The sequence below is a fragment of the Coccinella septempunctata genome, chromosome 5, assembly GCF_907165205.1.
Source record: "Coccinella septempunctata chromosome 5, icCocSept1.1, whole genome shotgun sequence".
In the NCBI taxonomy this organism is placed as follows: Eukaryota; Metazoa; Arthropoda; class Insecta; order Coleoptera; family Coccinellidae; genus Coccinella; species Coccinella septempunctata.
This window is the reverse complement of record NC_058193.1, coordinates 20,748,961-20,893,139: the sequence shown is the minus strand read 5'-3', so window position 1 is coordinate 20,893,139 and position 144,179 is coordinate 20,748,961. Positions and strand designations below refer to the sequence as shown.

At 35.3% G+C, this 144,179-nt stretch overlaps 6 protein-coding genes across 6 annotated transcripts; 4 read left to right on the top strand and 2 right to left on the bottom strand.

Annotated features, from left to right (window-relative positions):
• Positions 1 to 7,175: 7,175 nt before the first annotated feature.
• On the top strand, positions 7,176 to 20,296 carry LOC123314087. Its single transcript, XM_044899201.1, has 3 exons — positions 7,176 to 7,545; positions 7,609 to 7,955; positions 20,264 to 20,296. The coding sequence occupies exons 1-3, from the start codon at positions 7,176 to 7,178 to the stop codon at positions 20,294 to 20,296; spliced, it is 750 nt and encodes a 249-aa protein (XP_044755136.1).
• Positions 19,943 to 26,711, bottom strand: LOC123313654 (ADP-ribosylation factor-binding protein GGA3). The gene is made up of 8 exons (XM_044898621.1): positions 26,573 to 26,711; positions 26,363 to 26,510; positions 25,740 to 26,305; positions 25,275 to 25,494; positions 24,932 to 25,219; positions 24,760 to 24,874; positions 22,483 to 23,014; positions 19,943 to 20,676 (listed from the first exon to the last, which is right to left on the bottom strand). Exons 2-8 carry the CDS (start codon positions 26,400 to 26,402, stop codon positions 20,473 to 20,475), a joined length of 1,965 nt encoding a protein of 654 aa, XP_044754556.1. The 5' UTR covers positions 26,403 to 26,510; positions 26,573 to 26,711; the 3' UTR covers positions 19,943 to 20,472.
• A 1,503-nt stretch (positions 26,712 to 28,214) lies between these two features.
• On the bottom strand, positions 28,215 to 29,097 carry LOC123313668. The gene is made up of 2 exons (XM_044898636.1): positions 28,960 to 29,097; positions 28,215 to 28,906 (listed from the first exon to the last, which is right to left on the bottom strand). Exons 1-2 carry the CDS (start codon positions 28,989 to 28,991, stop codon positions 28,255 to 28,257), a joined length of 684 nt encoding a protein of 227 aa, XP_044754571.1. The 5' UTR covers positions 28,992 to 29,097; the 3' UTR covers positions 28,215 to 28,254.
• A 21,414-nt stretch (positions 29,098 to 50,511) lies between these two features.
• Positions 50,512 to 55,410, top strand: LOC123313612. Its single transcript, XM_044898564.1, has 3 exons — positions 50,512 to 50,676; positions 51,022 to 51,172; positions 55,050 to 55,410. The coding sequence occupies exons 2-3, from the start codon at positions 51,029 to 51,031 to the stop codon at positions 55,191 to 55,193; spliced, it is 288 nt and encodes a 95-aa protein (XP_044754499.1). The 5' UTR covers positions 50,512 to 50,676; positions 51,022 to 51,028; the 3' UTR covers positions 55,194 to 55,410.
• Positions 55,411 to 72,738: 17,328 nt separating this feature from the next.
• Positions 72,739 to 113,886, top strand: LOC123314330. Its single transcript, XM_044899526.1, has 10 exons — positions 72,739 to 72,841; positions 108,556 to 108,750; positions 108,808 to 108,897; positions 108,952 to 109,197; positions 111,031 to 111,222; positions 111,282 to 112,278; positions 112,337 to 112,464; positions 112,519 to 112,617; positions 112,688 to 112,873; positions 112,985 to 113,886. Exons 1-10 carry the CDS (start codon positions 72,748 to 72,750, stop codon positions 113,512 to 113,514), a joined length of 2,757 nt encoding a protein of 918 aa, XP_044755461.1. The 5' UTR covers positions 72,739 to 72,747; the 3' UTR covers positions 113,515 to 113,886.
• An 8,887-nt stretch (positions 113,887 to 122,773) lies between these two features.
• On the top strand, positions 122,774 to 141,854 carry LOC123313814 (27 kDa glycoprotein-like). The gene is made up of 5 exons (XM_044898844.1): positions 122,774 to 122,967; positions 136,188 to 136,375; positions 138,042 to 138,318; positions 141,023 to 141,170; positions 141,259 to 141,854. The coding sequence occupies exons 1-5, from the start codon at positions 122,925 to 122,927 to the stop codon at positions 141,479 to 141,481; spliced, it is 879 nt and encodes a 292-aa protein (XP_044754779.1). The 5' UTR covers positions 122,774 to 122,924; the 3' UTR covers positions 141,482 to 141,854.
• The last annotated feature ends 2,325 nt before the right edge of the window (positions 141,855 to 144,179 follow it).

The window sequence follows — 144,179 nt, the reverse complement described above, 5'->3', positions numbered from 1 at the left end:
AAGCTTTACGTTTCAATACATCTTTAGAAACCTTTTTTCATGCTTACTAATTTTTTCAACATCTCAGGGGAAAAATGGACCTGTTCATTATATTTTCATGTCTATATTATGTTTGTTTTTACACCCACCTTGCTCCTTTTAATCCTTTCTTAGATAAAAAAACAATGTGAAAAACGGTCCAAATATACAGTTCATATTTATAAATTAAAAGATTTTTGGCAAATTACCACTAATGACTATTCTTCAAAAATGTGAAAAAACACAATTTTAGCTATCTACAGAATATTTCAAATGAGATCAAGATGAATTTTTGTCATAACGAAACACCTCAGAACGACTCAAACAGCACGTGGCAATCACAGAATCACGCAAACTGTCACAAATGTAAACATTGTCCGCCATTAACGGTCGAAAACATTCCAACCAATATAAACGCGGACGCCTATTAATTGTCGCCACTGTGGTATATAAAGCCACTGTAGACGGCTCTACCATAAATGTCCATCTATAAGACACTTATAAGGGTAATTGGCACATGGTGTTTTGTTTTAGGGATCAAAAATCATTATCTTCTTCTTTCCCTTTGTAATTTTTTAATTCATTTTAGTAGAAGGAAATGGTTAATGATGAAAAACGCTAGAATAGCAAGTAGTGCTGCAATATAAGTATCCAGGGTTGGGCAGTATTTGAATCACTTGTAACTGAAATATTATACAAATGATTATTTCGGGAGGTGTACTTTGATTAGGTACTATCCACTTACTGCAATTTGTAATTAGTATCTTGAATACTTGAACTGCCGATGTAGTATAAATGAAAATTCATGAAAAATCCCAAACAATTGCTCGAAACTCGATAATAAACTCTGGCAATATGGCGATGCGCCCCTTAAAGATAATGAACGAGATAAATACTGAAATATAACAAGAAAAAAGGAAAGCTCAGTAGGCAAATTCCACAAAACCTGTACTCATTTGTCATCCACGATTCTACCTGGGGCGCAATACGCTAGTAGATTAATCCTCGAACTCCTTAAACATGCAAAACGGGCAGCAAACTCGAAAAATGATTCATGTATGAACAACCAATAACAAATGTTTACGTTTGCAATTTCGCCCGACCGCATAATTTAAAATTTCAGAGAGCAAAAATGAGGTTCATATGGGAGAATAAAAGAAAACCCGTCTGTGTGTGCCGAGAATGTATCTAATTCTCTGCCCGGGCCGGTTCTTTGCAATTCCCGATAAAAATACTCCGTTATTTTTGCAGGCTGCACTAGTCGGATTTTGCTTTTTTATTTGCGTTTCCCGTCCCCTTTCGGTTACTGACCTGAGTCAACGTCTAGTCACAGAGGGCGCTGATGTTATTCTTCATTTCATGTGGCCGGCCCGGACGATGGCAGCGGAGATGTCCTTATACGTGATGGATATTTCCTTTTGACGAAGAACGAATGAAGGTCGTTCTGAAATTCGGTTCTGATGGGGAGTTGAAATAATTCAGTAATTCTAAAAATCATGCATGATATTTTTGTTCGTATTTCGATATATCTTTATTATCGTTCATACTCTATTTAATTATGGAGTGGTAAAGAAGTTTCCAAAAAAAATTTTTGAACATGTCAACATACAGTCCCTGGCCATATTATTAGACGCATTGATTCCATGCAAAATCTCAATTAAACACGCTTTGAAATTTGTAATTAGGTTATTGGATTTTGAATATTGAATTATTAAATTGAATGTATATGTTATATATTCTTCATCTGTAAATGGTTTTCACATATAATATATCATACTCAATAAAAAATATTGATTTATTGATGATTAAACATGAAATTCTAATATTTTGATGAGCCACCCTGTGTAGCTAAGAGAGCTTCATACTATCCATGCAGAATTGTTCGGTTTGCTGCATTCGAGGATGATGATTTCATTCATAATACTTCAACATCAAAAATAAATGCCACATAGAACAATTTAATGAGAGTCGTAGATAAAACTGACATTCTGTGGAAATGAAATTCAAATATTCTGCTTTTTCCTCGGGCAATACCAGTAAATATAAAAAAAATCCTCAGTGCGTCTGATAAACTGGCCAGGGACTGTATTCTATTACTCAACATATTCTCCTCTTAGTTGGATACATTTATTACAGCGAACCTGTAACGTCTCTAGACCTTTAAAAAAAAATGTTTCTCCTTGCTCTGCAAATCAGACCTCCACAGCTCTTATTACCTCCTCCTAAATTTACGACTTAAAAGCTCACTTCCTCTTAACATCATGTAAGTGTAAAACTGCTTTAGCCAATCATCATTTTCTGCAGCAGCATCAGTTTGATTTCGACAGTTTCAATATTTTGGATTTTGAGGACAACTGGTTTAAGCGCAATATTAGCGAAATTTATAAGGCTGAACGAGACAGTTAATAATAGAGTGGACACTCAGAATTTGAGTTCCATATATGAGAACGTTTTGGAAGTTTTCAAAACCAGAGAACGATAAGGGGTTCGGTCTGTTATCTGACATATGTGGGTGGCACTATGAATGTTCATTTGAATTCTGTCTCTTTCATTTGACAAATTTCATTCGACTGTTGAAGTGATGTCGAACGCGCTACAAGACAATAAATTTTTCAATGTATCACTGTTTGCTGTCTCTTCTTGCACATCTATTTTTTGAAAGCATAATTTGCCTTTGGTAAGTGTGTCTCAGTGCGGATCGTGACTCTGCAATTGTCTATTTTATTATATTCATGTTGATTTGTGTTCTTCTGTGTGTGTTATCGTTTTTAGTTTTTATTCACGATATTCTGTATTTTTTTTTAGCCCTGAAGAAGCGACAATATATGTTGCGAAACGTTGGCATTAGCTAAGATTTTTTCACCTTCCTAATTCCCATTAACGTACACTTACAAAATTTAAGACCTTTCAAACTTTCATTCAGTTGAGAAAAGAATAAGTGGGGTTTTTTGGTAATTCAAACTCTAAATCACGAATATTTTGCATGGCAATCTGAGATTTGTGTACAGAGGCGTTGTCCTGCAAAAACAAAACACCTTTGGATAGCTTTCCGCGTCTTTTCTCTTCAATTTTTTCCCGTAGAGTGATCAGTAATGTCGAAAAGTAATCTCCGGTTATTGTTCTACCCTTATCCAAAAAATCAATCATGATTACTCCATGGCAATCCCAAAAAACTGAAGCAAGAACTTTTCCAGCAGATTTTTGGACACGAAACTTCTTAGGTCTTGGAGAACCAGAGTGTCGCCATTCTATCGATTGTTGCTTTGTTTCTGGATCGTAGAAATGTACCCAAGTCTCATCCATGGTAACAATTCGGTTCAAGAAATCTACATCGTTTTCAAATCGAGAACGCGATGCTTGCAGGTTTTTGGTCAACATTCAAACATTTGGGCATCCATTTTACAGCAATTTTTCTCATGTTCAAATTGACGTGAACTATATAAGAAACGTGTTCGTATGAAATATTCAGTGCTTCAGATATCCGTTTTAGCCCAATTCGATGGTATGATGAAAGCATGTCATGAACTGCATCGATATTTTCGGGGACTGGCGCAGAAACTGGCCTTCTCGTTCGGTCATCATCTTCAATGGAAAATTTACCTATTTTGAAGCTTGCAGTCCAATTTTTCACGGTCCCATACGAAGAACATTTATCACCAAGTGACCAAGGGTATTAAGCATATCTTCGTAAATCTGCGGTGGACATCTTCTTTCTTTCAATTTATTGCGTAACTCTGGATTACTTTTTTACCTCAAACTTCCCGCTGACACTTATAATTAGTTATTGTTCGTTGCCGAAAATATTGCGTTACCATAGTAACGCAATATTTTTTTTGTGCATGGAACTGGTCTAGGCTAAGTAGATATCAATACATCCTCGTATAGGAGAAAATATGAGGAATACTTTTAATTCACAAAACGTTCAAATATTCATTATATAGCGTCCAACTAAGTTTCAAGAGTATGAATTTTTGATATGTTCATGATACGTAATGGTCAATGGTCATAATGAGAAAACTCGAAGACGTGGGTGATATATTGTGCTCGAAAAAGATCCAGTTTCCTCATTATGACTATTACGTACCATAAAAATAAAAAAATTCAAAGAACCCAACTTTAGAAACTAAGTTGGACTTTATCTAAAGAATATATTCAAGTATTTTGTAAAATACAAGTATTCTTCATATTTTCTCGTATAATGCGCAGTTTTCGAGTAATTTGATGTCCAAAAATTAAAAGTAGATACCTATATGGAAATTTGAAAAATTGGTAATTTTGTTTTTCCATGGGTGGGACAGGTAATGAGCTTTATTATAATGATGAAAACTTAAAATGGCTATATCGTTTTATGGGGGGCCGAAACGGAAAATTTATAGTATAAGTGTTCCCTTTGACCTCGAAAATCTACTGTTTATTTATTTATTTATTTAAAACATAGGAATACAAACAGGTATCTCAACCCAACACAGTACTCACATATTAATATTGAGAGTATCATACAACCATACAAACTAACAATAATTTAAGCGAACTAAAAACAAATGACAATAAACTGGAACTTCTGCAAGACGAGAATATAAAAAAAACTATTTAGGACTCAAATGAGGAATCTCAGCCTTAAATACCCTTTGAATTGATCAAGAGACATAGTGAACGGATCAGCATCAAAAAAGACACATGTTGTGTATAGAAGGGGGCGAAAGGATGTTATTTAAAATTTTGTTGAAATATTCGTACGGCTCAAAGACTCGCCCTTTATAATTTTCTGCAAGCAGACGCCTCTATAAGACATCCTTCAAAGCAATTAGTGAATTTAGTTTAATTATCCTAGAACGAATTTCTAATATCTTCAAAACCTTTTGATGCCGAGTTTCATAACTGCTCTCAATTTTTGAATATATTATGATTACAATTATAGGTATTTATAATCGTTATCCTTATGTACTTCATATTATAAATATGAAAGTCTCTGTGTTTGTTTGTATGTTTGTTTTTCCATAACTCCGGAACCAGATTTCCGATTTTGATGGAAATTTTAGGAAACCGTAGATAATTAATTTCAGTAGGTTTTCCTGTGAAATTCATTCCAATATAATGAAAAAATTATGGAAAATTTAGATTTTTGTCATATTGTCATAAACAAGTTCTGAATGAAGACATTGATTTCAGGCTTTTATGGATGACACTGAGTGCCTGGATAAGTTATAAGAGATAGAGAAAAATGATCAAGTACAATTTTGTAGAGCTCAAAATTTGGAAAGTCTGCGATGGTATAGATATATCTAACTTTCGAGGATAACCAATCCAAAGTGCAATTCAATCCAAAATGTTTTGAACATTTGAAGAGAGTTTTTGACTGGCATGTAATGAATTGATATGAAAATAAATGTAACCCTTATCTGCGGCATTTTCTTGCGATGAAAAATGCTCCTTACAGCATAGCTGTCTAAGGGATATTTCAGGAAATATGACAGGTACATAGGTGAAATACGAATTTAGGCAATACATGAAATTACATGACCTTTACTTCTAGGCGAATTTATAGAAGTATCACGATCATTTCAATTTGGACTAGTATCGACAGTATCGTAATGAATGATAACATAGTAGGTCGTAAAGAATTTGCGAGTTTTTTTTTTCAGACAAGTTCCCGAATCTTTCCGTAACTGGAGTTTGTTTTTAGTTTTCTTCGTCAGGAGGGTTTACATTACATGGTTATTAATTCTTCAATATTAATTATTGTTGTTGATTATTAGTTAATATTTGTTTTAGGTTTCATGTTTCGTAGTGAGGTTTGTTGATTTTCTGCTCATTATCTTTTTTGAATTATTCTAATTACATCCTGACTAAAGTTTCACTCTGCAATATTGCACGAGCGAAGCCGCGGGTTTAAACTGGTAGGAAATAATTGAAGAAGTAATTCTATCTTATACATATCGTTGACAATATGGAAGGAAAGAAGAAACTGAGATGCAAATCATTCCATAGGTAATAGTAATATATGTGATGCATATTCAATAATTTCGAACATAAACATCAAGCTCTTTGAAAATTATGGATAATTCGATAAATCTGGCAACGAATTGCCAAATAAAGCAGGAACGGCACACATAATATGTTCTACCACGTGAATTTATGTTTGTATATTATTGCGATAATTTTATTGCAATCACTGCTTTGAAGTTATAGCCAATGAATGGATAATTTTACGTTTGTTTATAATGCACTAATTTTTACGCCTTCATGCTTATAACAATAACTCTTAATTGGCAGCGAATTAAATAACTGTTTTTTGTTCTTGCCAAACCATGAAGTATTAGATAAAGTAGGCAATTTTGAATCCGGATAATGCGAAATTGGTTGCTATTCCATGGCATGTTGCGCCATTTCACATTCTGATTATTTCGCTGAGTGGCAAAAGAGCTGGTTATGATTTCGTTTTGAAGATCACGCAACAGGTGGTTCATATGAAATGGGCTATTTGGCTGCATCGTTTCGATGAATCGAGTTTACATTCATTCAATAGGCGTCATGCTCAAATAATTTCGCAGTAATTATCTAATGAAAAGAGTCAAGAGAATGAATGTCATTTATTTATCATTTCCAATGGTAAACTTTCGGAACCGTGAAAAAATAGGTATTACACCCTTCAGGCACCTCACAGTTTATGTGTTCTGTTGAAGATGCTGCTTTGTCAAAAAGAAGTCCGTTGTTACATAAACAAAATATGTATATGTAACATCAATCTAAGGATATAATTGTATCGTAGACGACTTTGAAAAAATACACAAACGGCATCACTTAATCCAACCATCAAAACATTTTTAACAAGCTTTAAAGGAATCGCGAATCGAATTATACAAAGACGTAGAAGAGCCCAGCTATGCAGCAAATGAAATGGGAAACCTAAAAATTGACTGAGTTTGACTAGTTATAACTTGGACATTACTTTGATGATGTTGGATTCACAGGAGATATAAAGCCTTATCCTTTGCCTAAATGCCACTGCCACAAGGTAATGTGGTTTTTAATCTCTTCGTGTTGTACAGGGTGTGCATGTAAGGCAGCTAACGGAGCTAGGCTTCGAATGTGTAGGCTATGCTGATGACAAAGTCCTGATAATTAGAGGAAAATTTGAAGGCATTCTCTGCGACCTAATGCAGAAGGGCCTTAGAATTATTGAGCAGTGGTGCTTGTCTGTGGGGCTGAACGTTAACCCAACCAAGACCACAGTAGTTCCGTTCACGCGGAAGAGGAACCTTCCAGCCATGAAGACGTTAACATTAAACGGTAATATCTTGGAGTGGGGGTCTGAAGTCAAATACCTAGGAATAACCCTGGACAGCAAACTTCTGTGGAATAAGCATGTTGATAATGCTACTGGCAAAGCTACAAGGGCTCTGATGGCGTGCAGACGTCTATGCGGCAGGAATTGGGGTTGTAACCCAAAAATACTGCGATGGATGTACGTCATGATTGTAAGACCTATAATCACATATGGGGCAGTAGCCTGGTTTGCTAAGGCAGGTTAGGTAAGTACGAGGAGAATGCTCGACAGAGTACAAAGGCTTGCCTGTGTGTGCATCACAGGAGCCATGAGGACGCTTGAGATCATCACAGACCTCACACCTCTACATCTAGTGATTGATAGGGTAGCTCATGAGGCCATCCTCAGATTATCTAAGGAAGGAACAGGTAACGAGAGAATCAAGAGTCAGAGAGTTTGGTCCTCCCTGAACGACTACATCTCATCTGCAAACCTTCCTAGTGACTTAATGATCAAGAAAGTAAGCATTGAGAAAAATTTCAGTACAATGCTAAGTAAAAGAAGAGATTGGGAACGGGAGTACACCGCCTACAATCTTAAAGAAAATACATTAAAATGGTATACAGATGGTTCTAAAACCGCTACAGGAGCTGGCGCTGGGATTTATGGGGCAAGTACCAAGTGTGCACTATCGTTAGGCTCCTGTACAAGCGTCCTTCAAACGGAAATACTGGCAATCGAAAGATGCCAAGATGTAAATCTAGAAAGAAACTATCAGAAGTGTGATATAGCTATTCATACAGATAGTCAAGCTGCCGTAAAGGCACTGAGCTCCTATGTCATCGATTCAAAGCTGATTTGGGAGTGCCGGAATAAACTCAATGATGTAGGCAAGAAGAATAAGGTCTCTTTAATCTGGGTTCCCGGTCACTCGGGAATCGTAGGAAACGAGAAGGCCAATAAACTTGCCAGAGAGAGCGCACAAACGCCACTCACTGGCCCAGAACCCTTCTGTGGTATAGGAAAATGCACCTACAAGAAGGAGTTCATGGAGAATGAGAAAGCCGAAAGGGAAAAACTCTGGCGGAATCTCCCAGGAATGGATCACTCCAAAAAGTTCCTTCGGAACTTTGAAACTGCTAGATCCAAGAAATATCTGGATCTCAGTAAGAACCAACTACACCTACTCACTGGCTTTCTCACAGGACATTGTCGCCTAAAGAAGCATCTGTTGAGAATGGGTTTGTCGGACACTGACGAGTGTAGATTCTGTGGGGAGGAGGAGGAAACTCCTATTCACCTGGTTACGGAATGCTTTGCCATTGCAAGCCAAAGGAAAGAGTGCTTTGGACGAGAAACTTGTAGGAGTGGGGAATTATCCTCGTTGAAGCCGTCCCAGATATTGGATTTCATCAGATCTCTGGATCTGGAAGGCGAGCTGTAAAGGGCGCGATGAAAACAGCTCTGTTAGGGGGCACAATAGACCTTAAGGTCGCAGTGAACTGTAACCCCTTCTCACTATACTATACTATACTATAAGGCAGCTAAAAATTTTCATTTGTTGGCGAATTATTTGGCAATAGTAGAGAGTTTAACAGAGTTTTTTTTTTCATGCTGGGTGGATTGTTAGGTCGCCACTTTTCGAATAGAGTGCGATGCTAGGCTATAACTCCTACATTTCTTCGCCGATGTTGGATTTTTCGCCAGTGATGTGAAGCACCATCCTTAATCTTCAACTGGTGCAGGTTATTTTTTTAGCTCTCCATATTTTACATGAAGAAGCAAAAATTTGCAGTCCTTTGGCTTCAACCCTTCGATAAGTTTGGAGTTTTTCCTGAAGAAACGTCTGCCAGAAACTCATAGATGAAATCTTATAGAAATGAAGAGAGAATGCTTTTTTCACTGAATTTAAATGCCCATGAATGAAACCCATTTCATTTGTAGCTTCTTTCAAAGTGTAACGCCCAACAAGACGATAAAAATTTTCAAATAAAATACTTTTTGTCGATATTTTTTTATCACATACTTAGCTCTTATGCAGCTTTTGATTTCATTTTCATTCAGTTCTCCTTGAGGCAGTTTACACTCAATCCCTGCTATTGTTTTCCAAAACAAGACGAATTTCCCGAGAAAAACGAAATTTCATAAATTAGTATAATTGTCACAGCAACGAAATGCATCGAGAAAGTGACGAAAACATCCCGAAGTTATGACCTAACAATCAACCCAACAGAAAAAAAAACTTTGTAAGACCCTCACTGTTTTTGAATTCTCAACCAAAACATGTGAATCAAAGATTATAGACTTATATAGATTATATACTCTATAATCTTTGATGTGAATATTCCGCTTCTTTATACCCTGGGCCAGTTGCGCATAGACTCAGAATTGTGCTTTCCATCACTGGCGAAAAATCCACCATCGGCGAAGAAAGCTATAGCTAGAATTTCAGGAAAAAGGGGTGCTTGCATAAAATAGCGATATTTCCATAGCAACGTATGCTATCCGAAAAGTGGCAAAGATGTCCCGAGGAGTTGACCGAACAGTCCACCCAACATCAAAAAAACTTTGTAAAGACCTCTAAAATATTCCCAAATTCTTCGTCAAAAAGCGCAAAACTTGTCTGAAAGACATAAAGTTATCAAACGAAGTGCAAAAAAATATTCGGATATAAATGACAATTTGTGGGTCAAGCAGCAAGCAGCGGCAACTTTTGTTTATAAAATTTGTGAACTTCCTCAACTTTTGTGAAGCAGTTTATTCGTTATTGTCAATAAAGTATCAGAACTATTCAGTTTTTCAATTTTTCTATAATTTTCTAATGAATTAACACTAGTATATCCATCATATCATAATTATCACAAAGTCTCGAATAGGTTTGATGAAAGCTGTATTATTAACTCATACCAATGGTACATTTTCTCCATTCCATAATATCAGCTGAATGAATGATTCCGGTGGGCATTTACCATTGAAAATGAGCATGTAGGAATATCTGAATTTACTACTCATAGATACTATACATAAGTTCATGAAGAACTCTGATACAGACACCGAAAGGTCAAATTCATTTACTTTACATTCATTTACGTTATTTAAATATTATTTGTCAGACAACATTGTTTCAAGAAATAAGTGCTTTGACAGAAGCATTTTTTAACAATCTTAGCGTTTTTCGGAAAACTCATTCCGAAATATTAGACTGGACGGACTTTTTTTAGGCACGAAAACACTTGTGAGGATAATCTATTCAGAATTATGAATCTATAGAGGCTAGAGAAAATCAATTAATACGATTTGTAAATTGAACACAACGTTAAAAATAATAGCTTAACAGATTATGCGTCTTTCAAAAAATAATGATTGACGGAATGAAATGAAAATAACAATTATATTTTAAATACAAGTGAAAAATTACGTGGAGATTCGAGACTGTCGTAATATAATTGTAAATGCTCGAAATAATGGTAGGACAGTGTAATAACCTGTGAACGAATAACTCTGTGTTAGTTTCTGGATTCAGAATAATAAAAAATACAAAGAATTCGTAAGCATCCGGCCTAGGAGGCCCTGGACAGGCTTTACGCAGGAAATCTTAAACTATTAAGATCACCCAAGCATGAAACATTATTTCTGTTTTGATATTACGTGAACAGTTCATAGAAAGAATTCAAATCTCCATTTCCTCGACTTGAGTGAGCTTCGACATACCTATATTTCTAAATCTCGCATTTCTTGGGAATATTATCTAAATACCGATTGTTTTGATTGATTATTTTCAATAAGATGCCTTCGTTTGAATGGAAAGAATTATTATACATTAGGAATATAGGAATTGGGATTAGTTTTTTACAGATTGTCCACTGAAGATGCGACAAAAATGCAATGATTTCTTATCCAAAACCAACATTAATATTTCATGCGGAAACTAAAGTCAAATACATAGTACATTTTAATATATGGGGTGCCGAAAAGGAGAACTATTCTCATGTTTTCATTGATGTAATTGAAAGGGCCAGAGCTATTTCGTTGAAATTTTCCATATTTTAATATTTCTTCATAGTCTGAATTGATTTGGCTGATATTTGATGAAAATCCATAATTGAACTAAAAACAGAATTATATGGTTTTCATTCACATGAAACTTCAACTAATGGAAGCCTATTGACAGAAATTGAATTTTTAATTTTTTCATTCATTGTCACCATTGTTACCAGAAATCCTGTTTTTTGCAAATTGTCCCAATTTAGTGTTTTTGTATACCAATTATACAAAAAATTTACTGGCTCGAAATGAAACAACAAAGAGCATTAAATACACAAAAATTGTTTTGAAAAATCTCTTGTTCTTCATTAGTTTCATTTTATCTAATAAGTTATAGGAACCCTCAGTATTATTTGTTAGGATTTGCATAGTTTTTATATACATTCTCGTACATATTTATGTTTCCCATGAAGTAGTTGATTAATTCCAGGTTTCATGAAGCTTGATCGGGGAATCAACTCTTGATTGAAGAATAAACCTCAATTTGTTTCCAATCGTCGATAATTTAGTCATGTTCCTTCGGAATATCATTCTCGCATCAAATTATGATCTATGTAGGTCCACTGAATGATTTTCAATTGTTATTTTTTCAATATAATCATAAATTAACAGGTGATTTTTTTTGGGAATCGAGTTACTGCCAAATCGTGGATGGTACGGTACAATCAAAGTTTTGTGAAACCCGGAGTAAATGTTTGATGGATTGACTCGCTCTGAATGTGCAATCAGGAGCAGGTTGAGGAATGCTCGTCTGATATTATTCAATTATTTTTCAATTGTGACTCAGAATGGTGGAAGTTATGAAATATCTGGTCGATTTTTGAAATAAAAGGATGATTCTAATTTCGTTTGTGTATTGTGCATTCAAAAAACTCTGAGGGATTTACTGATGGACAATGTTTTCAAAACACACGAAATTAATAAGGATTGAAATGAAAAGTTTCATTTCTATGAACTGGCCGAAGAAAATTATGGACCAACTAAACAAGCTATTTCCAGTTCATCTACAAGATGTAAAATAAGGCCCGTAATGAATAATGGAGAGGTTGAAACGCGTGTTTTGAGATAATTATTTTGATCTTTACGTTCCCGTGCAGGTCAGGTATTGAAAAGATGAAATTTTCATTACCCGAAGGTTGCTGAGGGTGAACAGAAGTTCGTATTTATGGAACTATTGATTTTTTGGGTGGACTCTCTTCACTATGAAAAAAAAACTGGGCGTTGGTTGGTCTTAGGAGCGTCGTGTGGATGCAGTTCGGCGGACTGGCGTCGCAGGCGTCTAGTGCCGTCTCCATGGCTACCCTTGATTGATAGGACAGTTCTTTCTCACGAACAAACACTTGTCAAATTTACACATTCGGTCACGTGATCGGCAGGCTAGGGGGAAAATGTAGGTTTGCGGACGTCCCGCAGTGGCGTCTAAGGATATAAATCTCGTTCTTTGAGCCTGAGGAATTATTCTAATTCAAAAATAGTAGTATTTATTAGTTTTTTTCACGGGTTTTTGTTACAGTGATGCATACATAAGAGACAAATTTCATATGATGAATGAAAGAATTCATATCACAAATTACAAATACATATTCCCTATAATCTCTGTGAATTTTGATTTAGCATTTGGATTCAACTTTTCGGATATCTTTTCAATCAGTAATTAAAACCCAGTTTGATCTCCAAATTTGAAAAAATCAGAACGATCACCTAATGAGATTATAATTGGGCGGAACTAATAATTGATGCAGAAGACATGGTCAGTAGAAAATTAAAGCAAATTTTTTTTTTGGAAACCAAACAATTTCGATTCATTTTTTCGAAAAAATAATCTTTCATAAAAAAGAGAGCTAGAGGAGAATTCAATCCTCAAGCCTTCATTAAATTTTTATTGTTTATGTTTAGGGGGTGTATTTTTTTCGTAGAATCGAATTGACCACACCCTGTCAGATGTTGAATTCTCAGACAAATTGTAATGGAAAATGCTTGCAAGGCTCTGATGTGTTCCCAGTGAAGAACCATCTTCAATTCTTCAAAAAGAGCATTCACTGGGTATATAACCTTTTTTCTGAACACCAATTACGTAACTGACTTCCACCTAATTCTTTGAAATGAATTTTAAACTGAATTTCCTGAGAATCTGCCTCCAGCTGGCATTATTTCCTTTAGCTAGAACTAGCACAAGCCTGATATTCTCCTCTGATGTTCTAACGAATTCTCGCTATCAATCAGTCACACTTCTCTCTTTCGGATAAAATCCAAGAGCTCCACTGAACTGCCCTAAATCCTGAAAGTAAAAATATCCCTAAGGAGTACAACTAAAATTCAAAAGATGGTTGTACTCTGTTCCTACCCTGGGTGCTCTACCTTGACGCTAATGCGGAACTACTTTAACAGGAGTTCAGACAACATACTCAAAGATCGCTTTCTAGTTTCTACTTACACCATAGACTTAGAGACATAGACTGAGCAATGCCAGCATGAAATCGTCGGGCCATTACCTGTCTCTTTTGTGTTCACATAAGAGTGAGTACGGTCAGTACGGACCAATCAAAATTCTAGGAAAAGACAACTGCAAGCCCGATGTTCAGTTTCTCTCTGTCACTTCGTTTGACCATATTTCATGCATAGATAAAAGGGGAAGGCACAGTCCATGTCTCTATGTCTATGACTTAAAGCGGCCTACAGACGAGCAACCTAGTTGACAACTTTGTGCCTAGCGCCAACATTGAGTGGCGACATATAGTCCAGTACGTGGAGGTTTTTTGAATGCAAAAGGTGGGGTAGTAGCGGTTTTTTTGTATGTTGTTGAGCTCATGGTCTTGATGAAAAATCCAAAATTTCGACTTCGAGGCGCATGCGCTCGAGCCGCCATTTTCAGTTTCAGGTATAAAAATTTGGTTTTTTGATAATAACTTGAAAACGATGGCTTTCACGACAAAACTTAATCTATACAAAGTTGAAGAGAACAAAATTCCCTACATTTTTTCTAGAGAAATTTCTTTTGTAGCACACATATGTTAGAAGTTACAGCTCCGTGAAGTAGCACTATTTGAAAAAAAAAGCGGAAACGTCATTTCGGTTGAGTTTCATTTTCTCATTCTTATTATATGTATATCATTATATTTTCACATTATTATAAAAAAAATAGAAGGCACTTGAATATTTTCATTTGATTTCTACTACTTTTTAGTACGATGGTCCTGGTTGGTTATTGTCGGTGTCCTGGTCGTAGTTTTGGTCCGTAGCCTAAAATATATCGTCATCCTCGTCCTCGCTTTCAATGCGGATTTCCGGCATATTTCTGCAAGATTCATCGTTGCAGAATCCACATACAACCCAATATTTAAGTCCAGCCTTTTTACAGCTGCATGCCCCACCACTGCCCTTTTCGCAGCTACAAGATACCAATTTTAATGAAAAATCGGGAGCTAGTTTTTCCGCCATTGTTATGGGAGTGAGCCCCTAAGTGCTTTGCTTCCAACCCCAGTCTTCAGGGTTTTTCTCGATACCACTACATCTATGTACTTGGTGGTACGTCCTAAAGGCGCGGAATTGCGCGGCGTATTTTGTAGGTAGCAAAGACGCAAGATTGAATTTATTTTTCACCGTAGATTTGACGAAGCGTTGAAAACGAATCTCTCCGAAACTCTCTTTATCCATGTTTCCACCATATAAAGCTACAAGAAAGCGTACTCCAGCTTCGGCTGGATGAACATTTTTATTATCAGAGCGTACAAAATTTAGTTTTTCTCTGATTGAATAGGGATGACGTAGTGTCACAACCACTGAAGACACGCAAGAAGAGAATGTGCTTGGATGGTCATTTCAAAGAGTTACCTAACTCTATGATCTTTGGGTCATCTATGACCCTTCTCTCAAAACATACTAGACAGCAGCTGTGCTCTCGCTACCGACCTATCCTATCCGTTAAGGTTTAGGGCAACCTATTAATATAAAATCACAGTGTTTTTCGAAATGATTTCAATATAATTAGCATCTTTACAATTCACGGAGCTCTAACTCCTTACATACCTATGTGTGCTACAAAACAAAATTTTGTACAAAAAATGTCAAAAATTTTGTCCTCTTTAACTATGTATAGACTATGTTTTGTCTTGAAAGCCACCGTTTTTGAGTTATTTTCCAAAAACCAAATTTTCAAAAAAAACCCAAGATGGCGGCTCGAGCTCATACGCCTCGAGATCGAAAATTTTTCATTAGGGTCCCAAGCCTAACAATATACCAATAAATCGCTATTACCCCACCTTTTGCATTCAAACACTTCTTTTTGATCTCCACGTAGTGGACTAATATAGTAAAGTCGATAAGTTTCAGGTTTCTGAGTTCTTTACAATCAAAGTAGTTGCTATGGAAATGTAATTTCCACAAACACATCTTCTTTTAACATCTCTTCTAAAACGTTATTCAAAAAGAACAGCCTGCTATATTGACAGTTGACATATCCAGAAATATGACCTCATCAGAAAAAAACTTATTCAAGTTATCAATTAATTATTTGAGAAACCACTGACAGAAGGCATCTCAAAAGGGCAATCTACATCTTAAGTCTTCTTATACCACGTCAATCTATGTGGAAACAAATTTATTTCCAAATCGTATGGCATGTGGTAGCGGGGACTAAAATCTGTTGAGATAAAACCCGAACAAAGGTTCGGGGAGCTTCTATGATCACATTGAGGTTTTCTTCTTTAGTCGACCACTTCCTTTTTCTCTTTCAACCCTATTCCACGGAAAACGCTTACACATCGCCTAACAGTGCTTTGGGAAGATTGGTACACTCTACATAGCAATATTGGGATACTCGATGACGAAGGCTCTAAAATATTCATCAACAAAATATTTCCATTTGCCTACTATTTTCTCCTCAATTCTGAAATAGGTAAAAGCCATCTATGTAATTTATCCTTATAATTTTAAAACGACAATATAGAATGCTGACAGTTTACCTCAATTACGGTATGGCAGAAGCTAAGTTCAGAAACAGAATATTGTCCCTCAAAATTCTATATTGAAGATTCTACTTGAACACGAATTTTTTTGAAAGCGCCTCATTCATGAAATGTATCAATGACTAAAAGCATGCCTCGATAAGTTTTCAAAATGCGTTCATCTTGAAAGATTTGACCCTCTCCTTGTTCATTGTGTTCAGTTCACCAAAGTAAATTTTCATCGCTCAGGAATAATTAATTTTTGAATGTTATCGGAGCCCACATTACGCAGAGCCTTAGGTACTGCATTTTGCTAATACATAAAAATGTATGTCAGAGTGGGATTTCGGTGCTCCTTCTCTGGCTTATTATATTTGGTCACTGAGACCAATATTTAATTATTAGAATAAACTAGTAAGCCCATGGATTCGCCTTTTCGGGCTGATTCGCCTTTTAGGAGAAATACGAATTGGCCGTAGCTCGGGCCTGCGGCCCTCGTAGTTCACTTCGAACGTGGCTCGGGACTGCGGCCCTCGCTAATGCGAAATGGTTTCCATAAATAATTTTAAATTCGATTTTGGAGTTTTAGGAAACTTGCCAATTCTTTCATAGCCATTTTATGAGTTTTTCCCTCTCTTTTCTGGGCCAATCTATTTTTTCGGCTTCTTGACACAGCATTCCTATAGTTTTGATTACGGTCCTAGCAGAAGCTTTTTCAATACGTACGTGTGATAGGTCCACTGGTGAAAATCATCTCTTTAAAATTTCGCATCATGAACTGAGTGTTTTTTTGGGTTATGTGTACGTAGTTCGAGTCGCAAACGCTATAGTACAGAACACGGAACCATTGTATAATGAAGGTTTTTCTTGTACAATATGACAGAGCCTAACAATTCCATATCTTACAAGTAGACTACGGTCCTAACAACTATTTTTCTCTGTAATCTAAGCATATAAATTTTCTCTATATTTATCATGATGAACTAAGAGCCCTCTATAATCTTCGATGGAATTGTGTCCCATCTTATGCAGGACTCCCTGTATAATGAAAATTTTTAAAATTTTAAATAACAACCGTACGTGACATCTTCGTTTCATTTTATGATCTCAACCATTTTGAAACCATCAGATGTATATCCTGACCCAATTTTCGTTTGAATTCCATTTAAATCGAATTCAAACGAAAATCGGGTCATGATAGAAAGAAAACGTCTCAGTACTCTCAGTTGCGGGACAGAACACATCGCTAAAGCCTCGTCACAACCTCATGAACTCCAAGATGAAGATGAACCAACAATCAACCAATAAAACCGGTCTCCTGGGTGAGCATTTGTCATTTTTGTATCGCATAAATATTACTTCTTAAAATCGGCTCTAGTCCACATATGCTTCATAACAGTACATTGTGGGACATCTATGGTAAGAGTGAAGAACTGATCTTGCTGTTCTAAAAGCTTGGTAGAGAATTCTTCCACATTGAGGGATCGTGAATATTCTGATTCTACAGTTACCTATACAGGGTGAGTCTTACCCTTGTTTATATAACCCCCTATATTGTCTATAAACAAGGGTCTTACTCATACAAATATTTTAACAGTAGATTCTTGAGGTAAAAACACTTTTTCCTTCACTATTTTATCGGAATCGACTCTCTGTTTAATAGATACAGGCTGATGTGCTGAAGAAAAACCATAAAAATAGTTATTTTCCTATCAAGTGCGGGCAAGACACTTTCCGCAAGGAACAATATTTTTTTACAAGCGCTTAAAATATATAAATGTATCCATTTCACGGAACAGATCATATCTCATTTGATTAATTCATATACAGGGTGTCCCAAAACTAGTGAATCAAACGTCACACCACGATAGAGTAGACCAAATACTATTGAATGACCCCAATATTAGTTTAGCGAAAATGTACCGTTTCCAAAATAATCAGAATTTTATGAAAAAACCTAAAGTTGCCGATTTTCGAACTATTTTTTTCAATCACAGGGCCAGTTAGTGATAAAGGATAGCGATTTTAAATCATATTAATCCTAGATTATTGTTTCATCACACCTAATTAAAATTATTCCAAGTAGTTAATCCGAAACCCAAGTAAATGTAAATTGAAACGATTGTTTCTTCTACATTATTTTTATTACTCAGAATAAACCCCCTCTATAGGGGTGAAATATAGGTGAAAAACGCTGTCCTTAATCACAATAAATTGGCCCTGTGATTAGAAAAATAGACCGAAAATCGCCAATTTCAGGTTAGGTTTTTTGGAAACGGTACATTTTCGCTCAACTAATGTTAGTGTCATTCGATAGTATTTGATCTACTCTACCGTTGTGTGACGTTTGATTTGCTAGTTTTGGGACACTCTGTATAATGACAGACGTAATTCTGCATGTCGTTACTATGGGTTTCTCATCGTTGACGTTCTGTGCATATGTGCAACATGATAGAATTTAATTTACTCTATAATATTTGCGTGCAGGAAAAACCCCTGCTAATCCATTTGCATGCGGGAAAGAAATAGCAAGCGTTTTTCCTGCACCTTTTGGGAAAGTGACCCTTTGCAACTTGGAATGCGTGCGGGAAAAAGGTTGAACGAGCACGCTTGCAGAAAAAAATATTTTTAGTTCTATCTCACAAACGGTTTTATCGAATGAAATGAATTTCATTTTTCGAACTCAAGAAATCACCCACGTCTTCCACTTTTTTCATTATGACCATCACGTACCAAAAAAATATCGAACCCAACTCTAGAGAATAAATTTGGAAGGTATCTAATGAACGATTTGTAAAATAAAAGTATTCTTCATATGTTCTCGTATGAATACGCCGTTTTCTAGTAATTTGATGTTCAAAAATTAAAAAGTACCTGTGAAATTTGAAAAACTACTTTGGCTGAATACAAATCTGCTTAAAAGATTCACAAATGTGTGTAGTGTCACAGATTTAGCTAGTTATTCTGAAAGTAATTACCTTCCAGGGGTGGGACAGCTCATTATGAAAACTTATAATGGCTATATCTTTTTATTAGGGTCGAATTGGAAAAAAAAATTCTAGATTTTGAGTTAAAAACAAAAATTTTAATTTTGACGATATCAAATTTTTGTCTTTGAAGTCGCAGATCTGAAACTTGAACCTTCTTGGGCACTTTTATACGTGGAATCTTCTGACAGATTTTATTCCAATTCAAATATTAAAAATTCAATAAAAGTTTGCATTTAAAACAACGAAAGTTCGCTTAATGAATCGAAATGACAAAATATTTTTTGAGCTTGTTAGTGTATTCTACGTAAAAAAGTGTCTTTACAGGGTTGAAGTTTCAGATCTGTTACTTCGAGGACACAAAAGTAATGAAAACTTTTCGAAATCGTCAAAATCTCATTTTTTGCTGATAACTCAAAAACGAAGAAACTTAGGAGGCTACGGTTTTTATCATTCTTTGTTTCTCTGAAAAAGAGCTAGAAAATGTGACATCCATTTTTTTCCAGCTGCTACAGTTCTCGAGATCCCCCCAGTAGACAACGAATTTTGCCCAACCTGTAATAACTTTTTTTCGTTGTGTCCTTACGGAATAGCAAAAACTATTTTTATGTTTTTCGACTGGCTAGAAACCGGTATAAGGACAATTAGGGCATGATTTATTGTTCAGAATAGAAACATCTTAATGTACTTTTATAAATATAATTAAAATTTTATAATTGCAATCAAATATAATATATGTGTAATGTAAAAATAAGGAAATGCAATCAAAGATATAAGCTCAAGGACTAGACTCAGTTCAAAAATATACCATACCTTACAAATTTCACTAACTCAATATTCAGTTTTATTTTCCCTACATTTCGATATTAAGTATCACATTTCAATTGAAAGTTTCTAGCATTGGCAACAAACCAAATGATAAATCAGTGCTTTAAATATAATTCAATTTCATTTGGATACTTGACTAGTAAAAACGAAAAAACAAGTGATAAGTTTATTTTCAGATCAAAGATAAGGATGGTAGTAAAAACCTCTAACAAAACAATAAATCATAACAATAATAAATATAAAAACAAAAACTCATAAATGACAGATCAAATTATTATGGAAAAATCTGCATCACAATATTCATAAGTGGAATTTCAAAGCTCTTTTTCATTTGAACTTAAAATTAAATAAACTTTAACATTCAAAATTCGAATTTTCCATTTCATTAATCAACCCATAAGTTTGTGATTTCCCCCATTTCAGTTATAGTTTCATCATCCATTGAGTAACTCAATACAAATTTAACATTTAATTCCTTGCCCTCAGGATTGGCAATCAGCATTATTTGTGTGATAGCTGAAGGAGGTAAAAAAGGATTCAAAGATGGAAGATCAGTCCCTGAAGGAGTTTGTAATTTCAATTTACAGTTCTGGAAAGTAAGGACATAGATTATTTTCATTATTCACCAGGAATATCATCGCGCGCAGTAAAAATGCGAACTGGAAATTTTTTTTTTCAAATATGTAATTTTATTTAGCAAATAACAGAATAGTAAGTGCTCTCATTTTATTTTACGCTTCTGAATCTTATGAAATATTTTTATATCCAGTCAACAAAAAAATTTTTTTCACACTCAGAAGGTATATTTTAAAATTTTCTCAATTTCTGGGAATAGTAACCAGAAGCTTTAATTATTTTGAGACAAATTCCCTATTAGCTTGATAGCTAAGCGCCACCAGTAGTCATAGGAAGGATTCCAGTTAAACTACTCAATATACCTATTCACATAAGCTAGTTGCTCTGAAAACATGCCCAAGGGCTTCCAGTCATCAGTTCGGGTGACCCAGGAAAGCACTACCCTCAATGGGGATTTCTCCTCAATTTGGGTTATCACAGCATGTGCAAGTGTAAACTGAATAATTATGAGTTTCATTCAGAGTTTTTCAAATACACCGCGGAAACTATTCAAAATCATTCTTCAAATATGAGGTTTTAAGATTTGAATCGCTTCGTTTCTAGTTAACGATTTGGCAACAGCGCCTACTAGATATTAAAAAGAACAATGGCTTGTTTAAAAAAAGCCAGCTGTTTATTTACAGCCATCATAAGGCGCGTACTCACTGGCGAGCCTCAACAGCAACAGGCCATAAAAATCCCATAAAATTTTACGAACTTCCTAGTTTGTCGCAGATTTCATGGACAGCCATCTTTGTCTATCTCATCAAGATAGTGTATTTGTTGTCCTTTATTATCAAGGCATATTTCAGTCGATGTTGCCAACTTGTGCAATAGAAACGAAACGCTTTAAATTTGAAATACCCATTTTTATTTTTCATTTTTAAGTACTTAAAATTATTTTTTTTGGGAAACGGTTGAAATGGTTATTTCAAAATGTGACGTTTCAAAGATATTTCATAAAAAATACATCATTTTCGTCAGAAGGAGTATCCCTATTTCAAGCAAAGATTAGATAAATCTTTGATTGCGAGCATCCAGCGTCATTGTTTCCTTCCCCACCCGAATTTCTGAGCCTTCACGCACTAACAGGGGCTCGAGTTTCAAATCTGAAGTAATTGGATCCCATAGGAAGATAAGAACATGACCCACTGGTAAATAGCATTGGAAGCAGTTCTTTTGAAATGTAAAGGAATATGTTCCCATTCTACAGGTCGAATATACAGCATCTGAAATTTCCATAGGAAGTGTCACTTTTTTTCCCATGAGATGGCATTCCTACACATTCGGGAATCGGGCGCCAACTGTGAAATCCCAAACTTTACATATTTGCTGACTTACTTACTGCCATTACTGAGTTCAATGCTTACTGATGTTAAAGTTAGGTTATGTGAAGATTCAGTGCGCTAAACCCCGGATTATCGGGAACTGACTGGAAAGCAGCTAATATGTTATTGATGGAAATCTGTGTGCCAGCTTGAAAATAGTTTATCATATATCTATTATATAATATAATAGATATATGTAGTTTATACGTTATACCTATAATTTTTTGTCAACTGCCGACTTAAGACATGTGATAATTTTCTCTTGGTCTAAACTTCAGCATAAGAATTAATTGACATAATGGAATGATTTCTTTTCCTATTGAAAGTTCATTGATTCTTTCAATTGAACTACTTTACAATGAAATTACATGATCTGAACCATCTCTTTTATAAGTGAGTTCGTACTATACAATAATTATAAAGAGCAGATATTATATTGAATAAAATCTTACCTTGGGAACAACAGCTTGTAGCAGATAATTACTGAGTGGCTGGTCGTTTTTATTAACCGTGGTCACAACAAAGACTTTCACATCATCTTTTGGCCGATCCTTAGCATGATGTAAAGTTACAAGTACTTGATTCTTCTCCAGAACAATTACTGGAGCAACAGAACTCGGCTTTATATCTTTCAATTCAATATGAATATCTTTAAGCTTAATATCTATTTTCAGTTTATCCAGATTGTTGCTAATCATCCCAGTGCTCTTTTCCAAATTGGTGTCTTCCAGCGAGGCTGGCTCCTTAATTTGTAACTTCTGATCAACAGCTACATCCACAAGACATCTTTCAGAATTATTAGCAGGTGGTAACTTTTCTTTTGCTTCTTCTGGTGCTTTATTTTTATGCATACTCTGAGGATTCATGAGGAGACTTAGATCAAAATTAAGGGAACATGTTTCTTTCACTGGTAAATCTGGAGAATGATGCTTGGAATCCTTCTTTTTCAGGAGAAGATTCATAGGTGTTTTATCCTGAGATTTACTGTAAGAAAAAATCTATCCAATGATAGAACTCACAGAAATTGAGGCTATTGCCTGTTTCTGCAAAAGCATAAAAACATCGAGAAAGTAGGAGTAATTTCATCATTTTCGGGAAAATACAAGATCAGCGTCGAAAAATGTTTCTCATTGATGCTTGGACACAAAGGTATGTTAATTGTAGAGCTGGGAAATCGACAAGGAAGACATTGCTGAAGGCTCTTCACTGAAAATCTCTCAGCCAGATTATCAGCTTCAGATTCAGAATAGTCATTGCAGATTCAGAATAGTCAGCACACCAAATGAATCTTTTACAAGAACAGAGACTTTGCCATCACAGGATACAGCGCTGGCATAAGGACTAATATTAGGAAGCAAGTTTATTATCCCTCAGATAGACGCAGACACTTCCAAGACCTGTAAATAGTTCTGACGCTGTCTCGGCGGGATGTAGTATAACTTGGCATGTGACAAGCTCCATTGGAAACAGAAGTATGAGCAAAGTTTCGGTTACGAAAATAATGGTTGTTGCATATGGACGATAGTGAGTAGTTCTTGGAATTTGGAGAGTAAAGACTCGTCTAGCTGAGCATGTTTCAAATACTTATCACTCTCTCGATTTAACATACAGTCAATAAAAATATTAGAATATCAGAAAAATTTTGAGGAAACGCTAGCTGCATGAAATGATTTCTAGAAAACAAGATCAAAAATCATTTAATAAAAAGGACATATATCGACAACCTAATATTATCCAATCAAAATATCAACGATGAAGCTTAATAAATGAAATTCCCCTCCTCTCTCATCTGTAAGATGCATCTGTTTATATATTTTTAATATATGACTCAGACCATTTCAAAACTTCAATGAACTCTGCAAATTTGTTCTTTGTCTCTGTTTGAATATGATTGATAGAATCTTTTATCAACAAAAAAGGAATTTTTCACCATTTACTTCATTTTGAATATCTAATAATCAAGACTGACATCTTCACCATTTACAACTCCTATTTTATTTATTATTATTATTAACGATTATTTTTACACGGCTCAATAATATGCTTTATCTATTTGTTTGTGATATATTGTGAAATATTGTATTTTTCTATGTGGAGCCCTGAAGATGATTGTAGAATAAAATCGAAACTAGACGGCCTTGTTTTAAGAAGTGATTATGTTCTATAAAGCTGACCTTTTCCTCAAGCAACTGAAGTATAATGAAGAGTCAAAGTGTTGATACAAGCTCACTCCATAAATTTAGTACATACTAATGAACCATCTCCAGACCAAATCTTTTTCACCCAACAGTAAAAGTTTACTTAAGCGCCCACCTCTGTCGCAAATTTTTTTTTCAGATGAAATGTTGAATGGAAAATCGATTGGGACATATCTCAACTTTGGGAGACTTTTAGTTTAGGAAATATGATATTTAGAATTTCTTATAAAAATAAGGAATATTCTGCAATATTATGGTTGATTCTATACAGGCTGTTCCTAAATAGGAGATAAAAATGAAAGGAGGAGATTTCTCGAGTAATTTTAAGAAAAAAAGTCTCATAGATATGGGATCGCAAAAGATTGGTTCAGGCTAAAACCAATCTCTAGAGATACAGAGTGTTGAAGTCAGGATTTCTCCAATTTTTTCTCTTATAGTATCTACACTTCGCAATATATTCAACTGAACTCTTTTAGAGTTCAATGTATAAAGAAAAGAAGAGCAGCACAGGATTTGTATTTCTAGGCCTACCTGTTATTCAGACTATCCCAACTTTCAGATGATAAATTTTCTTTTCTCAAATGCTCTTTCAAAATGTCCAAGTCATCTAGAGCTTTATATTTATTCTCACTAACTCCTTTTCTTTCTAGAACATAGGTGGGTATATGAATTTGATATGAATGTTATTGTGTAAGTAGCTTACCTGTTGTAAGTTGTATAGGTTTAAGTACATTTGCATCCGGAATGTTGGGAGTATCAAATAAGTCAGATAAAACATCTATGTTAGATTTGGCTGTCTCTATAGAATTAGTTGTGCAAGTTTCAGTAGAACAATTTTTTTCATTGGAGATTAAATCAAAGTTCAATAAGGACAAATCATTATCCGCAGTTTTCTCAGATGAAACATTACCTAAAGACTTTCCCCCAATTATTATTAATTTATACTTAGAAAATACCTGGGTTAATTCATCATTCACTTGTAAGATATCACCTGAGAAAAAATATGAATAACTTTCAAATAATAATTGGGCCTATTTTTATAATACCTAGAATATCATCGTTTTGAGAAGTTTCAGTTGCTAACTTTGCGAGATTGGGTTGCAACCTTTCACAACTCTGATAAAGTTCTTTGATGAGATCCATCTCATCTTCGGAAGTTGTCTCAGCTATATAGGAATCAAGCATTTCATTTAAGAGTCTGATATTATTTTGTGCAGCTTCTAACTCCACTGCCCTACGACTTTTTAGCTCTACTCTCTTTTCATCCTGGAAAAACGAATTCGTATCCTTATAATGATTATTATATTAATTTTTTTATACCAGGTGTCTCAGAACAATCAAACTATTTCGAGAGTCCAAGTAAGTCACAGAGAAGGAGATAGGAAGGAATAGCGCTAGCAGGATCTGTTCTTATGGTTTCAGTTCCCCCATGCCTGTTTGAAATAGTTGGTTCTTTCTGAGACACCCAGTATCAAACATTATTGAAATAGACTAATATATATTTCATTTACCTCTTTCACCATACTTTTTATGAGCCAATTAGCAGCTTGTATATCCTCGGGGTCTTTACTCTGTAGAAGCTTTTGCAACAACTTTGATTTTTCTGAATCATTGAAAATAGAATTAACTCTTTTCTTAGGTATGTTTTCAGCTCCCATAGCTATGTTCGGATTAGGAATTTCCTTAATAACACCCTGCTTCCTCAACATATCATAGGCTTCCTTAATTTTTGTTTCTTTAGGGAAGTCAATTGTCCATACATAAAGTAACTGCAATACTTTTTGTTTCACAACAATTGGAGTTTGACAACCAAGGTATTTTGGTGAAACTAATTTTATCATTTCATTCAGGAATCTAAATTTTCCTATTTCTGACTGAAAATGAGTGCCACATCTACTCATGCAGTTGTCAAGAACATTTAGAGTCTGCATTACTTCCTTTTCTACACCACAGTGCAATCTATTAGCTATAACTATGGAACCAATGTAAGCTCCATCTCTTTCCTTGTTGATTAGGGTGCAAAAAGCTTCTACTGCAGCTGTATCTATATTTTGATTTGAAGAACTGGTAGCCTTCACTGAAAACCGAGTATTAACCGAAGTATTGTATTAACTATATAAATGCAATTGCTTACAAAGAAGAGCTTCAAGACTTGTTCTTGTTACAAGATCCATATTATCTATAGTCTGAATGTTTCAAACCAATGTCTATCTACTCATTTTCATATAACTTATTTACAATTTACTCCGGTATATTCCCATTCCCATTCTGTCTAAATTATTCTATTATTCTGAAATTTGACACTGACAAATCGCTGGATAATCAGAATGAGGAAAATTCGTACTCATGACTGGTAGGCGATGAATATAAACAAATTGCTCAGAATGTAATTCGGCTTAACTTTCATGTAAATTATTTTTCTTTCCCATTTCCTCCGTAATCTGCTATCCCTATTAAATTAATTATCGACGTTTTATTTTTTTGTGACAATAGCAAAGAGTATCAACAAGAGGATTCACTCTATCATTTTGGCCGGTTGCGTTTCAATGCCCTTGAATGTTCCTTGGTTTAGTGGAGGGACGAAAACGAAAGCAGATGTTCGTTCTGTTCGCAGGTCCCAATCTGATTGGTCGCCCAGATTCTCGTTTGACTATAGTGAATCTGAGCGCAGTATTGCTGGCGCGTAGCGTCTCCCCACTTCAAGGTTGAAATTCCATGTATTCGATCTTCCCTTGTAAATCGGCGAAGTGAAACCTCTTGTTGTTACTCTTTGACAATAGTGACAGAACATCAAACGAGCTCGCCCTTTAAATGTAGTTTTGAACTACCAATGGGTATCTACTTGGAACTACTCAGCAAGAGCACTATTTGATTCCACCCAAAGATAGAGTCTCTTTGGATTCCACCATAGCCTACTAGAATTAGAACTTCTAACGGTTCCTCTTTGCTATGATCTTTCTTATGATCTTTGCTATGATTCCACCAAAGAGAGCTGTGATCAGTGTGATCAGAGTTCAGTAAAATCTTAGCTTTGATTTCCAGCAAGCAGTAGTAGAATGTAACTGATACAGGGTGTCCCAGTGAGAAAGAGCTACATTGATGTTCGTAGGGGGACATATTTTACGGTACTTAGAATTATTAAAAAGTAACCCCCTATAAATATACGAAAGATTACCTACAACATTTCCAAAACTTCGTATAGGGAACAGAGATCGAATGACTTCTCAATTCAAAGCACCTCATTTCAAAGTTCTCTGAATTGTCTTTCCAGAAATGTTGTTTCTAAATTCAGTGTTTTTGTAAGAAAATAGATTGTCTAAATTTATTATGTTTGAAAATACTAGGGAATTGAATTATTCGAAAGAAGTGTACGAATTGAACCTCATTCGCTTCCATTTTTGCATACAATTATACAAAAGATAAAGATGACTCGAATAATTTTATTGGAATTTAGCTTGAGCTTGATAGCTTCAAAATTGCGACTTGAAGCGCGTGTCTCCATCAAAGCGTTAAACACACACAGATTGAAATTTTTTTATGGATTCCGAATCTACGTCCTACGAAACAGATTTCGTTATAATTTTTTTCGAAAAAATTTGTTTTTGAAGTTAGAGGGCCTGCCAATAAGATTCCAGCAAAAACACCGCCTGAGTACGAAGGCGACTGATTACATAAATTGCTGTTTAAAATATTATGTGGACCTTGTATGCTTCCATATAGTAGGTATATATGAGAAATCGAATTTGAATTTTTTTTCCTCCCACTGAAAATGCCCATGTAGAATAGAATACAAATGGAATATGTATATGGAAAGTCCACTCGTTGATCGTTGAATGAATGTTCGGCTACGGAAAAAAAGCTAATCAACTTTTTTTTTTGAGTGATATGTTTGATTGTCCAAAGATGCAGTGTCCAGCTTCAGATATACGTGACAGATTTTTATGAATAACTTCAAAGGATAATCCGTATAAATGATGAATCCAATGTAATCGAAAAAAATATTTTATTGCATTCTGTTTTTGCAAATCATATTACACACTCATCCTGCAAACCATTTCTTCTGGCACAACCACAAGAGACCATTTTTCCTCCAATTAGGACGAAGGATCTCTTTGGTTTACATTCAACAACTTTATCAATAGGTTTTTGAGTTACGATGTTCTGATGGACCTTAGGTTGCATTTCAGCATGATTCTTATGCATGTTACAGGGGCAGTTCGAGCAATTCGGACAATGTGTTCTCATGTTGTTAGTTATGGTTGTTGCGTTAGGATTTATAAGAACACTAGACTGCACCCTTGTACAACACGGGCAAAAACAACAGTTCTTTTGATTCATCATTCGCTGATCATTCCCAGAATGTTGCTGATAAACGTTATTCTCATATTTCGGTACTTCGCTCCTATGAATCATGATTCCTCCAGTACACCAAGGGCATCGATAGTATTCTGTTGGGAAAAAATACTTGTTTTCACTAGCCACTTGTGTTCTACAACACAAGCAATTTCCTGAGTCCACTACAGGTTCAGAAACGGAAGATTTGAGGCAGCAGTTACAATAAGGGTTTTCGCACTGTTTGGTCGTATTCGCTGGTGCAATAGGTGGATTTAAGCAGAGTGTACCACAAAAGGGACAAGGTGTCAGGTCAGATCCAGTACATCTGCTCCATTTCGGTGTGCTGTTTGAATCAGAAAGAAGGGTATTCGGACCAGGACATCCTAGGAACCTTACCATTTATAAAACGATGACGAGACAGTTTTCATTGTGGAATTGCTGCAACACTTGAAATTTTGAAATTTTCTTTCAGACCAGATTATTCAAAATGTACCGTTTTTGAACTAGAATTTTGGTGAGTGACAAAATACGAAAGTGTCATTGATTTCGATATTTCATAGAAATTGGATTGAGGAAAATTCTTATTTTTCAGTCATGGGTAGTTGTTATATGTCAATCTTTAGAGACGCGAAAAGTTATGGAGAGTAGGAAGGAAGGGGAACGCTGGCTAAAGGGCTAAACTTGGATAAACTGCCTCAGAAATTATATAGTCCACTAGATAATTCATGCTTTGGCCACAAAAGCGGTGCTGCGTAATATGTTCTTCATTTTTTGAAAAACTAGTGTTACTCAAATCCACGTTCGTCACAATACCTAAAAGTGCTGTGAAGACTACAGACTTATAAGTTTGATGAGTTACGCACTTAAAGCATTTCTACGTATAGTTAATTCTAGAATATACAAAAATTGTGAAGAGATGAGCGGAGAAACGCAGTCATAAAGGGGCTGGGTACTAAAGGAGGCCCTTGGACAATGAAAAACATGACCTTAAACAGCAGACTTCATGAAAGAGGAATTGATGATAAATATGTAAGAATAATAAAACAACTCTATTGGAGACAGTCTGCTAAAATTCGAATCGGAAAAGATCTACTGACACAGGAATTTAACATCGCTAAGGGGGCCGACAAGGGTGCGTTCTGTCTGATGATTGTTAGCAGAAAGGAATTTGGTAATATCAACCTTACAATCAATGGCGAAGCATTTGAAAAAGTATCCAAGTTCAAGTACCTGGGAATGACTCTCAACGAGAAATGGGATTGTGATGAGGAAGTTAAATCACGTATGGGAATTGCAAAAGCCACGTATTCAAGGATACTTCTCCAGAGAATCCTACTGATTGATCTTCGCTTGCGAGTAATCAAGTGTTATGTTATGTGTGGCCCATCTTCTTGTACGGTGTAGAAACTTATGGTCGCTTAAGGTCAGAACACTGAACCGAATAGAATCTTTTGAAATGTGGGCATTACGAAGAATGCTTCGAATTTCCTGGACCGAGCATATATAGAGTCATTCGGGGCAACTGTGCGCACTTTTGCCTTTCAAGCCATACCCTGTTTCAATTGTTGAAGCTAGGAAAATTAAAACATATTCATAAGATAGAGAATTTTCTAATCTATCAGAAAACATCAAAAAGCAAACAAACAAAAACGTTTTCTTTCCGCAAGAAAGATTTTAATAGAGAAAGTCGGAGTGCGTTCACATGCCCCGTATTGCGGGTAAGTGGGCGCACCCTCACGGGGTAAGTGAACGCAGTGCTTAGTGAACCACACAATCAAAACAAATTACAAAATAATGTCATCAAAATGTTACAATATCAGAGAAATGCTGTTCATTGTCAATACAGATTACAGAAGCGCCTTTTTACAAGCAGTGCATTATTTTTCGTGCCACAATTCTTGGTGAACACAACACTTGATACATTCCCCTGTTGGTGGCTCTTCATATTTTCCTGAACAAATAGGACAATATTGATCGAGTCTTAACCAAGAAAATCAACAATGTCATAATTTATTCCTCACTGAACTATTGCCCATATAATGAATCTATGCGCACAATTACCCGCGCACACTTTCCCCAGTAAGCCAAAATTTGAAATGACGCTCTTATAGAGTTGAGCAGCTAAGTGAACCTAATTTTTTTTATTATATATTTAGATTAATATGCCCATGATCGAATAAAATATTGTTTAACACTGAGGGACTCGGAACTTTTGGACCTGGCAGAATGTGCAGAGATGCTAAAAATTAACAAGAAAACTAGTGAATTTGATTGATTGCAAATAAAAAGTTAAAGAAACGTGGCACGGCGCACTCCTATGAAAAACTAATATGGCGATTCTGCGCCCTTGCTTCACCCAAATGAACCCCTCTTTCATACATTGCATAGTCGAGATATACGCACTGCGCACACTTACCCACTGCGCTCAGTTACCCCGAATGACTCTATATCAGACAACGATGTTTTGCTGAGAGCTGGAGAGCTTGTTTCATGACATTTCTATTATCCCAATATCCCACGTATCCAGAAAAAAAATTACACATGCACAAAGTGAAACACATGTACAGGACACTAGAAAGTATAAGGGCCATAACAAAACGCGCTTTTACTCTCCTGAATTCGTTAATTTTTCCTGTCAATTCAAAGGCTCTGGTCACGTCAAACTCAACAGGAATTCATTGTTAAACTAACCGAAAAGACGATACACAATCTTATAAGATTGTCCCTTCACTCATAAATGGTAAGAAACAAAGAAATCTACAAGAGGTGTAATTGTCCCAAGTTACAGGACTGTCCCAAGTCAATTGAGAAAAGAATTTTCATTATATACCAACTTTCTAGAATACCTTTTCGAGACAAGAATTGAATTAAATTAAGGAATTGGCAGTTGCCCCAAGCCAAATCTGCACAACTCAAAACTCAAAACAATTTTTTCAACAGTGAATATCAATCTGGATCAATTATCAGAAAGCAGTCCTCTTCACATTAATCCTATATGTTTGTATTCTATTTCTCTTGATTTTATTAGTTTCATTTCTCTTTTTCTTTACTGACACAGTATTTTCTCATATTGTCAATATACGATTTAGATCTAGATTATAAACTAAACGGAAATCTTTGTAACAATAAAACAGTGCTTCATGTCTAGATTGAATCTGTTCTACAAATTGTACGCTATAAATAAAGGGGGAAATAATAGAGCCAGAGATGAGCTGAGGCGAAGATATTTCATGAACTAGGAAAGGAGAATCAGAGTGAGATTGAATGTTTTGAGAGTCTATTCAATGAATAAGCACTGTTTCAGACGACTATATTTAAATTAGTAGCACGTAGCACATGTCACAATATTTCAACAGAGCATGAGCACAGTAGAGCTAAGCTTATAAGTACATCTGATAACCCATGGCTTTAAACGTGAGGTGCTTGCCTCCCGAAAATTGACTTGTTCTGCAGCATGCCCAAGGTCTTGATCTACACCAAGGACTGCCTCTGCACTCGCTTCGTCTGCAGTTATCTTGCAATCCGTTGTGCTTCAAGCAATCGCATCCCCTGAGAAATTCACCTCCGATTATTTCCACAGATTTGCAAGGGTAACATCGAACGTTTGGATTGAAACAGCATGGAGCAGATGAGAAGGGAGGTATTGCGCGAGGACTGCGTAGACCTTTGCAGCAACCTGATACCATACGACCACAACAAGCCATTTAACAATTTTCTTCGTGGAACACGATACAGAAAAATACTGAGAATTTTGAAGTTAGGGCGAAAAAATCTTCTTGGTAAGTTTCACTAGAATTTTGAAATGACACTTTTGAGAATATTTTGATTAATGAAACGTTAAAATCAGCCTTCTTGTCATATCATTATTTCACTACATAATTTTTTATTAGGCACCTTTTTCACAGATTTTCGGTAATTTGGCTGAAACTTTATCCCAAGTGTTTCTTCAAGATATATTCATTAGGGGGAGTCCGGGAGACTTGCTCAGGTAGGAGACTTGAACCACCTCAAATATTCCAATTCAGATTTCGCGCTACCGGTATCGTAAATAGCTTGCGACATACTCGTAACAAGGAACAACTAGTGGCAGCTCCATTTTGGCCGCCATCAGAACAGTTCGGGAGTGAGAGGGTTGAACGTGATTTTGTTGTAAGGAAGTAAGAAATTGAATAATTTTTGCACTGCCTGAAAAGTTTAATAGGTGCGTAATAAAACTAAATAACGCCACGCGTGGTGTTATTTAACATTAACATTAACATTGGTTAATATTGTTTTACAAACGATGATCCTTTTTACTAATAGTTGTAAAAGTTCCAAGAAAACATCTGTTGAATAGACAAAAAGGGAGTGAGAGAGACTAGACCCATGCTATATGGTCGAGAGACATAATCAGTGGTCCAAGTTTTCAGCAATGAGCTTAGATAATAGTTTGCTTCAAAAATATGAAACTGACTAATAGAAAAAAATATATAGGTACAAAGGTTCAAAAAAGTAGAAAACACCTCGGAAATAAGGGAGATGAGTGACTCCGAAATAGGAAATATGTAGGTATTTCATAGGCTGATACATCTGATGATGAAAACCTTGACATAGACAATCGTTGGTCATTGGAAATTGTTTTCTTTAAATTTTTTTTTTCTTGATAAAAAAACTTATGGTCAAGTCTCTTTCGCCCCCGTTCAACTGTCCCATGGGTTAGGGAAACATGAGCCAATTTTCAGTTCCTAAAAAAAGAATTACACTGTGCTCAAAAGGTTCACAACTCACCATCACTCTACTATTATCTATCGTTACCTGTTTGGGCATGATATCTTCACACCATTGCTACCATTTACAGATACAACTCAAGTGGCTTCAGAGTGAAAAGGGGTTCAACTCTTCCGGACTCTCCCTACTGAGCAGGAAACAACATGGCTGATAGACTGAGTTATTCAAGTTAAATATCTCAATGAACTCGAGCACCAAAAGCATCTTCTGAAGTATCTAATAATAATAAAAATGACAATAATATCCTCAGGTTCCTTATGTCCACAGAACATAAACATCAATCATGCTTCATGCTTATGTCGATCGGATCCTGTTTTTTACTCCTCTCCATGATGCCGGTTGGATTCCTGATCTCTCCGCACTCCTCGTCGAAGTGGATGGTACTGTTTCCATGTTCTTCTGCATTTTCCATGAACTTGAGTGTACCTACACCTACCGTTCTCCAATTGAATATTCTGCAAATTTTCTGGTAGGTAGTTTCTCAGAAATCAAGCTCGTTTGTGATTTGAAGCTTTTGCTCCTTTCGCATCAGGATCTCACCTCCTCAGGTATGACATGCTGTCATACCCAGGACCAGCTCCAGACAAGTCCTGACAATCCGACTTCTTTCTGAGGCTTCTCTTACTCGACATTTTCATGGGTGTGAGCTCCTCTTTCTCGGTATAGGTTAGAAGAAGAGAAATGAGAGCAGAAGGGCACCCCTACATATGGGGCGTGTGAGAGAAAAAAGAGAAGAACAGGACTACTGACAGCGCACGTGGCTGGCTTCACCGTCCATGGCTACGTGATAGGCCATCCACTAGATATCCGCCAGGCAGGCCAGGCATTATTGATATTGACAATATCAATAATAATAATTATTATTCTTCACTTTTCTTTTATATCGAAAATTTGGTTAGGGAAATTCCGAATTTTCAACTTCATCAGTAATTTTTGTATTTATCTCTCAAAACTTTTATTATTTGGTCATGATCCTTGGTAATATAGATAGAATATAACAAAATGATGGGCTTGTAAATACTACAAAAATATCACTGATTTAAAATCATTCCAGAATGAAACAATTAATAATAACAACGTATTTAATGTAGGTTCAAACTCAAAAACATTCCACTATATATTCACAACATTTGGACGCTAATCAAATTCGATACTATCAACATTCTCTTTCCTTCATCTTGCTTGCCAAGTGTTTACCACCTGTGAACTTGCTAGGCCTACAACAAGCCCACTGTCTAGCTCTGCAAAGTGCTGATCCCCGGCATTCAGTTCTTCTGCAGCTATCTTGTAACCCGTTGTGCCTTCCACAATCACATCCATTTATAAAGGTACTTCCGATGAACTCGTAAGATTTACACGGTTTTAGTTTTATTTCACTTGTGCATTTCGGAGGGCAACAACCTGATGGTGGATGACAGGAAGAGAAACAGACAGTTCTCGAAGGACATGGATTGAGTCGTGGCGGAGGACATGAAGGCGAAGGACAAACTTGGTAGGCAACGAAGGATATTGCAGGTTTTGGTGGAGGCGGACAACATTTTGGACAAGATGGGCATGCCTTCGGAGGACAGGCTGGAGCCGGATCGCACGATGGTGGACAGCTTGGTTTTGGACAGGGGGATGGTGGGCAAAGTGACGGGCAGGATGGAAAACAGGGAGGAGGACAAGATGGCGCGCAAGGTGATGGGCATTGCGGTGCAGGATTAGCAGGAACACACTGAAGTTCACAGGTTGATGGACAGGGTATATAACAACAAGAAGGTGATCCGTATGGGCATATGAAGCATGGGCTGCACATCTTCGGTTTTCTGAGCGGATTATTTATCACTAGAATTTTGAAAATACTCAGAAATTTCGTATGTGTTTTGCCGAATTACGTTTAATCGAAATTAGAGAAATGACATTTTTGTCAATGTGAAAAGTTGACTTGCCAAGTCATTATTGAGAGAGCCTCGCCTCAACAAACAACTTTGAAATAGTCCCATCCGTTGGAATTTTACGAAACGATATCTGGTGAAGCAAAGAATCATAATGTTTGTATTCAACATTTTTTGACCACACGAATTGAAAAACTCCGCTAGCAGCCGAAGCTGAATGGATTGAGTAGTCCAGTGGAAGCTTCTGCCAGTTCCAAGCCTGGATGAAGGAGGGTCCAGTTGTGAAGTTATCATACTGCCATGGTGAAAAAACGAAAGTCCAAAGAAGCCTCGGAATACAGACGGATTGCAAAGGTTGACAAGAAGGCGGAAACGCAAAAACCCAGTACACGAATACCAATGCGATGAAAAAAGCTGGAACAGTTGACAAATGGATAACGGACAGAAGGCAGAAAGGGGTAGAAGAAGAGGAACGAATCAAAAAACAGCCCATCCTAACTGACCATGCGTTTTCTCTGGAAATACTTGAATGAACAAGATAACCTATAGGTGGAATATGAAAGCTATATATCTGATAATTATTCCGACATGGCAGCAATACAAGGGTATATCTCTGCATACACATTCCTGTTATTTCCAACATCCAGTATTTAAAGTACAATGGACATCTATAAAACGTCCATTTTTGAAAGTACAGTTAATGTCCAGAAATGTACATCCTACGAATGTTGTGAAATGAATAATTATAGATACTAGAAAATGATAAATTCAGTTGTTGTACAGAAAAGTACAATTTCTGGCAGTGCATATTTTTATATCCAGATCCGAACATCAAAAGATGTACATTCATGGATAATTCACGTTGATCCAAAATTGTATGTTGAATGGACGTACACTAACGTACCAATTTCTGATAGTACAATTAAGATCCAGATTTGTATATCCAGGGATGTCCAATAAGGGACGTATATGGATGTATGTCCAACATCCCTTATTTAAAGTACAATGGACATCCATAAAACGTCCATTTTTGAACGTACAGTTAATGTCCAGAAATGTACATCCTACGAATGTTGTGAAATAAATAATTATAGATACTAGAAAATGATACATCCAGTTGTTGTACAGAAAAGTACAATTTCTGGAAGTACATATTTCTATATCCAGATCCGAACATCCAAAAGATGTACATTCATGGATAATTCACGTTGATCCAAAATTGTACGTTGAATGGACGTACAATTTCTGATAGTACAATCAAGATCCAGATTTGTATATCCAGAGGATGTCCAATAAGGTACGTATATGGATGTTTGTCCAACATCCCATATTTAAAGTACGATGGACATCCATAAAACGTCCATTTTTGAACGTACAGTAAATGTCCAGAAATGTACATCCATTGGACTTCCATATAAGGTCCGTGGACGTTTGTACCTGCAAGGTCACGAAAACAACCTCATTGATCAACTAACTGAGAATCCATTCAACATAAGAAGATTGAAGAGAACTGGCCAGTTGACTTGAATTGAAAATATAGTAAAGAAGAATATTAATAGGTTAATATCTTCAACATGTCTGTACATTCATCACGTTTGCTCAATACTTTATAGAAGTAGATTGTAAACCTCAATAAAGAGCTATAACAAAAAAAAAATTTGGATTTAAAATGGACGTCCATTGGACGTCATGTGCTGTATGGGTATCTGATAATTATTCCTCCACCTTTTGTTTCTGAGTAAATCTGATGCTTTTAAACTGTTCAAAGTATTAATGTGGGCCCTAAAAATAAATTGTTTTATTGCTTAAGATTTTCCCAAATTTAATTCAGCAATGAATTAGTACTAATTTTTATTGTGGTAGGCATTTTCCTTCCAATATTTAAACAGAGTGAGTTTTGAGAATGGAACGCCTCAATTTTCTGAGAAAAGTATGGCACGATTTTAATGAATTTTGGTTTGCAAGCATTTGGCTATAAATATGGAGGTATTTCTTCGAGTGTTTTGATGGTACTTGTTTTCGTACAATGTGTTTGTTGTTATATAAAATGATTTGTATGAAATTCATCAGAAGCTTTTTAGTTTTTTGTGATATTTTTCCGAGAGACGAGAATGGTTGAATCTTGATGTCTAGACTCTAGTGAATTGGGGTTATAGAATAGACGACATTTAGTTGAAATGAATTTTCACAGTTTGTTTGTTTTTTTTTGTGTATTCATTCTGAATTTGAATAATTGAGAGAAAATAAATATGTTTATGCTTGGGGTTCCTGAATGTTGTGGTTCAATTTCATATGAAGCCTTTTTTTGATTTAATCCGAGTGAATACCTAATCTATAATATGTGGAAATCACTTCAAATCTCAAGATTATGAAGTGAATATTTCTGAGAATACGGTAATATAAAAAAGACTGGCTGTTCCAAATGAGTTTCATTTTCCTGCTCATCTGAAGAAAAAACCCAAAAAACCAAGGATTTTATAAAGATTATTTGAAAAATCAACACCAGAAGGAGAAGAAATTTTTTTCAAATATCCCAAAAATATTGTCACTCAATTTATGATTACCCACCCTTTTCATTTTTTAAAACACAGTGATTTTGAAAATTTCAATTGATAATTTAGGTGATTTTGTTATACGCAGATCAAACATTCCTGCAAAACGCATTGTCAACCTGGTGCACCAGTCTACATATGAAAGTAGCTTATGGCCGCATCACAAATAGATCCAATAACACGAATTCAAGTAAAAAAATTTCACTTTTGTTTTTTGTAGTTCTCAATCGAAATTCATTGGTAATCTCTTTTGCTTTTATATTTTATGTTATGTTGAATTTGTAAAATTTCATGGTGATGGCTACCACAGTAAACAACCGCAGTCTACATAGGCATAGCCTTCTTCTTTATTCTAATAAAACTTTTTATAGACAGGTAGCATATACCTAAATCAAATTTTCCAAAAAAAAGGGTTCAATTCTTCAGATTGCTGCAATAATTATCGATTTAATATTAATAGCTTCTTTTGTCCTATGATTCGTATATCTGTCAGCAGCTCAATTACTCACTTTATTCTGATGAAGGACAGTTTTTGGTAGGATACTTCTATTTTCGAGCCCCTTTCATTTGGATGTCTTGATTATGTGAAATATCATCTGCCGAAATAGGAAACTTTAACTTCTATGACTTTTGACGTTCAGCTTTCATTTCAAATATAAATTTCGGCAACCACATGAATTGAAATTTTCAGTTACAGAAAATACCTAAAGTATAAATATTTCTATCCGCCATGCCTTGTTTTGGTGCTAGATTCGGAACATCATTTGATCCAGCAGGTCCACATGTGCTGGAAGATTTCGACTGGATGCTAGAATTATCCTGTTATCCAAATCCAGGACCTGGCAAATTCTTAGTACCTCCTCAACAATCTGTAAATGATAGTGACTATAGATGTCCACGAGCTTATCCTGCAAATATGTTTACGTCTCCTACCATTTATTTTTGAGGTACATTCGTTAATATTTGTTTTTGAATTATGGAATATGTATAATATGAAAATTGAAGAGTCGAGGTAGTTTTATTGAAATGATCACAATGCTCTCTAGAAATATCATGAAAAGTTCTCTATTTATAGTTACTGTTATGGTCTGAATCTTACGCAGGTGTGTTAATTTTAATTTTTTACCTGTGTTTTGTTTAGTGATACCCACAAAAGTTTCGTCTTGTTTTCGAGATGATAGATATTCGATATTTCCTTGACTCATATGAGAGTCCCGCAGCAGTCTAGTGAATATTAGGTACGGCGATCGTTCTCCTTCTCTTTACTCTCCAACTCTCCATAGATAAGTCAAAAATAATTTTTTTTAATGGATTGTCAACTGCCTGTATGTTTTGAACCGAGCCGAATTGGCAAAAATGGAGTTTTTTTGACCTCAATCTGTATAGCGGAAACTTTAACGCGTATGCAGTTTCCAGCTATTTTTTTCCTCACTGGGGAAATACTGACCCTGTTTGTCAAATTTCAATTGTTTTTATTTCTGGGTAATGTACCAATTACAGTTTATCCAGGGAAGTCATAATAACACCGCCAAAATTCATAACAAATTAGTTTTTTCTAATTGATGTTTGTGAAAACACACGATGTCGAAATCAGGCAATTGTTGTCGAAAATTTTGTTGTAGTCGAAATGGTTAACGCCATCAAGAGTAAGGCAGGTCAGTAATAATAATATACGAAATTAATGCAGATGCATAGCATCCCCTGATGGCACTGATAATTAAATCATTTAATGTTACAACCATAACTCAGAGTATTAACAGAAATATCATTTCGTCGAGAAAGAGTAGATCCTGACCATGGTTTTGGTCTCGTTTCAGCTCATACTTCAACAAAAATGATGTGAATTGCCAGACTCTTTTTCGATGTCAGTGGAATGATGTATAAATATACCCAATAACTCGATTCAATTTCCTAACTCTCATATTGAAGATAGCAGTATGTATCCATTGTATCCATGAGACCGAAACCATGGTCAGCACACACTCTTTCTCGATTCATACTTCTTTGGGAAGACTTGGAGGAGTGTAGGTAATTTATATCGAGCGGAAATGAGATTATAATTTCACTGGAATCGAAACGATTATGGATCAATTATTTTCAACTCCCCAATGAATTTCGAAACTCCCATACTGAAATCTGAAGATAGCCTTCCATTAAATCTGATGAGGTTATGAAAATTTCATGAGGTACCATAGAATTCGATTTCGTTATTGAACAGCGACTGCGATAATGCCAACAATTTGGCGAACAGGCGAACATTTAGTATTCAGCTATGTGAGGCTGGCATCCCCAAATGCGAATTTTGAAACAAATTTCAGGGTAGTTTGTCCATCATAGATCCATGTTTGTCCAACCTTTTTTTCATTTGTCCAGGTACCGTTCTAAAGATATAGGAAAAGAACTTTTTTCCACCTTAGTCAACCAAATTTTTCATTTGTCCACAGAAACATAGAAATTAATCTTTGAAAATTTTGTAAAGTGTGAAGTTGGCACCCCCAAATGAAAATTTTCGAAACAAAGTTTCACGATAGTTTGTCCATCGTAGGTCTATGTTTCTCCACCTTTTATTTTCTTTTGTCCAGGCACCGTTATAGAGATATCGAAAAAGAACTTATTTCGGTTCATATTCTGCGCAGCACCCCCAAATCGCAATAACTTATTTTGGATGGTACAGATCGTTTGTCCAACGTAGGTAAGTCCACTTTTGTCCACCAAATTTTTTCATTTGTCCACCCACAGAACCATAGAAATTAATCTTTGAAAATTTTTTAAAGTGTGAAGTTGGCACCCCCAAATGAGAATTTTTGAACCAAAATTTCAGGATCGTTTGTCCATCGTAGGTCCATGTTTGTCCACCTTTTATTTTAATTTGTCCGGGCACCGTTTGAGAGGTATGGAAAAAGAAGTTGTTTCGGTGCATTTTATGGAGCAGCACCCCCAAAATGCAGAAACGTATTTTTAATGGTATGGATCGTTTGTCCACCCAATTTTTTCATTTGTCCATCCACAGATCCATAGAAATCCATCTATGCAAATTTTGTAAAATGTGAAGTAGGCACCCCCAAATGAAAATAAACCAAAATTTCAGGGTCGTTTGTCCATCGTAGGTATGGACCTACGATGTCCACCTATTTTTTTCATTTGTCCAGGCATCGTTTGAGAGATATGGAAAAATAAGTTTCTGAGCCTAAATTGAGAAAACGATAGTAAATATCGTTTGTCCAACGTTAGTCCACTTTTGTCCATCCAATTACTTCATTTGTCCACCCACAGAACCATGCAACTCTTCTTGTAATAAATCTGAGAATTTCATCCATCTAGGTGCAACCGTTCGGTCTTGACGAATTTTTAACTGAACCCAGCTTTTTCAGAATTTTTCCAGATGGATGAGATTCTCAGATTTATTACTAGAAGAGTTTCTCTTTCAGAATATGTATCTCACTGTCATCTCCGGTTATTTTTCCATACCTCTCAAACGGTGCCTGGACAAATGAAAAAAATAGGTGGACATCGTAGGTCCATACCTACGATGGACAAACGACCATGAATTTTGGTTTATTTTAATTTGGGGGTTTTCCGATATCTCTGAAACGGTGCCTGGACCAAAAATGAAAAATGAAAAAAAAAGGTGGAAAACATGGACCAACGATGGACAAACGACCCTGAAATTTTTGTTTCAAAATTCGGGTGCCAGCTTCACATAGCTTTAGTATTCTCGTAAGGTTTTCACCAGTGATGATCTGATGATGTGTATAGGTATGTATTGAAATAGAAAGTCTTCAAATATTGTTATTAGATAGTACAAAAACCCAATATTTCCCATTCTCTGGATAGGTCAGGATATGAATGCAAATAATTTCAAACGTTGAACAATAAAACTGCACAAACAGTATAACAATATCCTTCATATTGTCTTACTTATGTAATTCCTACGCCTCAAGGAAAAATGCGCAATTGAAGTAGGTAACTAATTGGTGTGTTAAATACTAGTCTGACTTCTTGTTATTCATCGTTGCTATTATTGCAGGAAGTGGGTTGATGTTCAAATTTAAAATGAAAGGATGTACGCTTTTCATCGATGAATTGGCTCTGCTTTGATATCCTGGTACGGTTGACCAGATATAATCACATAACTGGAAAATTTCTGCTCTATTCTTACTTTTTCGAAAATCAAAGTGTGGGTTTCTTGTTTGTTGAATATTTCTGGCGGAAGAATGGGAATGTGTTGATCTGAATCCAATTATTGAGATCAACGTATGAGTTTGAAACTTTTGAGCGTATGTTCTCTTCAAACAATCCTTTGAAGTAACGTAACTCTTCAACGAAGCATTTTCGGACATAACTATTATACATGAAAACCTGTATTTTTATTTATATTTTGAGGTGCTGAACCAGATTTATTCTCATTAATCCCGGGACAGCCCTGTATATCTCTCTCGCTCTCGAGCTCTCGAGCTCATACTCAAGGGAAATTTTTGTGTGTGTCTAGCAGTATGTTTATCCCGTAAGATTTGTCTAACAGATAACATTTATTTATATAAAAACCATGCGTCAGAAAATAATTAAAGTTCGATTATTTTTTGACAGTTTTGAAATAGCTGGCAGATGAACTGGCCTCCGTCGAACAATGGCAGTGTTGAATGTCATTTTGTAATTATCTTGTTTACTACATATATGAAAATCAGTCATTGTCAGAATTTAAGTGAAGTTAGTCCTATTATCTCACTTTTTGACAAAATGTGGGGTTATGACGCTTGTCAAAACAATTTTGAGTTTTAAATCAACGCTTTGTTGCCCGTTCTACGTGAAAGTTTCTGTTATTACGCATTTAATCACAATATCGAATATCGAACATAAGTTTATACAAACTGATTGAAGGCATACCAAATCCAGTTATTTGCATGTAAAATACAAGAGTATAACTATAATATCATAATATGCACTAGCTTGAGGAGAGTTAATGTTCGTTATCCTCCATGGCTAAAGTTTGAATACGTTACATCAGTTGTAGATTTCAAAAATATTAACCCGAAAAAAAAAATGAATATGATGCAGTGGTTGGGAATGGGTATCTCCCGAAGGAATTAACAGATAATTACAAGAATGTTAAATCCTGCAACAAAAATCATCTCGCATCAATATAAGTAAAATGAATTAAAGGAAGTTTCAAGTCAAGATATTTGTGGCTGTTCATCTTAACACATTGATATAATAATAATAATTAGGTATTTATTGGTACCTTAAGATATTTACAATGTATAGGACAAGTCAAATGAAAAATAGAAAAATCAACTTATTCTACGATGACATTAATCGAAAATCCTGTAGTAAACTTTTCACATTAATTCACTCAAACATTAAATTCTCGAAAGCCTCTTTTTTGGGTCTCCCAATTGAAGGAAATTCTTTGTCATCCTCTTCATTCACAATCTTTCTGATTGTGGAAATATTCAGCTGAAATATAAGTCGTTTAGATTCAGATGAAACATTATATAAATTCTCTTACATTGAATATGTTCGCTACCGTCAGACGTATGGATTTTAGAATATCAGGGTATATCTATTTGAATGAGCGGACCTGAATTCTAGATAGCACTTCCTGAAACCCTGTCTTCTCTCTTTTTCAATCAATTTCGGCATTTTCGTAATAAAAAATGATATTAGTTGTGGCGACGGCGTTATGACATTAACGACATTTCATGAGTGCCAACCTTATCTGTTCTAGTTACAAAAACTTGAGAAAATTATTCCATGGCCAACCGACTGCTAAAATAAATGTGAATGGAGTATAGGTCAGCAGATAGGCATAAAAGTGAAATAATAGGACTAACTTTCCTTAAATTCTGATAATGACTGATTTTTATATATGTTGTGATTTGTGTTGTGTTTTGATCGCATGCGATCAAAGAACACACTAGCCCGTAGCCCTACATTATTACTAATTTTTAGTCTTCGAGAAAATACTGGGTGCTTCGGGATCTTGATTAACTATATTTATTTGAGAAAACACCCAAATTCGATAGAAAACAGTGAGAATATGTTTTTTTTAGGAAATGAGCAGCGTGCGCAGAGATCAGTACCTGGATGGATGGGTCAGGTTTATAATTCGAACAAACACCCATAAGATCCTGGCTTCACCTCAGTGCTTCACTCATTTTTTTTTTATTCCCAATTTTATAATCATCTCATCATAATATATAAGGTAAAGGTTAATGATGAATGACCAATTATTATTCTCTTTTTTTTTACAAGTATTGTCGAAAATTAAATTTTGTTTCGGTTTCAGTAAACGTTAAAAAGTGAAATAACTTTTCATGACTATGACTAACCTACCTCAGTTGCTCGGTTGCTCCTACAGAAACCTCAATCTCAACAAAAAAATTTATTCGACGATCATGATGGAAGAATATCATACGCTGTGTCATGTACGATTCGTTAAATATTCACTCCCACAATGTAATCCCACTTTCATGAACGTTTTCTGGAATTAATTTGATCAAATTAAATCTCAATGAAAGGAATAACGAACCTGCCAACTGATTTGTTTAGGAATATCATTGTATCATCAAGTTTTTCTTTCCATAAACTGTGGCTGTTGTTTTTTAATTCACTTAGGGTGGGTTTAGGCAGAGTTCTTAAGAGCTAAGGTCTGAAACAGAAACAATCTCATGGGCAGATGGCGTGTGCCGAAAGGATTGGTTCTTTTCCTTTCTTAGTTCTTAGAAACTCTTCATGAACCCTCCATGAAACACGTTTCTTCTTGCAGTGGTTGGTTCAGAAAGAACATCTATCTATCTATCTTCTCTGAACTACTGAGCATCGATAGCCTACCACCTGCAATCAGCAAAGTGCTGGAGAATTAAATCAATTCCAAAATGTTGAAATATCTACAACCTCTACTGCTCTTTTACCTTCAAGATAACTTCACATTCGAATGAGCATGCCTTAAAGTAGCATAACCTTTGTATGTGTGCGCTCGACATTAAGCATGTGTAGAACATGCGCTTAACGCTTCTCCTCTTACCCGCAACTCAGGTTGTATGCGACAAAATCAGATGACGGTCGATTTTGTCGCATATGAGTAAATCGCATGCTCTTTAAGTAGCAAACCATCGATACACATGCTACTAGGTGGCAAGTGCTCAAAAATCGTATGCTTTCGTGCGACGTCTAATGGCCGTATGCACCGTTTGATTAAATATAGTTTAAGCTCTAAAACGACGTTTAAGCATAAAATCTCTATGGTAAAAAATGAGTTTAAGGAATTAATCTCGTGTAATGAAATGGTGCATATGGCCATAAGCATGTGTAACAATACCTTTATACATTTATTTATTTATTCATTAATTTTACTAAGGAATAACATCAGATGATTTTCACGCCCCAAAAAAAATAGATATTCAAAAATAGAATTAAAAAAATCAGGAAGCAAAATACAGTGGATTTGGAGAAAAATAAACAATTGAGATTTATTGTATTAATAGGCATTAGGCAATATGAACTTCGCTCCCAACGATCTACCTCAAATCTATTGTTATTTTTGTTTCGAGGGGGACAACTTTTGAGGTCAAATTCACAACTATATCGCTTCAACCCTTAGTGTTAGAACAACAACCCCTAAATTTTGAATAGGAAAGATAGGTTAAGTGATACCTCACTTGAAAGGCCTTTTTATCCTGAATTCAGCGTATTGATTTTTTTTCTCATTCATTGCATTCGTTTTCGAGATATTTAATTTAGAATTTCGTACAGTTCCAGTCATTCCGTTAACCATGCGGTATGTGAAATCATCAATTATTTGACTAATTCATTCTGTGGTTACGATGGTAACCGTTAATTGTCAACATTAGACAACGAAATTATTATTATTGGTAATTCTTCTTCTTCTACGTGCGGTGCCCCACCGGGCTGAACTGAGGCCTCGTGACCCATTGTTCGTCCGCTTGTAGTTGGAGAGACTTACACTCTGTGACATGCTGACAAAAATGCCACAAGTCGACAGAGAGGTGTCCCTCTCACCATAGGAGCTGTGGGTGTTCTGTTTCCTAGATGTGTCATCCTTAAGTCCTCAAGGTTGATACAGAAGAACAAAATGTGTTCAACTGTTTCCTCCGTGCTCCTGCACCAGCGGCACAGGGAACGGCTAGTCAGTCCCATTCTATTTAAGTGTTTGTTAAACAAATGGCCAGTCATTGCTCCAGTCACTAGACTCAGTTGTTTCCTCTCAAGAGCTAAGAGTTTTTTGCCCCAGGCACAGAGGATGGTCTTTCAATGAGAAGCCTCGACTGTCTGAGACCACCTCTTATGCTCCATCCAGAGAAAAATTTCCTGTCCAGCCAACTATTAAAGAAGTTCTTGACAGATGTACGACAGATAGGCAGCGCCGGTCCCGGACCTACAAAAGCTGAGCGGGCTCCCTGCTTTGCAAGTTTGTCTGCCTTCTCGTTCCCCGGAAGTCCTGCGTGAGCCGGGCACCAGATAACTTTCACAATGTTATCAGAACCTAGCCCCCGCAGAGCCTCTCTGCATTCCTTTACTAGGTGTGAGTTAACCCTTTCCTCAGAAAGGGATTTCAGGGTTCCCTGACTGTCACAACAAATATAGATGTGTTTTCCGGAGTACCCTCTGCGGATATTCTCCAGTGTGCAGGCTAGAACAGCATACAGTTCCGCTTGCACTATGGAACAGCACTTTCCTAGGGGGATGGATATATTGAAACGAGGTCCCACAATTCCCACTCCAGTCCATTGGTAATTACTTTCTTCAACAATTAAGGTGGTTGTCTCGTCTGTTTCGTTTTAAAAAGCCCAGCCTGTAATTATTAACCTAACTCTATTTATATTGATATATAATATGTCGCACATATTTGGAGTAGCGCAGTACATTATTCTTTATATCGTTTTCTATTGGTAAAACTAGTGCAGTGCGAGTGAATATAATTTCAAAACATATGAAGCTAGTTCTAGTTCTATCAATGAAATTCGCTGTAACAGAAAATTTCATTAGTAAAACTGGCGCGCCTTGAGTGCATAGTATGAAAACAGAGTATCTAATAATTTCAAGATCAATATTTGATGTTTTGTGGTCCAGTGCAGCACTAGTTTCACCAATAGAAAACGCTATTAGTTGCACTAAATATCGCTGAGTCTTAAGATCAGGTGTGAGTGTTTCCCTCCTGAAGAAAAGTTATGGTTGTTGACGATACTGACGATAGACACTATTCAGTTAATCGAAAAGGCGGTTTGGCTCTTCATCTAATAAAGTTCACACAAATAGGCTGCCAATAATAATGACTAAGCAGACACTGAAGCATAAGGATTCCTTACGACTTGTTGAAAAGGATGTTTTCTGTGTCGCTGGTGCAGGAGCAATGATGAAACGGTAAAACATATTCTGTTCATCTGCAGCAACTTCGAAGAGTTAAGGATGACACACATAGGAAACAACACCCACGATTCATATGGTGAGAGGGACCCCTCTCTATGGACTTGTGGCATTTTTGCCAGCGTGTATCAGATTGAGTCTCTCTGTAACTACAAGCGGATGAACAATGGGTCACTAGGCCTCAGTTCAGCCCAGTGGGGCACAGCACGTAGAAGAAGAAGATAAACCTGTCCACAGCTGTGACTTACTATTTATTTCAAATTTAATGTACCTATATACATATATTCCTTAACCTGTGAAAACGATTATTTTCGAACTAACCAATAAAGTATCTATCTACCTATCTATCTATCTGTATCTTCAGATCGATTAGAGATGGTATGCGTTACCGAAGTTACAGAATAAGGCCGAATATCTAGTATAGGCGTTCTAAAATATTTTTTTATTAATTTTTGAAAATTATGATTGGCAAGGAATGTATATAAATTATGAATTTTGGTGTTCAGCTGTATGAAGAGGCTAAGCCACCCTTGCTTTCTCTGACGAGCCACCGTTGGAAGAATTCGATTATGCTTTTCACTCTTGGTTACTTGTTGTAATAATATTTCACATAAATGAAATATTATTACATATGCAAAAAATTTGAATATCTTCGAAATAACGTATTCTTTGCTTCGGAATCGTAAAGGAATTGCTCACAGCAAGGCATGCCATTATATTCATAAATTTATAAACGAATCATATTCCCATATCTACGCCAGCCTGTATACATTTTTCAACACTGCAAATCGTGTGTTGAATGAAAATTTAATAGGCAAATGAGTTTTCGGGCAGTTTGAAATCGTCCGGATGTCTAGACCACTTTCGCTATCACCAATTAAATGGAATATATTCTGTTCCTCAATCCTCGATCCACATTTGTTTTTATATCGATTCCGTATCAATATATATAGCCGTGAGAATATGAATTATCGTTTTTTATCGGGCAAGCTGAAGTCTTCATCAGTGAGAAAATTGCCTAGGTTTCTGAGGGCATCCCCAGGTAAATTATTTTATACAACAGGTGGACTCAGGAAAAACGTGAAGATCCCTAATTTCGCTTCATATTGTTGCAAAAGGGGGGAAAGTTTCGACTGAAGGAACCATAACTCTCTCGACTTTCTTGCAGTTGCTTTCTCATCGTGACACAATCCCGATAGCATCGCAATTTATAAACGATCTTTAACTGGCTTGAAAAGTAATTATTTCGACCACGCATTGATTTCATTGGAAGTAATCTTCAATCGATATTCATGAAAGAATTCGTGTCCCTTTTTCTTCAAAATATCGAAAATTCATTTCATATTTTGGGAAGCTGAAATTCTGAGAGTAGGTCACTGAAATCCTGAGGATGAGTATCGTGTAGAAAAACCTAACTCGATACAGAAACGGCAAAAAGTTGGTTTTTTCAAATTGAACACCCTTCTTTATATCTGATATTTTCAGAGATAATCAATATACGCATCTAATGATGTATCACGTTCCCAAATGAAAATCTCATGGTTTCCGAAATAAAATCAAATTCCTATTAATGTGAGAGTTTACAGCGTACGACTTCTGTTGCTACTGTGATTTCTACAACGTTCATTTTGTTAGATTCTAAAATCATGTCTCGAATGAATGTGTAATCTCATTCATACAAGAAATATTGTTTGTTAGTTAAAATTAGCAAGGCATTCTGAAAACCCTCACGTTCATAGAAATTTGACTTCATTTGGCAGTTTTTGAGTCAGGAGTAGTTATATAGCGAAGAACTAGACAAAAATACTTACTCAACTGGGGATAGAGAAGCGAAAAAAGTTATAATAAATAATTACTGGTCACCTGGGTCATTTTCAATTAGGACTATTATTCATTTTGTGAAAAGTAATACCATTATTCACTTGGTAGTCCTGCTTATCTCATGGTTCAAAAATTAAGAAGTAACTAATAATGCCTTTTGCGGCAATCTAGAACAAAACCGTTGGGTAGGTTATGTCCCAAACTATTTAACTCCATTTTCATGTAGTTCTTTTTTTAGTGAATTAGTGTGGACGTATGGATAGGTAGAATCTTATTAGAACCAACCATGAGTACATTAGAAGAAAACGTTTCGTTAATTAAGGTACCTACGTCTTTGCCATAAAATTGTTGAAAAGTAGTCAAAAACATTAATACCATTGAAGGATATTTTGGAAAGAGTCTACATTTTTTTATAAAATTTTTGATGGGTTTTCTACCACAGCAGCTGAAATGAGGAATTAAAATAAAACATTTTTAGTAAAACTTCCTTCTGCTTGGAAATATACACAATGTTCGTCACAATCAGTTTTTTGGAACAATGTCGAAAAAACATGAAGGATTGATTCATTCAATGTAAGGTTTTGTTACCGATATCAAACTCTTTCTTCAGACAATGAATTGCAGCAAATATTCCACGAATCGTTTTCGAGATACAGGGTATTAAAGTAATAATTTTTTTCAAGTTTTTCTCTTATTATATCTACACTTCACAAGATATTCAACCCCTCCATGTGACATGCCAATTCAGATAGCAAATCTACAGGGTGATATTTTTTTTGAAACAGCGTCCCTGTTTTCAACCAAATTTTTTTTTGGTGAGCCACTGTTGAGTTGAAAAAACTTAAAAGGAAGCTTTGTTGTTGTACTAAGCTTTATGACAAAAAATTTTGAACGATTCTCTCGAAATCCTCAGAAAAATCCAAATTGTCAGAAAAGTTCAGTTAGTACGCTGTGGTGAATAAATTCGTTTAAATTAAACTCCCAATCCAAAAGTTCAAACTTTAAAACCCTGCGTCACGAAAACGAAACGTTTGCAATTTCCATGTTTATGGGATTTTTTTTCTTTAAAATTACTTATGGAATTTCCCTCTTCGTTTCCGATCTAGTAACACCCTCAATGGAGTATTGTGACTTCGTTTTTTCTTATAGAATGCTCAATTTGGATACGTAAAGATCAGGATGCTGCCTGAAACATTCCAGGAATAAATAATTGCGAAAAAATAATGCACTTACAATCGTGAAATCACAGAATACGCAACCATATTTAAGTGAATTGTTAATGAAAATGAGTTGTCAACTACGCTTAACAAACTATCTTTGAAAATCAACGAATAGATAGATGGTGCAATTCGGCTGCAGACAATTTTCAGCAATATTGGCACCTTGTTAGTCCATGAACTTTTCGTCATACAGCCAACGAAACAAGTGACATCATTTCAATTTTTCTCTAACACCTCTAATGCATAAGGTACATAATTGTTGTTCGAAATATCATATTTGATATTAAATATTGCACAAACGTATGGCCGGAGAAGCATCATTACCACAAAGGTATTTCAAGCTGAATACTTTCATCTAGGTCAGAATGGCTTGGTAGGGTGAGCATGGAGATGGTCAGCTTTATATAAGGATCACTTAGGGTACGGAGAGAGAATACACCTGTCTTTAACCGATTAACGTTTACTGCTTTGTCGGAGTGCGTCTTAACTAAGGTAAGCCAGTGAAAGTGTTTTCGGTGATTCAGTGAAAATAACGAATACATTATGTAAACTGTGAACGAATTAAAGTTATTATTAAATCCTTCTTTCACAGGAAATCTTGTGGAAAACACCTATAATTGTCAAAATTTTTATTTAGAATTGGTTGGATTTCAAATACTTAATTAACTCATTGGAGTAATCGATTTGTTGAAATTTGTCTCCCCGGGAGTATTTTGAATCGAAGCTGCATATTATCTAATTCAATAGAGATTATGAAAAATTGTCTGCATGTTTTAATTAAATGGGGTAGGAATTGTTTGTCATTTTCAAACTTTTAATGAGGCATATATTTTGTAGTGAAAAAATGAAGGCTGCACTGTGTTTACTCTTGGGAATTGTAGCTGTAGCTCTAGCTTTTCCTCAAAAAGAAGGTGGAGCGTATACAAATGAAGCTATAAGGCAGGCTCAAAACACGCAACTCATCCCAAAGGATGCACAAATTCAGAAGGTGAGATAGTTGAACTCATACATTAGTTTTCACAAATGTATTTGCACGTCTTGCTATAGATTCATTCAAATAAGTAATAGAACCTACTTAGTCCATTGTCACTCATCACTATGGAGTTTTCGTAGCGAGCAACGTGATTGATTGCATGGAAGCAACTAAATTCTTGAACAATATTATACTTCTTCAAAATACCACTTCCTTCAAATCTTTGTTCGAACTAAATTACAAAAATCTTGATATATTTTATTCGGAGAATAATTCGAGAATGTATTATCTATTATCTTCAGTTTTTATATATATCCAGCTAGTTTTTATGTCCTAAATCGATATCCAGGATTTCATCGCATAGGACCTCAATTTTCCATATAGTGGAATTATGAAAATGCTGGTTCAGTGAAAAAAAGTAACGGTTTACTTTTTATGTATGTTTTTATTTATATATCTCATTAACCGAACTAAAAGGTCACAAACTATGATAATGGGGAGAAAAGTTATCGACCCATCACAAAATGCTATTGTAATAACGAAAAACATTTTGTAGTTTACTAATCCCTATTGAGTGAGAATCATCACAATAATTCAGATTGTAGAAGCTCCATTGAATCAAAAAGTAACAGTGAGGTAATGACGATTGAATATCCTAGAAATGTACTATTCAGCATTAAACATATTTTCTAAACGGATAAATGCAAAAATAATACTTACATAACTTTCAGATGGATTGAAAGAATGCTTGATCTTGGTTTAAGATATTCTATAAGTTTTCCCCCTTGCAGTTAAAAAATAAATAATACGGATGGCGATTACCTATTTTGCCTGATTTTAGAGTTGAAAACTAAATGATGCATTTCCAGTCGAATGTAGCTGTATCTATTCTTGATCGATATGAATTATCAGTCCAACAACGACAAATTTTTGGGGATATTGGACACTGTTTAATTTCTATTATTTATTTTTTCTTCTTTCATCTAACAACAATGGACGATAATCGAGTTATTATTTCAATTGTATATTTTGTCGAGCCCATTTTCATGCTTCATGTATCTACAAAATATCCCCAGATCTTCAATAGATAATAATCATAGGTTATGGATAAACTATCAATCTAATCAATTCGGTCATTCCAATTTAGTCTAGGAATGCAACTTTACAGCTCAATATTATTTTTCATTACATTACAACCATCTGATGTTGGTATCATAATAACACTGCTTATTCGAAAGAAGATTCAAGTTCAAGTCCCGACCTTGATTTTGATCACTCTGAATAGGTTAATCTCATAAGTAGGTAATCATAATTACACGTTATGCGAGATGATACCTGAATTTTAATCGTCTTCAACTCATTATACATATTATTTAATAATAGCGTAGAATGTTTTTTTTTTGTAGAGTGAAAGTTACTCAGACCAAAAGCATCTTTTCGATATCAAGGAGAGTTTTTAAGTGGCAGGTTGTGCTAGCTTGAAATTAGAATATATCATGTGTATAAATTTACTTCTTTGGATTGACATTCATAAAATTATGAATGAAAATCATTATTATCAAGAATAATGAACAAGATAAGTATCGGCAAATTGATATTCAAAAAATCATGAAAAACTGTTGTGTTTACAACAAATCGATTAAATACCTCATAGTTGAAAGAAGCCTTCAAACTTGACATTTTGAAACGAACGACTTTCATCCCTTTATTCATAACTTATCGGTTGGCAATTCCAGCCCTAAAATTTTATATGAAATATACCAAATGTCTCATTTAAAAAATCTTTTATTCGGGAATGGGAATTATATTTAACGTTCAACAAAAACTAATCTACTGGTTTCGCATATACATACAGGGTTAGGAAACATTACCCGAACGGCCAATTATTTCAAAATGCACGAGGGTTATCGAAAAATATGTCATAAAAAAGTTGTAGCGCTGCTAAAAATCTATGTATCTGTGGTTATTTGAAATACACAGGGTCACTCATAAAGTTGTGGAAAATTATATTCTTCAAAACACCCTACATATTATTGCTTTCAGATATCGATTGAAATTTATTTTGGGAGGTTTTTGCATCTCTTCATAAACTTTTTATAAGCTTTATAAACCCTAAAAAGTTTATGAAGAGATATTATTGCTTATTCTGCCGAGTAAATTTGAAACATTTCAAATACCCAAGGACATTAGGTAGTTTCGTTTGCATAAAAAGTGTAGCACTTTTCTACACTCGATTTGATTTACACCAGTGTAGAGGAATTGTAGTTTATCTACACATAGTCAAAAGGAGATGTAGATAAACTACACCTCCTCTACACTGGTGTAAATTCAATCAGCAAACGAATTCTGAAATCGAGTGTAGAAAAGTGCTACACTTTTTATGCAAACGAAAAGACCTATTTTTATGATAATTTGTAACATTGTCAGTTTGTAAATGGTGGCCATTTTTGACACCTATTGAAAAATATAGCCATTTTGCCATGGTTTTGTCTGAAGTTGACTTATTGAATTATTTCTTGAAATTTTTTGTGATAATGTGTTTTTTAAGTGATCAAAATGTCATGATATCTAGGAAACTAATGAATATTGGTATATGGTTATCTAACAGCCGTGTGCACTGACTTATTTAAGACAGGATTAATGTTAATTCGGTTATTGCTATGGTAAATGCTATAGAAATCAGAGAAATAATCAAGTATTAACGTTAATCTCGTCTTAAATGAGTCGATGCACACGGCTGTAATAGAAATGTTTCAAATTGGGGGACAATCAAAAATAATATATCTACAGGGTGTTCTATTTAAAGAATATAACATGATTCTTTTCAACTTTGTGGACGTCCCTCTTCATTTCAGTTAATCACAAATATGTAGATCTTTAACAGCCCTACAACTTTTATATGAGACATTTTTTTGATAACACCATCATATTTTGAAATTATCTTCAAGTTATTTTCCCTGAACCTGTATAGTAGAAGTTGAAAAATGTCGAACAGACAATAAGGTTATATCTGCAGTACCCTAACGTGAAACATTAAAAAATATTACAAAGAATGAATGAAGTATTGCAATACCAGTGGGTTTGGCTTTTTGAAGTTTCGACTGATTATTTTTACGGTACTTAAGGATGTAGCTCAAATCTTTGAAAAGTACCTACATGATCTTATATTTTTTCATAGACTACTTGAAATGTTTTGGGGAACGCTCTACGGATATTTTCATGGTATATCATGTAACTTTGACTTCACCTAATGGTCTGTTCAAGAGAGGAGAGCCACAAGTAAATTTAATTTTTTATGTTTTTGTATTCAATTTCTATCGAAAGGTTTTTTTGAAGCAGAATGCAAGCTTAAGCAGACTTCAATATAGGAATAGAATCCCATACAAACTATACAAAAAGGGTTGAATCATGTCTTCGAACGAAGAGAGCGTTAAAATAAAGTGAGATGAAATATTATATACATATTATATACCGATTGTATTATTGAACAATTATGAAATATCGAAAAAATATTTGTGAAACTTTTCACATCTTCTAAATCCGTTCTTGGAAAACCAATTCGTTTCGGTTTGAATGACAATTTCCCGAAACATTGATGATACTTTTGAAAAAAATAATGTTCAGAAGAAGTTTCAGACTAAAGAAAATTCTTAAAATATCAGAAGTCTGGGGCCTGAATATAATGCTCTTGAAGCGTTAAAAGTACAAAAAAATCCATAAAATTTAAGAAAAAACTGGGAGAAAATGAATATAAATTATATCAGCAATACCCAGAGCTATTTTACTGAAAAATTTTGTAATTATTATTTTTCCGTGATCATTATGGTATAAATTCATAAAAATATGTAGGTACTGAAATAACCGAATTTAAAGTGTATGATTCTTGTTTCAGGTTGAAGAGGGCATTGAAATTGGCGCCTATGAAGGAATTCCTGGAAGCCAAAGAGTAAATCTTTTCGAAATCTTAGGAGATCAATTTCCCTCAGAAGTTGTGAACAATCTCCAACAACAGATCGATCAAGTTGGCAAAAACTAGATATTTATTTTTGTATGCATACTTCGTGATATTGTTTTTTATTTTCCTTTGATTCTACCTTTCTTTTAATGTATAGCTATTTCTTGTCTTTGAAGTTGTAGCAATTTTCTGTACCCTTTCCCTGCAATTCTTCCTTTTCGAAGTGCCAAGTTCATTTCACTCTTTTGTACATAGGAATTTCGAATGAATGTGATTTTTTAATAAAATTTTATGTATATTTTATTCTTTTATTTAAAATTATATTATAGTTCCATTCCAAAGACCTGAAATTTTAAACTAACAGTCCCGATTTTAAGTTGGCGAGGGATTATTAGCTTAAAAAATCCACCCAAATTGGGGATGTTACTATTTGCAAGTTTTCGGTAACATATGGATGTTTCTGAATTCAAAGATTTTTGGTGAGAATATCTGAACCTCTGGAATACATTTTCGATTGTAATTGAAATGGCTTTGGAGCGAGAGTTCCTGGATTTTAATATAAATTTCAGGTGAAATGGTTTTCGAGCTGCAGCTTGTGGATTTGTGTATATTATACTCAAATCAAGTGAATAAATTTCTTCAGTATATTTCGACAGAAGGAAATTGGATCCATATTTTTCCAAATGCCATGCTCTGAGATTAAATGTGAAAGAGTGTCTTCCTTACATAATATAATCATTGCTCTATAAACGATAATACCTATATTTCATATGTGGTTACCTATGAAGATTGCTGATGCAATGCAATTATCAATTTTTAGAACTGGATTGGTTAATACCAAAGGTGAAAGTTGAATGAAACCCATCTCGATTTTACTTTCACCTATTCAATAAGTCTCCAAATGGTAGTCGGCAGTGAATCTGTTGAACTGTTAACTTTCGTTCATGATCGACACGTACCTTGAATTGAATTTTGTATGATTGAATTGATAGAAATGAAGCGTATTGAAATGACACATGCTCGATTAGACGGAATTGCATATGATAGGAATTGGGGAATTGCGGACGTGCCATGTAAGTTTAACCTCAACAAACAGGTGTACTGTAAATGATATCTGTTTGTCTTGTTCTATTCTATTCTACTGAGGCCCGGTACTTTCACCTTCAAATAAATTTTATTCGCTGTCAATAAGTATCCGTCAAATAATTTCCTATCTGAAGGATACCTTATATCGGTGCTTTCAGATGAAATTATTTGACGAATAATAATTCTATGAAAACACTGTATACTACTTTTCACTGATTAATGTAAAATAAAACACCGCATTGTAGAAATTGTTATAATTCCAACTAGAAAGCGAATATTAAGTGAAAATCTAAAAAATTCAACCAATAATGACAATCCGATATTCGATCTATGACAGATTTATTCGATGAATAACACTATGTGAAACTGAAAAGACAGCATTTTTACTTATTCTATGAATAAGACTTATCTATCGAATACATTTATTTATTCTCACGTGAAAGTACCGGGCCTTACAGAAAGAAATTGTTTTAATTGATCGATATTTAAAACGATGGGAAGAAACTTTTATCTTAAAGCTTTTCGACATTGATTTGTTCGCCCGAATAGGTCGTTTTTAGGTCTGAAAATGTGAAGGACTGATGGATTCCTCAATGGTAATAAATAAGGGTTTTACGGTTTTATAATTTTTTCACGGGTTTTGAAAAAGTTGAATAAAAATGTGGAAAAAAGCAAAGCTGCCACGAGAATTCAAGAAGTGCTTAGAGAACTAAGCACAGAATTTACACAAAGTTAAAAATCAGGCTTTTCATCCAACAATGTGAGATAAAATTGTATTCAATTGAATTGAGATATTGATGACTAAGGATTGTTCATATCAGAAGGATTGTTGGATTGAAGCACCTTCTACTTCGTTTCTGTATTCAATTAGATGAACAAAGTTTGTACACATAGAGGGTGTATTTAAAAGTGACTTTTCTTAACGAAAGATAGAACTGGTCCAAATAAAAGTAAAAGCTTTTCACGAAAAATCACCTATATACAAAACTTTAAAAATGGCAAATTAAAAAAAAAATTGAAAATGATTAGGTACTGAAATAAGTCCTAACATGAACTAAGATCATTTGTTTCAATAATTCCTCGTAATCGTCGTAAAAACGGGATAAAACAAGGTATTACTAATAGCACTTTGTCAACATAAGCACTCTAAATGAACTGTCTCAATATTCTTCAGTTTTTCCACCCTAAATCGCACGATACAACAATTTTTTCAAGTGACCTGATACAACTAATCAGACAGACTGAACCATTCATTGACAGCCGTATGTTAATGTTTTGTTTCGTTTTTCCGATGCCGAAGTCACTTTCCACAGTGCTGTAATTGATATTTAATGAAATTTTGTCGAATTTCTAGGGGTTGTAGCTTAGCCATCTTGAATATATTATAAAGACAATTTTTGGTGAAATGACTTATTTAAATGACTCCTACCTTCTGCCAAAAAAGTCTCACCTTTGAAACTAAAATTTATATTTAAGAAGACTCATTATCGATAGATAATGTATAGCAAAAAACTGTATAAAATGAAAATATATATTCGGTAATATCTTCGGAACGATAAGTTCTCCGTCCTACTTTTACAGATTGCATATGAAAAGGAAGAAACATAAAGATTTTATGAGGTCCATAGAAATGTCAATATTTTTCTGCATGTTTTTGATCATTTTACCCAATAGAAGTCGAAAATATATTTTAATGCGGCAATCCTATTTTCAATCTGAAGAGATGACAAAAATTATTTTCTTGAGAATTTAGGAGAACTGGTAATTTTCTTAACAAGTGCGGAAAAATCAACTTTTCCGGGAGAATTGAAAACTTTTATTTTATTTCATTCCAAATACGGCTGCGAAGATGGCTGTTGGAGAGGTAGAAGTTGTGGAGGTAGAAGACAATCTATAAATCGATCCTGCAAGTTTATCTTCTCAATATCATTTTCACCAGACCTATCCGTTCCATTCCGTACTAATGTCATAATCTGAGTCGTGAATGTAGAATTCTTCGTTACTCTTTCCACCTGACTCGAGATGTCTCTAGGCGAAGGATTTCAAATAGTGACTGCAGTGTATCATGATTGTATAACGACAACTTAAAAAATAATCGAAAACATTTGAGGGAATTGTTAGTCATTATTCTTTGGCAACTATGTCATTTAGAAAACTAGCACACACATAAGAGATTGTAACCATAAGACTTAAAATATGTATTTGTTTGTAGCGTTCGAGATACTTTAGGATTGAAGACTTCGTTGAATGCAGATAGAAGGACCAAAGGGGAACTCTTTGGGAGGACAATAGGAAGGTAGTATCTCTGAGTCTTCATTTGGTATGTTGTATAAGGGTTAAAATAGTTATAATAGAATGGGAGCTCAAGGGCACGTATTCCGTCGAGTTCAGAAGCCTCATTGGCATTGTGTGGCTGGAGGATCATCAGCACCCTTCTTAAATTGATATCGCCCAGTTTAGTTTATACTCTAGTATGTGAGTCCACTAGTATCGTTGATAACAACATGTTAGTTGACCGGAAAGTGTAGAGTAGATTTGACGGCACACGTCTTGACAAATAGCGCTGTCTTTGGAGAGGGTAAGTATGAAGTCATCATCAGCTGTAATTGGAGAAAACGAGCTTGATGTTTATGCGATATTTACGTATTAAGCTAGTGTCTAGAAGGAGTGAGATTAATTTAAATATAAATTATTATAATAGGTAATACTCCTTCTGACGAAAATGTATTTTTTATGGAATATCTTTGAAACATCACTTTTTGAAATAACCATTTCAACCGTTTCCTAAAAAAAATTAAAATTATTTTAAGCAGTTAAAAATGAAGAATAAAAATGGGTATTTAAAATTTAAAGCGTTTTGTGAGAATTTTACAAGCTGGCAACATCGACTGAAATATGTCTTGATAATAAAGGACAACAAATGATGAGATAGACAAAAATGGCTGTCTATGAAGTCTGCGACGAACGAGGAAGGTCGTAAAATTGTATGGGATTTTTATGGCCGGTTGCAGTTGAAGCTCGCCAGTAAGTACTCGCCTATAGATCAACAGCTGTTATTTTATAAACAAGCTGATCGGACATTGTTCTTTTCATTGTCTTGTATGCGCTGTTGCCAAATCTTAAACTCCGCACAAAGTGATTTAAATTTTGAATAGTTTCCGCGGTGAATTTAAAAAAATCATGAATTAAACTCATACTTATTCAGTTTAAACTTGCATACGCAGTGATAACCCAAATTGAGGAGAATTCCCCATTGGATTCCTCATACTATCCTTGAACTTCTCTTTGGATTCGCCAACGGTCCTCTTGAATAGCTGTTTCAGGCATTAATATCAGTATCGTTGTTCTGAGATGTAGGTTTGTGAAGAAATTTTTTTGAAGGTTTTGATTTTTTCTGCCTTCACGTTCTCTGGTAAAACATGGATTTTGATTAGGTCACGATACTCTGGTGGTGTCAAGGATATAAGATCCCACTGAACATTCAATCCCCTCGGAAATACTTTCGCTGGCAGCATAAGCGTTCTTATCGAAAGAGCATGTTCCGGTACATGATAGGACACTTATTTACCAATGCTTCCCAGTCTGTCGATTCCGAGAAAAGTATTTTGTATTAATTTCAAATACCATAGTTATAGTTGGAGAGCCGACGATGCTAAATAGGGATTTACTCGAGCGTCGTGGAGACCTAGTGGATTTTGAAGATTAGATGGTAGGAAGAAAAAAGGTTCTATATCATGCCCTATGTGTCTCTGATAAGAAATTCATGTTAATCTGACAGTTTGCGTGGTGGAGCTGGACGTAAGGAAGAGTTGAAAATTGTAATTGGACCCAAAGGAGGCTACTTTTCAAGAGACTGACAATTGGGACGTGACATAAGGTCACAGTGTTCCTTTGAAAATGCAAAAAAAAATCGTTACTTGTACATACTCGAGCGTGTCAGATCTTCATACAAATGGTTAATCTCGGAGTTTTAGACGTGTTGACCCATTAATCATTAATCTGACTCAAATCATGGGGGTTTTCTCAACCGGACAGTTTTAAGATTATAACAAGGATTTTTTTTAATATCTCCCTTCCTGTACCTGTACTCATTATGGAAGTTGTAGAGAATAAAATTGTGTACAACTTTTGTCTGAAGCAATTTTACATACTCTTAACCGCTTTTGAGTTAGAGGGTGATAAGGGCGAGGAGCTTAGCCTCACATGCGGAAGACCAAGGTCATTGTAGAAACGTAGTCTAGTTGTATATTCATCAAAAACGTTTAATCTCAAAAAAAATTGCTTCGGACAAAATTTGTAGAAACTGTTATGCTCTACAACTTCTATAATAAATTGCGAAAACAATTTGAAATCCAGGAGAGGAGATAATTAAAAAAAAAAATTTTTGTGACCTTTATGGCCAATTTTTACTGTTTAGGCATGCTGAACCAGTCAGATTATATTTTTTCCGTTATTCTTGAATCATTAGCTCAAATTGTCAAATTGAGAGAATACATATATACTTTTCAACATGTAATTAACCACATATATCTTAATCTGACACGCTAGAGTAGGTATATACAATGATCTTTTTTTTTTACTATTCTGACAGGCTGTCCTAGACAATTCCTCCTATATAGATCTAATTTTTAGTAGACGTACTCTACAGGGTTCAAGGTTTCTCCCTTAATATTAATCTGACACGCTCGAGTAAATCCCGAATTTGCCTCTTGGGCTCCCCAACTATTAGTTTTTCCCTAACTGCATCAGATGGTTTTCTTCATGTATTGTTCGTAATGTAAAATAAGTATGGTACCTATAGTCTGAGTGAACATTGACCGAACATGAGAGGTATAACTCTGTTTCCCACAATTACGTAGCCTAAACATTGGCTTGAGCAGGAAATGGCTCTCGGCGTTGCTCAAGTTACGTCTCAGACCTTGTCGTCTCAGGATACCTGTGCCACAAGATAATCTAGTCGTAGCCGCAACCAAAGTTGCACTGACAGCGGTACCAGTGCAGCTTTTGAACACCTTCTAACGCAGCTCCTACAAAAAGATGGATCAGTCAAACAGGACAAAATTCGTATCCGGAGGTAAAATACCCTCCCATTCGGATCTCCGGGGGAGGGTGCCTGAGCGAGTGAATCATCGAACAAACACCAATGAAAAGCACATAGCTTTTGCAGCATGGAACGTCAGAACCTTGCTAGACAACCCCAAGGCCGACCGACCAGAGAGGCGTACTGCCCTAATCGATAAGGAACTGCAACGAACATCCATTGCAATAGTTGCTTTAAGCGAAACACGCTTTTCGGACGAAGGTAGCTTGGTAGAACAAGCGTATACTTTTTTCTGGAAAGGCTTGCCGGAAGGCGAAATCAGACAACATGGCGTAGGCTTTGCCATTAGAAACGACCTGGCCGCCAAACTTACCGAAAATCCAGTTGGTATCTCAGAACGTTTAATGACCCTACGCTTTGCTGCAGCAAATAACACGTTTGTGAACATCATTGCAGTATACGCACACACTTTGAACTCCTCTGACAACTCAAAGGACACATTCTACGAAACACTCGCTGCTGTAAAATCCCAAAACGGGAACGAATTATCCGCCTTGGAGACTTCAACGCTAGAGTGGGCAGAGGTCAAGACTCAGAACTATGGCCGGGAATAATAGGGAAACACGGCACAGACAGCATCAATTCGAATGGAGAACGTCTGCTGGCTCTTTGTGCAGAACACAATCTGTGTATAACGAACACCTATTTTATTACGAGACCCAATTCAAGGGGGACCTGGCGCCACCCGCGTTCAGGGCATTGGCATACCCTCGACTATGTGATCGTGAGAAGGAAAGATCTGAAAGAGGTGTTGGTCACTAATCCCAGAGCAGATCTGGAGTGCTGGACTGATCATAGGCTGGTAATCTCGAGAATGAAAATCTCAATGCGCCCAAAATACCAACGCAAGCCGAAGTATCTAAGAGAGCGCCTTCAAATATCCAAACTACAAAACCCTTCTACAAAGGACAGATTCACAGCTGCCGTCAAAGATAGCCTAACACCACCGGATTATAACGACGACATTGAGACTCATTGGCTCCGTTTCAAGTCATCTCTTACAAATACAGCGAAAGAAATAATGGGCACAGAACGCTCCCGAAAATCCCCAGACTGGTTTGCCGACAGCGAAACTCATATCGCACCCCTTTTGGACGCAAAACACAAAGCGATGAAAACCGCAATTAACAAGCCTGGCGATGTTGCAGCCCAAATAGGTTTCATAAACATAAAACGCGAGGTCCGTCAAGAAATAAGAAAAATCAAGGACAGCTGGTGGAAAGAAAAAGCTAGGGAAATACAAGCTTACGCCGATAACCATGACTACAGGCGTTTTTTCGAAAACTGTTTACGGTCCAAGCAGAAAAGCTAGCTTTCCTATAAGAGATGCTCATGGAGCTATTTTAACTGATGATAGAAAAATTCTCGAAAGATGGAAGGAGCATTACTCACAGGTCTTGAATCAAAATAACGACTCGGATTTATTCATTTTAGACCTGCTCCCCGCGTATAGTCCGATGACATCGCTTGATGACGAAATCTCAATGTCGGAAATCATAAGCGCGATTAAAAATATGAAAAATGATAAGTCACCTGGTCTAGACGGCATTCCGGCGGAGATATTCAAAGCCTTGGATGAGGACATTGTCAATAGTCTCCTAATACTATTCCGCAAGATCTGGGAACAGGGAGATGTGCCACAAGACTTCAGAGACGCTTTAGTTATCAACCTCTATAAGAACAAAGGCGATACGTCGAATTGCAACAATTACAGGGGCATATCGTTGCTTAATGTGGCCGGTAAAATTCTCTCGAAGATTATGGCTAATCGTCTGGTTCCACTCTTAGAGAAGCTTTTACCTGAATCCCAGTGCGGCTTTCGACCAAATCGAGGTACGGTGGACCTAATTTTTACACTGCGACAGCTACAAGAAAAGGCCCGTGAACAACAATCAAGGATTTATACAGCCTTCATCGATTTAAGCAAGGCATTCGACTCGGTGAATCGGAGAGCGCTATGGAAAATCATGGCACGTCTAGGAGTACCCGAAAAATTCCTAGCAGTGTGTAAAAGCCTTCATACCAACAACACCGCTAGAATACAGTATAATGGCTCTACAACCGACCATTTCCCAACCAACTCTGGAATAAAACAAGGCTGCATATTAGCGCCTTTACTGTTCAATATTTTCGCCATAGCTGTATCGATAATTGCTGACATGAGCATGCCCGTAAGAGGTGTTGGGATAAGATTCAGATTTGATGGAGGCCTGTTTAACCTGAAGCGCCTCAGAGCAAAAACCCGTACCAAGTTTATCACGGAACTTCAATATGCAGACGACTGTTCACTCATCGCTAGCAGCTCAGAGGATCTACAGATAATGATGGACACCTATAATCATATATACGAAGCTTTAGGCCTCAGACTCAATATTGACAAGACCAAAATCCTGGTAAGTCCGCCAGAAAGCCTTCAAACAGATATCAGCCTGGACAATGAAACTCTAGAACAGGTCGAGCAGTTCAAATACTTGGGAAGCTTCATAAATACTAGGGCTAACCTTGACACGGAAATACACAACCGGATCAATTCGGCATCACGGGCATTCTGGAAGCTGAAGGACAGAGTGTTCCAAAATCACGACCTCAATCTGAAGACCAAGACAGCTGTTTACAGAGCAGTGGTCCTCCCAACGCTTCTTTACGGAAGCGAAAGCTGGACTCCCTACAGGCGACATATTAAACAGCTTGAACAGACGCAGCAACGTCATCTAAAACAGATAATGCACATCAGATGGTTCCACAAAGTTTCGAATGCAGAAGTCTTGCAGCGCGCGAGTTGTACAACAATTGAGACTCAAGTAACGAGGGCCCGACTCAGATGGAGCGGCCACATTATGAGGATGCAAGACACAAGACTCCCCAAAATAGCTCTATACGGCGAACTCACTGAGGGAGCCCGGAAACCAGGAGGCCAGTATAAGCGGTTTAAGGATACACTACATCAATCCCTAAAATCAGTTAATGCTAATCATAACTGGGAACAACTAGCGTTAGACAGGTCACAGTGGAGGTCTTCGGTCCACAGTTATAATGGAGAATCGAGAAGGATACAGCGGCGGCCAGATCTGGTTGGAGACTATCCATGCCCTGAGTGTGGAAGGATCTGCAGGTCACGGTTGGGTCTCTTTAGTCACAGGAGGGCACACAGTCGCAACTAGCACTAAGAAGTTACAAGTCTGTTCGAATTTTTTTTTTTTTTTCCTTCTTCTTTTTGTAGATTTATTCCCGGTGACGGGATACAGCAATGAGTGAACATTGCAAGTCAAAACGTACTTACTTCTGAGTGGTTATACCTGGTTTATACAATGAAGCCTTCTAAGGTGAAAACGTGTTATTTGGAGGAGATATTACAAAAATATTCACTGCCAACTGCACACTTCATCACACCCACAATACGTAATCAGAAGAAGCGAATTTCGATTATACCTAATTGTCATGACGAACGCCTGATAAACTGCTGATTGATTACAGAAATTTTTATTTTTGATTGCTTTACAATTCAAATAACATAGTAAAGGCGGAAACACATTATTAAAACGCGACGCGACCCGATGAAACGTGATGCGTGTTGAGTCGAATCATATGTATTGTTTTCCATAGACCAGAATCATACTATGAGCACCCGACGCGACGCCACGCGTTCCAGACGCGTCAGCTCGCGTTGCGTTTTAATAATGTGTTTCCGCCTTTACGCTTGTATGGCCCGGAAGGAGTGAATAACATTTTCTAGCCAATCTAGCGGAGACATGATTTTTTTTCTCATTTTGAGAAAACTGTGGCGTTTTTCAGAATCACCCTAATTATTTTTTTTAGTTAAGTCTATTTATATATATTCTGATATTCCATGGATAACTTCTTGCCTGTTAACTCATATGAAATTGGAAAATTATTAAATACATGTACAGGGTTGGCAAATTTCGATGTTTTAGCACTACAGTTTTTAAACCAGAGGAGATACACAAAATCTGATACCCCATTCTCGTTCTCTTTTTCTGAGAAACTAACAATAGTAGTAGTCATTTTTGGCCACTTTCTTTTGTTTTAGAGTTATAAGCAAAAATTGGAAAAATGGCGATGTAGAAATAAATTTATATCTCCGCTAATACTGACGATAGAGCTCTGAAATTGAAACATTATACAGGCACTTTTTTACGTAGAATCTAGTGGCGTGCTCGCCTTTTCAGCAGGATTTTTAATTACGAAGCTATGACCCAAAGTTATGTTTTTTCAAATGGGAACACTAGTTTTCTGTGCAACTTTTTGAAAGCTTAAATTTCACTGATTTCAAAAATATATAACATCATATGGTTTGTATCAATATAAAAAATGGTCAAAAACCTTTTTTCTCAATATTTCTATGGTTTCAACTTTTGATGAGCATAGAAAAATATAGCATCGTATGATTACCAGTGTCTGCTTCTATAAGTTCTTTCATTATTATGAAAATTTATGAAATATATCTTGATTCGAATTTTGTGAAAATTGGTAAAAAGCATAGCATTTCTGTGCTCGTCAAAAGTTGAAACCATAGAAATATTGGGAAAAAGTGTTTTTGACCATTTTCTAATATTTATATTGTTACAAACTGTATGATATTTTTGAAATCAGTAAAAATTAAGCTTTCAAAAAATTGCACAGAAATCTAATGTTCCCATTTAAAAAAACATAACTTTGGGTCATAGCTTTCGTAATTAAAAATCCTGCTAAAAAGGCGAGCACGCCACTGGATTCTACGTAAAAAAGTGCCTGTAGAATGTTTCAATTTCAGAGCTCTATCATGAGTATTAGCGGAGATATAAATTTATTTCGATATCGCCATTTTTTCAATTTTTGCTTATAACTCGAAAACAAAAAAAAGTGGCCAAAAATCACTACTACTATTGTAAGTTTCTCAGAAAAAGAGAACGAGAATGGGGTATCAGATTTTGTCTATCTCCTCTGGTTTAAAAGCTATAGTGCTAAAACATCGAAATTTGCCCACCCTGTATATAATTTTGTAGGAACTTTTGGTACAGAAAAAGAGTAGGTAAGTTATTATAATTAACTGGAAACAATAAGAAACAACACAGGAGAGGAGGGATATTTTATATATCACTTAAATTACAGGAATTTCTTTTTTATAAAAGAAGAATTCTTTATATTAACAGTATTCAAATACTATGATCGCGTATAAAAAAATAATCGATAGATGCCATATTGAATGCAGTGCAGATACGTAACAATTATCCCTAATCACCTCGTTAGAATGGCGTGAAATGAGAAATACCTCAGTGATGTCTTCTTCCTCAGAAAACAATCAAGCCTCACGTTGTGCAGATGATGGAGAACAAGAAAATAATAGCATTAGCATTAGGGAAAGAGACAACAATCCTGCGTCAATTAAAGTCTCCATTTTCATTACAATGGCATATCAGTCATTTTTCATCCATTAGCCCTGAAGATTACAATGTACTTTCATGTGAAGTAAATAAAAAAGTGCAGATGTAAGATTTAACCGAATCCATCAAAACTGAACGTGAGAATTTCTCATGGAGCGCGAATATGCTCGAAGATTCTGTACAGATAAGAAATAAGAGCCAACATACGCAATATTATGTATAAAATATGACAAATATACCAACTCTTACTGTCGATTAGAAGAATTCAAGATCTATATGACACAGCGAGAGTGAGATATGCTAGTAACTTTAGAGGATATTTTAGATCAAGATCAGCTTAAATCACCAAGAAATAAAACATCCCTATTATAAGTACGAGAGCACCATTTATAAGACTAGAATAAATGTTGCTTTTTCGATCGCCACAAAAATGATAAATACATATACTGAGCGTTAGTTACATATAGGAATAAGTTCTGCTCCGATATGCTTCTTCTCTATGAAGAATTTCAAGAAATCAGACAGCCCCAAATATTCTTCAAAACTATCTTCATTTCCGACAATTGAAATATTATTTGTAATTTCACACGTAAGAATCAACTTTGTACCCCCTGTACATCTTAGTCTGAATCCAAGTAGCCTGCAGCTCTAATATCACCTCTACCTTCGAATATTCAACTTAATACTCAAGGGGGTTAATACTCAAGGACTCTTCTGAATTCGAGTGTAAAATGGTGCCAATTATATTTCAATATGGATATTTGTGGAAAGGACCCTAACATTCATATACAGACTTTTATGCATTGAATGTGAGCTTCTGAAGGTATAAAGAGTTTAATTAACCCATTAACTATATCATGAACCGCCAGCCCATCCTTGTATTCTATATTGAAACACCGTTATTATCTATTGTGTGCTGATTCTGTATTTTTAATACATTTTTCGTTTATGATGATTATCGGTACGGTTCTTTTCATGACAATGGAATCTAATGGGAATATCATTCCAAGTCAAACATTGTTAATTGCATCAAATTCGGAATTTATATATGAATAAAGAATAGCAATAACAGGAACTATGTTATAATTCTCGGCTAGATTTAAAGGAAAACTCTATATGCTTGTGAGTTCTCATCGAAATATTTTGATTCGTTCTTGCAATTTCTCAATTTGTTGGTGCCATATACAGGGTGGGCCATCCATAACTTTCCACCCCGAATTTTGAGCTTTGGGATGGAATAACGAAAAAACGCTCAGACAGGTCAAATTTTGTTGAAAGGGGGACAAATAAGGCAGTTCAAATAAGTTTGATATCACTACCCCTTCTAGCCGCAACCCCTAACAGCTCTCATTTTTGAATAGGGAAAAGGGGTCGAGCAGCAACTTGTTGGAAAGGCAATTAAATTTCCTGCATGAGTGTATTTTTTTTTCATCGTTTTATTATTGTACAGAGTGACTCAGTATTCCATCAATAACTTTCGCACGCCAAATTTGGATCTTTGAGATGGAAAAAAACGCTCGGACGGGTCAACAAATGAATTCGATATCACTACCCCTCTAGCCGCTATCACTTAGAGCAATTATTTTTGAATAGAGATAATAGGTCGTAAATCATGCGCTTTCGTTCAAATTGAAATAATTGCTGTTAGGGTAGCGGCTAGAGGGGTAGTGATATCGAATTCATCTTTTGAACCGTCCGAGCGTTTTTTCTATCTCAAAGATCCAAATTCGGCGTGTGGAAGTTATTGATGGAATACTGAGTCACTCTGTATAATAATAAAGCGATGAAAAAAAAATACTCATGCAGGAAATTGAATTGCCTTTCCAACAAAGTGCTGCTCGACCCCTTTTCCCTATTCAAAAATGAGAGCTGTTAGGGGTTGCGGCTAGAGGGGTAGTGATATCAAACTCATTTGAAAACCCTTATTTGAGTGGCTCAGAGGAAAAGTGATCTAACTACAATTAAGTGAAATGTTGGAAATGAAGGTTTTACGTTTCAATTGATTGAAAAACCGCATTGATAGGTATGGAAAATTTGGTTGAGAGGAAAAACATTATTCATTCATTCATTCATTGCTGTATCCCGTTACCGGGAATAAATCTACAAAAGAAGAAGAAAAAAAATTCGAACAGACTTGTAACTTCTTAGTGCTAGTTGCGTATAACTCGGTCAAAACGACGATTTGACTCATACCACTCATAAGAAGAATAATATTCAATCTTTGGTACCAAAATATCGGTAGATATAACTCAAAAATCGGAATTTATGACTTATACCACTTTCATTTGTCCCCCTTTCAACAAAATTTGATCTGTCTGAGCGTTTTTTCGTGGTAGAAAGTTATGGATGGTATGTATGGTATTTCTTCAATTCTTCAGCAACCTGACAAAAATTTGTATCCATCGGTAAGGAAAAAGTTCAAACCATATTGATTATAATACAATTTGATGAATTGAATTCCTTAGAATGTCGAGAATAAAGAGTCATAACCACCCACTTCATAATGAATTAATCGATATCTACCATCAGTAATTCCCCAGATACACTCATCATTAGTTTCGGTTATGAATGAAGATGACAAGAGAGGAGAAAGAGAAGGAATTATAACTCGACCAGAGGTATAAACAATTCTTCCGCAATACCACTGACGGCAGGTAGGCGTAGATATTGTGTTGAGCAAGCAAACTATACGCAAAGCGGTTTAACCTGGCCCATGTGTGACTGATAACAGGCAGAACCCGCGGTGCCTAGTCCTTGTGGTTCCTCGTGAGTACCATATAAGAGTCTGAATTCAGTGTGAAGTACGGAAGGTACTAGAAAAATGGTTGGGAATAGATGATTCTGTTCGCAGTAGAAGATATTCACTTCGAACATCGAAGGTCCAGAATATTTAAAAGGAATATGACTGCTTGGATGGTTTTTGATCAGGGTTTAGATCAGTGAATTTCCTCGTTTACTCATTTTTTTGTTTACTGGGAACATAGGGATAGAAATATCCATTACAGTATCCAAAAAAAAAACACTAATGAATAATCCATTCGATCAAATCTTGGATCAACATTTTGAGGAAAACTCTCAGATCGATGACGACTTTGATAAAATATTTTCACGGTCCAAGCTTCATGATCTATCAGAATTTTTCTCTAACCGTGCTCAGCAACTATGATAGGTTTCGATGGAACAAGAACGAAACCTCCGAGTAAATTTATTTTTTCTTGATAAGCTTATGTATGTTGTGGATTTTTCCCCTTTTACGCATAACTGGACCAATAAAAATATTATTATCATTGTCAAAAATGGTTAGCCACTACTCCTCTTCGATGAACTGCTCCTTCCGTTGGTACCCCGAATGCTGTGTGGTGTGGATTTTTCGATTCAGAGCATAACATTTGTTGCTGCCCATCTGAATCAATTTTCATTATCGGGAATGTTCTTTTCTTTTCATTCAACTAATATTATGAAATTTGAACCCGCTTATAATGAAGTACAATCTGTTGTACGGAATGCTCGTTCAGCTAGCCTTGCTTGGTTCCAAAAATCTGTTTGTTTTTAGTGTTTTTGAAACTCCATTCGTCAAAGATGTCAAAAAAATAAACAAAAGTATTGATAGAATTATAGATAATGTAGCTTATGCTTTCACGTTCTGAATATTGCAATGACAATAATTATTTCCATTCAGTTGATTAATTCCTGGATATTTGAAATATATTTCTTGCATCAAATTATGATCGATAGTACTAATCGATATACTTCCATCTTAGTATTCAATTGCTGATTTACTATAGATTAGTTAATGAAGATGTTTCAGTGATTTCATGTTGCAAATCGAAAGTCTGTTAAAAAGATGATCAACGTTTGTGAAGGCCTTTTACTCCGCTATTTACTTCGGCTTCCTGGAAAATGCAATGAACCCTAATAGGAACCTTCCTTTTTTCCTTCACTGATTCTTTTCGAGAATATAAGAAATTCAATGCTCAATTATTCAATCAAGCTAGGAAAATCAAAAGTAAAAATAACAATCAATTTAGACGCACCTATCAACAAAAGTTACGATCTGAATTGAACTAATCACACACTACCATTCAGGGTATCAATGGAAAGACTAGAAAAAGAGTTATTTCAGAATTTGGAGCCCAAAAATTACCTCAAACGATTCGATTTGGACTAACTAATGAAGTTTTCAAAAGCAAACTCGTTTCTGACCGTCAGGCCGTGACCAGTTTCCAAAGAAAGAGAGCTAGGGGCTTGAAGTTTTCAGGATAGATGCATGCGAAAAAGTCTTTGAATTCATGTCAGAGTTCTTCTCATTTTAACTTATTTCCAAATAAAAATTCCAATTACCTACATCATAGAACAAAACCAGGCAATCCATTTGCCGGATTCATTTCGAAAGCATGCTATTTTCAAACAGTGAAGAGTATGAGTATACTGATCAGTTATTGTTTTACTTTCTTACAATCATTCATTCTACAATAATGCCTACACGTAAACTTAATCAGAAAGATAATGTGAATTTCTTTCAAGGTCGATATCTATATCGGGGAACTGGAAACGTGACCGAAAAATTGAGATGTGGACGCCCAAGATCTACCCCTCCTGCACAAGATCGGTTTCTGACTGTGTTTACCCGAAGAGAGACTTTGAGTACTTGTGTCTGTATTGTTCACAGATGAGTCGAGATATGGATGGTTCTCGGATAGTCGGCGTGTTCATCTGTTTGGCGCAATATATGTAGTTACCAAATTGAATTAACGTGGCCGATAATTGCTGAAAATCCATAATTGAACTGAAAACAGATTACATGATTTACACAAAAATATGTGTTAACGCCATGATAGGTGTTTCGCCATAACAATAACATCTTCAGGTGGGTGAAGGTTAAAACTTTTTTTTGGTTCGACATAGTTACTGTTTGGGGAGGCATTTGTTTCAATGAACGTATATAATTGTTGGTGCTTGACGCTACCATGAATGCATCCATTCATACAGAAGCAAGTTATTGAGAATATTGTTTATTTTTCATGCTGCTATTGGGTCAAATTTTTTTTTTGGGCAGCATTTTTTTGGACGTATTGTACATATCTGTTGGTGCTTGATGCTACCATGAATGCATCGATTCTTATGGAAGCAAGTTATTGAGGATATTATTCATTTGTTTCATGCTGCTGTGGGGCCGAATTTCTTTTTTTTGACAATAATATGGTGCTTAGAGTTGTCGATAAATCTCTGGAAATTCATGGTATTCCTCATTTGGCGCTACACCATCTGTCGCCAGACCTCAATCCAATTGAACACGCTTGAGGTCAGCTTAAAAGAGCTTTGGATTTTCATCAACTACCTCCACAAACACTTCAAGAACTTAGATGGCTTTTACTGCAACTCTGGAGAAAAACTGATCAAGGCTACTTCCGACAATCAGATCAAGGTGTTGTCAGGTTGTGGTTGATGTTCGAAGAGGCCATACTCTTTACTTTACTTTTTTTTTCAATTTCTTGAGTGAACTGATTGTGTACCTAGTACAAATAGTAAAAATTAATTTTCATAAAGTTTGAAATGGTGATCCAAAAAATAAATTTTCACCTGAAACTGTGAAACTTGAAACTTATAGAGAAATGGGCAAAAGAATGAGTTTGATAATAGGGCAAATATTTAAGCTGCCCTTATGATGGTTTTATGACCAACATCGATCTTCTATTGATCACAAAATATTGAAGAAATAGTGTATTTTCTATCATGTTTCCTCCTTCAAATAAAGAGTTAACTAGGAATTTGCGAATTGGTGCCCAAAACGGGAAGAACTTCCGTGAAAGAAATCACGAATTAAACGACATCAGAGGTATACATTTCATAAAAGAGCAGGAATCTTAATCGGAAAGGATAATAACCTATCGTGGTACAGTTTCTGTCTACATCCAATTAAATATTCGTCGCCGAATAGCGGTCGAAAATCTGATTCACCGGGTCTTACCCGTACGTAGCTTCTTCAGCGCGTGTCACCTGGTCTGCTGGTGGACCTCCAGCACGATTGTTCTTCAGATCGACAGTCCTCCGTCGGAACTCCGCCAATATGGCTCGTCATGTACGGTGGTGCTCTCCTCTAGTGACAATGTGCCTAATTTTTGGCATTTCCAGCATGATCTGGATCCGAACGACAAAAGCAGGTACATTTTTGGGAAGTTTTAACTTGGGTTTCTGTCATAATTTTTCGAATTTTCGCCAATGAAGGAACTTTCAGGATATTTCTTTCAAGTAAACACTATTTTACATGAAACTTCACTCCACCAACTCCATAATCTTCTTCAAAACTTGAGGAAAATTCTGAACGTTTTATTTTGAATTCGTTTTAGGTAAAGTCAAATTCAAGGAAATTTGGACTCAAGACTCAATAAAGACATTTCTTTTTATATATTTCGACTTATGTTCCTAGAATTACACTGTAATACTTTTAAATTCAAGAAATAATACAAGGTATCGATAAGGCTCCAATGAATCAATTTTCATCAATAAATGATCAAAGTGAATAATGCGGGAAGCTCAGTTCAGGTCACAGGTAGTTCTTCAATGTAGCGGTTTCCTCATTTTTCTGTTGTTCCCCTAAGGATTGCTAATTTTATTGCCTATTCCTAGTTCGGGTGATTATTTGTTGAAACAAATTACTTCATATCAAATTGCATACTTCTTGATATATTTCAACCCCGCACACTTATTACACTAATGATTTCCTTGCAAGCACAATTATTACCTATTTGTAATATTTTTCACAATTCAGAAGCATACTGATGAAGTCGTCGAAAAAAAACGCATTTAAGATAAATTCGATTTTTAATACCGGAAAAAATTCCAGAATGTATCATGAAAATGTGATAATTGATTAAACGGTAACAATTTTTGGTTCATTAATTTTATATTCAAGTACAAGTACTATAATTTCTTCGTTTTTTTATGAATAAAATACAATGTTTATATCTTTTTGATTTAAATCTACGAATAAATTGATGAGAATATAAAAATTGTCTGACTCTAAAAGCTATGGCATGAAGTCATATCCAGAAATAACATGGTGAAAAAACTATAAGTATGTATATGCATTCATTTTATAAATAAGCTCTTTGTAGGTATATCTCACTTATGGCTTATGCACTTTCAAGGAGATGTATAGGAGAAAAACATCTAATTTCCCCCAGTCCTTTTTCCGCGAAGACGCAGTTCTAAAAACTGCGTCTAATTCATATCCTCGTTCATATCAGTCATTGGTAGAGTTGAGAATTTTTACAATTTACCTGGACTAAACAGAAAATCGTCTTCGTACAAATCGAAAAAGAATTGTTATTGTTGATGTCGCTTAATTGGTTTTGATGTTCACACCGGTGCATTTTGGATGATAAATTTTTGTAGAGAACTGAACGGAATGCCTTAAAACAAATTTTAAATTTAGAAATCACGGAGAGTTCTCACATGAAGTCATCAGCTTTTGCCTGCAGAAATATTTTCATTTATGTACCTAATATTACGAAAGTACAAATCCGATTGCCGAATGGTTTCCGAGGTACATACTATTTTGAGCTGTAAATTATACTCATTTTTCAAAATAAGTAATTTTAGTTTGAGCAATAATTAAACAAAACTACATACAATGATTTTTTCATGAAAGATCTTCGAGTTATGAAGGAAATTTAATTTTTGCCCAACCTTACCCAAAATTGTGCTAGAACTTAAAAGGAAATTTTCTGATTGGATATCAAGCCGACGACTTTGTCACAACATGATAATATACCCATTCTTCTGAATGTCAGTAGTTCAGTTTTAGGTTTCAAACAACATAGCAGGTGTATGAATTTCAGCAAAGGTTTATAACCCAGTCGCCTAGTAGGTACATTTCATCATGCATGGTTTGGGAAGTGGGTTTCTTTTTTTATATTGTTTGGAATTGTACCTAACTCCAATTTTTTTACCTCGACGGCCTTCTGTATCACAGCCATATAACGTTCAAACGGCAAGAAAATTAGCGCTTTTTTCAAATTTCGCCATAGACAGATACAGCTTCTAAAATTTGATTAAAAATCTTGAAAACCGCTAAAAATTTGCACTTTTTTTGAGATATTGCCATTTTTCACCATAAAGGTGTACTTCTGCAACAAAGTCACTCCTAATCAATTCTTAAGTGCATAAAATATTCTGAATATTGGGCTGAATAAACCATAGGGCTAATAGTTTCACGAAATACAGCTTTTCAAAGTTAATTACAAAAGATAGTCATTCAATGAGAAACAAAGACAAACATAATGGTCACAAGAAAAAGTGAAGAAAGTAGATTTTATCACAAATAAAATACACTTCAGTTTTGTACCTCTTAGTAGGCCTAGATTCATGATACTTTTCCTGGTCCAATTCTTGCACTTGAGGGCTCTGAGGATATAGGAACCTTTCATTCCACAAATCGTCATCTAGTGAGTCGGGATCAGAATTTCAGTACTGAAATTAATAATAGTCAAAATCTTGGTTTTGACCAGGTAAGGCCGGTATGAAGTAGGTCCAAAACTTCTGATCCAGCGATGAAGATTTGCATTGTAACTGGGCTTGCATCGCTTTGTAAACCATTGGTCCGCAATTGATCTTGTAGACTTGAAGCGGTCTCGTAGAGCCAAAATACTAAAACGGCGATCTTGATGTGGGGTCCGGTCGTTCTTCTGACACGGCCAGACGGCCTGTACCTCTAACTTTTCGTGTACGACTTTCTTAATTCCATAAGCGACAACAATCCACTGCTGCATTCACACCTCTGTGCATCCTTGGAACTATTTCTATAAAGGTCATACCATAAGCCTCGCGCGAGAGAAACGGTAACACAAAAAGCACTCTGAAAAAGTGTTTGAAAAACTGATCGTTTCGTATGTCGACTTCAACAAATAAGCAGCAAATGAAGTGAGACAGTGGAAAAATTGCCACTTTATTTTGGTGATCTTCAATTTTTAGCCCGAGATGCGAAGCATAATCATTCGCTCGTATGCCACAGGCACAGAGTTTTTTCAATATCTTCCAGCTGTACAGGGTGTGAATGTAGGCCAACCAAAAACCCGCTTTTGGCGGTAAATGTAAAGGGCCTTACTTATTTTTCTTGTGTCTGGGTGCATTGTTACCCCAACAGCTCGGGACATATCTGCCACTTTTCGCATAAAATGCGTTGATAAGAAAATATTGCCATTTTAAAAAATCACAACTTTCTCTTGAAATTCTAGCTATAACTTCCATATTTGATAGCTGATGTTAGATTTTTCGACAGTTTTATGAAAACTCCATCCTTAGCATTTAATGAACGTTTTTTTGGAGCTCTCTTTAGTCCTTGCAAAGTGATGTTAAAGTTACAGCTAGTCAAACTCCAGAAATTTTTGAGTTATCCCATTTCATTTGCTGCCTAGATTATGTATATTCCTTGAAATAGTTCTTGAATAAATTCATTCATACTGGGTGTTCTGTTTTCTACGTACCTAGTGTATTTAGGTGAGCAGTTTATTCACAGATAACATCTGATATGGGATCGATATCAATAATACAGTGAGTCTTTGAGTCGTACAAATATTTTAACAATAGATTCTTGAGGTCAAGAGAAACACTTTTCTCCTTTATCATACTTTCAGAATCGGCTCGGTTTGAAAGATACAGGCTGTTGAAAAACCATAAAAAAATGTTAAATCAAACGGTTCTGTCGAATGAAATGAATTTTCATTTTTTTGATGAATCTTTTTCGAACACAAGATATTACCCACGTCTTCCAGTTTTCTCATTATGACTATAACGTACCATAAAAATAAAAAAAAATAAAATACCAAAAATTCACAGAACCTAACTCTTGAAACTAAGTTGGACGCTTTGATGAATATTCGAACGTTTTGTAAAATAAAAGTATCCTTCATATTTTCTCTTATAACGTTTTCGAGTAATTCGATATTCAAAAATTAAAAAGTATCTGTGAAATTTGGAAAATTGGGTACTTTGGCTGAATAGAACTCTGTTTAAAAGATCCACAGATGTGTAGTGATTTAGCTAGTTATTCTGAAGGGAATTCTGTTTAGCAGGGCCGAATCGGAAAAAATGGTATAGTAAAAATGTGTTTCATTTGACCTCAAGAATCTACTGTTAAAACATTTGTACGAGTCAAAGACTGACCCTGTATAAATAATTAAATCATCCCAATATGCCAATTGCTTGAAAAGAACATAATAATATTGATAATATAAAATCCATTTCCTCACAACTCAATTATATTACGAACCCAATTACACGGTCCATTCAACTACATTCAATTATAATAATTATAATTTTCTGATAACCACTTAATCAAATCGAGCACTTGGCAGTTCTTATCGATCAATAATTGAAGATAACAGATGGAAACAGTACATAGGTATTCCGCTTCGTAATATTGTTCGCCACACTCCAATGACTGCATGATCGGGTTCAGATAAATAAATGATTGAGTTGTGCGATTCTTTCTGTGAATGAATTTGGAGGGAAGAATGCCGCGGCTTGCTTTTGAGGTTTGCACACAATGCATTCCGAGTTTGTCTCTCTCTTCTTCGATCTTCGATCCTAGTTTGTATTGAATCGAAAATATGTTCTGTATGGTCCTCCGCATACACAGGTCATTCCTTACTTTACGGTACACCTTAATTAGGGTTATAAATGTGGAGTTCATTCTGATTATCCTTGATCATGACCAAAACGGACAACAGATATAGGTCAAATTTTGCAGTATGGAAAAAGTAGAATTTCAACCACAAATAACAAGATGGCAAGCTGGGGTAGATGACTATTCCGAAAATGGAAGTTAAACTTCAGATGAATTCCCCAAGGTTTCCAGTAGTTAATACTTTTAACAACCACCATCTTATTTGAATAGAGCATCAATGTGAAAACAATGAAAAATGCTTCAAATTTTTGCTTCCAAAAGTGTCGTTAAAGAAAATTTTAGTAGAACCTGTCAGCTAACTCTCAATTAGGTACCAAAATTGAGCAAGAAGTGAGAAAACTGTGATCTGGATCAATACAGCAAAATGTCGTATGAAATATCACCAATTTCAAGAATCTGGCATTAATTTTAATGCTTTTGTTTTTACTGCGAAATTTTTATCAACGTGACTTGTTACCGTTTGAACTGAATCTTTGAATGTATGATAGATTGTCTGAGGAGGCTGGACTGCTCTTGGCTGACCTGCTGTCAAGGATGTTCACACGTTTTTACCCTTAACGTATCTTATCTTGATTTGCTCTGATGAAGGAAAAGTCATTTTGCTTGGCTTAACATCAGTAAAGAGAAAACCTACTTGATACTAAAATACCCGACAATTTGTTCATTCCATTTATATTAAGTTAGTCGATATTTACTGCGTTAGTTGAGTATTTAGTTTGGAGGGTGGATGGTATTTATCCAGTAAGAGGCTACGATCAATTTACGTTGTTGAAGAGGTTTGGAGTCAATCACTCGAAACTAGCAGAAAAGTACTATTCCTCAAATTTCTCTATAACCTTTCGCATGGTTATATTGATTGTTCAGATCTTATCGTTTCTATTAATTTTCTGGTGTCAAGATTGCACTCTAGATCTAGCAAAGAGTTCTACTTGTGTATTCCAACGAATTTCCTCATTGAGTCGCCTATAAGGAATATGTGTCAGTTCTTTCTTCTCTCTTCTATATTCTCTATAATCTTCAATATAGCCCTCATGTTTTCCTTTAATTTTTCATGTATTATTAATATTTTCTGTAACTGGATATTATTATTATTATTATTTATTCACAATTAAAATAATTGAATCGACATTTGTCTTCTATACGTGGGTACAAACATTACCTGATAAAAATGTAGTACACTCAGTGGAATGAAATTCATCAGCTATATAATTGTAAATTTCAACTCGAACAAATCTGAATGGTATCCAACCAAATGACAAAATGTAAGTTCCTGAAAGAAGACCGAATTTTTCACACAATGTACCAGGAGATCAACAACCTTAAAAAAAATCAAAATTCGTTCAATCATTCGAAAACATGGCCACGCATTTTTTAGTTTCATTAAATTCCTTCATTGTGAAAATATTCATATTCATAAACCATTGACATACCTTCACCTCCCCATTTTTGCGTGTTTCTGATTATTCCTATTATCATCAGTATCTATGAACTATTTGGTACTATGTAATACTCTGTTAACTTCTACTTTCGTTCACAGGTGAGGGAGTTATTTTTTTCATACGTAGAAAAAAGTCCTATATTATTCATAAATTTTCCTTATTAGGTCTATTCATGTCCACAAGCCATGGCATGATTATTTACAAAAAAAAATATTTCGTTCCATTTGAAAAAAGTCGACTATCGCTATACTGACAGATATTTATTAGCTCAAGTTCAAGTTTGATAGCAGCATTTAATGCAGTTCGACATGCGATTTACGGTAATATATGCAGGGTGGGCAAAATTCGTTGTCTATTGAGGGGATCTCTAGAGCTATAAGAACTAGAAGAAAACGGATGACTCATTTCCGAGCTCTCTTTCAGAGAAACAAAGGATGGTGAAAACCTTAGCCTCCTACTATTCTTCGTTTTGGAGTTATTAGCAAAAAATTAAATTTTGACGATTTCGAAAAGTTCTCATAACTTGTTTGTCTTTGAAGTTACAGATCTTAAACTTTTTTACGTTGAATTCACTGACGAGATTCTACGAATAAAAGTTCAAGGTTCAAGTTTCAGATCTGTATCTTCAAAGACAAAAAAATTATGAGAACTTTTCGAATTCGTCAAAATCTCATTTTTTTCTGATAAGTCAAAACCGAAGAATCGTAAGAGGTTACGGTTTTCATCATTCTTTGTTTCTATGAAAAAGATCTAGTAAATATATCATCCGTTTTCTTCTAGCTCTTATACTTAGTTCTTGAGATCTCTCCTCAGTAGACAACGAATTTTACCCATTCTGTACTTTGTGAGGCATATTATCATTGAGTTTTAAACCCTTCAATGATATAACCATACTATGAGAGCACAGTATTCTTTTCAATATGAGTAAAAAATGTTTGGATATTGAACAATATACCATGTGTGTGGAATAATAAAGTTCATGAAGATTTTAGGTTATAGGTTAGCGTCATCCGGTACCATACAATACGAATGCCTAGGAAAATGTGCTCATCGAAAAACCTTTGAGTAGTCTTATAATCATGAATTCTTTCGAAGAATGAGCATTTTGTTGTAGTTTGTCATCAATATAAAATGTGTTTCTCCCTTTTTTTAACTATTCTAAGGTATATCTGAAACAAAAAGGGAGAAAAAAAATGTATATTTTTGTATTATGTGAATAATAATGTTTCTATCAAATTATGTAATATGAAAATTTCAAGATTACTTGAGAAGAAATAGATAATCAATTAGTACCTAAGAAACTTTACGAAAAAAAATTCTTTCAGCAATTTTCTTTCGTCCAGTTCCATACTGAGAAACAATATCTTGCGTCCTAATGTTCTATGTTCTCCTATTTTCGGTGCCTAATCACTTCTGTTATTGGAATATTACGAGCTTAACTACCAGTTGGGAGTGTCATTCGACTTTAAGATGATGAAGGAACGCTAATACAGGAGGATTAAGTCACATTATAAAATGATCTTTTGTTGGCGAGGTTTATAACGAAAAACTCACAAAACTACTGATTTAAACAGAATTACGTCTGAATTTTCATGGCATGGATTAAAAAGTACCAAAGGACGAATGGGAATACCGATACCTAAATTTACTGCATTAATAACAATCAATAGGGTTTGTAAATTCTATAATTTTTTAACTTTAGATTTTACGAAAATATCATCACTCAAGTATTTTCCGGATAGATTTTCATAAGCTTTCGATATTTTCAAGAACTTGTTCTTACATCTAGTGTAGTACGTATGAAAAAAAAAATCATTATAAGTAGGTACCCATAATTATCGTTTCATTAATATCATGACGAATATCGAGTCGCGGTTTATCTATATTGTATACAATATTGTCATATATATGATTCCACTTATTCATAAAATACGTCGATGGAAAACTTTTTCAATTCGGATAAACGGGCACCCACATCTATAAAAACGAAAGCAGCTCCAAATTAATAATGTCGTGCATTAGAGCAGTGTCAACTGAAAGTTTCTATTGCATAATTATCAGGAAATGGATTATAAGTTGTTCAACTTCCAACTTGACTGAAAATCCTATTATTGCGAAACGATGAATTAAGGACACCCTTTCCAGAATATTGAATGGCACTGCATGCAGAATGTTCGAAGGACATAATTTTTACGTTTTTGAAAGGCCACTCTAAATGAACAGAATCGTAGACACGTATTTCATGGCGTAGTAAAAAGCACAATTCACAAAATAATATGGAATGCTCCCAGGAAGCAGAGAAGAGCAAATTGAAAATATACAGAAGACTTCAGGAAACGAAACAGAAATATCTGTACGAATACGTTTGAATTTTTCTACTTTCATACTTTGTATGAATCGAGGGATGAATATTCATAATTCATTTGAACAAATTGAAAACAAAATTCTATCAATTTTGAACTCAGATCAATATGCTCTGAGTTTGAATATTTCTTCTGTTAAAATGCTTTTCTAGGTTATATTTATTCATTCCAGTTCTGTAATTAAAATTATTGAAGCTCATTATTTATGACCAGATATACGAAGATATGCTTGATACCCTTGGTGATCAATGTCCTTCGTGTGAAACCGTGAAAAATTCGACTGAAGTTTCGAAAGAGGTAAATTTTCCATTGAAGATGATGACCGATGACCCATCGGGAAGGCCAGAAAATATCGATGCAGTTCATGACATGATTTTATCAGACCGTCGAATTAGGCGAAAACGAATATCTGAAACACTAAATATTTCATTGGAACGCGTTCATCATATAATTCACGTCAATTTGGACATGAGAAAAATTGCTGCAAAATGGATCCCCAAATGTTTGACTGTTGATCAAAAGCGTGCAAGGGTAGAAGCATCGCGTTCGATCTGTGCTCGATTTGAAAACGATGTAGACGATGTAGACTTCTTAAACCGAATTGTTACTATGGATGAGACGCACATTTCTACGATCCAGAAACAAAACAACAATCGATGGAATGGCGACACTCTGGTTCTCCAAGACCTAAGAAGTTTCGTGTCCAAAAATCTGCTGAAAAAGTTCTTGCTCCAATTTTTTGGGATATCCATGGAATAATCATGATTGATTTTTTGGATAAGGGTAGAACAATAACCAGAGATTACTATTCCACATAACTGACCACTCTACGGGAAAAAATGAATGAGAAAAGACGCGTAAAGCTATCCAAAGGTGTTTTGTTTTTTCAGGATAACGCCCGTACACACAAATCTCATGTTGCCATGCAACAAATTCGTGATTCAGGGTTTGAATTACTAGAACACCAGATTTGGCTCTATCCGACTATCATCTCTTTCCTCAACTGAAAAAAAGTTTAAAAGGTTGTAAATTTTCTTCCAACGAGGAGGTAATAAAAGCTGTGGAGGTCTGGTTTGCAGAGCAAGAAGAAACGTTTTTGTTGAAAACTCTAGAGACATTACAGGTTCGCTGTAATGAATGTATCAAATTAAGAGGAGAATATATTGAGTAATAAAATATTTTGACATTGAAATTTTGTTTGGTTCTATAGTAATATATCGTCGTATGTATTATATATCTCTTGATTATTTTTTCAATCAGTGAAAATTTGCACGTTCTAGCAACATAAACTAGTTGCATTATTTTATTTATTTTCCGTCCCTATATGCGTAAAGGCAATCGAAAAAAGAAGTGAGTGCCCTACAAATGCATCTGAAAACTCACGTGGTATAATTCTCCCTTAAGATTAACGGCAGTCATCGTGTGCGTGAAATAATAACTTTTTACACTTGTTATGAAATAACTATTTCTTATACATCCAGGATCCAATTTGAGTAGATTATATGTCGAAAACGCGCTTAATCCGAAAAATTTCAAGGGCCTCATGTGTCGACTATACGTCTACAAGACGAGAAATACTTAGGGTACTTCCGTAGATATGAGCCATCCCAAATCCACTCATGCATAGATAAGTATACCCATTCTGGTGTTATTCTGAGGTGATCTTTTTTCCTACAAACTAGATGCACGTTCGGCCACTAATACTAATAAAACAGAACGGTATACGTCGTTGTAGTGAGTAGGCATCCACTATTATATATTAGGAAGTGCCGATGGTACCAACGTTATTATAATATGAGGAAATTACACGGAGCTATGATTAAGTGGAAAATTACAGGTCATAAGGATAAATAGCCATTTTGGCTGATTAAAACTATCGAAATGGGTCCATAACGTTGCACAGGTTAGATATCGGTATTGCTATATGCTATCTGATTCGTATTCGTGCATTCTCAACAGCCGATATGGGAAATGTTGCACTAGCTATTATGTTGAGTAAGTTGGTCAATAGCTTGAAAAAACATAAGTACTGCATCCCGTACAGTCGATTACGAATTTGAAAGTATATCTACTAGGTATAATTCTTCGATGGATATCAAGATCTTTCTTATACAGGGTGTCCCGAGGTTAATGGGAGTCCCAAGGTCAATGGAAATAAACTTGAATGTAGGTTGAGAAACTGAGACGAAAAGTTTCCATGGAAGTAAAGTAGGTATGTCTCGTTGAAGAATTAAATTGCTTCAAAGATGAGGGCTTGGTAATGGATTTTTTTCAAATGAAATTACCCAGAGATATTTTTCGAAAAGAGATGCATCTGAAACTAATTTTCTCACTCGACCACCATAGCTAGAGAGGGGTGAAATCGACAACTCTTCTTTGATTTTCTACCATAACTTGTCACAGGCTTCGAATATCATCATTAAAAATTATGCGTTGAAATAGTTATTTAATCAACTAGGTTAGGTTGAAAGCGCTTCGCTCGCACGTTAATGATCGAGATCATTAATCGCTCAATTAATAACCGAGTTGATTACAAGATTTTTCCGTCGACCACATTTTGAATTGAATGTGAATTTTTGATTGCAAAAACTTTCTATCGATACCTAGTCAAATTTGACACCTTATAAATTTTCTATGTTCATATCGGAATGTTGATATTTTTTATGCGGCCGATCGAACAATTCGAGAGGTTCATAGAGGGCATATTCGAATAGTGACATTTTGAGTAAATCACATTGATATCGTTCCCTATAATATCCGTTAAAGAATGTGTGGAGCTGGTGGAAGCTGGAGTTGTAGTACGTACATATATTGATTACTGTCTAACCATCATAATTTTTCTGCAACCTCCATAATTCATCTCTTCTCAATTCACCCGCTAGGTACTGCGAAAATCAATGCGACATACAAATAAAATAATTATTTGGGAAGCTGCTGAATACTTCTATGTTCGATTACCCATGACAATAATACATTAGGTAATAGGAAATTAACCAATAAAAGGATTCATTAACAGCTAATTTCGTGTTCGTTAAACAGTGCTATTGTTAATAGGTCGGCGGAAAGACAATTTCATTCCAAAACTTTATTGTTTCCTGAGTTTTTAACGTAAAAACGATAGTCCCTTAAAAAACAAAAGGTGATCATGGTTTTGTTTTTGAACAACCAATAAAAAGTCGCCATGATCTTCTCTCGTTGCTTAGGTTCAACGTTTTGTAATTTCGATTGTCAATTTGACTAGACTAATTCATCTATTGTAGTACAAAAATTTCAATTGCAGCACGGAGAGCTTATTGACGTAATGTACTTTCTAGCGCCTAGATAACGTGCGTTCAAAAAAATTCGTCGTCAAGTAGGCTATGGAATTTTGAACGTCGATATTTCGTGTCTAAACGTAATTCATAGCTTGTGCTGCATTATTTTACAGGTTACTGTCAAGTTGAGCGTTTTGGATTGTTGTTAAATTAGAATTATCAGCAAATAATGAAGATGGTTTTTACCGACGTACAAAAATCATTCATTATTGAATACTACTTCAGAAATGGGGAGAAAATAGAAGGCGAGTAGAATTATTCTGTTGAGAAATGTTTCAGCGACTTCAGAATGGAATATCCCAAAAGGTTGCTGTAGATTACCTACCAATCTTTTCGAAGAACTGTTTCGCGATGTTACTTTTTTACAGTACAAAAACCATAATAAGCACACCTCTATTCGTTGAAGAGTCAAGACTCATGTCTGTGACTCATGAAAATTTTTCCAATCGCCTCAGATTGTTTTGATTCTTGTAATCTAATTCGATGAAAAAAATGCTTTTCGCAGGTTGGAAGAAATCATTATTGGATGTGCAAGTAACTTTTTCTGAGAAATTTCCTTTTCAAACAAAATTACGATATATAGGTTAATGTCATCACTGATGTTTACATTTGGCAGTGGAGTGATAAGGAATGAATTACGTTCATCAACCTAGAAAATTCCATAGCCCACTTGACGACGAATTTTTTTGAACGCACGTTATAATATTGTGTAAATTTTATACTTCGTGAATATTAAACTCCTGGGTAACATTCTATACTTGATACCGCCGTGTGCTTAGAAAGAAATGTACCGACAGAAATGCAGTGAAAATTCGAATTCATTGAGTTGAAAATTTTATATCCATAATAAAAAAGGGTTGGTAAAAAAATCACATCAATGACAACCAAATCTTCCTCAGATTAATGACGTTGAGGTTGCCATTTTAAAGAACGCAACACCCCTCGTCCGGGGTGCATGGCAAACTCTTTGATTATATATGAAATGTTGGGTAATCTATAGTAGGAATAATTGATTTTTTTGAAACTTTTGTGTCATTTGTACAGGATATCCCAAATTGCTTGATTTTGGCTGTTTCTGGTACTTCTGGGGTAGATAGGTAAAAACTTCGAAAGGAGTCCTGGGCTCGATATTCGTGAAAAGTCCATAACTGAAAACCGTTTCACGATATCTCCATTTGTCTTGAAGATATGACCAAATCTTTATATTTTGTCGATTTCGAAAATGTGCCGTAACTTCTTTATTTTCAAAAATATCTGAAATTGGTGAAAACTTTTTATTGGAAATACGATACCATATTTAACTTTTTTTTATCTCTTGTACTAAGGGTGGAAAAGAAACAACTTTTCGGTATTTTAAATATGAATGCATTCTTTTTTTGGTCTCATATCATCCAAAAAAAATTAGCTTTTCAAAAATATTTATATATGTCGATATATTACTTTCTTACTCGAGGCAATATCACCATTTCAGTAAAATTTGCATTTTTGATAGAATTCTATAAAACTGGATAGATGACATGAGGATCAATAGTGATAGACATAATGAACACTATTGGTCAAACCCAAATGAAAATATTTGTAGACAAATAAACAGGCAAGGACGGTTTGGATTCAATGTATTGCTTGCAATTGTGGACTGGGACCTAAAATATATGAAAAAAAATTTGGATACGCTGGCTTATTTTAATATTTCAGATAATTTTGTTGAGGAGTATATTGATAATATAATATTAATCTCAGTGAATCGAGGTTGCATTCTTATAAACAGGAGGGCGCACCTGCCCATAATTCGCAACGATCTAAAATCAAATTGAATAGTTTATTCGAGAATCAGTGGATGGGAACGCATGGTCCTATTGCCTGGCCAGCAAGATCACCAGACCTCAATCTTATAGATTTCTTCGTGTGGGGATATGTTAAAAATGAAATTTTCAAGAATCCAGTTATAATTAGGGCTGATTTAGAGTAGAGAGGCAGGAATGCTATCAGAGACATTTCCCCAGTTATGCTGTTGAATTCAGTGAATTCTATTAGACAAAGAAGTAGAATTTATTTACAGAATAATGAAACTCAATTTGAGAACTTCTTATAAGTTATAGGTATTGAAATTTATCATAGAAATCATGTTCGAAATTCATTCCAATTGAGTGTAACATGAATTACATGATTCTATTGAAGTTGTAAGTGTTTCAGCTTTCAGCTAACAAATGAAATTACATAAATGAAAAGTTTCAATTCGTATCATAGAGATGGAGATTTATAGGGAGTGGACATTTTTGAAGTCAATAGTTTCATAGAATTCTATCAAATATAAAAATTTCACTAAAATGGTGATTTTCCCTAGAGTAAGAATGTAATATATATCGACATATATGTATATATTTTTGAAAAGCTATTTTTTTTTTGGATGACATGAGGCCAAAAAAAGTATGCATTCGTATTTAAAAAAAAAATTTTTTCCACCCTTAGTACAGGAAATAAAAAAACTTGAATATGGTATCGTATTTCCAATGTTAAAGTGCCTGTAGAAAGTTTTTACCGCTTTCAGATATTTTCGAAAATGAAGAAGTTACGGCACGTTTTCGAAATCGACAAAATATCAAAATTTGGTCATATCTTCAAGACAAATGAAGATATCGTGAAACGGTATTCAGTTATGGACTTTTCACGAAAATCGAGCCCAGGAGTTTAACGTTGTTACCCATCTAGTGTAGAAGTACTAGAAACAGCCAAAATCAAGCAATTTGGGATACCCTGTACACGTTATCTACTCTTTTTGAAATTTTATCTGTCTGTCTGTGTTGAATGAAGAAAAGTTTTCAACAGCTAGTTAAAAGTTAAAATGAGTTGAGATGTTCAAGCATTTTTTATGAAATAGTGAATCGCTACCGAAGATCTGAATTTTCTGGATTACTTTGCACTCGCTCTGTATATCAGTATGCTGGATACATCATTTGGTTAAATTCAAGAAGTAAATTATCGAGCTATTATCTCAGTGTCTTATAATGTAACCGTCTCAGTATCGAAATAGAAATAATTTTGCTAGCCCTTCCTGACAGGGATTAGGCAATAAGTGTAGAAATTGTAGGTAGGCAATCACGTGAAAAGTAGGGTATCGTGACATATTGAGGGATTTTGTTTTTGTTGAGAAAGTCATAGAGATTTCAACGATCGGTTAAAAAAGAGACCTAATTTTTTTTGCTCAACAAATCGAATACCTTCGTGAAATTGTAGCATTCTCCTTTGTGCCCATATATTCATATTCATTCTCGGAAAAAAAAAATCAAGAACCATGTTTCCAACACCAACTGACTTGTTAGGATAATTGGAGCATCAACACAATCTGGTATTTTCATGCGGTAGTTGCTTACGTCTATTCGAAGTACTTCATTTCGAATGCAGCTTGTTATCCGGTGTCCTTTAGTTCACGATGCGTTTCGTGTATTCAATTTTTTCCATTGCCGCAGAGCATTATTGAGAAGTAGGTGGTTTATAAAACCGGCGTAGCCAATGGGATTCATTTTTAACGAGCAACCCGTCTACATAAGCTTTTATCTGCACTTCTTCGTTTTGCAGTTTGAATGTTGATGCTATATAGTAACGAGGGGTTGTTTCAGTTAGCCATAGATATCCATTCAAAGAAATCGTATTCCCACGTTTTCAGTAAGCTTTCGATGATCTTCGTCATGGCAAAAACCAAGACCATTTCACTGATATACAGTTTGCATTCAGATGCATTCAATGAGTCGGTATTATTTCAAAATAACGAGTACAATCTCGTATTAAACTGATAGGACCAGTGGCGTAGTGAGGGGGGGCAAGAGGGGCCATCATGCCCCGGGCGCTACTCACAAAGGGGCGCCAAATGGTTCGCAAAACAAAAAAATTGCTGGATAATTTTAAAATTGAATTTTGGAAAATATATTTCAAATCAGTGTTATGAAATAGGTGTTAATTCGTAAATAATGAAGAAAACAGGAACAATGATTGTCTTGATCAAACTATAATAAATATATTCACAATAAAAACTGGCAGGGCTAACTCGACCTGTATCTGTCAGCACTCTTATGGCAACTAATCTTTGAGGTTACATAAATTGTCTCCTTTCTTGATTCGTTTGATATAGTTGAGGAACCCAAGAGGGAAATTCGGGATTTATTCGAGCGTGTCAGATCAATGTAAGGGAATATACGTTGGACCCTCGAGAGTACCTCTACCAAAAAGTAGACCTGAATATAGGGGAAATTGTCTAGGACAGCCTGTCAGAATAGTAATATAAAAACGATAATTGTACAGGGTGGGCAAAATTCGTTGTCTACTGAAGAGATCTCGAGAACAATAGCAGCTAGAAGAAAACGGACGACTCATTCTCGAGCTCTTTTTTCTTGACTAATCCAAAACTGAAAACAGATCCAGCCTAACGTTCATAGATTTTGAGTTATGAACGAAAATTGATAAATTGTCATTTTCAATGAAGCTGAATAAATCGTTTATTTGAACTCGTATTCGAAATCCGTTGTTACATTCTACAGGCACTTTTTTATGAGGAATTCGAATATGATATTGTCAAATTTTTTGATCCAGTCATTTTCGAGATACGACAGGGATTTCTGAATTTTCAAATGTGAACTATAGTTGAAAGTTCTTTCATTCTGCTGCAATTTTTTTGCTGATTTCAAAAAGGTATCATATGTTGCTATTCACATTGATATAACAGACTTTTTCCTGCTTTTCGATTCACTGTTGAATTTTTAGTAGGCTGGCGTAACCATAGCAACCGTTAAATATGCATTATATTTTGTGAACCTGAGCCTCTATGATTGAAATCACGGATTGCTGAATAAATATTTCGATGATCAATTTGCCATCGTTTGTTCTCGCGATGTTTGGCATGCTTATCTTACGATGGTTCTCAATTCGAATACTACCGTGGACAGACGTACCTATTTTTCATCATCTTACTTTTGTAAAAATCATAATTATAGATAGCTTTCGTATTTTATTTATATTACTGACTCTTTAAGTTTCTTTCATGAATTGGAAAACGATAATTGAATAAATTTTCTTCTTTAATAATCAGATGAATGTCTTTTACTCTCTTTAAAAGGATACCGATCTCGATATCGATATGTAAAAGAAATAATTATTCGACAGTCTGTGATTCCTATCACACAAGGTTGAGTTCACATAGGATTATGTGGAGTTCACAAACCATAATGCATTTTCAACGGTCGCTATGGTTACGCCAGCCTACTAAAAATTCAACAGTGAATCGAAAAGCAGGAAAAAGTATTGAATTTTTTTTCTTATGTTATATTCATGTGAATAGAAACATATGATACATTTTTGTAATCAGCAAAAAATTGCAGCAGAATGAAAGGACTTTCAACTATAGTTTACATTTGAAAATTCAGAAATCCCTGTCGTATCTCGAAAATGACTGGATCAAAAAATTTGACAATATCATATTTGAATTCCTCATAAAAAAGTGCCTGTAGAATGTAACAACGGATTTCGAATACGAGTTCAAATAAAAGAGTTATTCAGCTTCATTGAAAATGACAATTTATCAATTTTCGTTCATAACTCAAAATCTATGAACGTTAGGCTGGATTTGTTTTCAGTTTTGGATTAGTCAAGAAAAAAGAGCTCGAGAATGTGTCGTCCGTTTTCTTCTAGCTGCTATAGTTCTCGAGATCCCTTCAGTAGACAACGAATTTTGCCCACCCTGTACATACTTGAGCGTGTCAGATTAATGTAAGTGTGGTTAAATAATTGTATATATTCTATTAATCTGACAATTCAAAAAAATAACAAATTTTTTAAAAAAGTCACAAAAACAAACAAAGTTCAACAATAACGGAAAAATATCATCTGACAGTTTCAGCATGCCGAAGCAATAAAAATTGGCCGTAAAGATCACAGAAATCAGTTTTTTTGAATTATTTCCTCTCCGAATGTTTTCGCATTCATTATAAAAAATTTGGCGCATAACATTTTCTAAAAATTTTGTCTGAAGCAATTTTTTCTACATCTGAACATTTTTGAGATATATGGCGATAAATGTACATTAGACTGGGTTTCTAAAATGACTCAGGCCTTTCTTATGTGTGGCTAAGCTCCTCGCCCTTATCGCCCTCTAACTCGAAAACAGTTAAGTTAAAATTGATTCAGAAAAAAGTTGCATAGCATTTTATTATCTACAACTTTCATAATGAATACAGAAACGACCAGAGATACAGGAAGGGAGATATTCGAAAAAATGCCTTGTTATCATCTTCAAACTGTCAGATTAAGAAAACCCCCCTTGAATTAATTTTTCATTTACAAAAATTAACACCAGGGCGCGCGTATGGCTTGTCTGGAATTCCCAATTATTATCAGATTAATGGATCAACATGTCTGCAACACCGAGATTAATCATCTGTATGAAAATCTGGCACGCTCGAGTACGTATATACAAGTTACAATTTTTTTTGCATTTTCAAAGGACCACTGTGACCTTTGAAATTGTCAGCCTCTTAAAAAGTAGCTTGCTTTGGGTCTAATAAACATATTTCCCAAAAATTTGACACGCTCAAAATTTTGTTTTTTTTTACCATTTTCAATTCTTCCGTACGGCTAGCCCCACCACGAAAACTGTCAAATTAACATTAATTTATTATCAGAGATACGCCCGATTATACGTACACCTGACAATTTTCTTTTACATATTTGAAAACCTGCAGACGCTTTTCCCACCGCTAAAAGTGCATGCCTCATAGAACCTTTTTTCTTTCTACCATCAATTCTTCAAAATCCACTATGTCTTCACGACGCTCGAGTAAATCCCGACTTAGCATCGTCGGCTTCCCAACTAATAAGATAATAATCAATATTAGAATATAAGAATCATTACTGAATCGGACGAAAGGCGAATCAGCCTGTAAAGGTGAATCTACCTTCAAGGTAGTTCTATGGCCTTACTACTATGTAATAATTGATATGATAAATATTTGTAGTGTACAAATATTTCTTTTTTCAGAACAGTATTTTTACATATTTCTATTATTTCATTGACGCTACGTAGCTCAAGCTTGTTATTTTAAAACGATAATATTTAGAACGATAATAATAATAACACTCTGATATGCTTATATGTACAGTCAAAAAAATTCCGGAAAATTGAAACTAAGGAATCGTCTATTTTTCTATACAGATACTTCTCAAACACCAACAAATACAATGTTAAGTCGTTTTCTAGAAAGTATCTGTACAATATTCATATTGAAATTAAATTTGTTTCTCCATGAAAATAATGAATATTAACTTTTTCATTGTTTCAAAAATGCGTTTCTTTTAATGATTTTCTATAAATATATAAATTGAATAATTAAAAAGGTTTTGTGCCCCGGGCGCGAGTCAAGCTCCCTACGCCACTGGATGGGACCGATACTTGATGAATAATTAAATAATTAAACTAAAAATTGAATTACATGACTTATTTTACCACGACCATTAGTTACAACTGAAATTAAATCAAAGAAGCTCTAAATTGTATGGAAATCATTTGACAATGAAAGAAGATTTGAACGATTGAGAATATCAAATATTTCGTATTATAAGTATGTGGAACAAAAAAGAAAATGAGAAATTGCCACACGTCAAGAGACATCATATCTTCCGCGAATATTTCGTGTTATCTTGAATTTTTCATGCTGAATGGTTACTATTGAGGGCTAAAAATATTTGTGAAGACACCACGGATGAACAAGAGAATATAGCCAATATAACGTTTTTATAGGATGAGCGGAGTTATGCAAAGTTTCTCTGAAAACTTCTCCCGTAATAATCATATTGAAGTGAAAGTGTCAACAGCCAACGCTTGAATCAATTCCCATGGTCTACGAGTACATTCACAGAGTTTACAAATTCCAGATTAAATACTTTATTGCCTTTGCCAGGTGTAACACGTTTCTTCGGAAAATAACACATGAATTCATTTGCACATTGTTGAGTGGCAAAAGCATCTCATTCAGATAGATACAAAGTAAGCTCGGATTGAAGATTCCACATTTGCATAACATGTAACCTGATCCAAGTTAATTCATCAGAGATGATAATGTGCTTTTGCGTATACTCTCACAGCTTGATTCCTTTCTTGAGTCACTATGTGATTATAACATTATAAAAACTATTTATACTGAAAATAATTTTTCGGACACGATATTTGTATATGCAAATTTTAAATCTTTTGCGAATTTCACATATTTGCGGAGAACCATATTTATTAGAATTCCTCACTTTGGATCTAGGTGAATTTTTTCTCCATTTGAACATGTGATTTCTCCATGAGCATTTTAACGAATAACTCTTTTCTTGTGTGAAAAAGCAGTTCTTCTCCAAGTTTACTCTGTTTCTGTTTGTTATGGAATGATATAAGTTATAAGTTCTTGTCAGGAGCAGTTTTTTTTTAATAATGTTGTCTAACAAGAATCATTGAAATAACATGAATGAAAATAATGCGTTAGGGGCTATATCAGACTCTTTTATCAACATTCATTGAGCTATAATCTGCAGAATCCATCAATACATATTTCATGGAACTAATTGAAAATGCTGTGTTATCTTATGAGAGTTGTTATTGTTGTAAATTCCTAGGATTGCTTTTTTTCATCAAATTCTCCTCTTGGAGAATACAGAAAGTGTGTTCAGATTTATTTCGTTTTCACCCCAAAAATTCACAGTATATGATAAAGAACTTAGAACGTGTACTTCCCATTAAGCCGTATGATAGCTATTATCAAAACAAAAACCTCTTTCTTAGTGCAAAATGAATTTTGTTTAAGGATTATGTTAACAAAAGCAGTATTATACAAGGTGTTTCCTAATTGAATGTCAATACTTATGGGGATGATTTTTGGGCCCATTTTAGGAAAAAAACTTTATATGAACATATGTCCTAAACGTCTTACCTTTTGAGATACAGGGTAGTAAAGTTTTCAAAAATAAATAATTTATCATCAATATCTACAATATCACTTCAAATATTTAACCCTCTAATACCCAAGTCCGCCTTGAGACTGGTTGCATATAAGTGGATAAAAAATTATTCTGCCATATCCGCCTTCAGTATAGGTTTATTTTGTGAGTATACAGGTGCTTATGTAAATCAGTTAACTATTTGCGAAAAAAAGATGTAGATTACATAAGCTAATTTGAAACTAGACGGAAATTATTTCAAAAAAGGAAAAAAAACTTGGGCATTAGAGCGTTAAATGATATTTGTCATACATGTATACTATGAATCAAGAGGCATTTTTTAATGTATCACTTTTTTCTTGATTTCCACCAGTGGCGTTCGTACGTAATTTGACCTACCTATTTTGGCAGACATTGTTGTATGCCACAGATTTCTCCTGAAATAAAAATTATTTTTGAAATTCCCAATCATTTCTTACCAGTCAGTGGCGTGCCACTGACTGTCTAAATAATACCAGCCTGTATCTCAAAAGGTTAGACGTTTAGGATATATGTTCATATGTCATAAGTTTCTTCCTTAAACTGGGCCCAAAAATCACCCCCATAAATATTGACATTCAATTAGGAAACACCCTGCAGAATGAATACTGAAAAATTACATATTCGATTAGTTTTATTTCATTTTGAAGTGGGTTCTACCGAAATCATCAATAATAACGAGAAGAATGGATCAAGATCTTCTTAACCATGACGTGAAAAGCCATACCCATATAGCACAATAGTCACAACAGATGTTAAATACGAAACTTGTCTTGTTGCCCAAAAGAAATTCCAAAACAGCTTTAATGAAATTATATAAGAGGAATCATTTTTTTATTCATCGTGTGTTATTTCAAGATTAATGTAAAAAAAATATCTCAGAATCGAATCATTTTTTTGATATTTTTTATGAATCCCTACACTCATCAAATATGCATTACAGACATTTCACTTAAATAGAACACTTCAAGTGAAAAGTGAGTGTGTAGTTTCTGAGATGAATGTGAGATTTTATTATTTTCTAGTGATGCTATCCCCACGAAATTTTGCGCAAAACTTGTATTTCGTAGTTACAACTGGTCTCTGAATACAACTCAATTGAATTAGTTATTTTTGTATCTAGTGCGCGAAATGCTACTCGGCTGCGCCTCGTTAAAAAAAAATCAGTTCTCGATCATCAAAGTATTTCGCGCATGAGATGCAAACAAAATTTTTTCTACAAACGTCAAAAATATTCTAAAATAAGTAACATGCTTAGCTTAATATGAAAAAGAGTATTGAAATTTCAGGATCAAGTGCTGTCACCTCTACGGCAGTTGCTTGCAAATCAAAAATGGATAGTCTTATCCAACTCCTAAATCTACGATATCACGAGCTGAATCTGAGTTATCTGGTTTAGGAATACCTAATTATTGGTTCGTGCACTGGCTGCACCATTAATGTTAACATTGTGAATAATAAATAAAATTAGGTAGTGTTAAATTTTCTCACAATTTGAAAGCCTTAATTATTGTTATTCATTAATAAATGAATGATTTCTTGGATATTTGCTTGATTGAGGAATATACAGGTTAAGATATAAAAATCCCATATAGTTTACATGCAGTGTGCGAAGTAAGTATTTCGCACACTACTTCGCGCACGGTGTCATGGTAACGAAGGAAAATGAAAAAAAAGGTCACTTCGCTTATTGTTGTCAATGCGCGAACCTTGTCATTTTTTGACGTTTGTAGAAAAACGTATGTGATCATCGATGTTTGTTAACCAAGATAGTGGTGTCAAAATCCTGTGACATGTGCTAACGGAGACTCCAGCCACCTGAGATAAAACTCTACAAATAACTTTGGAGTTGCTTTCTTCGGTAGACCATGAATGACTTGCTTTTTTCCTTTGAACACTATATGTTCCACACAAAACCCTAACACATCACGAAATATTAGTTAGAAAAGATTGATAATTCACAGAGTCTATGAACTAGATAATTCATCCAGCAGTTTTCGAAAGACTAACAAAAATCCACACATCCAAACAAACTCTCGCGTTTATAACATCTATATTAGATATAATTTCTGTTTATGGCAGTAAAGAGTTTGAAAGCAATAATAATTATAATAGATAGGCACATTGACAAGATTTCGAAATACAGTGATCAAGAGGAACAAACCAGCTGCCGGTATCAAAGTCAAATCAAAGAAATAGTTATTTTACCCATTCTGCGAATTTTACTCGTACCGATGCATAGATATTACACTAGGATAGAACAGGGTCTTTATAAATGATTATAGCATCGCAGTCGGCCTTGAATTACTCTGTGCTGCTTTTTACAAAAGAATTTTGAAGTAGTTATCAGAGAGTTTCGAAATTGACACCGACTGCATGTTACAAACATTCATAAAGACCCTGTAGAGTGTAGATTGAAGATGCACGATGTGCATATCATTGTCATTGACAACATGACTCTGGATTCAGATTCATTGTGGGATATAAGCAGCTCATAAATAAGGGACTTATTGGACTTCAATACGGATGTCTAAAGTCCATATATAATGATATAAAAATTCACTTTCTCCGGGTTACCCAATAATCTTTCAATTTATAGACTTATAGAAATATGTTTTCGGGCCTGTTCTTCTAGAATGATCGGTAGGGTGAATGAAATTATACCGTTGTCTTGGATGAAGTCTCACACGTTTATTCTTTTGTGGGATTGTTATGATTGTATAAGGTGTAATTCACGATCGTCTTGCATGAAAACGCAAGACTTAAAGACCGTGACGTTAGAAACAATACAGTTTGTTGTTTCCTTATGCATTTGATGTTCAACGGTTCTTCCAAACAAAGGGGCATGAACTTGAATCTAATTGATGATATGAAAAAGTATCATCCATTTCATTTAATTTTTAACTTTTCACAAAATCTGCTCATAGATGAAGTTTCAAAACAAATTAACATTTGAACCGAAATTTAACTTTTTTTGAAGTTAGAATTTGTTCCATATTATTTTTAAATACTCATATGATAACTTTTCTATTGGCTTTGAGTATTCAATTGATACTCAATGCTTTTTGAGAAGCAATTCCGCAAAAACGTTGAAAAATATGAATATTTTAATTAAAGTTTATTCAGGAACGTTTCATTACTGTTCAACTTTATACTTCATAATTTTGAGTTTGACAACTATGTATTGTCGAAATGAATTGTCAATCGTCTTGCACTTTGTATTATGGATGTTTTTTTATGACTCATAATACCATATAATTATACCTCCTTACCGTATGGAATATATAAATTGAACGAGAAATCTATATTGTACTTGTTACTTCAGAAAACCATCTATCTCATTTTTTAGTCTATATCTATAACTAGGATAGGGAGAATAGAAAGTAACGTGCAAAACTCGTTATTTACTATTTTGTAGAAGAATGCTAGGACAGGTCAATTGTCAATTTTTTATGTATTTTTAATGAAGTTGTCATGTACCAACAATTATTCGTTAATTGATAGGTTATTTCATGAACCTTTTTTGTATAGAGATGAGAAATTATTGAATAGATTTTTTTACTCTTATTATGTACCCTGAGGTCGATGAAACTTAGGAGTGATTACTGATTAGTGTCTCTAATTTTGTGCAGAATATCAATCACTTTTGAAGTATATGTCAAATATACAGTGTGTATATGAATAATAGTAAAAAGTTTTGGATTTTATCACTAAAGTTCACGGTTTTCGCCATTACAGGACAACGATTCCATCTTTGTGTCGGACATCAGACGGAATTTCAATGAAATCGCATAAAAATGTCACCCACATAATACGCCGGTTGAAAACAGATTTATTTCGCTTTCTCTAATTTTGAAAATGGCGAATAAGGGTCATCTAGGCCTTTCAGAAAAGTTGCCATCAGATTCGGAGATACAGGGTGATTTACGGATTCAGGCTTAAATGTTCGATATCCATAACTTGAAAACAAGTATATATTGCGATTTTTATGAAAATTTGTGAGCTCGTTTACTTCCGATACCCCTTCGAGGTGGCACTGGCAGATAATCAGGAGAGAAATCAAAATATTGAGATTTATTTCTGCAATATATTAAAGAATTTTTTTTTTTAAATCATTTAGTTATAATTTTCAAAGCCACCTGCCGAGAGTTTGAATAATAAAAGCCCTCTTTTCAATTTTATTTATAATAATAATAATATTTATTCGGTAGTATACCTACTCACAATTATTAAATTTGTCATTCTTAATAATCAACACATACTTTAATCTTTTTAGGGTTTTCACTCCCAATCTCTGAAACAAAATTAATTAAAAAATGAAATAAACGATTGTTGCCTGACAATGAAGTGAAAATAAAAAACTGAAATTATAATTTTATATTGTAACGTTTCGGAGTCTATATCAGACTCCTTCATCAGACCAAAATCAATTTTCGAAAATCTTCTGAATTGTATCTTTTGTTCGACATTATATGTCAATATTTTTCACTCCCAATCTCTGAAGCAAAATCAATTAAAAAATGAAATAAACGATTTGCACCTGCGTAAATTCTTTCACTAATTAATCAATCTAAAAAGATTAAGGAAATGCAGAATCCTCCCAGAATAGATTTCAATCAATATCAACACATACCACAAGTATTCAGGTACGCTGACTAAAAGTTTTGAATTTGAAAAATGTATTATTCAACTATGAATTCTTTCAAAATGATCAAATAGTAAGCAGAATCACGGGTGATATCTCTCTTCGAAATCAATTCACATAAAGAATATTTGATGTACAAAAATTCATATTTTCTGAGCAATACGAACTAGATCGTACCTACTTACCCGTCATTCTATCTAATTATTTGATAATTCCGAAAGAATTCATAGTCGAACAATTCATTTTTCATATATATTTTTAAGGCAACATGCCCAAACAAAAAATTGAAGGAAAAGCTTTCGCTATCCAAAATATAGGCAGGTGGCAATGGAAATTATGACCAAGTTATTGAAAACAGCACGGTATTCTCAAAAATGAACATGCAATAGGATTTCGTTCGTTCATTTCTCTTTTGTAACAACTATGAAATGCGAAGTGAAAATTGAATTTGATTGACCAAAAAGCACTTTTTTCAATTCTGAAAACAAAAGTTATTCAACTGATCCAGAAAATATAGATTTTTATATTTGAAAGAAAAATCTTAAAATTCTGAGGACTGTCCTGATTATCTCGAATTTGCATCTACCATCTTGAAGGGTTATTTGAAGTCATCGAGCCCACAAAATTTCATTCTCATTCTTACGTTATGGATATCGAAAATTAAGGCCAAAAACCATAAATCACCGAAACTAATGGCTTAAAGTACAAACCCGAAAAGCCTAGATGAGCTGCATTCCCACTAGTCTATGGCCAACCACTCGTAAAACACCCTGTATATGAAACTCAAATTTTGAGTGTCAACTCCGATATCAACAGTATCACGTATCTAATAATATTGCGCTTCAACCAATTACCTCAAAAATTAAGTTTCACATTACCAAAGTTAATCTGATGATTACTCTTGGAAATGATGACAATTCAAAGCTGTTTTTGCTTGTGAAGCTCATCGCAATACTATCTATATTTGCATGATGTTGAGAGGAAGTGACTCTTTGAGTTTCTTATACTTACTTCAAGTTTGTGAAGTTATCTTTTACTCATGGTGCGAAATAGCGAAGCTAAAGAATGGGAACATTGTTAAACGGAAACGACCTTCAATAAAATGTGAAGTTTATCTTCTTCCTTATTTCCGATGCACATAACTAAGAGTTTGGTTTCATTTTCAATATAGAGTTCATTTACTGGGAGGAGGGTGTTTCTGCTATCTCGAGATCTTAATGTGCATCATGGACAAATCGAAGAACTAAAGAAAGAATTATGTGATTTCCACTACCATGACTTGTTTAACCACGACAAGTATTTTGCTTTCACAATAGCATCTTTAAGTGGATGGCGGTTAACTGACCAAGAGCTAAGTTAATAAACTATCCAAAGAATTATCTGTATTAAGTATAAGTATTCTGATCCAACAGAGTTGCAGTTTCTTTTACTTGTGAAAGTGAAAAAATGTTGTCCTAGTATGCTCACCATCAAAATGTTTCCTTTACTAGACAGCCTGTTCACCAGAAATATTTAACGTCCTATCCCGTGAATCAGCCTGTATATGTACTAATCGAAGTCTTTCGCTTTATAAAGCGAACATTTGTGACCTCCGTAGAAACTCCTCCAACAATAAGAGAAGCTAATGAATGGAACAACCAAGAATGAATTCTCACACGCGAAGGATCCTTACATTGTATCAATGACATTGCGCAGCATTCAAATGAACGTATGTATAACCTGTTGTATAATGTTATGGCACACCACGGTGTAGCTCCGGTGACATTCCCATAAAACAATTTGAATGAACGACCCTCGGTCTGCTAAGAGGTACTGGTCATAGGAAATGCGTTAAAGTATCATTCAGTACCTCACCCGCCAGATAAGCTGGTCTAGCATCATGCAATAAATTGCTCTGTATCGTAGCAGCATCTCCGCAGGCAATACCTGTCGCAGGGTATCGTCCAGGTGTGTTGGTAGAAATGGATAGCTTCGAAGATGATATCTGCTGGCGTGAACACTTAACTCGACTAGTGATGAGAAGAATTGGAGGATATTCTGAAAAAAATATTGAATAATTTGAATTTATCAGTGTAGATTTCTGATTGAAAAATAATTGATAGAAAGCTTGTAGTGAAATGATGAAAACATTTCAAATTATTGTTTACTATGGACTCCTTGATTACAAAAAGCTTCAGGTACTTACCTGATTCAATTTTCACATCTTTTTGTATAAGATTATGAGCATTATACCTATCTTAGTTGTTCTGACTGGTTTCTGGAATTCAGAGTCTTCACCTTCAAATCAGTTTGGCAAAAGTGTAGAATTTTCGCCAACTCCTTGTCTAGTACGGCAACCTAACCTAACAATACGAAACGTGATTCCATCTCACCTCTGGAAAGGAAGTTTTTTGAGTTGATTTCCAGGCACTTTTTTATTGTTTCAATCGCAGCGAAATTTTATGTGCTTCATTTCAACATTCGTATATGCGAATTCAATTCAATAAGTATAATGGTATGGCTCTCATACCCACAAAACCCAGTAGGCAGAATCAGCAATTTTAGTTTGGAGTAATCAAGAGTTGATAAAATTGTGAACATGTGTGAACAGTAGATAAAATTGAAACATTCATGTTTCTGGCCTTATTAATCATGATAGAAAAGCTTGAATGGAACCCTTTTATTATTATTTTTTTTATTTAAAAAATTCGCTTAAACCACAAGGGTTATGGCGATGGAGTAGTACAATACATGTTGGATATAAACATTTCTAATTATTATATTTTGCGTCAGTTGAACACTGTCGAGAGAGTTCATGATGTTTTTAACGTCACACTTTTCCACCAAAATGTCTTTCAGCGTCCCTCTTATAAGATTTCTTCTTCTTTCCTTCGGGTATGTTGGACATTCGCACAAGACATGTTCAACGGTTTGCTTAACTTTACACATGTTATTTCCTTTAAATTTTAAAGTTACAATTCTTTATTTACATCAGACTGAAACAGAATATATCGAACATAATATATCAAACCTTTTCTAATTACTATCTTCAAGTACAGTAGTAAATGTTATTGTTTCTTTTGAAATCATCATTCCATAAAAAATTCCACACATGGTTTTCCATCTTTCTCTAGAAGTAGGTATATCCGAATAGGAATTACAAGTTTTATGCCTAATTTTCATGAAGAATTCTTACTTATACACCAACTCTAAAATAAGTCGACATGATTGAATTAGAAGTTATGGTCAACTCACTTTCTGAGAGAGGGAAACATTAAAGAAGCATGGCGAAATCGTTAACGAAACAATTCCGACATACAAATTGAAGATTGTGGAATGTTTTAATCTCATTCATTGGACATGGGCACAATATAGATATTACGTATGAGATTAACCAGATAAAATCTAATGGCTTCTGTTGTTTTTGCAAATTGTCATTCATTGCATTGTATGCAATAAATGGACATGATTTCTTCAGATCTTTTCTGAAGGAACTGCGACTAAAGAGGTAAATTTTGGTGTAATACGGAGCGAGTTGAAAGTAAGGGTATTTATTATTTTCTACTGAAATTTCTCTTCGTTCCTAGCTGGAATGTTTTCGGTTTTTTCTTTCTGCATTTGTTGGTGCTAAATATCATGTTTGTCTTCTCTACATCCAGCATTGGTTCGTTTTTATTAATCCATTCTTGTGTTCTATCCAAAAGTTCCGTTCCTCCCTGGATCAGGTCGTGTGGTGTCATCCACATCTTATAAATTATATAAGATGTTCCTCTTCTTCTTCTATAATTTCTTTGAGGTCATTGAGAAATATGAATAATAGTGGTTTCAATGTATCTACTTCCCTGGCTTATTCATCTTCTTGTTGTTGAAGCTTTTGACAAACCATCTAGTCCTTCTTTTGTTAGAAAGTCCGGTGTTTTCGATACCTTCGGTAGCAGTTTTATCAGGTTATTGTTGAATTTTTCCTCTGATACTTGTTGAGGTTCTCCATCTATTCCACATTCTTCTTCATTATTGTGTTTCCTTTATTTTCGCCACATAGTTTTTTTTGTCTTGTTGTCTAAATTTTTTATCCGTTATTAGACTTTGGCTTTGTTTGTCCTGAGAAGTTGGTCACATTTGGCTTTTCTTTTGTTGGATGTATGTCGATTACTGTCCAAAAATTTCTGATATTTCTTCGTTAGGTGGAAGTGGTTTCTGTTTCTTTTGAATATGTTTTCTCATTGGAAAGCATTCTTCGAATCATATTTCGAAGGTGTTAATGAATTCTTGCCATTTATTATTGAGGTCATGATTTCCTTTTCCCTAGAATCACTGAAAACCAATGACCAGTCTTGTTGTGCAGGATGTTCTTCGAATATTTGTTTTGCCCCTTAGGTATAAGAACGGCTTTACTTTATCTTTGGCGTTCTTATCGTGCTTTTCTTTTTATACTCACCTTCAATATAAATTTGAGATATAATCATATAGGGGTTTGTTTTTTTAAGGGAAATTAGACTGACAATAACGAAAGACTGTTAAAAACAACTCAGATTAACATATAATCATATATCTAACAAGTTCGTTAAAGAAATTGGAATACATGGTACATAGTATATCGTTTTGGAATTGATCGGCTATAGAAAAAAAGCATTTCTTTATTCATGATTGCTACTCTTCCCCGAAAAATTTACAGCTTCATACTTCATTCAGAATTTTGGTAGACATGTTTCGACAACCGACTCAAATGAATATTATGTATGCAGGTACTTAAACAAAATTAAAAATATAGTGAATTTCTCAGGAATCAGGTCAAGTGCATGGGAAATCTGTGAATAATTCATGTAAAATTGTTTGTAGTTCATTTTCAATACAATATTTGATATTAATCTTGATCTCTTCCCACAGTACATTACTATGTAATATTAATGTCAGATTCATAATAAACCAACGAGATAAAATTCCTCGTGGGAGATAATGAATTTATTATATCTCAATTATCATTAACGTATTTACGTCAAACCTTCATTTGAAATGGTAATTAGACCTAAATATGTTGTTTTATTTAAAACTCGGATTTTTTAATTATTAGATCAGAACCAGAACGTGAACGTGTTTCATCGTTGTATGATCTTTTTGGATATATTACAAGTTAACATATACGAGCTTGTCGAGCTTGCGACCGCTGGAGAAAAGAAGCGGGAACAAGCTAGCGGAGCTCAGCCTCCTTTGGCCTTCCGAAAACTCGGGATATTCCCGGTCTTACTATGCTAGCAAAGATTATAGAGTGAGAACTCTATAATCTTTGCTTGCTAGTTTATAAGAATTGTGAACGTACATTAAAAGTTTTAATGTCCGTTGTCCGTGAGTGCATGCGTGGTCAAAATTTGCTTAACGGGTCACCTCTCGCTTTGAAAGAAGTATTCATTTCCGAATTAGAGTTCTAGTGGTCTTATGGATTGGTAAGTGAGTGAGTTTCAATTCTTTTATGACAGGACTAGCTTACAAGCTATAGTAGTACAAGTCAACTTGAACTATACCTACATACTAGGATGTATTAATATCTAGTTAGCCTAGACCAGTTCCTGCATAAAAAATATTACATTACCATAGAAACGAGCAATAACTCATTAGAAGTGTCAGTATGAAGTTTGAGGTCAAAAAAGTAAACCAGAGTTACACAATAAATTGAAATTGTGAAATTGTGAAAATCGAAAAATGGGAGTATCGAGCCATCATCAAGTACCTGTATTTAAAAGAGTTAAGAGGTAAGCAGATTTACGAAGATATGCTTAATACCCTTGGTGATCAATGTCCTTCGTATGCGACCGTGAAAAATTGGACTGCAAGCTTCAAAAGAGGAAAATTTTCCATTGAAGATGATGACCGATCGGGAAGGCCAGTTTCTGTGTCAGTCCCCGAAAATATCGATGCACTTCATGACATGATTTTATCAGACCTTCGAATTGGGCAGAAACGGATATCTGAAGTACTGAATGTTTCATACGAAAGCGTTCATCATATAGTTTATGCAATTTGGACATAAAAAAAATTGCTGCAAAATGGATCTCCAAATGTTTGAATGTTGACCAAAAGCGTGCAAGGGTAGAAGCATCGCGTTCGATCTGTGCTCGATTTGAAAACAATGTAGACATCTTAAACCGAATTGTTACTATGGATGAGACTTGGGTACATTTCTACGATCCAGAAACGAAGCAACAATCGATGGAATGACGACCCTCTGGTTCTCCAAGAACTAAGACGTTTCGTCTCCAGAAATCTGCTGGAAAAGTTCTTGCTTTAGTTTTTTGGATTGCCATGGAGTCATCATGATTTATTTTTTGAATAAGGGTAGAACAATAACTGGAAATTACTATTCGACATTACTAACCACTCTACGGGAAAAAATGAAAGAGAAAAGACGCGGAAAGCTATCCAAAGGTGTTTTGTTTTTGCAGGACGACGCCCCTGCACACAAATCTCATGTTGCCATGCAAAAAAATTCGTGATTTAAGGTTTGAATTACTAGAACACCCCCCTTATTCACCAGATTTGGCTCCATCCGACTATCATCTCTTTCCTCAACTGAAAAAAGTTTAAAAGGTCGTAAATGTTCTTCTGTCTTTCTTCTCCTCTTAACGAGGAGGTAAAAAAAGCTGTGGAGGTCTGGCTTGCAGAGCAAGAAGAAACATTTTTTTTAAAGGTCTAGAGACGTGCAAGTTCGCTGTAATAAATATATCCAATTGAGAAATATGTTGAGAAATAAAATATTTTGACATTGAAATTTTGTTTGGTTCTATAGTAGCCTAAGAATTTTTCAATATATCCTCGTATAGTATGAATAGATATGAGAATAGATAAATGGATTTTTCAGATATTTATTTATTATTAAAGGTACGTAGGATTATTCCTTGGTTTTCTCTTGTCAAGATTTCAATTTCAAACTACATATTAGGTGAATTGTTCAATATAATTGAACTCCTTGTTTTACTTCGATCGTGAAGTTTTCAGATGGACCTTGTACTTTTATTGGCGAATCGTCTCGACTGTTATGTAATTTATGTTTATTATTTTGAAGGCATGAAATAGCTATTGATCAAAGAAAGAGAGAGATAGACTGTAAGAAGGTGAATGCTAACGGTATTGGTGTCTTTATGGTTTGCCTCTAAGACATAATTAATTTCCATCGTCACTTACTACTCTTGGCGTATTTTGATTCCCAGGCATCTAGTCATAAATTGTGATCATCTTTTTCCAAACTCTGAATTGTCTGAGTAAATCATTTAGATGTCTCATGGTATTAGAATGATGATTTATTTATAAGTCTCAGTTGATAATTCATCCGCCAAAGAAATGCATATGGTTTGAATGTAAATTTGATAGATAGCAGTTCCCCTGAACATTATCGATTCCATCCACTCAACTTCATTCATGAAGCAAAATCTTATTCTAAAAGCTTTAAATTAACGAAAGTTGGAAGGAACTGGAATAACGCCATGAAAACAATAAAATAATTTTTTAGGAAGAAAAGGGTGGTCAGAAACTTCCATGAAATTAATAATTTCCAGTTAAGTATTGGTTGTTATGCTTAAAATTATGTACCTTTTTCACCTTATCGAAGGTTTGTCGTTTTCATATTTTTGTATGGTTTTCAATTTTGTTCAGAGGCATATCTTGCGGAAACATTTTGTCATTCATTGTTCAGGTCGGCCAAACACTAAAAACGATTCTGTTCGATTCGTTCTGAAGAATTTCCAAAGCAATATGAGGTTTAAAGAACTATAATGTGTATACTTCCATTCATTCACAGCAAATAAAGTTTTATTTTATATAGGCGATAGGGAGAGTATATGGAATGTAGGTAAAATAATTACTTTAGACTTTCGGTTTTCACACTCCTCTCCAGAGGAACATTCACTTATCCCATATATCTCAGATATCAAAAGGATTTATATAAGCTCTATGGGAGGAGGCCTTTCCCGGTTTTCAGGCTCATGCTCATGGTTATTTGAATCGGGGTCGTTGTGGCTCAGTTAGCCTTCCGGTAACTGCGACCTTCTAAATCTTTTGTTCTTTACCCTACTCATTCATAGAAGCCCAAGAAGGTCATCAATGAAGCTGATAAAACCGACAATATCGTTAGGAGCCCTAGCCGTTACCCCATATAGAGGGTTTTCGGGCCTGGCAGTTCTGGACTCTCGCTACTCATGTGTTCAGCTATTTCTGCTCCTGATTCACAAAGCTTACAAATCTCATCTGCTGCGCCCCATCAACAGTCCCACCATCACCCGAAGCTCAGCTCATGACAGCTTCAGCAGCTTTTTAGTATAGGTCGGTGAAATCATCACGAATTTATTTGACTGTTTCTCCAGAGGGCTCACTTCCCAGGGTTTGAGTCCAGTTGGTTCAATATTCTCATATGTCCAACCCAGTTTCCAGTTAGGAGATTCCCGTTGAGGGATATTCATATTGCTTCTGGCAAGCTGCATTTATTCATACGTGGAATAGGGGAGGCATTTCAAATATTGCCTCAAGCGTGGCTGTAGGAGCTGTTGGCAAACCTCCCGTAACACTAACACAGGCCAGCCTTTGCAGTTTGTGCAACAGGTTGCGTGTGCTACAGTACCATTATCGGGTTCATGCTCCATGTCTCTCCAAAAAGTATTTTGCAAGCCCACAGGGCCGCCTTGGCTCTGGAAACAGAATTGTATTTTCCCCAGTTGAGTTTGATGTCCAGGATAACACCTAGATATTTGCATTCATTGGAGAAGTTCAGAGTCTTGCCATTATGGCCGGAGCTCTGAGGTCAAGATTACTTCTTCTAGTGTACGGAATCAGTGTTGTCTTCGATGGATTGACAGTTGGCCCCTTCTCTTCGCACCTCTTTTCGATAATACTGGGGGCAAGTTGCACTGGACTGCTTGGTGAGCCCTCATGCTTGCCTCTAACTGTCACAAATATGTCGTCGGCGTATGCCTGGACGTTAAAATTACCAGCTTTGAGCCTCTCCAGAAGACCAGACTCCAAAGCAAGGGTGATACTTACCCTCAGCACGGTCACTTCAGTTTCCCAAGGTTGGCTGTGACGGTTCGTCCTGTCACCAAAGCTGATATCCACTCAACAGTGTTGGGATCTATCCCTTTCCATTTAGCTGCATTACAAATGGGTTATATCTTCATCAAAAGCTCCCCCTGTATTGTGGGGATGATTTTTTTTGACTTTATAAAGGATACCTATAACAAAAGTTACACATACGTACCAAATTACTTGACTCAATGATATAATTCAGGCAGTTTGAAAATGCAATGCTGAGAAGTATAGGTTTATTTTTCTTTCAAACAAAAAAGTTGAATGGAAACAAATAAGGAGACTAACATCGTAACGAGATAAGTAATGATCACAAAATCTTCCTGATTTTCGGCTGAACTCATTAATATTCTTTCAAAAGTTAACTACTCTAGAGCTATTCATAAAAAATTTCTGATGAATATCCACCCATTCAGCTAAAGCTGAACAAAAGTCGACAAACTACAAAAAATATGCAGAGTTAATAGGGAATCCTTAGACGAAGGAGTGCCGATATCCAGGTGGCCAAAGTGGCAATTAAGAATGCTTATCTAATTCCGCGACATATGTTGCAAACTGGTTTGATGCATCGAAATTGAGATGTCTGTCGAAAAAGAAACTGAATGAATAACAAGTTATTTGGGTGGTCTGAGAATATGTTGAAGACACCGTGTATACATGAATAAACATATTTCAGGATTTAAATGCAGGGAAGGGCGACAATGTTCTGTCTTCTCCTGTCAATCTCTGCATTGGTTATATTACAACAAGTCAAGGCCTTCTGTCAAGAACAACAAAGTCTTTCAATGTTCTGACTTTTTTTTATCCAAAAACACATAACTTAGCATGTTAAAATAAGTTAATCTCTGCTCTCATGAATCTTGTGACTCCTCAAATCGAATTTGTATGGATCTGCGACTTTCAAAAATGCCTGGAATTCACAAAAACTCCAACTTTTGTTTAAAATTCGCAGTGCTCATTTTCTCAGGTAAATTTTAAACCTGATATACTATTCTAAGCCGACAAAGATTTCTAAATAAGCTAGCCAAGCCTACATCGTCGACGGTGATTTTTCGGAAGCAGAAATATTATCTACTTATACAGAACAATTGCACTAAACTCATAAGAGACACCTAAGAATTTTTGTAACTTGGCTTGGCATCGACTTTGTAAACTTATCATACTCCACCATAGTGGGAAATGTTAATTATTGTTTGATTTGAATTAGGAATGTACGATATTTTTGTTGACTTATATTTCTGTTCTTATTTTGTAATTGGGTTTATCCCGTGAATAAATAAATAAATACATAAATAACTGAACTTCATTGATAATGGGCTATTTATATTTAACTGTGTCTGCATCTTTAATTCAAGGTAACAATAATCAATTTATTATTACAGATTGTTTTTACGATGACCAAATATACGAAGAGGGCGTGGAAGTCGAAACATTCGAACATTGCTTGAATTGTACGTGTACCAGAGGCGTTTTGCTGTGTTACCTTAGGGTTTGTCCGCATCTACCAAATCCTCCTCCAGTTGGTTGTATTCTCCTGCATCGTTACAGAACTTGTTGCCCCGAACTAATTTGTACTGGTGAGTTAACCTGTACTTTTTTCCTTTATGGTTTTTAATCATCTTTACTTTCGACAGATTTCACAGGGGATGGAAATGCCTTAGAAAGTAGGTCAGATCCAGAAGGATTTGATCTCTTGCCTTTTGAAGAAGATGAGGAATCTGAAGGTAATATAGGATCAATCAGTTATTTCTAAGAAAACAGCGAAGTTTGAATTGCAGCTTGCATTTTAAATGGAAGCGTTTATGCTCCTGGATCAGCCATGGACTCCTCGTCTCATTGCGAATATTGCTATTGCCTAAGAGGAAAGCAAACTTGTGTTAAGCCCAAATGTTTGCTCCCCATAGATGGATGTACACCGTCATATGACCCTAACCAGTGCTGTCCCGTTCAGTACAATTGCTCATTAACGACTACAGTGAGCAGTACAACAACAACAATGGTTCCAACTATGAATAACCCTGCAGGTAAGAATCATTTCTATTCAATATTGCGAATTTGTCATGTTTTGTTTAAGCAAAACTTTTTTATAACACATAAAGATATCAGCGAGAGAGCCCATCTGGAACAAATAAACTGCTCCACATGAGTTAGGGATATTGACTTAAATTGCAGAAAAATATAGTTGAAATAAGACTGTTGTGATGAAAATTTATATTAATATGATTTCAAGTTCCAAATTAATTTTAGCCTGTAGGTCTGCAGAGTATGCGGGGTGGTTAAGAAAAATCGAGTAAAATAACGAAATTTTATTCCCAGAGAATTCAAGCATTTTAAGACTATCAATACAATGTATGGCCTCCACGGGCATCAATAACAGCTTGACATCTTCTTTGCATACTACACACGAGGTTGTTGAACATTTATTGAGAAATTTATTATTTCCATAAACGGGGCAGAAGCTCTCTCAGATCATTTAAGGATTCTGGGGTAGGTTGATGATTATCTAATCTTCTTTGGAGCATATGTTCTATGCAATTTAAATCTGGTGAGTGCGGAGGTATTGGTAAATGTGGAATACCAAGCTCCTCGCGCGCATTCTCAACTATGGCTGCACGGTGCGATCTAGCGTTATCGTCTAGAAATTGAAAAAGTTTCACCAATAGCAGCGTGAAAATTTTGCACAACATTGTCGATGACATGCTCCCTATAGTGGTAAGGCGGTCATATTCCCAGGACCCAGGGCAAATGTGTTGATCTGTGCGCTCGTTGAAACATATCCCGGCCCATGGCCCATACCATAACACTACCCCCTCGGAATGGATGGACTTCTTGGACATAGCGACGATTATAGGGTATGCGTGGGATTGTCCATACCTTTATTCTTTGAGAATCTGAAAATCGTCCATATTTGGATTCATCAGTGAAAAGGACATTACGCCATTGATCGTTCCAATTGATATGTTGCCTTGCCCATTCCAGTCTTTGACGCTTATGGTCACGTGTTAATGAAACTCCTCTTAATGGACGTCTCGAACCTAGATTCACCTCTCTCAAACGTCGTCTGATGGTTTCGATGGAAACTTGGACCCCATCTGCATTTTGAAGAGTATTCCGTAGCATTCTACACGTAGATGTAGGGTTTCTTCTCGCCCAAACGGTGATGAAACGATCCTGAGCAGGTGTTGTTTTTCGTCGCCCACCAAGCCTTGGTCTTTCCAACACGGAACCTGTCTCTCTGAACCTATTCCAAAGTCGAGATATCACAGTTAGGCCACCCTGTAGCATTCCGATAGCCCTATTAGCCTTAGCGTTTGTTAACTTACGTCGTGGCATTTTTAGAAACTTCGTTTCAAATCGAAGCCGTTGATAAACTGCCTTCATTTCAAAATAAGAACATTCATGAAGCATATGCAAAGAACCAAACTTCAGAAAAAAGGCGACCAGATTGACGAAATGTCTCATACTAATTTTTATTGGATCGATTCAAGTTGTTATTGAGTTTTAAATGATTTTACAGCGATTTTCTCGAAGATTACAGACTTTCAAAAACGATTGAATGCGATATCCCTAACTCTTGTGGAGCAGTATATTTCGTGTTCCTTATTTGAATTTGAAGTATTGTTGTTTTTTGAAAGGAGATGTCTTCCTTGTTTGTGGGGGACATAGGAGCGTAATTTCTATATAGCTGCTCTATATTTGAGCGCTCTAAACGCTACATTCATGTGACAAAACAGAGCACACAACATACATTTGTTAGGGGTATATTATATCGAACAACTAAAGAACTACAAGCGTTCTTCATGTTCCAAGCACTGCTTGAAATATAATAACTGAAGAATTACCTACAATTTTTTCAGGTGGTTGTTTGGTTGAAAATGAATTCTATGCCGAAGGCGACAAAGTTCTTGGAGTCGGTCATTCTGCTTGCGATAACTGCTACTGTCTTAGAGGGATGTTACGATGTGAACCCTTATCTTGTGCTCCTCCTCTCCTCGGATGTATGCCGATTATAAAACATGGTGAATGTTGTGCAGCGAGTTATAACTGCAGTAAGTAAACTGGCGAGTCTTCAATAAATATCTTTGTTTCACCCAACGCCTCATTTCAGCTGGAAGTATTGAAATAAACCCTGAGCCAAACTATGGACAGTATCCAATAGTCAGTAGCGAGTATTCAAAGTTGCGTAAGGAACAACCCAAAAAGCCCTACGTATCTCATAGTAATCGAAGGGTCAAACCAGAAATTAAAGAATCAAGTGGTCCATTTTACGTCATTGCTGAATCGCCAGAATCTGAAAGGAACGCTTATCGAAATCCAGATACAGCGGGAACTACCAGGAAATTCACAGGATTTTTCTTCAATCCAAGCACAACAACACCCTTCTACTATGAATCTATGATCAAGGAAGGTGATGCAATAAATGGATTCAAACATGTTACCCGAAGTTATCCAGAAAATAAATTCAGAACCAGTACACTCAATGACAATGACCTTGGGAAGAAAGATCTATTTGACATCACTGTTGATGCTAGGGGTATAAGCACAACACATAACCTTCTTGATTCGACCCCAACAGACGAATCGAATGATACGACAGAAACTTCAACTAAGGGGCTAAACACGGAAGAAACAACTAATTTTGATGAAAATATACTGGTGACAGTATCTACCTCCGAACCTGATACAACAGTAAGCTCTCCCACTGAAAACGAAGAATCTACAACAACGACAGAGGGGGTTCAATCAATTGAGGAAACATCAACATGGAGTGAAAATAACAGCTCTGAAACTATAACCATCAGATCTGTGATTAACACAACTGACTGTATAAATAGTGCAGATTTCAATCCGTTGCCGGCTGAGACAATCAATAATCTCGCTGAAACTAATCAATTTACGCCATCTGTTGAAGTGTCGAGCAGTGAATCGACTGATGTTACCGAAATTGATCTTCAAAGTAGCTTCGACCTAACAGATAATGTTTCTCCGAAAGTCAAAAATGGATCCAAAATAACAAGTTTATCGAATGTCTCCAAGACAAAAGAGAACGATTATGATTTGGATTATAACGATCCTTCTCTACCACCCTCTCTACCTAATTTGCAGTAAGTTGCCAAACAAATAAATCATAATTGAATAGTGTGATTTATTGTGTGGTTTCAGTATAATTCCCTTTTTGGCTGCTGATGCTCTGGATAGCCAGAAGGAAAATTCGTTGTACGCTCAGGACAAGTCTTCTAATGATTCATTCGAATTCACAAATTTATTTTCACCCCCGGTAAAAACAGAAGGCAAGAATCGATAACAAGGGTGTTAAAAAATTATTAATATAATTGTAATTGCAGGTGGTTTTATTCCGAATGGTAATCCAGTAGTTTTGGAAACTCTTTACGATAATGCAGTTACCATGCCTACGCCACCAGGATCTACAGAAAATCCACCAGGTGAGTAGATTTTTTAAAAGAATTCCATATAATCTACGTCCCAAATCCTTAAATCCATTGGTATTTGCAGCCCGCTGTTCGTCCAGAGGTGAAAACATACTTCATGGGCAATCTGTACCATCAGATTCACCATGTACAACCTGTACCTGTTTTTATGGCAACATTGTGTGTCAGAAAGTTCCGTGCCCATCACTCGGACCAAACTGTCGGAAATCGGTAGAGGATAAAAACTTGTGTTGCCCCCTCTACATATGTGGTATGTTGTTACGATCTTTCATATGATCAAGTTCCATAACTTTATTGTTTAATGGGGATCGACAGAATATAACAGAAATATCTCATAATTTCGCAGATGAGCAGCCTGCAGTTGGTTCGGTTCCTGAAAATGTACCTGAATCATCAGATGCGTCAGGAGCAAAAACAGTAACGACATCAGATCCTTTCAAGGATGTTATCAAAACAAAGCCTGCTCCAGATCTTCAGTCCCTAATTGTAGATATGTTACCGCATTTCAACCAAAAACCGAGCAAGAAAACGACGATATATATCACAACTTTACAGCCAGTGACTGAAGCAGGATCCGAGAAGAGTACCAAAAAGAAAGATGAAACTTTAGGTTTGGATAAAGTTCTAGAACTACTTTTAGGGGGATTAGATGGCCAGAAATACAATTCATCTTTAGCTCAGACGAGTACAAATAATCAAAAAGTACCCAACATTTCGAATAATTTGGAAAACGATGACCGAAATAATAGTGCAGCTATTCTGAAGCTGGCTGGGTGTAATATTTATGGAAGGATGTACAGGGTCGGAAGGATCATATCAGAACTTTCTGGTCCCTGTTTAGAATGTAAATGTACTGAAGTTGGAGTGCAGTGTAAACATTTGAAGTGTTGAGTGTGACCTAAACAGATCTCCAGATATTAGAGACTGGAACAAATGAAGGTTCATTGATTGCGTGGCTAGGAGCTTCGTGAGAAAATTAAAATGCCTTGTGATTAGTTGAAAGCACAACAACGGGGACTTTTTAGAAACTTCTGGAAGTCACTATTCCATTTGGCTCGATTTCAATTTCAATCGTTACCTATACATAAGACGTCATATCATATAGAATCAAAATTTCGTATTTTGAGATACCAAAACTGACTTGAAAAGTAGTTTACCGGAAGATCCATTCGTCAGATATATGCGCTGATAATAAATTATGTCTGTCTGATGAACTTCTGTCCGAAAATGCTCTGTAAGGGTGCTGAAACCCTCAAGAAAGGCCTGAACTTCGGTTTATACTATATAACTTCCAAAAATTTTTATATTATTCAAGGATATCGTTACACGTTATTGGCTTATGCAACTTCGATTATTCAGATGCACTAACGGCCGTTTTCAATAATCCTATCTCTCCATTGTTTCAGTTACTGAAGATAGAACATGCATGTTATTTCGTTTCTATGATCTATCTGTAGATATATTTTAGAATGGTTACCAATGGTTACTAATCGTCAGTAAGTGAAACGATGGATAGATAGGTTTATTGAAAACGGCCGTAAGGGGAGTTTTCATGAGATTTACCATTTTCCAAACAATTGTTTTGAGTTGCTATTTTTTTTTCTTATTGAATTAATATCTATTCCCTGAAACTGTTTCCTGAAAAGATGTTAGTATCCTTGATATATCAACCAAAACTGAAGCGTTTCGGAATAATTTGAGTTTGAAAATATATATATTCGTCTGAACCAAAATTGTTGACCAATACATTAAATACATATGAAAAAAATGTATCGTAGCATTTGAAAATATAGCCTGAGTGAATTCACAGAAAGTAGAAACGAAATAGTAGGTATATGCAGGTAATGTATCTTGGTGCCCTCGAATACCTAATACCCTGAATTTAAATATATTATGGTACTCCGTTTGGATTTTCAAGAAGTGCTTTTAGGGGTTGTAGCAACCTCAATAAATGATTTCTAGTAACACTACAAATTTTATTGGTTTTCTCACCTATAGCACTATTTAGAAGTACTGGTCGACAGTTTTGGTTTACCTTTCTGATGTTATACACCCTTCCACAGCAGTTTGTCTAGAGTACTTTAAATGTCTGTGACTCTTCTAAGACGAACATATCGTTATAAACTACAAAGTTGAATTACTCAAAATCAAAAAACGGTAATTTTTTGGTTTATGTATACAGTGGTGAGTCTTTGACTCGTAGAGATATTTCAATAGTATTCTTGAGGTCAAAAGAAACACTAGATATAGCCATTAGTTTTCATAATGAGCTTTGCACCCCTGGACAAACAGAATTAGCTTAATCTGTAGCACTACAAACCTGTGAATCTTTTGAATGAAGTTGAATTCGGTCAAAGTAGGTACCCAATTTTTCAAATTTCACAGATATTTTTTTTTAACCTCAAATTATTCAAATTGAGCGCATTATACGAGAAAATATTAAAAACACTTCTATTCCACAAAACGTTCAAATATTCATTAGATACCGTCCAACTTTGTTTCAACGTTGGGTTCTTCGAATTTTTATTATTTTTATGGTAGGGGAGTGTGGGAGACTTTCTCAGGTAGGAGACTTGAACCACCTCAAATATTTCAATTCAAATTTCGCACTATCGGTATCGTAAATAGTTTGCGACATACTCGTAACAAGGCACAACTAGTGGCGGCTCCATTTTGGCCGCCATTAGAACAGTTCGGGAGTGACAGGGATGAACGTGATTTTGTTGTTGGGAAGTAAGAAATTGAATAACTTTTGTTTGTCACACTGTCTGAAAAGTTTAATAGTTGCGTGGTGTTATTTAGTTCTATTGCTTTCATTGATTTATATTTTTTTACAAACGATGAACGGTTCAAGAAAACATCTGTTGAATAGACTAAAAGGGAGTGTGGGAGACTTGACCTATGCTATGGTCGGGAGACATAATCTGTCGTCCAAGTTTCCCGCAGTCGGCTTAGATAATAGCTTAGAAAATTGAATAATAGAAATAAATATAAAAAAATATACAAAGGTTCAAAAAAGTAAAAACCTTCTCGGAAATAAGTGGGAGTGACTCTGAAATAGAAAATATGTATTTCATAAGCTTATACATCTGATGATGAAAACCTTGACATAGAATATCGTTGGCCATTGGAAATTGTTTTCTTTCAATTATTTTCCTGATGAACAAACTTATAGTCAAGTCTCCCTCGCCCCCTGTTCAACTCTCCCATGGGTTAAGGAGACATGAACCAATTTTCGCTCCTAAAAAAGAATTTCTGTACTGAAAATGTTCATCTCTCCATCACTCTGTACTATTATCTATCGTAACCTATTAGGCATGATACCTATCTTCACGAAAAAATTGAGTTGCTACCATTTACAGAAACCTACCACTTAAGTGGCTTAAGAATGAAAAGAGGTTCAACTCTCCCGGGAAGACGTGGGTGATATCTTGTGTTCGAAAAAAATTGATCAAATAACTGAAAAACTGTACATATTTCGAATTTTATTTCATTCGATAAAACCGTCTGTGAGATAGAACTGAAAATGAAAATTTCTTATGGTTTTCCAGCAACCTGTATCTTCTAAACCGAGCCGATTCGGAAAGAATGATAAAGGAAAAAGTGTTTCTTTTGACCTCAAGAATCTACTGTTGAAATATTTGTACGAGTGAAAGACTGTATATAGGCTATTTCTCTTCAAGAAAGAGGTAATAAGGAAGATAATATGTTCATATATGCAGAAAAGTGTGACTTACCCCTTGAAAATTTAAAAACTTAAAACTCATCCAAGAAGTTTCTTCATCAGCACATCCAGTGACCCATTCATGAGATACAACACGTTTTTACAGAAAAATTCAAGTTGTTTTAAAATATCTTTTTTATGACTATACCCCTTGCCACCTTCTAAGTTATCACCCTTTCAATCGGCCTTGAACTTGGAGAGTTTTTCAGCACAAGCTTTCTCAAAGATGAATATATAAATAATGCAATTTTCAAGTTTAAGAACCTTCATTTTTTGCAATTCTCTTTGTGTAAGACTTTGTTGTTCCTGCAAATCGCTCGAATTAGGTTATTACCTACTATTTAAAATTTTACTCTAGTTTTTTATCCTATATATTTTTGCTGTGATCAAACTTGCTTTACTCCATTTCTCTTTCTTTATGCTTAGGACTCGTAGAAATCTGTAAGTTAGTATATTATTTATAGGGATCTCAAGAAAGTACACATATCTATTCAATAAATCCAGCCGATTTTTAAAAGGGACCAAATACCAACCGTTTGACCAATAAGTTACTTCTGTTATCGATACAGCGTTATTGTGCCATGTTATTTATTAATATTGTTTATGACTCATTTTTCCACACCTTCTTTCTCATATTATTACAGAATTTTATGAAGACCTACATGAATCCTTCGACTATAGATTTTCATTAAGTAGTTATATATTTTAGATTTAGAAATCATAAATATGACTTGCCAGAGGAGGCTTATTTCCTTAATGAAGTTTTGTATTGAAATAAAACATGAACATATGTTGACAAGTTTTATTTGAAACCGCATGAGAAACCCAATGTAAGCTCACAATCTTTTGTAATTGAATTTAGCGTTCGTAGCCTTAACAGATTCATAATGAATGAGTAGTAATTTTTGATATATAAATTTTTCGAATAGGCGAGAATTGGGCATCAGCAATCATAACGTGATGTCTGCATTTAAACATGGCAAAGACGCGAAGGCTTTTTGAAAAGGTCTAAAAAAATTAGGACGCCAGACGTTGCGCGCGACAACGTTATTCCATTCGGAAGATGATTTTTTCCTAATAAAATAAAATATTTTTCCATTTCAAACCCTAAGCGTCCTGCAGCATGTTTTGTGTTAATATATACCAACTTCTAATTGATTTATTTTTTCTTGAATTCAAGGAGGCTTTGTACAAAACTATTACGCATTTTCGATTGAGAGGCAAATACACTATCTATAAAATTTATCATTAATAGTCATGTTTTTTATCATACCCCACTTTCATATCGTCACAGCGGAGCTGCGGCTGATCCTAAATAGCATATTTCTCCGCAGTGACAGTTTAATGTTGTCAACTCTGGGATATCATATAAAACTACGCATTGAAAAGCTTGGAACTTGCCCAATGCCCACACGACACTGACCTTTCCCGAATGATGCGAAGCAGAGTTCGGGTAAGCAGTTGAGTGCGGGAAAGACACTTACCGCAAGATTTTTTTTCTACAAGTGCTTGAAACACATATATAAATATATTCATTAAGTGAAGTGAAATGAATAGTTATTTTAATAATGAAAACAATCATATGCATTGCATTTGAAAAAATAAAGATAAACCGATTCGAAATTCGTCATTTTCTTCAGTTGATTGACAGGAAAAAGGTCAGGTTTATAGAACAAAAACCACTCCTTAAAACAATGCCGACTAGTTTCGATTTTATTCTAAAATCATCCTCAGGGCTAATTTTAAATGGTCTGAGTCATGTAAACTCCTTCTCTCGATGTTTTGTGAGGTGAATTTGTTTCAATGTTTTGATTACATGACTCAGACCATTTAAAACTAGCCCTGAGTATGATTTAAGAATAAAATCGAAACTAGTCGGCATTGTTTTAAGGAGTGGTTTTTGTTCTATAAACCTGACCTTTTTTCTTTCAATCAACTGAAGAATCTAATAATAAAGGTCTAAAATTTACACATTCGTCATTTTGATATTCTTTTTGTGGATACTTTATATACTGGAGATGCTTTATTATAGCTGGCTATGATTCTTTGAAATCTTGTCTTTCAATCCATGTAAAGCTGTTATTGGTATCTGCAAGGGTTCGTGAATTATAATTAAATGACATAGCCTCTATACTTTACAGGTATCATTTTTTTGGCAAAATAACAAATATTTCGAAAACTGTTGAATGAAAATATATGAAAAGTATACAAGAGCATGCAGGAAGTTCCAGAGAATTGAAAAACACTACTGAATATAGTGTGCCCCATTTGAAGAATCAAAGTCACCTTTTATTTCTCTTTTGTGGGACACCCGATATATTCGAAAATATTTCTAGGTTGAGCTTTTCATGGAGTAATTCAAGTTTGCATAACAAAATGAATGAGTTTCTTGTATAAGGATTCAGTCAACATAATATCAAGAGTTATTCGAAATGAAAGTCATTTGCTTGTACACCTTCCTCTTGCGTAATTTTTAGATTTAGATAATTCAGATTAATCAGATTGGATGTGAAATGAACCTCTCTTTCATACATTGCATAGTCGAGATATACGCACTGCGCAAACTTACCCACTGCGCTCAGTTACCCTGTATGACTCTAATATGGATTAATGAGTCCGGCCCTGAAATATTGAAATAATTGATAACTATCCGACTCGATCTCAGTATGTGTCAATATCCTCCCAAGTTTCAATAAATTCCGTCAATAGGTTTGGTTTTTATGATGGTCTCCATGAACTTCGAAAATCACTCTGTTGCTTTCTAGGGAAAACCACAAATTAGTTTTTTATAGTCAATTCGTACTCAGTTAGTTCAACTCTATCTCTGATAAGAGTTTGTTTACTGACTCCTGGGATACCCTGTATAAATTTAATCCAATCAAATTTGTGGTGGTATTCTGCTTTCATCTGCAAGCCAATCTGTAACTTTTCATAAACTTACAGGAGAATTGCAATTCTGGATGGTTTTCAGTGCTCTGCAGCTTACAGGAATCCGTAACTAGTTACAATAAGTAGTTCAAAAGTGACACTGTCAATGAGATAGTGACAGAAACATTTCCAGAAGTGCATTATTTACGAATCTGTCAATCTGAAACTTACAGATCGATCGTACGCTACAGATTCGTAACTTACGAATGAAAAGCAGAATACAACCATTGATCTGTTTCGAAAAATGGATAAAATATTTTGGGGTCGACAGTGGATTCTACGTTAAAATTGGTTATGAAAACTTTTCCAAATCGTCAAAATCTAATTTTTTGCTAATAACTCAAAAGCGAAGAATCGTAGGAGGCTAAGGTTTGCACCATTTTTTGTTTCTCCGAAAAAGAGCTCGGCAATGTTTCATCCGTTTTCTTCTAGCTGCTATAGTTCTCGAAATCCCCCCAGTAGACAACGAATTTTGCCCACTCCATACAGCCCCCTCCCAAAACAAAACCTTGACTGCGCCACTGCTTGCAATGATAGGAGAATATCATCAAATTTCTTTTATTCCTTTCTCGCTTCCATAGAATGTCTTCTCCATTCAATTTTCGTCAATTTTTTGGTTTCTGAGAAAAAAATCAAAAATTGATTCTCAGGTGTGATCTTCAGGAAACGTATCTAATCAGGGGCCGTCAAAAAATTATATGAAAGACCCACACTTTTTTCTGACAAGAACTCACCCCTCAAAAATGTTCTCACAACTATTCTTTCACACCACAATTTTTTTCTTAAAACTAGTAATTTTTTTTTCGATTCGAAAATGACAAATTCAACAATAGTTGTTTTTGCATTACTGTTGTTCTATAATTCGCAATCTAAAAGCGAGGAATTCTTTCAGAATGTTTCTGATGGAATGAGCTCGAAAAAGTTCCTGCAGAAGTTTATTGCTTCAGATCTCTAACTGCACACACAAAAAACTATACTAATAGGTATTGAGTTTTCGAAATCGTCAAAACGTATATTTTCACATATAAAAAAATGCTCGTAAGAGGGCCATTTGTTTTGCTCTAGCTCTTCTAATTTCCCAGATTCCATCTTAGACAATCGAATTTGGCATACTCAGTAGAGCCGCATTCTCAAAAGATTGGATAATATGTGAATAATACTCAGGTGTTATGCCTGCCGATATAAATATCCGCAAATGTTACGATCTGAATCCAACTAGCTATCCACTATTACCTACTGACAGCCGTTTTCAATATACCTATCTCTCCATCGTTTCACTTACTGACGATTAGTAACCATTGGTAACCATTCTAAAATATATGTACAGATAGATCATAAAAACGAAATCACATGCATTTTCTATCTTCAGTAACTGAAACAATGGATAGATAGGATTATTGAAAACGGCCGTTAGGGAGCCGAAAGAAAGATCGTTTCATCAAGGAAGCGTATATGCTGACCATGGTTTCGATCTTGTTTGATCTCGTCAGACCAACACAACTCATTATCTACTTTGTGTTCCTAATAATTCCGCTTTAATAATTAATAATTATTAAGGATTATTTACGTCAAAGGATTGGCTGTAAACAATGTTACTTCTGAGAGGAAAAATGGATTTGAATCGAAATGTGGAAGTTACATTTTTTAATGAGCAAAGTCCACTGTTTTGCGGTTATGAGCATCCAAAATATATTTGCGGATATATTAAACAACTAATTGTATAGCAGCGATAAGAACACTTCAGGAATATTTCGAGGGGATCGTTTCACTACCAAATTAAAAAAATAAAAAATCTCAAAATATATTCTGTAGCTCTGAAACTATGCCCCAAATTATGCATGAATGAGAACCAGAACGTCTAGATTCAAGAACGAGTTTGAACGGATTTGTATTTCGGCAAATATTGGATTTTTTGTTGGATATCCAAGCAGCGTTATACAGGCTGTCCGCGCCATGGGGCAGCGGTCGATTACTCTAATTCTATTAACTATACAAAGTGTTTCTTTTCTTCTGCACAGCTATCAACTTCGTTATTTTGAATGGAACACCCTATATATTTTTACATTTTTGAATTCCTTGTTAAATTTGAATATAAGTTTGATGACACAACTATGACTGAATTCTCAACATTTTTAGAAAAATTTTTACTTTTCATTAATATTTTGACAGTTTGAGGTACCTACGTAAAGGACTATAGCTCCGTCCCTGTTCTATATAATTGAATCAAATTTGGACTGTGTCTAGTTAATAAATGAAACACTAAAAATTCTCTCTGTAAATAACCCATAGACATAACCATAGTCTATGAATCAACCATATCACATACAGGGTCCAAGAAAATGTAGATTCATTATCAAAACAGAAATTCATCAAAATCTTCATTTTTTTTAAATGGCAACCCTTATTTTTTTTTTATTCATTATTTGAAACAAATAGAAGCGAACAAAAAATTTTAAAATAATGAACAGAAAAAAATATGGTTGCCATTTAAAAAAATGAAGATTTTGATGAATTTCTGTTTTGATAATGGATCTACGTTTTCGCGGACCCTGTATATATTATGGTTATTCACAAAAAAATTTCTAGTGTATCATTTATTGACTAGACATCAAATTTGAATCAATTATATAGAATAGAGACGGAGCTATAGACTTTTATGTAAGTACTTCGAACTGTCAAAATAATAATAAAAAGTCAAAATTTTTGAAAACCATTGAGAATTCAGACATAGTTGTATCATCAAACTTATATTCAAATTCAACAAGGAATTCAAAAATGTTAAAATATATAGGCTGTCCCATTTAAAATAACGAAGTTGATAGCTGTACAGGAGAAACGGAACACTTTGTGTAATTCTAAATAATTTTAGGAAATGATCTACTTGAAAAAAGAAAAGTTTTATTTGTAACTCTTTTTTGCAATAGAATTAGAGTAATAGAATCAGAGTAACCGACCGCAGCCCCATGGCGTGGACACCCTGTATGAGTTTAGTACATGTACGTAGGATCGCTCTAGTTATTTAATGTAAACAAGCCAGGAAAAGCTTCTACACTCAGGAAACATGCAGTTCTCTTACTCCTCTTCTCATCTTAGTATAGTATCGGAGCCGATATTAGATTGCATCGAATTTTACGCACCCTGTCTAATATTTTTAGATATAAGATATTCAACATTATCTTTTTCGAAACTATCTATCCCAGTTCATATCAATTCACTGAAGGTCTCACAAATCGATATGCAATTGGTTTGCAGCGTGACACTGGCAGCGTTCCTGGATCATGAAACAATGGTTATCAGATTGGCCATTCGAATCACCTTATCTCCCATCGTTATCACGAAAATCAAAGATCATTCAATGCTCATTCCACGATTTTTGTATATGTGCATATAGTAAATGAGATAACGAGAATTTTCAACCGCATCGATTATGATGATCTTTGTTTTCAACCTGATGTGACGACCCCCCCTTTATGATAAACCCCTCTCCTATAGGCTCTACTACAGCCTGGCCACAGTCCATGGCTATCTGTCTAAGTAGCCGTAGATTCAGCTCACCAGTATAGCCCGATCAAAATAAGCTGGTTTGTTGTGATTGCTTCAGTGAAATTTTGGTGAAATTAGCGATCCTCAAGCATTCCGTTGAACCACCATGGATCTCCATTTACTATTTACTTTCGCTTTCATATTTGTAGGTGAGTAATAGAAGGTAATAATAAGAATTTTATCTCCTCCAGAAACCTTGACCCCAGTTTGATTATGTATTAAAGGTATTCCACAATTTCCATTTATTTCATTTGATTCCAAAACTCCATCGAAACCACGAAATGTAGGCATGATTTCTAGTTCTCATCAAACTGGTTTAGATTTTAATTTTGTCGAGGTCCCCTCTGAATTCCTCGCTGAGCAATTTAATTACATATCAGGTAAAAAATTGGAAGGTCGCTAAAACATGAATATACATGGGAAATTCGTAAGGAGATGCAAAAACTTCATTTAAGTCAACAGTGAAGCAGAATGGAATTTTACCAATGATTATGAAAATGAAATGAAAAATCACTCATTTATTATTGGTTCGATGGATTGAAACAATAATTTACAATTATTTTATAAGCTTCCAAAAGATCGAAGTCCGCATTAGAAATATTAGTCACTGTTGTTGGCATAATCGCATAACTTGTGTATGTATTCTCACTTCCTGTAATAAATGCCCATTTTTGGCAAACTTGTTTTTTGATTGTGAATGATGACTTCCTCGTAATAAATATTTTCTTACGTAAAATTCGAAAATGATGATAATGAGATGGAGTCTATCCGCAATTCCAATTGGAATAATACGGTGTACCTATTTGATATTTTATTTTCGAAATTATGCTTTTCCATCTTAATTGTTGACCGATTATATATATATATATATATAACAGAATCTAAGGCTCCATTGGTTGTTACTGCAAAATTTAGTTTTTCTGAACCTAAATGCCTCCAAAAATTTCAATAATATTGATATTTTCTCCTATCCATGGAATTTTTTTTCCACTTCTCATTTTTTAACTTTGTCCAAAATATACTCAATATTTGGCTTGATTGTTTTTTGTATGACAAATTTCATTACATAATCATTCATGATTGTTATAACTAGTTGAAATTAGTTGAAACTAATTTAATATGTATATCATTATTAAACCTTTTGACAGGTAATAAAGAGAATTATAGTAGTTTGTTGGTTATTGCCAAATGGAAATGAGCTTGTGGAAAATTGTGTGAAATTATTTCCTATCCATAACGAACTCCGCTTCGGTCTCGGCTACGGTGTATCTACATCATGACACATGGTGTTTTTAAATAATTGTCAAATCGCAATGGGCTTCGAATTGCCGCTTCTTGCTATCAAATAACAGGTAATTTCGAAATTGACAGTTATGCTTATCATTTTATTCTACATTCACATTAAAATTTCATCTACCCCCTGTTCCTAAAACCGTGAAAATAACTGAGATCTGCAAAACAGAAATATTTCGACGCTCACTGCGACGTTACAAATCTTCTATATATTTCGAAATTTTGTGCCATTTTAATCATATAAGGCAAGGTCGGCGGGTGAACTTTTGATTTCCTTTTCCAACCATATTTCAATGACTTTTCAATTCCACTTTTAGTGGGAAAGTTTCCATAGCCGACGCTCGTTTCAAAGCGATAAAGCATGCAAGCCGGCAATACTTAGTAAGTTACGTCCAGTTTCATAATCAAATTTAAAGTCACTTTAAGCTTAAAGCTTCCTTTACTGTCATTTTTAGTAGGGTTAAAGGAAGCTTTATAATTAAAGGGACTTTAGGGATCATTATGAAACCGGCCGTAAGTTTTTCAACGACAATTATTTGACAGTTCTCAAATTCAAAACAGCTTCGAAAATAAACGTTTGTCAAATATAACTACTCTTCGACTTACTTTCACATGACGTGAAATAGTCATGTCGAATACCTCAAATAGATGAAAAGATGAAATTCTGCGGCAAAATTTCTCTCTTGTAACACTCAAGTTTGTTGCTTTTCGACAATTTCGCCCATGACTTTTTTGCCAAAATCACTCGCTCTATATTTTGATACATATGTCATTCGTAAAATTAGCAAGCAAAAAACTTTCATATTACAATCTAGAAATTTTGCCGGCAAAATTTTATCTTTATACTGGGTGAGTCTTTGACCCCTACAAATATTTTAACTGTACACTATTGAAGTCAAAAGAAACACTTTTTCCTATAACTTTTTTTCCGATTCGGCCCTGATTAAAAGATATAGCCATTTTAAGTTTTCATAATAAGGTGAGCCACCCCCTCAGAATAACTAGTTGAACCTGTGACAACACACATCTGTGGATCTTTGAAACAGAGTTCCATTCAGCCAATCTACCTAATTTTCCGAATATCATAGATACTTTTTAATTTCAAATTACTCGAAAAAGGCGAATTATACAAGAAAATATGAGGAATACTTTTATTTTACAAAACGCTCAAATATTCATCAGATAGCGTCCAACTTAGTTTCAAGAGTTGGGTTCTTTGAATTTCTGGTATTTTTATGGTACGTAATGGTCATAATGATAAAAACGGAAGACGTAGGTGATATCTTGTTTTTGAAAAATATTCATCAAATGAATGAAAAACTATATTCCAAAATTCATTTCATTCGATAAAACCGTTTGTAAGATAAAACTAAAAATAAAATTTTTTAATGGTTTTTCAACAGCCTGTATCTTTTGAAACGAGTCGATTCGGAAAAAATCGTGGAGGAAAAAAGTGTTTCTTGTGGCCTCAAGAATATACTGTTGAGATATTTATACGAGTTAAAGACTCATCCTGTATATGATAAAATGCTGACATTTCTCAAATTCAAGATAGCTTCTAAAAGGAATGTTTGTCAAATATCTCTGTTATCACTTATTTTCTCGCGAAATTGTTATGTCGAATACCACTCGGGTAAAATTTCCATATTGTAATATTCAAGTTTGTTGCTTTTCGGCAATGTCGCTCATAAAATTTTTTTTAAATGTCATTGGCGAAATTGCCAAGCAACATACTTTCATATTATAATCGAGTTTGCTGGCAAAATTTCATCTCGGCAAAATTTTTAAATATGATACTTCTTGATTTCTGAATATATTGAAAAAAGGGCAATATGATGCAGAAACGATATTCTGATTAATTGATTTTTGATTTTGAAAACAAATGGATATGGAGTTTTCAATGCAGCACTAATTCCCTGAACAAGTTTTACGAAACCGGTAATGTTCTATCATAGTTCCAATGCTTTATAAAGGTAGGTTGTTCCCACTGTAACGATGGTTACATTTGCAGAAATAAAATGATCCTATCCATACATCCTAGTATTCAAAATGCTGAACTATCCAAAGATTCTGTTAGCGATGTCCAATTTCAGAAATATAGATACTTTTGATGAGAACTAAATAACATGATTTAACCATGACACAGATTACAGAATATCACATGTTTGGTCGAACTCTTAACTTGCCTAAGCGGTCAGTTCGGTCTCCTGTGGCCTACAAGATTATCTGGATGTAGTTTGATTGTGTACATCCCGTATATGAGAAGATGGTCCAGAAAAGGTCCTTTGAGACCAAACTGTGCTTAGGTGCTTCAAACTATCACTTGAAGAAAAATTTTTACGTTGTATTCATTATAACACCGTAGACTTGGAACATTACTTGTTCTCTTTTGGGCACTCACTTCTAATGGTGCAGAGTTCTTAAGAACTAATAAGTAAAGGACGAATCTAATTGGCAGACCGTTATCACGTGAACGCCATCTGTCAATGAGATAGTCGTAGTTCTCTGCATAAACCCACCATTAGTTTCGAAATAAACTGCAAAATTTAGGAGGAAATGATTGGTGCTCTTCTGTTATTATTCATTATTCTTTATAATTGGAAATTTTAAACCAAAAATCCGTCTTTCTGCCGATCGGTCTTTACTTTGCGAAGTATCTCGATAAAATCTTGTAACTACATGCTTGACGCATTCATGCTTTACTTAAAAAAAATGGAATTTCGGATACTTATATTATGATAGTCATACACAGTTTATTAGGTGTTCATGTAGCGTTCTTAAGAAAGCAACCAATTCTTTGGACATATGACGATCACCTGAACGCCACCATTAATTGCTATGAACCTCTATAGGTTCATAGCAAGAGAGTCTATACTCTCAATTCTAATTAACATTTTGGAGATGAATACTTGTTTTTTTTTAATTCTAAATGAGTCGAAGCTTGTATGAACTATAATATATTATTAACATTATAGATATTAGCATTGACTTCAATACCTACTGGTATTAGGAAATGATTATTGGTAAGCCGTAGATAGAGAACTCTAATTTCGATTGTATATTAATGTTTATAAGATATTTCTGATATGTTCTATAAAAATAGAATTTCTTTACAAGAAATAACCTTACTAATTTTTGTCAGCTTTTCGTATTTTCTTTGGAACAAAAATATTCCAAATTGCAATGTATTATAACGAGCAAATTGGCTCTGTGTCATAAAGATATTCATAGCTCCTACTGTTTGGTGTCTTTTTTCACCCGGTGATAAGTTTCAGAACTTGACTTTTATGACATTTTAAGAGGTTTGAAAATTCGTGATTTAGTAGGCTATGGGTGGATCTGTTCCGATATTGCTGGTTTTACTGGCTCGCAATCGAATAATAATAGAACTCGAACGACTGGGCCAATAGGCATCTTCTCTGAAATACTGACAGTACTGTTCAGGAATATCGGAACAGACGGTATATAGAATTTTTGAAAGTTCAGCACAGAATCACCCTTTCAAAATCCCATCACCCACTTGATGACAATTTTTCTTAACGCCAGTTAATATTGACGTCACACGGAATTCGAAAGGAAACAAGTTTCTCACAATTCAAAGCAAATGATTAATTAGAAAAATATTCCGTTTCAACGGGTTTTCTGGCATTTGAAAAACCGTTTCACTTGCGATACAATAAAATACGAAAATGAAAACTAAATACTGTAATAAATTTGGAAAAGAAAAATCAGTTCCAGTGAAGATTCCAAGAAATTTATTCAACTGGGAAATGAATTGTAACCACGAATCCACCAAAATATTCAATAGCTAGGAGGAAACAATCTACAGGAAATGACAATATAATTAGTAACTGGTCAACAACAGATAACACAATATAAGACAACCAATCTATCATGCTATAATTAATTCCGAACGAAACCTTCTGACAAATCGACAAAATGATGATTCATTACCAGTAGTTTTCAAGAATTCCTGATTGCTATTGGCTCATATCGAAATTGACTAAAAATTAGAGTGATACAGAGTGAACAAAAGTTTTGTCGAATATGAACAATCAGATTAACACATATGAGTTATTCATACGGTTTGACCTCAATATAGTACCTGCATGGTCGATGACACTATTTGCGATAGTTTCATTATCAGCAACCTAAAATTGATGGGAATACTACACAAAAGATTAATTATGTTCTTCAAGACATGCAATTCTTGGGAGCTAGCTTTGGAAGACACTCCGTAATTGGATCCTCCCAGTCCTGTCAGGATGAAGGGGGTATAGATCTTAGAACATAGATACATGGAATGGACATTCCGCGCTACACATGTATGTTTTGTAGTACACACATTCGATGTTTCTCTGTCTAGCGCGACACTAAAGCAGTGGCGTTATATTGAAAAATTTATATACTTCTGTAACGAGAGGGTAGTTTTCAAACCTACCCCCTCATTTTAGAATAATTATTTTAGTTTTCATTCTCAAGTAATTTTGTTTTTGAATTAATTTTCCGAGAAATCTTTTCAAATTTCCAATTCAGGATTCCGACATCGTTCGGAATTGTAAACATTCCGCACCGTTTTTATTCCGTTTTCATTTCTTAAAAACAACGTATAAAACATCCTGAATTGGAAGATAACCGTTTTTTTTTGTTCGCTAGCACAGATAAGTCGAAATTAAGACGTCTTCATCGACGCATATTTTACCGAATTTCGACTGTCGGGGCACATCTGATTTCCGCACCACCCCTGTGGGTAGAAAATCAGATGTTCCCCGCAGGTCACTTCACTTACGATTAATTCACCGACTGTTCACGTACTTAAGATTTTTTTCCTGATCGGGGACTTGCTTACTTAGTGCCGTCCGCCGGAATTTTTTAGAAGATTGTTTTTTTGGGTTTTTTATTAGAGTTCAAATTCTTTTTATTTGCTTTTCTCATTCACCGCAGTTGGGGCGAGGTTCACGAGTGTAAGTGGCGGAATATAGCCCAGAGGTAAGACGACACTCCGTTTTTTTTTTATTATTCACTGTTGGAACTTCAGCTCCTATCTTCCCCATTCCTATACCGCAGTCTGAGTTCCACCCCTACTGTCATTAAAGTACCCTGCTGGTGTGGATACCCGGGGGGTACCGAAGGCACTTTGGGGTGGCTCACCTTTCCCACAAATTTCCCATGTCTTTCAGTTCCACCCCTACTGTCATTAAAGTACCCTGCTGGTGTGGATACCCGGGGGGTACCCACACCAGCACCCTTTCCTCATTTTTCGTCTTTTTATCTTGTTTCCGTGTTCACCCCTACGGTTAGGGAGGCATTCTGCTGGTGTGGATACCCGGGGAGTGCCGAACGCGCCTGAGGGTGAGCCGTCGTAACTCTGTGTCGTAATTTTTCACCCCTTACCTGGCTGAAGTCCGATATCTGTCCGTTAAGTGTGCGTCTTAGGTTCTGGCTGGCGAACAAGTCCGTAAACCCCCGTATAACGTTTGAGATCGGATCCTGTTTCATTCCGTCCGTTTTGCCCTGTAAATTCACTGATCTCGAGTCTTTCACTGTACGAATTTTATAATAGTGCCATTTGTGTTTCCTTGTAAGAGACGACAAATATAATTTGTGTGCGTTGATTTTGACTTTCACTGGTTGTCGCTAACACCCCAGACACCGAGGAACCTTGTCTTCGGCTAGTAGCTACCAGGGTAGGTTTGCTATTCTCCCTTAAAGAATAGCTGGCGCTCGAGTACACCGAGGAAAAGTCGTTACACTTCCTATCTATTCGTACTGAAAATTGATGTGACACCGATCTCCGAAACAAATGTCTCAATTGTGATTGGCGACACTAAGCAACTATCTCACTCCAGTCTTTGGAATGTTTATTTGCCATTCCATGTATCTATGTTCTAAGGTATATACAGGGTGATTCAGAACTCGAGGCGAAAAATTTAGGAACGTATACAGGGTGCTATTCTTGATAAAAAAGTAAAATAAAATTTTTGAATATTGTCTTGTTTCCGAGATATGAGTGTTCAAAATTCTGCATGCATCAATTTTAAACTTTAATAGCTGATAAAAATACGGAAAATATTAAATCAAATGTTCAAAAATGCCTCCATTAGCATCGATACATGCTTGGCAACACAGAATAAGGGCAATTGCATGTTTTGCCTATTCTGAGTGGATTCGACTGCATTAATAATTCGTTCCATTAATTGTCCTTTATCATTAATTTCCACTGCGTAAACTTGTTGTTTCAAGTGTCCCCATACAAAATAATCCAAAGGATTCGAATCAGGTGATCTCGCTGACCATATCACCTGACCACGCCGACCAATCCATCCACCATTGAAATTTTGGTTTAACCGGGCGACGACATTTCATCCAACATGGGGTGGTAATTTATGAAATTTAATTGGTTGCATACAGAAACATTATTGTGCAAAAACTAGGAAACGAAGCCTCATTGGCCAATTTATTTTTTACGTGCAATCGAGAATATCAGTCTCTATATGTTCCTCAATTTTTCGCCTCGAGTTTTGAATCACCCTGTATAGGTTCACATGATCAAACGGTTGAATACCTCAACATAGAAAAAAAAAGTATGTAATTGGTAAATAGTATTGTTACGAAACTGGGGTTCGTTTTCAGTTAAAAATGTTGATTAACAATTCCAAACGATCCTTTATCCATATAAAACACTACAATACTAATTTGTCTATTTTCCTATGTCACACTTTTTTTAGAACTGTCTCCTTGACAGTCATGGAACTTATATTCAATTCGTAACATCTGCCCTCCCTCTAAATTTGATCGCCCCGATCAAAAACCATGGTTTCACCATGATACGGCTTCAGTCTTTCCAAATGAACAACCTTCATCTTGGTCCCAGGATTACGTTGCACTCTGTAAACCACGTCGTTGATTCTCTTCTTAATTTTGTACGGTCCTTCCCAAAATGGTGTCAGCTTTGGAGACACACCTCTCTTTCTACGTGGGTTGTACAGCCAAACCTGGTCTCCTTCTTTCAATCCTCCTGAATTAGCTTTAAAATCATAACGAGCTTTCATCCTGGTCACGGCACGACATTCTTGACACCTTCTGCACCAGCTTTCTACATCATCCCTGCATTGGACCCAGTAAAATCTCTGCCTGATTTTGTCCAAGGTTTTGTTGACTCCCAGATGTCCTCCTGATTTTCCCTCATGAAATTCTTTCAAAACTTCACCTATCTTCTTTCTGGGCAAAACCAATTGGGAAATTGAGGACCTCCCATCAGATGATTCCCATATCCGTTTGAGTAATCCATTTTCCACAACCAGGGAATCCCATTGTGCCCACATTGCCTTGAAGATAGGATCTCTATGTGAAATATTCCTCCAGGAGGGTCTATCAGATCCGTTCTCTTTCCAATGTAGAAAGTCCTTGATGCTTTGGTCGGTTTCTTGGTCCTGTCTCATGTGTTCGGTAGTCCAGTTGTCCAGTTGTCCAGTTGTCCAGGTATCACTGTCGTTCGTCTTACATCGGCAACTTCTTCATGGCGTTCAATACACTGGCAATGTTTACAGGCTTCTGAACGTGGTCTTGTCAAAATGAATTCTTCACCTCCAAATTTCATGGTTCTCTGTTTACCATTGAAAGAAAATCCATAATTACATATCAAATCCATCCCAAGAATGAATTCGTCTTCTATTTCTGCTACAAAGACCGTCTTCATAATTCTTAGTCTTCCGATTGTTAATGTGATATCGGCCTCACCTCGAATCGGTGCATTCTCTCCGGTGACTGTTCGTAGAATGAAATTGGATGTGGGTGGTCTTACTGTCCTTGGTTCAAGGATACCGCTGCGGACCAGGGATACTGATGCACCAGTGTCTACAGTGCATATTACGTCTTTTTGGTTCACCTTTCCTCTGATGGTCAGACTCTCGGTAGTTCTTCTAATCCTATTGACTTGGATGATCCTGGGGGCTTCGTTATCACTAGCCAGCATGCGCCCCGATATGCTAGCTAATTTAAGTTTTCCTGGTACCTGTTTGAAGACTCTCTAGATGTTTCTGTCCTCGCAGGGGAGTATGATCGTGGAGGTGTTCTGGTAGGTGATGACGAGCGAGGTGGTACCCTCACCCTGCAGTCCCTCTTGAAATGTCCGCTCCTCCCACATCTGAAGCAATTTCTTCTTGGTTGGCTGGCGACACTACTATATCTGGATTCCATTTTCTCTAATATTTTGAGCACCTGTGATATACTCCTGCTCAGATTATCTTCCTGAGGCGACTCTTCGATTGATACCGTTCTCATTTTGGGCCTTGCGGAGATATTGAAGGCCGCTTCCACTTCCAATGAGCGAACTAGAGCTTCACTACATCTTTTAAAACTTGCCAATCTCAAAGTGCCCTGTATTTCGATGTCTTTCAAGCCATCAATGAATGTTTGCACCGCCAGTTGTTCTTTGAAACCCTCCAGGGCCTCTGGATAAGCGAGCTGGATCAGACTTTGAACGTCGGCTTCAAATTCCTGCAGGCTCTCATTAGATTTCTGTACTCGTGTTTTAAGCTGTGTCCTATAAAGTTGTTCCCGATGTTGATTACCATACCTCAACTCTAAAGCCGCGATGAGATCACCATACTTGCGATGTTGGTCATCTGAGATAGTCTGCAGTATTGCAAGTGCAGGTCCTCTCAAAGCCACTATGAGTGCAGTAGCCTTTTCCTGATCGCTCCATCCATTGGCTGCTGCCACCGCTTCGAACTGTTTATGGTACAGGGACCATGGCGATTGACCATCATAAATCGGTGGTTTGAGATAATTATTTGATGTGGCAACCCTGTTACGCTGCTCTTGTATTTTCAGTGATGCGATTTTCTCCTCTAATTCTTCTCGCATCGCTCTAACTTCTTGTGTTATTTTTCCCTCCATTCCTTTCACCGTTTTCCAAACTATATCGATTTCTTCCTTTACATCTTCTCGTACCGCACTGATTTCTTCCTTTAGGCATACAATTATTCCTTCGGTTTTCTGAAAAATCTGTTCAAGGAATATTTTTTGTTGTTCTCTTTGTTCTTTCTCCTCTTGTTTTTCTATTTCACGTCGTTCCTCTTCTTTCTGTCGACGATTCTCTTCCTCTTGTTTTTCTTTCTGACGACGTTCCTCTTCCTCCTGCTTTTCTCTCAACATTCGACTTTCTTGCTCAGCAAACTGCTGTTTGATCAATTCCATTACGGCCTCCATGTGATCGTTGTTTGTACTCCGTGTATTTACCATCAATTATACGAAATATTCACTGAAATCCCACTTCTGACACCAACTGTTACGAAACTGGGGTTCGTTTTCAGTTAAAAATGTTGATTAACAATTCCAAACGATCCTTTATTCATATAAAACACTACAATACTAATTTGTCTATTTTCCTATGTCACACTTTTTTTAGAACTGTCTCCTTGACAGTCATGGCAACTTATATTCAATTCGTAACAGTATATCAATTACTCAAAAAACTTTTTATGAAATCAAAAACTTATGAATGTGAGGCTCTCATTAATAGTCATACAAAGAGTATACCTATTATTTCATAAGGAGGAGAAGTGTCACTTTTCCTAGCGAGCCTGTGAATGAAGTACGAGTATGTTATTTTTCTCAAACGTTCTGAAATTCATAATAATCTAGATATCAACCTTTGGATTAGATTTTTTACAATCGTTATAATTGAATGATTAATGTAAAACGTCCAGGGACGGATCTACACTTTTTGTCGCCCGGGGCAAAAGTGGCATTCAACCAGTATAAATAATAAAGGACATTCTTGAGAATACCATAAAGGAAAGAGATAAACGATGATTTAGGAAAAACAAGCACAAATGACGCAAGCTTTATTTTGTGAAAGAGAAAGAAGGTCATTAAGTTTATTAGTTGGGGAACCCAAGAGGGAAATTTGCGATTCACTCGAGCGTGTCAGATTAATATAAGTGGAGATACCTTGGGCCCTGTACCAAAACATAGACCTGTATATAGGGGAAATTGTCTATGACAACCTGTCAGAATAGTAAAAAAAAATTGTAAAAAAAAAATCAGATTAAGATATATTTGGATGTAAACCGTAAGGTGTACGGGGTGATTGTTTATATTTTACCCAATAGCTCTCTCAGTTGATATTGGTCTTACGAAAACGTTTAAATGGGCAAATTTGTAGTATTTTTTATGGACATTCAGAATTCAGTAATAGGAAATGCATAAAAGCATCGTAAACCTAAAAATTTTATGTGACTCTTATTTTTTAAATGGTACACCCTGTATTTTATTTTCTTATCGGTAAAGCTCTTTGTTCTGATTTCAAATATATATATATATATATATATATATATATATATATATATATATATATATATATATATATATACTTTATTGAGGTTATCTCTGGCAGTTTTCTGAAATTATAGATATTTTCGTTTACATCTAAGGCAGCTGTGTGGAACGCCACACGACAACGATGTGGTTTCTTTATATCGAACGAACCGTGGTTTTCCTTATCATTTCTGGATTATTATTGAGGTTACCAATTTCTTCCTCTATTTTGGTGGTAATATGTTCCAATATTTTGCGGACGGGCCATATACACGTTTTCAAATATCCAAATAAAAAAGTGTCCATTGGGGTTAAGTCGGGACTGTAAGGAGGCCATAGAATGGTCCCGTTCCTGCCAATACACATATCGTATCTTTTCATTCTCGACTGGCGTTCTACAGCTGCCTTCAGACGAAAAAACCTATATTTTCAAAAAACTGCCGAAAATAACCTCGATAAAGTATATACAGTTGAAACCAGAAGAAAGAGCTTAACTGATTAGGAAAATAAAGTACAGGGTGTACCATTTAAAAAATGGTACATTTTTGGGTTTACGTTGCTTTTATGCATTTCCTAGTAGGTACTGAATTCTTAATGCTCATAAAAAATACTACAAATTAAATACTACAAATTTGCCCATTTAAACGTTTTCGTACGACCAATATTGACTGAGATTGCTATTGGGTAAAATATAAACAATCACCCAAGCGTGGTGGCTTTTTTTCTTATCATAAAGCTAAATGCTTCAAGAATAACGGGAAAAAATATATTCTGGCAGTTTCAGCCAGCCGAACCAATAAAAATTGGCCATAAAGGTAACAATAATAAGTTTTTTGAATTACCTCCTCCTTAGGCTTCAAATTTTATTCGCACTGATCTTAAATTGTAGCGCATAATGAATTTCTACAAATTTCGTCCGAAGCAATTTTTTTGCATTTAATCGTTTTTAAGATATATGATATATGGTGATGAATATGTACATACATTAGGCTCCTGGCCCTTATCACCCTCTAGCTCGAAAACGGTTAAGAGTATGGAAAATTGCTGCAGCCAAAAGTTGTTTTTGGATATTTATTATTCACAACTTTCATAATGAATACGAATATGATAAGCCTTGTTACTGCTGTTGTGACTTGTGACGCTGATGTTTCAACAGAATTTGCATCCAGATGCTATGGTTTTATTCTTATATTAGAAAGTAAAAAAAAAATAATCCTACAATAAAAACTTTACGGAACTTCAATATCTGATATGAAGTGCCGTCTCTTCAAATCTGAGTTGAGGTTCGACTGTATGCCCAATTTCAATAATGAAGTCGAAAAACTCAATATTTTTGAAACGGTTGACATTAAAAAAAACGGTATGCTTTTCGACAAATTTGCGACTAAAACACTGCCATGAAAAATATAAGGTATACCCCCTATACCCTATGGTGAAAAATACCAAATCCAAATGTAAGAAACATTTTTGAATTTTTAGAATATCTCAAGCTCAAACCATCAAGATATAGCGAATAAATATTTGAAACAGACATTCTCAGAAACGCCATGTAACTTAAGAACGAATCAAGATTGAATACTGATAATCTTATTATTTCGAAAAAATAGGATCAGAGATCCTTGAAGATGCTCTAAGTCTTATTATACTTCTCGAGATGCTTTCAGTGAGCATCGAATTTTGGACACCCTGTACTTATCTGAGGAATATCTTGAAATTGAATATTTTCAACTAATTAATCATAATCTTTTTCTAGGTGCATATGCTCAAATATCGAACGAGCTCGATGTCGATGACATTAAGAAGCAAATAGGAGAAAATATTCCTGACATAGATCTGGGTGCCTTCGATGAGAGTAAAATTCCACAAGCTGATGAACTTGACCTTATTTTCCGTAACAAATGCGACTCCAAGAGCGGCAATGGTACCTACGATAATATTCAGGTTCGTTAAATATTTATTCATTAAATGTTACCTAAATTCGCCGAAAAAAGTGAAAACCTGGGGAGCCAGATAAACACTATTCAGGAGGAAGGTTTAAGGGTTTTTACCGTATTTAACTGCAAATGTTTCTCATTGGAAGCGTAATTTCAGGTTTTCTACTGTGCCATTTGAGTATTGGCTGAATACAAGAATACCCTGCGTGGATCTGTCAATTTTTCAATAGAAAAATGAGAGCATTCAATATTTTCTGTTGATGGAAGAAACAAATATTCGTTTGACGTATGTTCAACAAAACCAAAGAATAAATCAGTAAAAATTTGATTTGATTTACGGAGCATAATTTTTCAAAATCCGAATTAGAATGTTAAGAGAACGAATGAATTAACTGAAACAAATTCCTATTCTGAAGTCATGAAGTGGGCCTTTCAAAGTATGTAACTTAACTCATAGATTCAGGGTGCATTTTTTCGAAATGAGTTACCTCGTGTAATCTCTCTTATTTCGTTTTCAGAAGCCCAACTTCTATATTCAACAACATCAAATAGAATATATGTACCTATATAAATTTTGTATGATTGAGTAATTCAATAACATTTTCACAGCAATTTGAAGGTGGTGAACTTCATACTGGCGAACCTGACCATTAGTATAAACATGAAGCAATATAGATATAGCTTTGTGGAAATCCATCCTTGGTGTTTTTTATTGTCGTAATTGATCCTAATGGTGTTTTTATAATGAACCGGAATACATTAAAAAAATGTTCCTATTTTTTCCTTCATTTTATTCGAATTTTAAATTGAGGTAGTTCTAATCAGATGAATAAAAAATTCAAGGAGAAAAAGGGTTTCATGAATTTCATAACTTATCAATCAACACTTAATATCTTTGATGCGGTCTCATTAGAAATAATGAAAAAAATAATGTGTGTTTATCATTCAGTCGGGTACTAGGTATGGAATCATTAACGATTTTTTTGTGGATTGACTCAGATGTTGTCTATATAATGCAGTGTTTCAAGTCAATTTATTTAATTGCTTAGATTCACATGAGTTTCTATTCATGTAATTTTTTTTTCTGAAAACCATAATATATGGGGGTATTCCACAGGGTACAAAAACTGTATATAGTACTAATGAAAATAAGAACAAATTTCTTGCAAACATAGTTCCCAAATATCATTACTTTGGATTTTGTGAAGTGAAGAATTAGCATTGCATTTTGTTGGCACTCAGTAATCAGTAATCTACTGCCTAACCAATATGAATAAATTGCGAGCCAAAAGTAATTGTTAGGTTTTTTTTAGAAGTAAAGTTAACTAATATTTTTCATTTAGGTTATGTCGCAAAAAATTTTACGTGAAAAAATGTTTCAAGAAAGTTGAATAAGCTCCATCAGTAAATCGAAGATTCGTGCATAGATTGCCAAATTGAATGTGATCATATTGAGGTACGAGGTTCCAAATATTTCAGTTTACCTTCACCTTTGAGTATTCAACCCTTTGTTTATACTCCATGCCTTCACCAACCTAAAGATGCTATTGTGATAGCGAAACACGTGTCGTGGTTTAAAAACTCATTTTTCTGACAATCGTATAACCTATTTTGAGTTTAGTTTTCAGTTGAATGTGATCCAGTTTATCATATGAATATTTAATTCTTTACAGTCGTCCAAAAATGCCTATCAGGAATGCATATCAAATTTTGTGAACGTAACAGAGCTAAGAGAAGAGATCGAAGAGGCTAAAAAAACAGGTTCCATGGATGAAGTATTCGGAAAATACTGTAAAAAGTACCCAGAACTCTCAAACTGTACAGATAGTTTTCTTGAGTCTATTCAGCCATGCTTGGAAGACAACGAGAAGAAAAGTTTGAATATGTCCATTGCACTAACCCACAAGCTGAAGGAATTTATCTGTTACAAAAACGGTGACAGATTGGCCAGTAAGTTGTAAATCACAAAATTCACTATAGCTCTTTATGTTTCTGGCTTCTGGAATTCTCTGGAGAATTCTCTACCAAATTTTGGTGAGAAAACGGCAGAGATTATTTTGTATGCAACTGAACAGTGAATTCTACCGAAAGCGCGTATGTAACAGTAAATAATTCACGGCGCATGAATTCTTGAGTAAATTCTCTAAAGAATTCTCGGCTTTTGCAAACGGGCTTGAGAAGCATTTTAAATTTGTTCCTGGAAAAGAATACCCACAAAATATGCGTCATATCGGAAATTAATATACATATCTTCAGATTACGAATATGCAATTTGATTTTTTGTAGGATCAGTATTTTGAGAAATAAATCACTTTAAGTGCAAAATTTCGAAGAAATTGGTCAATTTTGAGGAGGTGTAGCAGCCAGAAAAAACGCACTAGTCATATGCTAATTTTTTGTGATAGATTGGTTCTTGGCGAATAGAAAAAACCACACTTCATTCATCTACCGCTAACAGTTTAGATTTTATAATTTTTTCCGTGAAGGTCCAAAATTTCAGATTTTCCATCGACCATAACTTGAAAACTTAATTTTTAAAAAATATCTGTTTGCATATTCGTGTTCTACGCCCTCGTATTAGTGTACAGGGTGGGCAAATTTCGATGTTTTAGCACTACAGCTTTTAAACCAGAGGAGATAGACAAAATCTGATACCCCATTCTCGTTCTCTTTTTCTGAGAAACTTACAATAGTAGTAGTGATTTTTGGCCACCTTCTTTTGTTTTCGAGTTATAAGGGAAAATTGGAAAAATGGCGATATCGAAATAAATTTATATCTCCGCTAATATTGATGATAGAGCTCTGAACTTGAAACATTATACAGGCACTTTTTCACGTAGAATCCAGTGGAGTGCTCGCCTTTTTAGCAGGATTTTTAATTACGAAGCTATGACCCAAAGTTATGTTTTTTTAAATGGGAACACTAGTTTTCTGTGCAATTTTTTGAAAGCTTAATTTTTACTGATTTCAAAAATATATAACATCATATGGTTTGTAACAATATAAATAAAAGAAAATGGTCAAAAACACTTTTTCCCAATATTTCTATGGTTTCAACTTTTGACGAGCAAAGAAAAATAGAGTTTCCTATAACAAAAGCAGTCTCCTTCCGGCAATGTCATTCTTTCTATGCTTTTTACCAATTTTCACAAAATTTGAATCAAGATATATTTCATAAATTTTCATAATAATGAAAGGACTTATAGAAAGAGACACTGGTAATCATACGGTGCTATATTTTTCTATGCTCATCAAAAGTTGAAACCATAGAAATATTGAGAAAAAAGGTTTTTGACTATTTTCTGTTATTTATATTGATACAAACCATATGATGTTATATATTTTTGAAATCAGTAAAAATTAAGCTTTCAAAAAATTGCACAGAAAACTAGTGTTCCCATTTAAAAAAAACATAACTTTGGGTCATAGCTTCGTAATTAAAAATCCTGCTGAAAATGCGAGCACGCCACTGGATTCTACGTAAAAAAGTGCCTGTATAATGTTTCAATTTCAGAGCTCTATCATCAATATTAGCGGAGATATAAATTTATTTCGATATCGTCATTTTTCCAATTTTCCCTTATAACTCGAAAACAAAAGAGAGTGGCCAAAAATCACTACTACTATTGTTAGTTTCTCAGAAAAAGAGAACGAGAATGGGGTATCAGATTTTGTGTATCTCCTCTGGTTTAAAAACTGTAGTGCTAAAACATCGAAATTTGCCCACCCTGTACAGTACGAATTTGGTTTTGATCGAAAAACCAAAAATATTTTTCAAAAAATCCATACACTGGAAAATTTGAAAAATTTTCGATCTCTACGATTTCCACCAATATTGTTGTATTTACTAAAGCGAGGGCATAGATTATGAATATGCGAACAGAATTTAGCTGAAAGGATTAGTTTTTAAGTTATGGTCCATAAAAAATCGGAAATTTTGGCCCTTAGTTCCAGATGAAATGAGGATGAGTCGGTAATTCCCTAGGTAAAGAAATTACTGGCTCTATGCTTGCGACACATTGTAGACATATCCCATCTTTTAACCTATTTCACCCAAGTGTGGTGGTCATTCCTAGATGACTGAATAATACATATACAGTTAATTGATCCATCCCTCATTGATTTTGAAGATTTTTGGCATAGTGATGGTTTATCATGTTTCCATGCTACAGTTTCGATTTTAGCTCTAGGAAATCGATTTTTCCGAGAAACTAAAAAAAAATTTCAACCTCTGGTTGATTTTGGCGCCCCCTTAAGCTGACGCCCGGGGCAAGCGCCCCGCTTGCCCCCCCCCTAGATCCGGGCCTGCATATCTTATGTGAGTTACCTAACTTTCTTCAGTTGAGCTTGAAGAAATCCATATTGGTTTCTTTTCTATCTGCCTAACTTTTTTGTTTGGTTTCTCTGAAAAAGCTAATTTTTTGGGATTTGATTGTGATTAAACTTTCTGTTTGTTGGGTTATTTAGTTCAAAAAATCTATGGAATTTCATTTTGCCCAGTTCATTGTATCTAAACTTAATTCGTCAATTAAGAAATCTACATTTTAGAGATATTATATCATTGAATTCAACGAAGAAGCTGGTCGTAATTTGAATGAAAATATGTTTTCTTCTCAAATCGAAGATATTCGATAATTTTACTCTGTTATTCTAGTGTTCGTTGCTGAAGGAGGAGTCGATTGCTTACAATCTCAAAAGGATGCTATACAACAATGTCTCAATAGTACTCTAGCATCCAGAATACCATCCGATGTCACCCCTAGCGTCTTCCCAGTATTGCTCTTCGACGCTCAAGACTGCAGGTGAGAGAATCTTTAAAATATCACCTACTTGCCATAGATATTATATCAATTAATCTATCAAATTATACAATTAATTTTCAATTTTCAGGGATTTCGGTGAATTCAGAACTTGTGTAGGAAAAGCTTTGGGACATTGCAATGAAACTACGCCAGCCAACTTGATGGATGCCTTCTTCAAATTTTTCAAGAAGATGACTCCTTGTGGGGTAGAACAGCAGAAGCTTGAAAGCACCAAGGATGCTGCATTCTCTTTAGTACCAATATCTAGTCTTGTTTTAATTATGACTGTACTTCTAGTCAAATTAGTGTGAAAATAGAATTGAGCTCATATAGATTGTAAATCAGAAAGTGCGTTGTTAGCACTTCTATGCTATTTTTTATGAAATATTGATCCTAAATTCAGCTACCTCTAGAATCGGTTATGAAAATAATTCGTATTATGAATTACAATAATACTCCACAACATATCTATGTAAATATCCGCTTTTTACATCCATTCTTACGTGGTGCATCGAATTAGTTTTATTCGTGACATATTGTTTTTATTTTCTCCTTAAGTTTTTATATTTGTAATTGGTTCTACATCTTTCATTCATTCCGAAGGTTGACGTTACTTTCTGTTATTGTGATATTGTTTATAATGGGATACTTAGTGATCAAATAAGAATAAATTATTTCGTTGAAGATTTTTTCTTATTTTGTCCAGTTCAAACACCACTTATTACTTCTTCAGAAGTATATACTATAGAATAAAGCTATATAACCTTAGATTTCACTTCCATCATAATGGCCGTTGATGATTCAATAACACCGACACGTCGAAGGAATGCGCTGAAAAGAAAAAGTATAGAAGAATATCCAAATTTATCGATTCGTTGTCAGTCGAAGGAATTGGGGCTCTGTCAGCACACAGAGAATATTCTCAATGTTGTTGGATCTGTTCGTCACTTCGTTCACTACGTGGAGAATTATCTTGGCCTAAACTCGTATAGCATCCAGATGGTGCAGGAATTAAAGTCACGAGACCATCATAGGCGTCATTTTTCCGTCGATTGGAAGAGCAGTTGAAAATTCACCCGTTTTTTTATCACAAAATTTTATTCAGTGATAAGCCTCATTTTAGACCTAAAGGATTTGTTAAGCTGCATCCACATTATGCCGCTGTGTGCCGATCGGCAAAGCCGCTCTGTATGTGGACGCGCCGTCGACTTGTGCTGATATGCCGCTGTGTGCCGCTGAAAAATCGCTGAACTGTCGGTCTCCATCAAAGGAAGCCAGTGGAAATGTATAGTGAGGATGTGCCGACCGCTGGCCTCAGTCGCCTCAAGCAGCTTCAGTTGCAATTTAGATTGTGTACACTCATATTAATGTGGATGCGCCTTCTCTCATTGGCCGCCCGGCACACAGCGGCTTAATGTGCATACAGCTTTAATAAGCGAAATATGGAGTGAGACTAATCCACAAGAGACCCTACAGACCTCATTACATCTAAAAGCATGCAGATTGTTCGTGTTATTCGTGACATACAGCCAGCAGTTCTCGAAAGAATGGTACGAAATTGGACATCCAGAAAGCTCTTTTTTGCTGTGTATGTGGATGCACCGTCAGCTTGTGCCGACATACCGCTGTGTGCCGCTGAAAAATCGCTGATCTGACGGACTCCATCAAAGGAAGCCAGCGAAAATGTATAATGAGAAGTATAGTGAGGATGTGTCAACCCATGTTAATGTGGATGCGTCTTCTCTCAATGACTATGCCGATGAGATAGGCAAAGCCGCTCGGCACACAGTGGCATAATGTAGATGCAGCTTTTTGCATCCTCATTATGCTACTGTGTGCCGATCGGCGAAATCTCGTCGGCAAAGCCAACGAGAGAATCCACATTAGAGCCATATTTTGGCGATTAAGCGTCTTAATCGATGTCTTGAAGCATCTTTAACCGTGACGTCATTAATTTTGTTGTCGCAAAAATAGAATATCGCTGATGGTTGAGTCATCTGTCGTTGTCATTAGACAGCGAATCGAATTGTGAATTTTTCAATTTCTATTCTTTGGCTATTATTTGAAAAATATTTGTTTATTCTAAATGATAATACAGAAACAACTGCATTATTGGCAGTAAAAGCACTCTTCCCTAGTAGGAATTCAAATCAAATTCGATATAAACAACATATTCTCCCTTCTGCTTTATTTTACCTCTTTCCGCTTAAGACGACACAAGCGCTCTCCAGAGACCGCCAGGTTCCGCTTAAAGCGTCTTAAAGACTGACGTCATGACTAATTCGCTCGAATAGCACCGCTTAAAGACGCTTCACGCGTCTTAATCGCGAAAATATGGCTTAGTATTCGTGTACACAATCTGAATTGCAACTGAAGCCAGCGGTCGGCACATCCTCCCTATACATTTCCATTGGGTTCCTTTGATGGAGACCGACAGTTCAGTGATTTTTCATCGGCATGACGGTGCATCCACATACTTCTCTTCATAGAGCAAGCAAATGTGAATTATTCGAAGAATTATTAAAAGAAGTTTGTTTCAATTTTAATCTGAGTTAAGTAGAGCGAAGTTAATCACTCCGATGATAACTCAGCGTAACCAAGGCCGTCGCTAAGGAGTAGGCAGGATAGGCGGCCGCCTAGGGCGCCAGGATTAAGGGGAGGCATTTTGAGCTCAGACAAGAAAAAAAATCAACATATTCACCGAATGAAAAAAAAAAGCAGTTCAGTCAGCAACAAGAGGAATACCGAGAACTGTATCTAGGCGCGAACTCACTGGTGAACGCAATATGCAGGGGCAATAAAAAAACCATCAAAGGTGCCGCATTCGCATTCTTCTTATAAATATCCCGGACAGCGGGTACGTTTCGCACTGTAGTGGCCACTTCCCCTTTTTAAGAGTTATTTATGTTATAACTTATCAAACTTTTCGCCTTCGCTTTGATAAATATTGCAGAGTACTGTTCAGTTTTTGAAGCGGTTTTTTTCATATTTCGGATATTATTTTCATTT

Coding starts and splice junctions, on each gene's coding strand:
- LOC123314087 (XM_044899201.1), top strand. CDS start 7,176: ATGCAGAAGGGCCTTAGAATTATTGAGCAGTGGTGCTTGTCTGTGGGG. Junction 7,546..7,608: donor AGCCTGGTTTGCTAAGGCAG/GTTAGGTAAGTA, acceptor TGTGCATCACAG/GAGCCATGAGGACGCTTGAG. Junction 7,956..20,263: donor CTGGCGCTGGGATTTATGGG/GCAAGTACCAAG, acceptor GTTTATTTTCAG/ATCAAAGATAAGGATGGTAG.
- LOC123313654 (XM_044898621.1), bottom strand. CDS start 26,402: ATGGATCTTGTAACAAGAACAAGTCTTGAAGCTCTTCTTT. Junction 25,495..25,739: donor TAAAAAGTATGGTGAAAGAG/GTAAATGAAATA, acceptor TCGTTTTTCCAG/GATGAAAAGAGAGTAGAGCT. Junction 23,015..24,759: donor TGGGATAGTCTGAATAACAG/GTAGGCCTAGAA, acceptor TTTTTCTTACAG/TAAATCTCAGGATAAAACAC.
- LOC123313668 (XM_044898636.1), bottom strand. CDS start 28,991: ATGAAAACTGTCTCGTCATCGTTTTATAAATG. Junction 28,907..28,959: donor TCGTCATCGTTTTATAAATG/GTAAGGTTCCTA, acceptor TGATTCAAACAG/CACACCGAAATGGAGCAGAT.
- LOC123313612 (XM_044898564.1), top strand. CDS start 51,029: ATGAAGGCTGCACTGTGTTTACTCTTGGGAATTGTAGCTGTAGCTCTA. Junction 51,173..55,049: donor AGGATGCACAAATTCAGAAG/GTGAGATAGTTG, acceptor TTCTTGTTTCAG/GTTGAAGAGGGCATTGAAAT.
- LOC123314330 (XM_044899526.1), top strand. CDS start 72,748: ATGGCTCGTCATGTACGGTGGTGCTCTCCTCTAGTGACAATGTGCCTA. Junction 112,618..112,687: donor ATCTACAGAAAATCCACCAG/GTGAGTAGATTT, acceptor TGGTATTTGCAG/CCCGCTGTTCGTCCAGAGGT. Junction 112,874..112,984: donor TTGCCCCCTCTACATATGTG/GTATGTTGTTAC, acceptor AGCAGCCTGCAG/TTGGTTCGGTTCCTGAAAAT.
- LOC123313814 (XM_044898844.1), top strand. CDS start 122,925: ATGGATCTCCATTTACTATTTACTTTCGCTTTCATATTTGTAG. Junction 138,319..141,022: donor AAACGGTGACAGATTGGCCA/GTAAGTTGTAAA, acceptor CTGTTATTCTAG/TGTTCGTTGCTGAAGGAGGA. Junction 141,171..141,258: donor TTCGACGCTCAAGACTGCAG/GTGAGAGAATCT, acceptor TTCAATTTTCAG/GGATTTCGGTGAATTCAGAA.